Here is a 124,996-nt window from a genome sequence, read left to right on the forward strand (position 1 = left end):
TTGCCACATGAATAATTTGCTCTGTCAAAAAAATGCGTCCCTCCTCACACATGAAGAAATAAAGAGTTAAGAGTGAAATAGCTTTTTCTACATAATCACCTGTTCTCTGAGCTAAAGGTATGAGTTTCATACCAACAGGACAATATTTGGGGAATATCGTCCAGCTTTAACCTTTTACAATCTAAAATTCTCACCACTTTCAAATACATAATGTTTTGCATTTACTCAATTTAAATAGATTAATTTATCAAACATGTTTTATCCAAATGTTCAGAGGATCTTTGGACACTAATCCTGTCATTAGTGCATAAGTCCTCTATTTGTGCCAGACATAATCTAATTCAATGCAAACTTGTTTATTGCACTTATTATATAAACACGTCTGGCCAAGTTTTACACCAACGTTTCTCCTGCCTGTGATAGAGGCCAACATTCTCCAGGCAAGTTGATCCACACTATCTGGCTTTGTCCTCAGCTTATTGGTCCAAAGCTTCTGATGATGCACATTTATTTAATTTTGAAGCATTTTATGTTAAAATGTGTAAAAACTATTATCATTTTCTGTTTGATCTCTTTAATTAAACAGAATATTGAATAACTTGCTGTTTCTATACGTTTTGGTTAATTCAAGGTTCAAACTACTAACCTTGAGCTGGCAAGGTTAGTAGTTTGTTATAAACAACCAGACTACATGGCAAGATGTAATCATGGAACTGTGCTAATAAATATTCAAACTATATCAGTTTTTCCTGTAAAATCAGATCGTTTTGTTTTTTGGGGACCAAACAGATTATTTGTGCTTAAAGTCACAAATGTCTTGAAATGGCTCTTGGCTCACACCTCTGCTTTATTCTCTAACTGCAGCAAAGTGCTGGAAACTGGTTTCACTGGACACAAGATTTCCTCTTCTGCAAGACTAAAGGACCAACAATGAATCATGTTCATTTAAAAATCTGTGAGCTGTAATCATCAGTCTTTAAAATTAAAGCATAAAATGCACTGTGATGAACCTTGGTGTAAATTCAAACTGGAAGATGCTTTTCTTTTCATCTGCTCAGTCAATCACCTCATCATGCGCCTCCTTCCCATCTACGCCGATCTCGTCTGGGTCGGGCCTGGTTAATACTTGAATGGTAGACTGCCTGGGAATACCAGGTGCTGGAAGCTTTTACTGGCTCTTTCGCTAAAATGTGAAAGATGATACTAAAGCAAAAATGTATCACAGCAGAGGTAAGAATACATGTAGAAGTGGTCAGTGGTGAGTTAAACAGTGTGAAAATGCAAAAGTCTTTAGTGCCCCCTGGTGGTGACAAAAGCACCTGATATAGTAATACCAGGTGCGGTAAGATGTAGCCACCATCAGGGGGCACTAACAACTCTTTAACTCCACATTTTCACACTTTATAAATTCGGCACAGATCAAAAACTTCTGCGTTTATTCATACCTCTGACACATGTTGCTTCAATGTTATCTTTCACAAAATATATTTTTGCTAATAAACATTTAGAATCAGATTTTTTTATATATTTTGGTCTTTGTTTACTAAATTTATAGAGAATCAGCTCAACGAAAAAGAGCAGACTTATTAAATGAAATATGCTTAAACAGAAAACATGGCAGCAATGCTGTTGTTTCTATAAGCTACGAACATGAGACAGAAAATAACAGTGACAGCAACAGGACCAGCAGGGGGCGTACTGGCACTGCTGGTCCTGTTGCAGTAGTCGCCCTGGCAACAGCTAAACTGTTCTGCATCTAATAGATCCATCTCCTGCTGAATTCACTGTGAAGATGAAAATAAAGTTATGTTGTCAGTAACATGTTTGTTTCTGGTCTTAGCAGGATAAATACTCATTATGTAAAAACATGATATTCTCTTTCCTGATACTGTGATGCAGGAGTTTTCATTCCCTTCACAGTTGAGGGATTTCATGCAGTTTTCTCCTTCACAGCTGAAGAACTTTTTTCCATTTGGGTTGAACTTCTAGTCTAAAGAACTGCAGAATCATAACATTTTTTTCTTCAAAGCTCTCACTTTTTTTATTGTCACCAGCTCCTTTCACCCAAAATATCTGCATAGGTATGGAGCTAAATTGGGACCACAAAGGTTCTTCAGAAGAAAAAATATTGAAACTGGGAAAAACGTTTGAAATTAAAAAATAACATTTGAAACTAAGAACATGTTCAAAACTACTTTTCAGATTTAAGATATTTTTGAGCTTCAGATATGTCCATTTTTTCAGATTCAAACTTCTGGCCCTGTTTTGGCCTGGGTGGCTGGACCTCGGATGACAAGGACATGGACTCATGACTGACAGCTGGACAACTGCAGTCATTGTGTTTGAATCTGTAAAAAATAATAATAATAAATCTCTGGAATCAAAAAAACCTTTAAATCTGAAAAGTAGTTTGGAGTATTTCTGTCAGGTTCAAATCTTTTTCTCCTATTGAACAAACTTTATGGCCCCAATTTAACTTCAAATTAGAATCACGTGGATGCTAACAGTGGAGCATAGCTTATGATTTTGAAGCTTACGAAGACTAGTGAGATTTGTTGAGTATCAGTGACGTTAACGTCTGATGAACACGGCCTTTAAGATTCAGGTCACATTTGAAAAGATCGGATACGAATCAAATACACAAGTTGCCTGGGTCGCTTTCGAAAAAATGCGACCTGTATTCAGAATATCAGCTATAGGTCGCATTACAGCAAAAAAAAAAAAACAGGAAGTGGAAACTGCAGTGCTTATGATAAGCGTAATATGCTTCACTTAGCTCCTTGATATGAAAAATAGGAAGTTGAATTTTGGGTTTAAATTCAAGTTCCTATCGCTATGCAAACCCTCCACACCTTCTGACCTCCTGTATGCAAAAATCTACATATAATTGCTTTGAATTATACTATTATACTCAATAGCAATCATTGCATGTACACATGCACATAATCACACAAAGAACCGTTGTTCACTTGGAGTTTTCAGGATTTCAACCGGTGATTGTTTTAACTGCAGTTAAATATGAACAAACTGTCTTCAAAAATTCAATAAAGTTCACAGTTTCCTAACGTTGAAGTCCAGAATGAACGTGTTCAAAGCATCCAAGTTTATAGAAAGCCATCAAGCTCACATATACATAAAATATGACTTTTAGCACCTAAACAGCTCTTTATCTGTGAGCGGCACATGTGGTTTTTGTGTTCAACGTCTGCAGGCTGTTCTTGAGAAAACATCTCAACTCATTATCGTTTCTTCCCGTGTGAAGAACTACAGCTAAGCTCCCTCAGCACATTCAGGCTAGCTTGGCTCCGCTTAACCGATCCTAGGAAGACGCCGCTGACCGCAGTACCAGGACAGGCCTGCGCTGTGCTCGGTAAGTGCTTGGAAAGAAACATTTCTTCAGTTAAACAGGCGTTTGAAGCAGCTACCGCGTAAAGGCGGGCTGCTTTTATAGCTACTTTGTTTTAATTAACGGAGCAACTAGCATTTGTGTTGGCTAAGCTAACGCGTTAAGGCGGGCTTGGGCACTTTTAATATTTTTTGCTGCAATAATTAAATACTCAGACTTATAAAAAACAATCTAGACAAACATCAAGGATTTTACCAGATAATTATTTTTTTGAGAAGAGCTCATATCATACAGCATTTTCCTTGTATTCAATTAGAGCGCTGTGATTGGATAAAAAAATGGCCTGTTTTTCATTGTGCTTCTTTTTGCATCCACTACAAATCTGCCAGTCACAAACAGGAGGATCTGCTTATTTAGGGGAGGTGTAAAACTGGGAGTAGATCCCCTCCAAGGAAATCCTGTGATCCACCAGCAAAATGTTCCTCTTCACTTTGGTGCTGGTGGTGCTGTTTCTACCGGAAGGCAAGTTTTTGATTACGATTAATATTATCCTAACATTGCATTATTTAGTGTGATTTCATTATATTTAGATTTTCTCCCATTAAAAATTACAATAATAATCTCTTTTCTACTTTTCTTGTTAAACTTTCAAACTTTTTCTTTCCCCTCTCTATTTTGTGCTGATGTGATTCAGCCATTTTGTCTTGGTTAAGAAAAGGATTTTGGCATTTAGAAATAATTTTATATAATAGTTTCCTTCATACTTTTGTTGACAATAATTGTTCATTTTCTCTTTGTTTTAATTAGCTGACAACCTGAAATGTAAATGTGAACCTGGCCAATATGGAACTTGCGCTAAGGAAATAACTGAATGTCCCTCAAAGTACGATTGTTGTTCAGTAACATCACAACTCTATTATTTAGGTACGTATTTGTGAGGTTTCCTGTTGATGATTCTTAGTTTGGGAACTCATCAGTTTAAAATTTGTGTTCTTTAATTACAGGTGGTGCAAAGTCTAAGCGGAACTCCAAAGATTGCATTATGTCTGAACTGTGTGTTAATTACTCTATCAGCTATGGAGCTTACAGAATTGTACAAAACACCAAGTGCTGCAGTGAAGATCTCTGCAACGCCCAGATTAACTACACAAAACTTGGTAATTAATTCATTGATTATGTTTTTCAATACTTTGCACAATTTGAATTTGCAGTGCTCACAAACGTTTTTTAACTAACTATAGATTTGGATTAAAAAACAGAATACACTTAGTTTTGTAATTCCAGCTTCATATACATGTTTTAGGAGAAACAAGTTGGTGACAAAAAATTAAAGCTTTTAAGAAAAAATTATAATAATTCTTAATTTCTTTTAAACTGAATAACTATCTCTGTATTTTAGTCTCCACTCCAAATAGAAAAAAGTGCTTCAGCTGTGATGAAGAAAACTGCATGAAAACCCTTAAATGTGCACGGGATGAAAACTACTGCGTTGATGTAAAAGGTAAGAGGCCAACATGTTTGCATGCTTCATATTTATCATCACAAGAACATTAAGACCAGATCCAAATGTGTTACTTGCATCATAACTATTTTCATTTTCACAGGATATACACAAGGAGAACGTTTCATGATGAAGGGATGTGCCTCTAAGTCGGTGTGCTCAGATAATTTTTCTTTAGTGATGAGTCAGTTAACTTCACGGCCCCCTGTAGCAAAGATTAGCTGCTGCCGGGGCAACTACTGCAACAGCGCTAGCAGCACCATCAGCCCAGGAAGCAAAAGCAGCGCCAGCAGCACCAGTCCCACCCTGCTGCTCCTGTTGGTGCCTCTGTTGTTTTCTATCTTATTTTCTTAGCTCACAGAAGCTACTGAATTGCTGCCATGTTTTCTTTTTAATCACAATTCATTTTATAAACCTGTTCTTTTTAATTGATTCTATAGCTTGGTTAGCTAAGCAGCATGTTATAATCAACAACATCCTCTATACTTTGTTGTTCTATACTAAAATAATCTTCCTCAATAAACACAATTTTTTTTAATTCTGGGTCCAGTACCGATCTGATTCTAAATGTTTAGTTTTGAAAAAATAAAATGACTTGATGTTATAGATGTGGAATAAACATGTTTCATTTTCTTTGATTTAATATTAAAACTTGTTTTAATCAAAGTTAAAAGCTTTCAGAGCCCAAGATTGTAGAGTTTGAATGGAAAACTAACCAACATGAATGTAAAACTCAACCTGGAGAGACTCAGAGAGAAAGTAGCTGTCTTACTTTCTTAGCTGGTAGAAATAATTGTATTGCTACCAGGTTTTCTTTTTATGCATAATTCATTTAATAAATCTGTTTTTTTCTTTTCATTGATTCTCTATAAATTCACTAAGATAAGACCAAGCAAAATTCTGTAAACATCCTCAATACTTCACTGCTGTTGTTCTCTAAAAACAAATCCTGCTGAATAAATGCATTAAAAAATAATTCTGTGTACTTTTCTGATTCTAAATGTTTATTTTTTGAAACTGATGCAACTGAGGAAGATTGACTGAAATGATTTAAAAACATGAACTGAAAGGCTGGGGGTAAAAGGAGAGAGGGAATAAAATTAGGTGTGAGTGAAGGATTTTTTTAAGATAACTGAATGGCTGTTGCCACATGAATAATTTGCTTTGTCAAAAAATGCGTCCCTCCTCAAACATGAAGAAATAAAGAGTTAAGAGTGAAATAGCTTTTTCTACATAATCACCTGTTCTCTGAGCTAAAGGTATGAGTTTCATACCAACAGGACAATATTTGGGGAATATCGTCCAGCTTTAACCTTTTACAATCTAAAACTCTCACCACTTTCAAATACATAATGTTTTACATTTACTCAATTTAAATAGATTAATTTATCAAACATGTTTTATCCAAATGTTCAGAGGATCTTTGGACACTAATCCTGTCATTAGTGCATAAGTCCTCTATTTGTGCCAGACATAATCTAATTCAATGCAAACTTGTTTATTGCACTTATTATATAAACACGTCTGGCCAAGTTTTACACCAACGTTTCTCCTGCCTGTGATAGAGGCCAACATTCTCCAGGCAAGTTGATCCACACTATCTGGCTTTGTCCTCAGCTTATTGGTCCAAAGCTTCTGATGATGCACATTTATTTAATTTTGAAGCATTTTATGTTAAAATGTGTAAAAACTATTATCATTTTCTGTTTGATCTCTTTAATTAAACAGAATATTGAATAACTTGCTGTTTCTATACGTTTTGGTTAATTCAAGGTTCAAACTACTAACCTTGAGCTATCAAGGTTAGTAGTTTGTTATAAACAACCAGACTACATGGCAAGATGTAATCATGGAACTCTGCTAATAAATATTCAAACTATATCAGTTTTTCCTGTAAAATCAGATCGTTTTGTTATTTTGGGGATCAAACAGATTATTTGTGCTTAAAGTCACAAATGTCTTGAAATGGCTCTTGGCTCACACCTCTGCTTTATTCTCTAACTGCAGCAAAGTGCTGGAAACTGGTTTCACTGGACACAAGATTTCCTCTTCTGCAAGACTAAAGGACCAACAATGAATCATGTTCATTTAAAAATCTGTGAGCTGTAATCATCAGTCTTTAAAATTAAAGCATAAAATGCACTGTGATGAACCTTGGTGTAAATTCAAACTGGAAGATGCTTTTCTTTTCATCTGCTCAGTCAATCACCTCATCATGCGCCTCCTTCCCATCTACGCCGATCTCGTCTGGGTCGGGCCTGGTTAATACTTGAATGGTAGACTGCCTGGGAATACCAGGTGCTGGAAGCTTTTACTGGCTCTTTTACTAAAATGTGAAAGATGATACTAAAGCAAAAATGTATCACAGCAGAGGTAAGAATACATGTAGAAGTGGTCAGTGGTGAGTTAAACAGTGTGAAAATGCAAAAGTCTTTAGTGCCCCCTGGTGGTGGCAAAAGCACCTGATATAGTAATACCAGGTGCGGTAAGATGTAGCCACCACCAGGGGGCACTAACAACTCTTTAACTCCACATTTTCACACTTTATAAATTCGGCACAGATCAAAAACTTCTGCGTTTATTCATACCTCTGACACATGTTGCTTCAATGTTATCTTTCACAAAATATATTTTTGCTAATAAACATTTAGAATCAGATTTTTTATATATATATTTTGGTTTTTGTTTACTAAATTTATAGAGAATCAGCTCAAAGAAAAAGAGCAGACTTATTAAATGAAATTTGCTTAAACAGAAAACATGGCAGCAATGCTGTTGTTTCTATAAGCTACGAACATGAGACAGAAAATAACAGTGACAGCAACTGGACCAGCAGGGGGCGTACTGGCACTGCTGGTCCTGTTGCAGTAGTCGCCCTGGCAACAGCTAAACTGTTCTGCATCTAATAGATCCATCTCCTGCTGAATTCACTGTGAAGATGAAAATAAAGTTATGTTGTCAGTAACATGTTTGTTTCTGGTCTTAGCAGGATAAATACTCATTATGTAAAAACATGATATTCTCTTTCCTGATACTGTGATGCAGGAGTTTTCATTCCCTTCACAGTTGAGGGATTTCATGCAGTTTTCTCCTTCACAGCTGAAGAACTTTTTTCCATTTGGGTTGAACTTCTAGTCTAAAGAACTGCAGAATCATAACATTTTTTTCTTCAAAGCTCTCACTTTTTTTATTGTCACCAGCTTGTTTCACCCAAAATATCTGCATAGGTATGGACCTAAATTGGGACCGCAAAGGTTCTTCAGAAGAAAAAATATTGAAACTGGGAAAAACGTTTGAAATTAAAAAATAACATTTGAAACTAAGAAAATATTCAAAACTACTTTTTAGATTTAAGATATTTTTGAGCTTCAGATATGTCCAAGGGCCTTTCTTCTGTTCACAGCTTGTTCTCAAATTACTTGACAACACTCAGATTATTTGTGTCCATTTTCTCTATTTGTTCTGATCTGGTTTTTGTGGATACTGGATTTTGTTTGGGGGGGAAATGGACCATCCCCATATGCTGTCTCCCATCCAAGTACTAACCAGGTCCGACCCTGGTCAGTTTCCGAGATCAGACGTGTTCAGGGTGGTATGGCCGTAAACGATGAACCAACAGCCACACAATTTGTCTGTCACAAAGCAGCGATAGAAATGTGCTTTGATAAATGGTTGTTTCTTTTGATTATCTTCATCACGTAATCTTGGGTCAAAGCTGAATCGGTACATACACGTGTATGTACATACATGTATGTGTATGTACCGATGCCACATGTGGTTAAAATGCCTAAAATAATGAAACAGTTTGGGCTAAGCTGCTCCATTTTAAACTACACGCGGAACTAAACACTATAGACCAGGTGCAGAAATTCAACACGTGAATATTTTCTAAATTACTTCCGATGTACCTTTTGCTAGACAGACTAAACCTTTATGGTGTGAGCAAATAATTGCAAAATATAGACAAAAATATGAAAAACAATGTAAGGGAACCGCACCAAAATAAACATCTGGGCACAAGCACAACATATTTTTCAGGAAATAAACAGCAGTGAGCTTTTACCCACCAGCAGGGGGCACTAACCACTTTTACTCTGCATTTTCACACTTCTCTTAGCTAAGCATGCACAAAACACACTCACACACACACACACACCGATAAATTACACATACTTCTGGCACATTTTGCTTCTCTGTCATCTTTCATTCACCAACATTTTTAAGATGCTGTAAACCGAGTTATGTCTTCCACCAAGCCAGCAGACCTCATCGTGGCATTCCCTCTCTCATAAAAGAAAGGCCATGAGAAAATCTTCAACTTTTAACTATTTAAATGAATAATTGTTTTAACTCCATTTGCATCAAACAGTTTTTAAGAACTGAAATATGGAAGTTCACTGTTCCTTGCACGTCTGTCACTTCCGTAACAGCAGGTGTGAGCAGACAAAACATTCCCGGGGGAAATAAGCAGGAGTGAAGGCTTTTAGGGCCTAAAAGATGCCAGCCAGAGAGGGGAGTGGCTGTCTGCTGTAAAAAATCAATGGGTGCACTGTGCACCCACTTATCAGCCGTGACTGATAGTTTTTCGAGAACAATCTAAAACACGACTTAATCAGTTGATAAATAGCCTTTTTCCCCAATTTCACATTGTTTCTGAACTGCTCGAGCTTTGTTCTTTAGAGCAGGAATGCTCAATACGTCGATCCGGGAAGGTTTAGAGTCGGTCTCGGCATCAGGTGACAAACTGGACACCGCCAGGACGCTGAGAGCAGCACGTCCACCTCTGACCCGCTTAACGAAACGTTCATAACTTTATTAAAGAACAACGACAACAACAACAAAAATCAACAAAACGTGTTCAAATTAATGACCCGACAAAAATAATAATCTCAGTAATTATTGTGTCAACAAGGTGTTGCACGTGCAGAGGGGGCAAAAGGGGCTTGAACTCCTGCCCCTTCATCCTTGATGCCTCTAGTGTCCTTTTTTATCTGTATGTCAGAAGGCCTGCTTGTGTCCCTCAGCAATAATATTTAGGTAAATATAATAATTTAGCTAAATAAACTAGTCTGGCTGCCTTCAGTCTAATGACTCTCAGTTTCTCTGCCTCCATGTTGTTCAGAACCGGATCCATTCGGAGGAGGAGGGCGGATCTGTGCCCTCTAACTATCAAATTATGGGCAAGAATATTTTTTCATACACTGGTTTGTGAATAAAAACGTAGGTCTGATGTTGACGTTAGAAAAACTGTTTCTATTTTCGTAATTGTCCTTGCAGTAGTGGAGAAAAAACCCGCCTCGCCCCTAAACACAGAAATGCTTCGGCTGCAGAGAAACTTCTGACTTTAACTTAATTATTCTGCTAAAGGCCCGGTTCACTACAGGCAGTCTGAGTTCCAGGTAGATTCCAGGTAGATTCCAGGTAGATTCCAGAGATGAACAAAGCAGTGGCTGTTCATGCAGGGCCGGCCCAAGGTAATATAGGGCCAGAAACTCCCCGCCCTCTGAAACCCTTAATAAGAATCTCAGCGTCACTAACATGTTTAAATATACATATATGTATATATACTGTATATCCTAAATATATATATACATAATTTTGTACAATTATGTCATAATTTGTAAAAAATTATTATATATATATATATATATATATATATATATATATATATATATATATATATATATATATATATATATATATATAACTGAAGAATTTAGTTTTAAGAAATTTTAAAACTGAATTTGTTCTGGGAAAGTACCATAGTAACGAATGTATTGTTTTATTTACTCATTATTTAGTACAAATACTCTTTTTTCATTTCAGGTATTTTTAATGTTAAAGTTTTGTTAATGTTGTCTATTTATCTTGTCCAGTTTTCTGAGCAGTGCTAGAAATGCGCTGCGATTCTAGCCGGTTCTCATTTTGAGACCAAAAATAAGTCTGGCAGATTTAGATATGTCATTATTTTACATTCAACCAAGAAGATGGAAACTAAAGACAATTTTGGACAGAAAACTATTGAACTTTTTAATTTACTTTCATTCCAAAAATGGCATGAAGAAAAATAAATATTCACACCCTTCTCAAAAATCAATGGAAAAGTTTTTACTGGCATTTCAGCAGTCAGTCTCATGGTTTCTGAGTTGCATGTTTTCACAGGTGTGGAATAAAAACTGTCTCTCTTGCTCCTGAGCACCTGCTCTTCTGACAAAAATCACTGAGTTCATTGTGTTTTTTTGTCAGTTTCATAAGCCTGATAGTCAGGTGACAGAGCCATAAAAAGGAAGAGAAAGTGTACAAGCAGTCAGCATGTTCTCTGTGGTTTGCAGTGATTATTACTGCAAAATGACTATTGAATAAAAGTCATAACCATGTGAGCTTAGATAAAATGAAAGAAAAAAATTAACTTTGTAACCATCTGCCTATTAACCAATGATAAAAAATATGCAACGAAATGACCAAAGAAATGAGCCGAAAACTGCTGTATTTGTGGCTACATCAGCTTAGCACAATTCAAATTGTTGTTCTTTAAATTGCATTTAACACTTTTTTAAAAAAAATGTATTTAACTTCAAATCAAGGTATGTCGTTTTTGACTGGCCCGTTTCATTAATTTATTTTTAATTATTCTGTTGAACCATATTTCAAAAGCGATGTCTGCTTTTCATTGGTTCATCTTCATTAATTCCGTATTATTATTATTATTACTTTCATTAATTTAAAATTACTTCAGTAACCATTGTGGGTCATTAAAAGAGGGGCATCAACAATTTTGTTCTCATGTGTAAATTTTGTTTGTTTTTTATTGCACAAGGCTTTGAGACACTTGTCAGGAAATCAAGCTAAATCAAGCAGAGACTGCAGTTTTGCTTATTGACCAATTAGGTTTAAATTTAGTCTCACCTGACCGGATGACTTTCTTCCACATGTTCACTGTCCCTTACAGCTTGCAAGCGACTTATTTGACTTTCTTCTTCCTACTTCTTTATGTAGTGAATGACTAACAATGTCTTGAGATTCTGAGCTGTGAATTTCCATGTATCTAAAAATATTCCTGGCATCAAATAGTTCTTAATTCCAGCTGGTTGCACAGTTTTTTTTTATTCAGTGGATTTAGGGGGGAAAGAGGTGAATGCAAATGCACACCACACCTTTCACATTTTTATTTTGTAAAAGGAATATAAATATCCTTTAATTGCCACATCGTGGGTAAATTCAAAAGTAAATACAAGCATGCATATTCAAACTAAGGTATGAAATATAAAGACAGAAAAGAAGAATAAGAGAATTTACATCACAAGAAAAATAACACTATATTGTTATTACAAAGACAATACTCCAATTAAAAGAAATGTGCAACTGAGTAGGGACTTTAAAAAAAAAATACTAAATGTTCTTAAAAATCAACTGGGAAAAATGCTAATAGAGCAGTGAAGTGAACACATCAAACATTTTGGCACCATGATTTCCCCCTGTTTTTCACAGCTACATGCTACTTTATGTTGCTTTAAAGTCGGGGGTTATAGCAAAGTATTAAAAAAAATTTTGAATAGTGAAAAAATTTGCAAAGAATTGTACGTTTATGAAGGTTTATGCCTGGTTTTCATAACCAGACATAAAAACTACTGATGGTTGATTTTTGGCGCCCTCTGGTGGTTAAATCCAAGTTGTTCGGATAGATTGAGAAAAGCCGACTTTGGTCAATTTTACATATTTCTATTTCATTACCAAGATAAAGATTCACGTTATTGTTTAACGTCCGTTAAATCAGCGAGGATGACAAGAACAATGAAGGGAACCTCATTTCATTTTAAAGCGGAAGGAGCGGAAAGCCACAGTTAGTCAGCAGGATCACATGAGCTCCGTTCATGTGACCGATTCACGTGTTCACAGCAATAAATAAGACCAGACCAGCCGTAAAACAGCAGGCAGAGACTGGAGGGTCGAACTGGGCCGACCCGCAGAGTAAGGTGACACCAAAAACCCATCAATAAGCGACAGGTAGGTTGTTGTTTTCTTACATTGAAGCTCCTAAGGAAATAAGTGGTTAGAAAAACCACATTTCACAAAAATAGTTGCTAAACTACACAGCTAACTTAGTTACTCTTCTTGTTTTTAAAATTAAAATTAAAGATCGAGTGAAAAGACACGATAAAGACAGGCTATGCTTTCTTTGGATTTATTTTATTTTTGTCTTGATTTGCACGTTTTTAGCCGCAGTTCCTTGATGGCTGCAGTCTTCGGGGTAAACATGAAGCAGGTGGTGCAAATTAGTTCAAACATGGGCCCTGATGTATACAGATGTAATGATATGGATTTAAACAAACAAAAAACGAAAGAAAGGTGGTGCCGAAAAACGGCGATCCCTTCACACACAAAGGAGTCCAGCAGCAATACGGTTATGAAATATGACACTGAAGTCAGTTAGACAGGAAATGGAAACTGAAACCGTTTTTTGTAAGAAGGCCCAAACAAAATGGCTTATGTCAAATCTAAATGTTACAAAAGGGGATCAAAACACCCGAGAGACTTCAGCTAAATAACCATCAGTTTAAAATAAAAACCTTTACTGTAGCATGAAATAAATAAATCTTTAAGTTTGAAACGAGGAAAGACTTGCTCGGTTGATTACGCAACGGCTGTTTTCCCTGTTATCAGGTTTTATTGTCGGTGAGTTTCCAATCAGAGCCTGCGGTGTTTTTGTCAATCTTTGTCACCTCGTTTGCTCTCACAGAGAGGGAATGTTGTAAAACATTAATTTACTCCACCTATTCATCACCATAAAAGCTGGTACAGCCCTAAATTACCCAGTTAAAGGAACCAGCTGAACTTTACTGTAAAAACAAACTCGTACTAGACTTACCGTAGTTTATCCCCTTTAGAACAACATGCCATGGTCTGTTTTTTGATTTTTCAGTTTGGTTGTTTTACTGTGCTAAAATTAACGCACACTCAAAAAAAAAAGTTTGACATGCATAAGCCTCTGATGACCTCACATAAGGCCAGGGCTGGACAATAAATCAGTATCTATGTGCTCCGATAGATATCAATAGATAGAACAACTGATAAAATATTAATTGAACTCTGATCCAGAACCGCACAGCATTCTGGGGGATGTAGGCAAAGGAAAGGCTTCTCACAGCCAGCTGAGAAAAGTTGAATCATCTACCTTAACGCAATCACTCTTTGGTAACCTAGCAACAACCTTCAGAGTAACTGGCACAGCAGCAGTTTAAGGTTTGCCACTGTGTCTCGTAAACAACTGCTTGGAGTAAAAATGGTGGCTAAGAGGAAAGGTCACGGTGGCTAAGAGGAAAGGTCACACCACTAGTTTGACAGCATTTCAGAAGATTAAAACAAAGAACTAATCAATAACTATCTATTGACTGCTATGAAAGTCATATCATGAAAGGTTTTGAAGCCCTGCTCTAAACTGAGATCGGTTAGCTAGATTTTCCGTTTAGTCAGCATCTAACTGAAAAACCTTACTGAGTATCGAGGGCTTGAGAGACCCTGTTTGAGGTTATCTGGAAAGATTAACGGAAAGGTCATCAGTCATTTCTGGGGCCTGATCTGCTGCTGACTCATTAAGTTATGATGTCATCTTAAACCTCTTAATGGAAAAAAAAAACAAACTCAGCCCTCTTCTAAGAGTTCGCTTCCAGCTTGTGACTGAGTGGAGGTTGTTTGTGCATTGTCCAGTGACTCAGCAGCTTTTTCTCAGTCGTACCGTCTGGAGCTTTGAAAGCAAGCTGTGAAGTTTTAATTGCTGTGAAGAAGTGAGAAATGCAGATGGGCAGAGTTGGTGTTTCACTTCCCCAAGTCGCACTGGAAACGTGTTTTTAATTAAACCATTTCTTCAAATAAATCAGAAGATTCCTCATTAGGAGTCAAAGGCAAGCACGTACACCTGTATACAAAATGTATTTAAAACAAATAACTAAATAAGATTTATAATATTCTTTGCCTATTCCTTATTAATATGCTAGGCTCTGTTTTTTATGATGACTAGCAGTTCTTGAAACATCAACTTAGTGCTAACACCCTTTTAGAAAGGGGAAACTATTTTTCCTGCTTCTGTTTTGCTGACGGTAACCCATGATCATCTGTCATGTGATTCATTACTAATTTCTCAAGAATTTCTAGGTTTAAAACTTGCTGGAAGGATTCATGCCCAAACAGGTGTTTGTGGTGAGAGGAAGAGACTTTCCAAAAGGAACAAAGTTTAAAAACCAAAATAAAAGGAGTCTGCTTTTATTTTGTACCACAATGCTCATCATTTACTATACTTTTGTTTTTTAGCTGGACTTCCTTCATCTTCTAGTTGCCTTTAATAAACAATAGCTATGATCCATTTCTCAAAACATTTGTATTTGCGCAATATGAACAGTATCTACAGACTTGAGTTGGGATGGGCATTTATAGTACTGTTTATCATAGATATTTTCTTGTAATACTTATTGTCTCGATAAATTTCAGTTAATGATGATAAATCCGAAACTGACAGTATTATTGGAAATATTATTTGTACCATTTTCTCCACTGTTCGTTTTACGAGGGCATCAAAAGTATCAGGAAATATGATTGAATACAGTTCAATATAAATCACATTCCTTTTAGTAGGTGGCATCCTCAAGCGCAATATTTGTGACTGTTTTTTTGTTTTTAATCACATTATTACCACAAAATAATGGTGGTAATATTTTAAGATATGGACTTAAAATATTAAGTCCATATCACCCAGCCCCTAGACTTGAATTTACCCCTCCAAGTGTTCTGGTTTGTATTTTCCATGTCTTGCATTAGGTTTCGATTATGTTTAGTGATGCGGTTTGTTAACATTGTAGGAGACTTGACTGAGAACAGTTGCTACTTTATCTTTGAACTTGTATCTCCACCAGGCGTGGAAATGTCTAATCTGCTGTAACATTTTGCTGGTCTAGCAGCTTTAGGAGTGTATCCAAGAGGGAAACATTGTTCATTCAGGTGCAACATTTTCATGGGAATTTCACCAAAAAATGCAAACACTTTAGTCATGGAGCAAAAAACGTGAAAATTTTATTTTTTCCCCTTTTTAATTAATTTTTTTTCTTGTGTGTGTTGGGCAGAATGTTGTGTGTAACTCTATTGGCGCTGGCTGCCAGCTTGACTGTGAGCCTGGCCAGACCCAACATCCATCCTCTGTCCAGTGAAATGGTCAACTACATCAATAAGCTCAATACAACCTGGAAGGTGAGTTTATTCTTGTTTTTCCTCCAGAATCCTGTGAATGTTTTACTAATTCATATTTCCACTCTGCAGGCTGGCCACAACTTCCGTGATGTTGACTTCGGCTATGTCAAAAACCTCTGCGGCACTTTGCTTAAGGGACCTAAGCTGCCTATCATGTAAGCCTCACAAGATCAATAGAAATGTAATATTTCTAGATGCATTTTCAACTTCTACTTTCAATATGTTTGAAGGTAGATGCTTTTTATGAGCCAAAACAAGCCAGTTCATCCTTGAGAATTGGAAGGAAAATGATTTATGGCTTAAGAAAAAAATCTTCTTGGATACCCCCAAATAAAATCCAGTTAAACCAGTTGTGTTTAGAGGTACAGCTATATGTAATCTATGTTTAAACTGAGCTTGAATACAAGAGACCAAATCTCAACCGTTTTTGATGTAGATTCAAAACACTGTTTATATCAAAACTGTCATGTTGTGGGGATGCTTTTGATAGGAACGCTGGTGAGCTTATTGTGCAAAATTCAAATTTTTTTACTCTCCCATTTTGGTCTCGACTGCCTCTGAAAACAACTCAAGCATTTAGAAAAAGCACCAAGCCGTTTTTGGCAATAAATTAATGTTTTGTTGTCTGGAAAACGAGCCGTTTCAAAAATTGTTTCAAAATTCAATTTAATTCAAAAATTAATTTGAATGTTAAGTCACATTCAACGGGCAGTCCGTCGTTCCCTAGCAACACAAGCTGAGCTCCAGCATGTTTGGTCAGCTGGTTTTACTGCTGTATGGTCTGTACAATGGCTGCTGGAAAAGACAAGTGTTTTGTTGTTGATTAACCAACCAGAATCCACTTGCCACATTCCTGCAGGTTGTGCAGGAGGCTCTACGTCTGCTTTTCAAAGATGTGCAGTTGTGTAATTACGCATCTGTTTGCAGTCATTTTCCCAAGAGTGTAAACGTTGAGTGTAAGCGTTGAGCAGCAGCTTATTTGGATTTAAAGTGACAGGAGGCCCTAAAACAGGGGTGTCAAACTCTAGTCCTCCAGGGCCGCAGTCCTGCAACTTTTAGATGTGCCTCTGCTGCATCACCTGAATAGAATAATTAGGTCATTAGCAAGGCTCTGGAGAACTGATCTACACAAGAAGGAGGTAATTAAGATATTTCATTCCAGTGTTTTGTACCTGTGGCACATCTAAAAACTTCAGGACAGCGGCCCTTGAGGACTGGAGTTTGACACCTGAGTCCTAAAAAATCTCTAGGAGCTCAAAACAGGCAGAACTGAGCAGACTAACATCTCATTATCTAAGAATGATTTTGTCCAAAAAAAATAGATGGAACATGTCTTTCGTAAACCTGTCCTAGCCTTTTCAAGGAAGCATAATAATTCACCTTTAAGTCCGAGGCTTAGGCTCACCTTGTAGAAGAACAAACAACCGTAGAAACAATGGAGTAGTTATTAAAAAAAGCATATTTAAATATTGAAATCGACTATTTAAGCTACGTTCAGTTCAGAGTCTGTGGTGAGATTTAAATTCAGATGCTCTCCATCCTGTCTGAAGTGGCTTGAGCCATTTTGCCAAAAATAGGTCAACATTTCTCGATATTAATGGCTCCAGTTTCTCAAAATTATATGTTGCAGCTTCTGCTGATTTAAAAATGTGTAAAGTAAATAGTTTCATGGGGTAACACTGTCTCTTCAGGGTCCAGTATGCAGAAAGCATGAAGCTGCCAGCAGAATTTGATTCCAGAGAGCAGTGGCCCAACTGTCCCACCCTGAGGGAGATCAGAGACCAGGGCTCCTGTGGATCCTGCTGGGTGAGGGAAACTCATCGCTAAATTATAAATGCAAATTCAGCTTTCAGCTTTTTTTTAAATAAAACTTTGAACACTTTTATTTTAGTAATTCTCATGCCATGTGGTTGTTCTGCCTGTAGGCGTTTGGTGCAGCAGAGGCTATCTCTGACCGTATCTGCATTCACACCAACGGGAAGGTCAGTGTGGAGATCTCCCCTCAGGATCTGCTCACCTGCTGCGACGAGTGTGGAATGGGGTAGGTCCTTCAAAGTTTGTCTTCCTTTGGACATAATTCTGACTTTTATTAGCTTGGTCAGTGACTAAACTCGTGATTTAACACTTGGTTAGCGTTGTGCTTGTACAAAGTATTTGCTACACAGCTAACCTTAAGTGGATAGTATAAATAATCCTTTAAAAACATTTTTTGTCAAAGTAACTTGTGTTTAAAGTTTATATGACTCCAAAATGAGTTCCAGTTTTTGAATGTGATGCAGGATAATTGCATCATCCTGCATCACGTCTACAGAGATGGTGATTCATTTATATTTTGTTTCTTAAGATGTGGTGGTGGCTATCCTCCTCAAGCTTGGGAATTCTGGACCACAGATGGACTGGTGACTGGAGGGCTCTATAACTCTCATATTGGTAAGTTCATTTACACAAGTGTTCATCTTAAAAGTGAAAATAAGTCAAGATGAGAATATAACAATATCTCACAACGCAGTGTTGAATGCTGGCGTAATGATTCAAATTATTATGATTTTGAATGGCTATATGCAAACTATCTTGTTTTTGGCTGAGAATGGCATATATGCATCAAAGTCCATTGTTTTTTATTTTAAATATATATTTTGAATTGGTGTCAGTGGTACAGAAATTCCATCTTGAAGGGGGGAAAAAAAGAACTTTCTCAAAAATACATGGTCTAGTCAAATTTTATTCAGTTTGTGTCAACACTAAGATTTACCAAATAAATACCGAAGGATGCAGATGGTTTACACTTTCTTGATGAAATCTTCTTCTAAAAAGTATTTTTTTTCTTTTAAAGTTTTCAAAATAATAGCAGATTCTTTATTTATGAAGGAATTTAAGTTTCAGAATTTATAAACAGGCTCTCACCTTTTCACAAGGTATGTATAGGTCTATTTTATGCCCTGCATTGTTTTTCCAACTAAATTATACTTTGGTGTGCAATCGGTGTAAAATATTTGTCTAATTAAAATCTCTATTCAGTGTTTCTCAGTTTTTGGATGCTAAAATGACTGATTAGTCCGTGGTAACACTTGAGTCGTTGTGTTTCTTGCAGGTTGCAGGCCGTACACAATCGAACCCTGTGAGCACCACACCAACGGCAGCAGACCTCCCTGCACTGGGGAGGGCGGCAACACGCCAGACTGTGTTAAACAGTGTGAGACTGGATACACACCAAGCTATGAAAAGGACAAATACTATGGTAAGAATGCTGCCGAGCAGTTCAGATGAGCGTAACTGAGCTGTATGTTTACATACTTGCTGCTCATTGTTTAGCAAAAATCAAAATACAAACATAGTCTTGTAGAAATAACAAAATCAGTCATTCAAGACACATTTAATGACGATAAGATGTGAAGATTTAATTCTGCTGCAGTTTAAAAATGGCTTGTTTGAAAGAAGTATTTGAAGGGAACATATTATGCAAAATTCTCTTTTTACTTGTTTTTATATTTTTATTTGGGTCTTGACTGTTTCTAAAAACAACCCAAGTGCTTAAAACACTCGGCTGTTTTCTTTTTCGACAAAAACGTTAATGTTCTTTAACATCTGGAAAATGCAATCTTTCAAAAACCTCCCAACTGTTAAGTCACATTAGACAAGCAATTACCTAGCAACCCAAGCTCAGCCTCGTTACCTAGCAACCGAAGCTGACCGCCTGCATGTTAGGTCGGTTCTTATTACTGCTGTACGAGTTGTACAATGGCTGCTGGAAAAGACAAGTGTTTTGTTGTTGACTTGCCATCCAGAAACCATTTGATGCATTCTTGTTGGTTATGCAGGAGGCTCCACTTCCGCTTTTCAAAGACATACAGTAGTGTAATTGCCCATCAGTTTGCAACCATTTTCACGTGTGAGTGGCCAGCAGCAGCTTATTCAGATTTAAAGAGACAGGAGGCCCTAAAACAGCTCATTTTGAAAGCAATCAAAGTAGGCAGAACTAACCTCAATAAAATCTGATTATCTAAGAATATGTGCAAAAATGTAATGTATTATATAGCCCATCGAACTTTTCTAACCTGTTCAAGGAAGCATAATAGGTGACCTTTAAGAATCATCACTATTGGACACATACAGGATTTTAACCTGAAGTTTGTTGCAGGTAAAACGGCTTACAATGTACCACCAGAAGAAGATCAGATCAAATCAGAGATCTACAAGAATGGACCTGTAGAGGGAGCGTTTAAAGTCTACTCAGATTTCCCTTCCTACAAGTCTGGTAAGAAGAGCAGCATAAAATACTCTTACAAATATAATCTCAGCAGACCACGGACGGGTGAAATGATAACTGCTCCTGATTTGCTTACTGTATTTCTTCTGTCCTCATCAGGTGTGTATCAGCATGTGTCAGGAAGTTATGTGGGAGGCCATGCCATTAAGATCCTGGGCTGGGGAGAGGAAAATGGTGTTCCTTACTGGCTCTGTGCAAACTCCTGGAACACTGACTGGGGTGATAATGGTGAGCAGGAATTTACTAGCATTAACTAAATTGCACTAGGCTCCAGTGTTGGCACATTTCGATAATGCGTCAAACTGAAAACACACCAAACCTAATCTGGACACCAGTTTTATAGATATAAGCAGGCTTATAGATGTGTGTCTATTCTAATTAACCCTCATATCGCCCACACAAAGCTGTGACCTATGTATGCTTTCACTCAGTCAAGAGCCTCCATTCATTTCTTGTTTTATACTGAACATTAAATATACTAAGTTCACTTTATTGCTTTAATTTTCAGGATACTTTAAAATCCTCCGTGGATCAGATCACTGTGGCATTGAGTCTGAGATCGTGGCTGGAATTCCCAAGTAAAACCCAAGGTAAGCTCAGTAATGACTGACTATTTAAAAAGGAAATATTACTTTAAATATGACTTCATGAAGTTTGTTTCTACTTCCAGGTTTTATGCTGCATCACCGCCAGAGGGCGTCACACTCCACTGTCATTGAACAAAGTATACTTCTGCACAGCATGGCATTTGAGGAGGGGAATTCAAACTCCCGTAGTTTTTAAGTGAATTTCAGATTGGAGACAAACTGTTGTTGCACACAATTAATTTTTTTTTTCTATGTTGGTCTGTTTTAGGACACTCTCATATTTCCCTTCATTTTTTTTCCTCTTTTTTTTTAATTGCTTGGAAAAAAGATGTCTCGTTATAAAGATGAAGCAATTCTTGTGTTGCACCGATGAAAATTGAGGACCATTTTTGGATCCATGCAGCATCAAACTGAATGGCGTTTTTAAAAACACTCCAATGAGCAGAGATGTTTCTCAGAACATATTTCATCATGCAATGACCCTTGATACTTTTTCTTTTCTTTTCATTTTTAGATAACAAATTATACTCTGTACTACCGAATGTCATAATGTACTGCCTGTAATGGGAGCCTGTTATTTTTAAGCATTTTAAAAGTAGCTTACAAGGAGATGGAGTGAGATTTTTACTGCCAATATAATCAGATGCTGGGAATTGTTCATTTGAATTTATTAAATGAATCTTTGGTTGCCAGTATTGTGGTTCTCATTTTGTCTCGCTCTCTCAGAAAAATCTTTTAAACCCTTGTAAGACTGTTTACTAGAAAGAAATGTACTCTTTAGAGACGTGTATGTCTTTCACTTAATCAACAAGAACATTTAAAGTGATATGCATTAGACATCAAGTTAGTCTTTATTTATTGCATATTTGGCTCATTATAGCTCTTTCATAATGAACTTGACTAAAACAATGGATTTCATTAAAGCGTTGAGTTGTTTGAAACAGAGATCATGTGTACAAATTGGCACCAAAATTGATTTGATGTCCAAGGAGGGAGAAATTTTGCCTGTACTTGAGGGAAAATATCCCTGAACTTCTTTTTAATGTGTTTATTCTATCTGGTTGATCTCCAAATGTTACAGCAGGCTCTGTAGTTAGAAGATAACATTAAAACACCAAAGATTGTGTACAAACAAGAAGTTTCCCTTTAATAATGTAGGTTTATTTCCATGTTTGGTGCCTATTTGGCTAAAACGTGTTTGTTCAAGTGAAGCTCAGTGGGTCGAGAATCCAGAAATGTTACTCAAGAGTAGAGTTACTGAAGAAAAAAACAAAACTTTTTTTTAAAAAGTTACTCAAGTAAATGTAAGTTGTTACTACCCACATAAACATTTAACAATATTCAGTAAATGTACATTTTTAAGTATAGTATGTACAATGAGAACATACACTTCTAAATTTGTTTTAACATTTTATTTATTTATTGCCATGACTTTTGTTTCTTGTTTGGTAAACAAGAAGATAAATTGTCCAATTAAAATAAGCCTTTATCGTTTTGTTCACCGTGATCAGTCAGTTTTACTGCCAGGACGGCGGTGCTACCTACATAAAATGTAAACGAGAGTATGTATGACTTACGAAGTGACGCTGGAAATGAAATCATTCTAAAAGTTGATACAAAAGTATTTTTCTATTTTCATAATCTTACACCCCGGAAGCTTGTGCTAATCTCCGCATAGCGAAGCCACGCCCGGGACACTCCCAGTTTAAAAACAAACACACAAGCGACAGTGGGCTGTCTGCTCTTCCGGAGGGCGGGGTGTGTTTGTTCAGTCAGCCAGCCAGCGCCGCCGCAGGCAGCAGGAGCGGGCGATGATGGAGGGGGGAAGCAGGCTTCCGTTGATGAAGTATGGATCTGTTCTGTCCCTTTTCGTGGTTCTGTTAGCCATCTGGTTCCGTTCACCGCAGAACACGGTGCTTGACGACCGGCTGGACACGGTGCTTTCGTCTCTGCTCCGGGCTGAGAGGAAAGTCGGGGTTAATGACGCCAGACCCAGAGTGGCAGTTGGTAGGTGCGGAGCGCTAGCGGCACTAGCTAGGCTGCTGGGGGTTGGAGTGGACACTGGTCATTAATTAACGCTCAGTTTTAAACATAGAAAATACCTGACGTCACAGTCAGTTTGTTTGAAATAACTGACACAAGTTTTACTTACAGTTTCTGTTAAACCCCAAACAGGAAATTGAGTTAAACTGAATTATTGTAACCTGTCTAAAATTTACTCTAGTTATGCGATATTTATTTAATAATAAAATATAAATCAAGCGAGAATTCTTGAAGTTTTGACCAGTGAAATACTGACGATGACCTAAAGTTAGATGTTGAGGATTACCATATTGTGGTGGAGTGAAGTTTGACATGCTGTGCCTTATAAAAACGATTTATATGAACATTTTCTTTAAAAACATAAAAATTTAAATAGTGAAAGTGTGGCCTAAATTTACTTCTTATGCAAAACAGCTTCAAGTGTGAAGACTGTTGTTCTTGCTTATTGTTGTTAGCAGAATAGCTCAAGCAGAATTAGATGATATCAACTGGATTGAGGTCTGGACTTTAACTGGGCCATTCTGATCCATTAATATGCTTTGATTTAATCCAGATGTGTCTAAAGTGCAGCTTGTGGTCCACTGATGTTCCAGTTTTACTGTCTCTGCTGTTTATCATTGTATCCTCAATGTTTGGCTGCCTGTGTAAATATTTCTATGCAGTACTTTGTCAAACTGGTGTTTTCTTAAATGTGCGACCTAAATAAGATTGAATGAAATGCCACTCTTCCATTAAGAACAAAAAAACCATCAAAAAAAGAAACAGATTTATGGTATCCACAACAGACGGTTGTGATGCTGGCAGATTACCTGAGCAGTTCATCTTCTACAGCTCCTCCAGTTACCATGAGCCACTTGGCTGCTTCTCAGGTTAATGCTATTACACCATTTTTAAGTTCATGCCACTTTAGAAATATGCTTTGCATTGATCTATTACAGAACACTTCACTGAAATTCATAAAAACTTGTGGTTTCAGCATGACAAAATGACAATAAAAATAAAACCTCAGTGGGCGTGAATGTATACTCCAAGGCTCTGTGGTAGCGAAGGACATGCGAAGGGAGAAGACAGATGATCACAAATGTTCAGTCACCAGATCCCAGACTGGATCAGCAGCTGGGACAGTTTGTTCTCCCCTCCTCAAACCATATGGACAGAAACTTTCTGTGGCTGTCCTCAAGCCTCGTGTCTTTACGTCAATATTGCCCTTTATTTACATTTATTTATTTATTTATTTATTTATTTTAGTTTGAACATGATAGAAGTATAAAATCACACGCATGAACAAGGAATGCCAAGGACACACATTTTTGTACTACAGTAATCATAACATGCTCTGAAAGGAGTAGGAAGTAAGAAACTTATGAACTCCTACCCCATAAACTCATATATTTTCACATGGACCCTCATTGTTAAATAAATAAACATGGATTCATTCATTTTCCATTTTATCAGGGTTTACATGTCTAAATATAATCATCCATACCCACACACTCATATGCATTAGCCTCAATTTATATACACATTAGTTCTATCTCTCACCCATATTTCTATACCTTGTGAAAATTGCCTCCTTATATTTCCTTTCAAATTGTATTAAATTTTGAATTTGTTTTAAATCCTCACTTAACTTGAGGAGTTAAATGGGGTAAAATTCATGGGGTCTCGTTGTGTGTATACTATCGATCCTTTATAAATCCCATGCACTTAAAACACATAAATCGTTGAAAAAGTTACTTTAAAAAGAAGAACCGAGACTTCTAGCACATTAGTTTGAAACTTAGTTTAGTTTCCTGTAAATATGCTGAAAAATGTCAGCCTGGATGTCGTGACCTAGTCCCAAAAATCCAGTTTTTTAGACTTTGATCAAACTGACTTTATAATCTGTATCTGATCAACCTTTAACCCTGTTTGACAGCAGACTCAGCCGGTTATCGTTTCACACTGACTTTAGGTGACACGTATTGCTTCCTAATCTCATGGAGGGTAAACTAATTTCAGATTAAACAACAACTTTGGCCTTATTTAGGACTGAAACAATTAATCGTGATGAATTGATTAATTGTTAACTGGAGTATACAAAGTCAACAAAGGCGATTTGCTGAAAGAAAAAACTATCCAGAGCAGTAATTAAGCCAAAACTGTAAATAAGATCAAATAAAAAAGATTTGTGAATATGTTCTACTCAAAACTCTAGTGGCATAGTTTTGACAGTGCAAATTATGTATAAGGAGGCTTCTATTAATAACCTTTTGCTATCTAATTATTAAAAGGTTAATCGAAAAAATAGCCAATATATCAGCCTTACATTGTATTCATGTTAAAGGGCTGAACTTTTCACATTTGGATGTTAGAAAAAGTTTATTTTTTGCTGTTGTTGTCATTTGCTACAAGAGACCAAATGTACACTAACATAATTTTATGCTTCTGCATTTTAGGCAATGAAATGTTTAGTTTCTTACTTCAAAAAGGAATTGAATTACTAATTAGCATTTTTTAAAAATGTATTTCTAATGTTGTATAAAAAGGCTTAAATGAAAACTATGCAGAATTTTCCCATTTTTTAAAATCTGATTAATTGTCAAAATAATTGATTAATCAATAACTAAAATAATCTTGCAGCATAATAAGGGCAAAAAAATATAAATTAGTTACTGTGATTTTTTTAATGCATAACAAACTGTCATGTTTTAGCAGAAAGCAGTAGAAAACTTAGATGTGACGAAGCAGAATGACTTTAGAATTGATATTTTAATCTAATTGAAAGATGATCTGACATTTAGGTTTTTTCATTCACTCAGCAGCTTTTCTGTAAAACCTACAATTTGCACGACTTTGCTTTTGTTCTTCTTCTCCTCAGTTTCCTTCAGTGTTTTTCTCTTCTTCTCTTTTGGACTCCGATATGGACCTGTGTGGCTGCAGCAGGGAGAAACGTTGGTGTGTAATTGCATTTCTTCTTCTGTGTCTCCTCCCTCCTCAGGTTTTGGTGGCTGCGTCGACCTTATAGTAGACGGCGTGTCGTTCCTAAATAAGATAGGCCTCTCTCACACAGACCAGCCATTGCATTATGACTATCTGGAAAATGCTGAACAACTGGCTCAGAGCTTTGCCTACTTCTTTGCGCCAGGAGCTGCTGCAGAGTAAGTAATGTTGGATGGAGAGCAGCATGTTTACAGTAAAAGTTGTGAGCTTTTAACAGTATATGAGGAGAAAGGCTTAACATCAGAACGACTGAAACGATGAATCAATTACTGAAATAATTGTCAACTAAATTAGTAATTGATTAATCATTAACTGGAATATACAGACTCTAAATAAATATCAATTTCCTGAAAGAGCAACAATAAGAGCAGTAATTAATCCAAAAATATATGCAAATATACACATTTCCCATTTAAGATAAAAAAAAAATCTTCTTTTTCTGTTAATATGTTCAAACCAGAACTAATCCAGTAGCAGGTTTAGCTTCACCTGGTTCAAATTATGTAAAAAACAAGCAAACCTCTAACTAAGCACCTTTTACTATCCAATCATTAATTGGTTAATAAAAAAAGAATATATTAATCACCAGGTCAGCTCTACTAGTCAAGCAGACAGAGCTGAACTTTTCACATGTTGATATTAGACGTATTTTTAGCTGCATTATTTGCTACAAATGATCAGTAAAGAAATTCTGTTATTACACTTTGGGGAAGAAAATGTTTATTTTGTTATACAGAATGAATTTGAATGATTTGTTTATTTGCATCTTTTAATTCAGTCCCAATATTGTATTACAACCAAAAAAAATAATGATATAAACTCTTTTAAGTCTTTATGGTCTATTATTGTCTTTTTACTGTCTTTTCCTGCTCCTACAGGCGTTTTATGATTAATGAAACCCTCTTCAGTGAGCTGGTGGACGGCGCCCGTGACTTACCTGGAAACAGGTGGTCCATAGGTGGCAATGCTCCTGTGATGGCTGGTCGCATGGCAACAGAGGGATGCGACGTGTTGTTAGGGGGAAGTTTCAGCACCGATTTCACTGAAGTTTTGTCCCAGCACATTACAGGTAATCTAGATTAAACATGACCTCTCTTTTATGCTTAATTGTCTTTTAACTCCATGTTTGTTTTTCTTGCCAGTGGCTGGTAAAGTGATAGAAGAGCCAGACATACATCTGATCCTTGAATATTCATCTGGTTCCAGCTGGGGGACGTACACCTCACGTAGAGCAAACAGGTATATTTAACATTTTAAACTAAAACTAAAAAAGTCTTTAGCATCTTTATATTGGTGATTATCTCAGTTAACTTTGCTCACCGTCTTCATGGCCTCATGTCAGCTCCAGTTCAATTTGCTCATTCAAAAATGCAACGACCAAAAAATTCCTCACCAAATTACCAAAACTGGAAAAGCAAGACGTACCAAAGGGTTGCAATAATAACGTAAAGCTGTTGTTCCTAATATGTGCCTAAATAGTTCCTTACAACCTTTAACTTTATATCTAATCACCTCAGTGATACTGAAAATATGTAACTTTGAGATGACTTCTCTCAATAGCAACTTGCGCACTAAAGAGAGTTGTTAGTAACAATAGCAAAGTACTGGAAAATTAAGAAAAATGTCTGGTTGATTTTTCTGGTGCATCTCTAAGCTTTTATTTTCTCTGTTTTTCTTAAAATCAGATCATGTGCAGGTTTGAATTGAGATGCATGCTATAATTATACATCTGTTAGTAAACACCAGGTTTTCTGCTGTGAACAGCAGAGACTTTGACGCTTATATTTTATTGTTGTTAAATCCATTTCATTGCATCTTTGTGTTTTAAGTTGACCTCGAACTATTTGGGTCAAACTGGATTGTTTTTAAATGTGCTTTGTAAGTAAACGTTGCATGTTTTGTTTGTAGATATATCATTCACAGTGATGCTCATAACCCGTACTTGGACTCTTTGGAAGAGTTTGCTGAGAAACTGGAAGACTTCAAACCTGATCTGGTGGTGGTGGGAGGGCTTCAGATGATGGACAACTTCCCCTTTAATACAGGTAGGAAAACATGACTTAGTTTGATGATAGCTATTCAGATAATCAACTGCTTTGATTTACTAAGAAGACTAGATTCAGATTTGTTTTTGCCAAATTTGGGTTTCAGGTTAGCAGTAGAGTTACTGGGGAATTACAGCTCTGGAAAAACTGAGAGCCCACTGCACTGAGCCCCATTGAAACCTCCTGGTTTTTCCACTAAATACTGATTTCTAATGTCTTCCTGAGTTAAAACATTAATATTGTTGTTTCTAAATGAACATGAACTTGTTTTCTTTGCATTATTTGAGGTCTGAAAGCTCTGCATCTTTTTCGGTATTTTGACCATTTCTCATTTTCTGCAAATAAATACTAAATTTTTGCTTTGAATTTCAGAGACATGTTGTCAGTAGTTCATAGAATAGAAGAACGATGTTCATTTTACTCAAACATAAACCTATAAAGAGTAAAATCAGAGAAGTGATCATTTTAAGTGGACTCTTAATTTTTTACAGAACTGTATTTGTCATGACAGCTAAAAAAGCAGAAGTTCAAATAGCTAGAAGGACAGGTTAAACCGAACTTTCCTCTCTGAACTGGACGATTTGTACAACTAAACTAGACCCACATCCTGTTTGACCTTTTGACTGCCTTCATTTTCTTTCGGTCCATCACTTAAAACAAATTCACATCACAATTTTTTGCTTCCTTCCTTCATCTCCACTCCTTGTTGCTTGAAGTGCCTTTGAGTCCTCCATGTTGTTTTTGTTCCTGTTTTCCTTCCAGGTGAGCGAGAGGCGGTCCTCTCCCGGTTGGCTGACCTGCTGACCTCCTCGTCGCCTCAGATCGGCATCCATTTTGAGATGGCAAGTTTTGTGGACGAGAATATAGTAGACGACCTTCTTCACCATGTCATCCCTCATGTATGTATGACTGAATATTTAAATGAATGTGTCCATGTTGGCATTTTCAAATACATTATCCAAACACGGAAATCAGAAGGGCCAGTGTGTAGAAAACACCGAGGTGGACGTTAGATTTGTTTATTTAAATTTCCTGATTTAAATCTGCAAGCAAAATGGTCTGAATACTTTTCTCAAATGCAGACTGGAAAGAACAACATGGAATGTGAAAATATGAACTTTTACAACAAACATTTATTGCTTTTTTATTATTTTTATCCAACAATAACCATACAAAAAATTATCATAGCATTAAATTTTAAATATAATTTTTTAGAGAATTCAAAGGTTTTCTGGCCATTTTTTTATTTTTATATTTATATTTGTCTTGTTATTTAAAATATTAAATAACAACAGATCCTTTTTCTATTCTCTGAGCTGAAAATTTTACCATCACAAAAATTTTTTATTTTTTTTATTAAACAAACATTAAAGGGCAGTGTTATGGATTTTCTAGGTACTTTGTGACATTTTATTAAATATTCAAGTAACTATGTTACCTTCTGGTATAAAAATGCTGTTTGTACCAAAAACAAGTTAAAAGAAATTTGACTCTTCCTCGTTTCAACAATGCTTCTCCATCTGTTGATGCCGTTTCTCATGTCGTTCTGAGGATCGTTGTAGTTTCTATGATCATTCATATTTATAGTAGGAGCAGAGACGACAGGAGACAGTACACTCAGTGTTACACAGCTCTGCAGGTAAACGGGATTTCACTATTGTAAAAAAACATTACAGAGTTAACATTTTAAACAGTTTCTGGCGTCCTACATTCTCTTTTGTTGTTTTAAACCCAAACAAAAATCAGCTACAGTTTATAAACATTTCCATTGAGGAAGTCAGTAATCCCCTTTAAGCTTTGATCTCAATTCTTCTTTTCCAGGCAGACTCTTTAGGCATGAATGAACAAGAACTCCCCAATCTTCTCAGCCTACTCAAAGGCTCCAACATCACGGTGCTGTCGGACCCAAACCCTCGCGTAGCGACCGTCCTCGACCAGATGAGGGAGGTTTACCGCATCCTCAACCAGCGCTACCAGGCTGCTAGCTCAGGCGGCGCCACCAGCGGCGGTAAATCGAAGGGTAAGCCTCTGACTCGCCTCCATGTCCACACTCTGGCCTTCCAGGCCATGATTGTGACGCGCGGCTCTCAGTGGAAGAACACCATGTCCGCCACCGCCAAGGCCTCACTCACGGCAAACCGTCACGTCTGCGGCTCAAACGACATCGACCTGAGCAAAGCCAGGCTCATTATGGACGACTCGTTCTCCGTCAGCCACCGTGAGGGCAGCCAGCGCATCCCGCTGCTGGAGAGCCGGCCGGTCAGCTGCTGGGATGAGGACGACTACCAGATCTGCGTGGCGCCGGTGCTGGTGTGCACCGACGTTTATCAGACTGCGGGTGGAGGGGACAACGTCTCTGCTGCCGGCTTGGTACTGCAGATTTAAAGAGGGACACCAGATCATCCTTTTTACTCTTGAGTCTCGGTGTGTTGCACCCGATCCTTCAGGTACTGACATGGCTGCACGGCTAACACTATCATTAAATTTGCAGCTCTGGGCCCAAACTGAAAATTATAAAGTCATTGTTATTACTTCAGAGTCGGATCATGCATATTTCATAGAGTTGACTCTGTTCTAACTTTCAAAAGACATGCAATAGAAAATCATTAAATGTTAAATTGTAGTTTTCTTTCTAATCCAACTGGATTTTCCTTAGTTTCAGGACAGTTTCATTGATTCACTGTCATTGAAACTTAGTAGCTACAATTTTTCCGTTTAGATAATTTTTAACACTCTGATAAATCTGTTTCATCATCCGACTCTGGTGATTTTAATGATTTGTCCTTTCATTTCTCTGAGGCCTTAAAAAAACTTGACACTTGTTCTGGATGAGACAAAGAGGTTTAGATGTGATCAGATGTTTGTGTTGCACCACTCAGCTTTTGTTATGATTTTTGACCAAGATTTGCACACGCATCTGTTGTAGGATCAGTTGTATTTGTATTTCGACCTTGAGCGCAGCTATGCAGTTAAGAATCTGAAATAATTAAATCTTCTGTTTCTTTGCAGGATGTGAATTACAAATGCCTCACTTGCCTTTTAGCAAATAATTTATTCTGTAGAAACGGCGAGTTTTGAGTGAAAACCTGCTGGATTCAAACCGTTGATTCCTCTTCTCTCTGCTTCCTCAGTCTCTGAGGTAAAACGCTCCCGTTGCTCCCTGCATATATGAAAATTGTGGTTTTGGTATGTTTGTGTTTGGACTGTAATTTCTCTGTAGTTCAGTTGCAGTGAAATAATGCAAAAATAATTGTGGAGTCACGTTTGGTTTCTGGATGTAGTGACTTTCTCTGTAGCTCCATGCTCTTTTAGTTTTAACCCTCCATCACTTTATTTATGGACCAAATCTCTCCTTGCAGTTCTGGATTTAGCAGCTCATCATAGTTATGTTTGAGGTTTAATGGGACATTATAATATGTATAAATGACATCAGTGGACCATTCATAAAATATATATTTATATGTTTAGTTTCCATCTGGCATTGGATGTTCTCAACTTCTTCCTCTTTTTGTTTGGGAAAATTACATTACATTTATTTTGTTTTTATTTACTAATGCAACTGAACTGTAATTGACATGAAGCCAACTCTGTTTTCTCACTATGTAGAAATCAAACATTCCTGCTGCTGCTGTTTGTTCTCCTCTCAGATTGAAATGTGTTTCATCCCTATGTCTTAACATAAAGTTTCTTTTCTTGGTAAAAATTATTATTTTTTTTTTTTTGCAAAAACCACTTTATATGTGCAACACATGATTTTGTTACATAGTATGAGGTCAGAAATTCAGGAAAATGTGGAAATCTCTTTAAATCTTGTGTATTTGTTTTGCTTGTAATTGGTGAATCTGAGGGTAAATGAGCCTTATTCTGTTTTTACTGTTGGTGTTTCATAAAATCAGGGTGTTTTTTACAGCCTGTTTCTGTGGTTTTCTGTTTGAAGTGTATGTATTTGTCTTAAACTGTGATTTAAATGCTAATTTGGCAGTGGATGCAAACACTGCAGCATGCTCAGTGAGGGAACCGTTTGTTTGTCTGGGCACTTATCTACGCGTTGGATAAGTGGGATCATTCATGTGTGTTCTGCAGCTGTGTAACTGTTTCATGCATGTTGAGTCATTGCAGAATCATCTGATAAAATGCTGATCAGCAATCATTGCTTTGTTTTGTTATTAATTATTTAATCACAGCTTCTTTATCATAGAGCAGCACGGTGACATTTTTTATCTTCTCATCCTCATGTAGCTAAATCATTTCATGCCGACTTTTAACGTTTTCACCATCGACTTGCTTTACCAACTCACATCACCTTTAACCTTTGGATTAATGATAGTCCAGTACAAGATGCTGACCGTATGATCATCTTGACCACGGTTCCACTGTATTTACACAACACATTAAATGTAAATCTGTAATCTAATTACTTTAAAACGGTCAGATTAATTTGTTGAAACTGTCACTGTGACTGTATGAGACGGATAAAGTCGAGCTCTTCTGCCTTCTCCCAATGCTAAGTAGAAACAACCAATCAGAGCCAGAAGGCGGGTCTTAGTGCTGTTAATCACCCTCTGTGTGACGCTTCTTTCTCTCCGCTACTCGCCTTCTTCCTGACAGCAGAACCCGTTGTGAACACTAAACTAGTTAGCATGGCCACCGATGATGGAGGATGAACGGTTTTCCTGTGACGGTAAGTTGTTTCTCTGCTATTGGCACACTGAGCAGCAAGTACAAGAGGGTGATTGACTGCACTAATAACTCCCTCCTGGCTCTGATTGGTTGTTTTTGGTCGGGAGCGGTGCATCTCTTCAGACAGTAACAGTAGCTCCAGGAGGAGGTTGATCTTTTCAGATTAGCTGTGACAACATAAGGACAGTTTTAACAAATATGTGAATACATTTATTTAAAATAAATAGCACACTGAAGCTTTAATTTAAGTTTAAAGTAGCTTTACATCTGCTATAATATAAAATAAATTATTACGTCAATTACATGTTTCTGATTTTGATATCAAATATACAGGCTAAAAAAAGGATAAACATTTTTTTAAATGTATCCAGGAAAAGAGTTAAAGCTTAGGACTCACTAAACGATTCTCAGTCTTGACAGATTCTTAAAAGCCAAGATGCTCATTAACTTGTGGCAATGACAGTTTGAAGGGACAAACACACCAGTAGATGGTGGTAATAAAAGATAATCTGGTTATATTTCTCTGCCACGCCCTCATAAAGGAATGAGATTCATTGCAGCATTTTATCTGACATTCATTAAAATAACTTTTAGTTGTAAGAAAGCAATAATGGAGCCTAACCCACTCAAGACTGAAGATGAGGTGGATGAGGCTTTTGCTGTTTCAGCGTTGCCTTTATACTCTATATGCTCCAACTACAGTGTGGAAAAGAACATTTTCACTGTAAAACAAGCTCACTGTGAAATGTACTGCAGAGGTTGCAAAACGTCTTGCTATTTTAAGACCCAGTCTGTCACCCAGCATCTATTTTAAACCCACAGCCTCCCTCAAAGTGCAGCTCTGACCAACTCAGAACCTGAACACAGCCTGGATTATTTCCATACCATCAAGTCCATTACACCCTTTACAGGCACAATATTATTTAATGAAATAGTGCGATAAATAGTTATTTCTTAAGTTTTTCTAACACACAATGACTCTTTCTACTTGGGAGCGTCAGCAGTGAGTTTGTTGATCAACTTGTCATAATAAATGACGTTCTCCTTCCGATTGGTGTGTGCTGTTAGCATCTCGTCCATCTCCTCTTGAGTGAAAGGTTCACCTGGTTAAAAAAAACAACACAAAAACGTGCAAAATGTTTTTCAGTGAAAAAAATAAACAAAGTCTGAATCCACTTATCGTGAGTATTATTAGCTTCTGTTTCCTCTTGACGTTATTGCTTTACCTTCCTCCATCATAAACTTTGTCAGCTCTTCGGGTTCGACGAAACCTCTCTGCTCTTTGTCGAGAACCTGGAAACAGTTCATGGGTTAATATTGTTGCTCATGTGAAAATGTGAATTCTTGAGAAAGTTTCGGCAAGAGCTGCTTCAGAGAAACAAACGACAGGATGAGGAAGAAACAGCCAATTTCACCTTAAATGCCTGAAATATTTTGCTCCTGGGGATGGGAGGAAACCTAGCAGACACAACGAAGCACCGGTTATTTTTCTGCAAACACGATTATTAATTCAGAGACAACACAGGAGTCATTCTTTTAAAATGAAAATTTAAAAATAACTTACAGCCAGTACACTTTATAGTCTTCTTACAGCATCAGCATCATTGTGGATTTAAAATAATCTCTTCATATAAAGAATTGCTTGAAAATGAGGACTCTCACCTTTTAGGCTTTCTTTCATCTTATGTACTTTGTGTTTATTTTGTTCTACGTTATTTTGTGAATAAATGTTGCACATTTTAACAAAAAGGCAAAACATGAATAGATGGATGACTGTTTTTAAGAGTTGTTCAGTGTGAAAACAGTTCCACAAATCTAAAGTCTTTGGACCGCCGTATTACAGATCTAAGTTTAGTTTTTATTCTCTTTACGGAACAAAAATCTAAAGTTTCCGACAAAGCTTCAAATATTAATGTTCACAGGTGATTAGTTCACGAGAATAACCTTGTATCTAATTTTATGTAAGACAACTGGACAAGAGGAAAATCACTGTTTTGTGAAAAAATATGCCTCTATCGTCTGTCTAAAGATCAGGCCAAGAAAGACAAACATTTAAATCAGAAATCAGCTGTTTTTCTGTTACCTGAGATTGCAGGCTCGACATGTATACTTTTAGGAGTTTGTGAATAATCAATATAAACACTTGATAACAATAATCACAATTATCGATGGTGCAAGATTCAACATCTTTAACATGAAAAATCCTAATTGAAAAACACATTTGTGGAAGAAGAGCATTTCCCCTGATGAACCTAATCACTGTCCGTTCATAAGAAAATAGATTTTTGTGTGTTGGCTGGTGATGGTGATTAAAAATAACTTTAAACAAATTATTTAGTAAGGAGTTTCATAGTATACAAACAAAACAAAAAATCTGCATCAAAATGTGAATGCTGGTGTCATGGAGCCAACATGAATTATCTTACTTGTTCTCCAACAGGACTTTGGTCATAGCTGGCATGAACCTATCCAGATGTACAGTTCCAGAGGAATTTTCTTCCACCTGGGTGGACAGAACAAGATACCTGGCTTTTACTCTTTAAACTTTACACCAGAACTTTTGCACATTAAAGGTCCACTATTATGCTAAATTAATTTTTGCATGTTTCTGTACTTCCATTCGAGTATTTCCTGCAACTAAAAACAATCCAAAGCTAAACAACAACAACAACAAACACCCATTTGTTTTTTTGGGAATAAGTAAATGTTCTGTTGGTGTCTGCAAACGAGCCCCCTGTTTCAAAACCCTCTAAGTTGTGTCACAATCTGTTACCTAGCAACCCCAAGCCAAGTCCAGCCCCTCACCTGGCAACCCAAGTGGAGCTCCACCCACTTAGCCAGAGCTAAGCTACAGCTGCTAAGGCTTCTGGAAAAGAAAAATGTTTTTGTGTAGTCCATGCATTTTCTCTCATTCACGGAGAGCAGAGCTGCGTGGCTTCATTTTATTTTTGCGTGCAATGTCCCTGCGATGTTGCCAAAGAAAGTTGTCGTTTGCGCAAATCATTTTAGGAAGAAATCCTCTGACAACTACCAACATCACAGGACAGGATTTACCAAAAATACTTGGACTGAAGGAAAGTTCTGTTCCTGTTCGTCACAAACCTGCAGAAGATGGTGATGCAGGTACAAAATGATGTTTTGTATATTTTTGTTCAGCACAGACATGAGTTGTCAGTTAGCATAAGCTAACGCAGGGCTAAACGACCCTTTGCTGGTCCTGACTGTGTCTCACGTTGCGCCACAATATCTGCGCATTTACTGGCAGAATTCTGGTAAACTTGAAATGATAGTTTATATTAAGAATCTACAATGTTTGTAAAAACATGTCGGACATTACTGACATTGTCTGATTTATTTTATTTTTTTTACATGTTGAGAGAAGTGCGTCTCCTCTAACCTCGCAAATTTTAGAAAGAGGTCGCATTTGAGGGGGGAAACAATCGTTTTTCGTGCTGAATGATTGTGCTTTTTTAACAAAGATGTAAAGTTGTATTACTGTGCCTCTGCCTGAAGGGCGTGGCCAGCAGCCGCTCCAATACATAATCGTGACGTAGCATTCCTTAATGAGCTCAAAACGGTCAGAAATGATCTGGTGAAATCTCAAAATTTGGGAATGATTTTGTGTATTATTACATGTAATTAACATGTTTTGTATAGAGACCTAACCAGTGGCTCGTTCAAGGAAGCCTGATAGTGGACATTTAAAAGAAGCCCGTTTTGTAACTAGTTCATTTGTGTATGAAAAGAAAAAACATAAAGACTGCTCTGACCTCAGCTATAAATTCACGTATGTCTGCTTGAGTGGGGAAGCAGTCCAGAGAATACATGATGGTGCCGATCTCCCTGGAAAACAGGCACATGAAGAGAGTTAGAAGGAAGCGTTATATCTGCTTAGCTTGATGCAGAAACTGCACTGTTTGCTGACCTAGTTTGGTTTCAAGCTTTTTTAAAAAAAAAATAGTTACCAACAAGGTTTAAAAAGGCACACCTACTTACCTTTCAGTCCAGAAGGTTTTCCAAACACTTAATTTAGACAGATTTGTTCTTACTGATGACAAAATGCCATCATTTCACTCATAATCGTCAAAACAAATGGAAATTAAATCTTACAATGTGTCTCTGTGTCTAATGAATATGAGCTTCAATTTTTAAATTGAATAACTGAAATGCCATTTTATTACTATTAGTTATTTTGTACTTTTTAATAATTGTGGTATTGTTTACCGAACGTCCACCGTGTTTTTGGACTCGTAGTCAAACGGCTCAAAGGCGGCCGTTATTTTCCTGTGAATAGCCAAAATGTTTTCGTTTTCTGAAACAAACAGAGCCGAATAACGAAAGCTGTTGTTAATACACCTCTAACAAATTAAGCAGGTACTTTTAAATCTGTAAACTGACTCCATTGAGTCGTACGAACCTCCACTTTCTTTGTCCTCCGCCATCTTTCAGCTTGTTTTCCTGTTGCCTAGCAACCGAACGTTGCCCGTTTATTTGGTTTGTGAGGTAGCAAAACAAAAATAAAATGAAATATGAAAAACGTTTTAAGCAATAATATATATTTTTAAAAAGAGAACGTATAAGCTGCTTGAACTTTTATTTTAAAAATACTCGTGCAGTTTTATATATTAATACTTATAACTTATAACAATAACAACAATACTAACCTAATTAGACTAATAGGACACAAAGAAATCAAGGAAACATTTTCTTTATTTTTAAACCAAAAGCCTTCAAACTAGATTCAAAAAGTAACTAAATAATTAATAAATTCAGTTGATTTACAATTTACAAACATTTTTGAATCAACTGCTAAAATAGAATTACTGTTATTTCAACTGGTCGTTCTGAATGCAATGACAAAGATGAGCATTTTCTGAAAATTTGTGCTGATTTATTTTATGGCACATCACCAGTGTATCTAAACACACTGGGTTTACTAAGCTAACTACATATCAAAGCAGTGTAAATAAATAACAGTCTAATTGCACTCCTTGAACATAATAGTTAAATACCAAATAGATAATAGTTCAAACAATGACAAATACCATCAGATGTGGGTTTTAATGTAGGGAATGTGACTCATTGACCATGACAAAACGGCTTTTTGTTTTTTATTTTCCTGTTTGTGTGGTCAGAATGATCTCTTGTCAGTGTGGTTAAGTTGTCTAAAATAAAGATATAAAATCTTTGAGTGTATGCATTTTTGGTTGTATGCAGAGGAAAGACTGAAAACAAACTAATCCAGGATTAATTCATTCAACCACCACTTCAATTTTATCTGAAATAGGATATTTGTCAACATTTTAGGATGTGAAAGAATATACACAATATATCTATCTATATATATATATATATACTGTATATATAGTATTCTAGCATGTCAGAACAGACTACTTTGGTGAAATATTTCTGTCAATCATAACATTTTAATTTATGGAAAGCATTATAAGTTTAATTTAAAACCCCTACCTTTGTAAAAGCTGTGGAAATCACTTTATTCGTAGAAAGAATGTGACAGAAAGCCGTTGAAGAGGCCCAGCATTTTAACAGCCGTTTGTTAAAATATGCTTAGAGATTCATATATATATTAAAAAAACACAATTTACAGTGATAAATTTATAATTCTTCTTTTATCTTTAAAAGTTTTTTTCTAAAGCAGGCTAAATGGTAAAGTGGTTAATATTTATATTTCTGGTTGTCCTTGATGCACGGGGTTATGGTGGGTTTCTGCTAACGCATTAGGAAGTTCTTGACCCTGATGTTCCTCTGTTTGCTTTATGGATTCGTCCTGAAGCATCATTACGTCCAGTCGCTGCTCGTCTTTCTGCTCCACCGCTCCTGCATTCAACTCCGCAGTAATTGTGTTTGATTGCTTGTTCTCTTCTGTCAACTCCTGCTCTTGATGAGGTGCTTTGTTGTTGCTTGAGCCCTTTAAAATAGATGTAGGTAAACAATGTCACTTAAAAAAAATAAAAGTAAAAAAAAAACAATCAGGATCTAACAGTAAATCATTGGAGGAAATCTCAAAGACATTAACAGCTGTTACAATTATTAGTATTTTTATCATTTATATTAGTTGTTAAATGTAACGCTGAATGATTGATTTTGATTTGTTATGGTAACTAGCTTTAGCTAGCTTAGCTACATAGTGCTAATACTAAAGCTAAACATGCTAGTAGTCTTTACTGGTCACACTTCAAAACATAAAAATCTTATTTCAAGTAAGAGTACAAAGTATTTGGTAAAAAGGATAATCAAGTACCTTTTTACATTTTTACTTACTTTACCAACTAACATACTCAAGTATCTTTACAAAGGTACTTGAGTACCTATGGTAAAAGGTACAATTTAAAAAACTGGTATTGTATTCATATCATTATGGAAATATTTGTAATTTTTATATCTGCTAAACCTCCTTTTAAAGTTGAATTCAATGTTGAAAGCTTATATAATAATTATAGTATTTATTGTAGTATTCACAAATATTCAATATTTTTAAATGTTTAATATTTAAAAGTTGAATATTTAAAAATTACATAATCGGACAGAATGAAATATATGTGGACATTTGGACATTTTAAAGACCAAAATGAAAATAATTCACATGAACAATATAATTACAAAATAACAAAATTAGGCAAAAGAAACATTTTCCAAATCAACTGCTTTCAATATATAAAACATATGAAATTAATAAAAACTGCAGGTGTGTGTCTTGTGAATTTTTGGTTAAAAGATGTTTATTCTTCATTCAGTGAAGTTTCTCACATTGGACAGATTATCCAGAAATTTTACTCAATTAAGAGTAGTGATACTTAACTCTAAAATTACTCAAGTAAAAACGTACAGCCTTGTCAAAAGTTAATTTTTTTCCACAAAGTTACTCAAGTAAATGTAACTGAATACATGTAACTAATTACTACCCAACTCAGCTAATAATGCAGCTTCTCAAGACAATTGGAGATATCTCAATTATCTCATATAACAACTTTCAGATTTTTAAATAAAACAATATTGCAGATGAAACAATGTGTGCATGTTACGTAAATTTTGCCAACAGTCACAGTTTATGTTGTCGGTGTACCTGTGTGTTAATAAATGAAGGCGACAGCAGCTCTGAAGGGTCCAGCAGGCCATCCTGGTTTAGATCCTGAGTCTGTAGTAAGAAATCCACCATGGACACCACCTGAACCCAGCAGGCACGAAAAGAAAAGACACATTTAAAAAAGCAGCCAAAGAATCCTGAAGGTGGTATTTACAAATACACACAAATTAAAAAACAACAACACACTGATTCAGTCACTTCAGCTTACTTGCTCACTGGCCTCTGGTCCTAGTGCATGATGGGAGATGTAGTCAGAGAGCAGCTTCATGATCTCCAAGCCATCCAAGAATCCGCTGCGATCATAATCGTAGAGACGAAACAGGAAGAACACCTCTGAAGCAAAACAGAGAAGACGAGTTATAAACTAAAGTTCATTTAAATTTCACTTTGAAAACGTATCTAGAAAAAACTCGTGTTTAACAAGTTCCTGTGCCAGGATGAGGTGGTTTTTGGCCGTATTGATTTAAATTTCTTTTGCAAAACTACAGTGGAAACACTTTTTCGCATCATGCGAGACGTGATCAACAGCTGGACGTTACTACTGTTGAAAACAGCAAAGAAGACAACAGGAAGTGGCAGGAGGATGATGGTTTGTTTTGACTTTTGAAACTCAGAAATTTCCTTTTTTTTCTGGAAAATTTCTGAGATAAATCTCAAAATTTATGAGTTGTTTTTTTTTGTAGAAAGTTACTTTTTTTGTCCTGTCTGTTATGGCCCAAATACGACATCATAGGATGGAGAAGCAAAAAAAAGTTCAAGTTGCTTCAGGTCCAATCAGTGATAAAATGGGGAACAATCAAGTCCATGATCCGAGCAATTTGATATGTTGATTTCACTTCTTAAGTTAAATCATTAAAATATGTTACCCTTTCAATAATTCAGTGATTTACTGATCCGTATGTGTATGAATCTTGGATATTACGTGTTGTTTGCAGTAGGTGTCGTCTACCTTGCTCCCAGGAAGTGATGTCAGGACTTCCCTGACTGTTGCGTAGACTTTGCTGAATGTAGCTCTGCAACAACCTGCGATTACACAGTTTTACAAAACATCAGGTGGAAATAACAGAAAGTAAAAGATAAAAATAGAAAAAAATTATTTTTCTATTTTTGAAATTATTATTAAAATAAATATGTGAACTGTGAATATTCAAATAATTAGACTTAGACTTATTTTATTGTCATCGCTCAAAGAATTATAAGTAAAATTGGCAGTGAAATGTCAATGATCTAAGGAACTTAGTGCTGCTAACGATCTCCACTGGTTTGTCGTTAATGAGGAGTGGTGTGTGGCTCCTTCTGAAGTCGACAATGATTTCTTTTGTCTTGCCGACGTTCAGGAGCAGGTTGTTTATTATGCACCAGTCCACAAGATGTTGTACCTCTTTTCTGTAGTTCACTTCATTGTTGTCCTGAATTAATCCCACAATTGTTGTGTCATCTGCATATTTCATGATGTGGTTTGTGTTAAACCTGGGACGACAGTTGTGTCTGGTGAGCAGGGGTTGGTATGCTGGGGTGAGCATAACCGAAAGATGAGCTGAAGAGCCGAGATGGGCTGGGGAATTGCTCTGAAAGCTTTCTTGATATTGGTGTAGACCAAATCCAGCATGTTTTCCTCTCTGGTCGGAAAATCCACATATTGATGGAAATTAGGAAGAACAGTCTTCATGTTAGCTTGGTTAAAATCTCCAGCAACAATAAAAACACCCTCCGGGTATATGGATTGTCTGTCACTGATGGCATGGTGAAAGGTACTCAGTGCTTGCTTGGTGTTGGCAGTGGGCGGGTTGTAGACAGCAGAAATGATAACGGTGGTGAATTCCAGGGGTAGGTAGAAAGGTCTGATCTCACAATCATGAACTCAATGTGCACAGAGCAATGACTGGAGGCCAGGGTGGCATTGTTACACCAGCTGCTGTAAATGTAAATACAAACACCACCTCCCCTGGATTTACCAGTAAGAGCATGGCTTCTGTCGGCTCAAAATGTTGTTGGCCCCTCCAGGCTGATGGCATTATCAGGGACAGATGAGTTTAGCCATGTCACACAGAAAATGAGAATGCAGCAGTTTCTTGTTTCCGTTTTGGTGGTTAAATCCAGCTTCAGGTAGTTCAATTTGCTTTCAAGGGATCGTACATTAGCAAGCAAGATGGAGGGAAGTGGCAAACGGAAAGGGTGAGCTTTTAGCTTAGCTGTAAGTCCACCGCGACACCCTTGCATCTGTTTTCTCTCACGTCTTCTCCGGTGTCTCCATGGGCCTGGGCTGTTGGAAAATTCAGCTGCTGTGGCGTTAGCTTGGTTCAACTGGTCCAACTGACGTAGCAGTCCAAGGCTTTGCAGAGGGTCCGTGTCTCCAAATTTATGGAGTCCAGATGACTAAATTTGCTCAATACCATAGTCTGATGGTCATAGACTGGTCTTACGCTGTTTCTCTGAGTTATTGTAGCAGAAAATACTGATTTAAGCAATAAATTGGTGGTATTACCGGGAGCCGAAGCAGCTGCAGCCATAAAGGGCGCCGCCATTGTAATAACAATAAAAACAAAGTCTGGTGTTTCTCCTCCTGCAGTTTTATCAGAGTTTGGCTCTGGCCGCATCAGCAGCACAGCAGAAGCCGAAGTCCAGAGTGACGAGACATAACCTGCTCAGTCCACTGTAAAAAATTAAATACGGAGCCTGTGGGGTTTATATAAGGCTGCAACAAATAATTATTTCAGTTATTGAAAAGTTTTAGTAATTAATTTTTAGTAAAAATTATTGAAAATGTTGAGCTTTTTTTTTTTGGAATCTGTATACTACAGTTAACAATTACTAAATTAGTTGACGATTAATTGATTCATGATGATTAATCTGATTAATCGTTCCAGTCTCAGTTTTATGTTGTGTCAACATTAGAAAGCCATCTGACGAAAACAATGGCTGACGATTTTATTTTATGCAAGGTTTTGATTGCTAGCAATGATGTAAAACCTTAATAGTGTGGCTGGAGGAAACGAGTGGTGATGTGGGCATAACCTTGAAATGGACTTTCAAGTCCATTTCTAAGAAAGTGAAGCGACCTCACTCCATTTCTGACTCGGAGTGAGGTCGCAGTTCATCAGCTGGGTCTCGTTCGAAGGCCTCTCACCTGCGTTCCTCTTCTCCAGAGCCGAAGGGATTGATCAGTCCTGGAGGGGGACGGAGATCCGATTCTTCCCTAAAGTGACGAACAAATAACAGCATAACAAAAACAACACACTAAAGTAGATCTATTGACGTGTTGAATGTTATTTATTTATTTTAAATCCAACTAAAGAGGCAGCATATCAGTACTCTTTTATTTTTGTATCAGAATTTTGTTTGAGCTTTTTTTCTTATTTTAAAGGGGATCTATTAAGCTTCTTTGAATAGGTTAGAATTAGTGTATAGACATGTGCACAACGTTTTTGGAGAAAATCATTTTTAGATAATGAGATTTTATTTTGCTGAGTTCTGCTTATTTTAAGCTTCTTCAGAATGAGATGCTTTGGGGCGTCTTGTCACTTTAAATCCAAATAAGCTGCTGCTAGCCACGCCCCCCCAACTCAACATTTACACTTGTACATGAAAATGGATGCAAACAGATGCACAATTATACAACCGTACATCTTTGAAAAGCACAAGTGGAGCCATCTGCAGCAAGTGGTTTCTGGATGGTAATTCAACAACAAAAACCAGCTGACCAAACATTCTGGAACTCCACTGGGGTTGCTAGGTGACGGGTTGGGCTCAGTTGGGGTTGCTAGGTGACGGCATAGTGCCTGTAGAATGTGACTTAATAATATTATTCTGGACAGCAAAAAACATTGGTGTTTTTTTAAGCGCTTTGGGTGTTTTTAGAAGCAGTAGTAACTGGAATGGAAGTATTAAAAAACACGGAAATTTTTAATGCCATTGCCCCTTTATAATAACTATTGATCAAAAGTAAACAATAGAAATTCAGTTGATACACTTTTTTTCTCAATGTCTGACGTCAAATCAGACATTTTTCTTTCTTGTTTTATGTTCCCATAGGATTATCAATATTAGTTGTATGTACTAAACACTAAACTGATTAGATATATTTTTTAATTACAAGAACAGAAATAGAATTCTAGATATCATAAAGTCCTTGGTCAGTTTCCAGATCTCTGAACGAAATGCGTTCAACTGTCTGAACGATTACATGCTAGTATAAACACAACTGGGTTCCTTATTTCAGAGACGGATGTTTTTAGGTGTGCAACATGAACATCACCCAATATTTACCAAAAATAAATTATTTTTACCTAAAACTGGGATAGTTTAGTTTGATTTAGTGTCAAACAGTGACAACATGAATCTAAACATCTACTGTCACCTGTACATGTTTTAGCTTAAACTTTAGCTTCAAATATTATAAATGTGATGAGTGAGGCTCACTAGTGGAGTAATTGGGTCACCTTTGAGTCCCAGGGAGACCTGGTGCTGCCAGGCTCAGGTTTATGAGGAACCACAGGGACAGAGCAGGTGGGGCCAGCCGGACCAGCTGGTACCCCATGTGCAGACCTGAAAATACACAATGATGGGATCAAACATTCGGTGTAGTTTCCCCACACTGGATACTGCTACACTTCAAGATTTAAACAATAAAAATATATGAACAATACACTGATAAACCCTCTAACTTGTAGTAAAGGACACAAAATGTGTGTTTTAGTTGTTGATCCTAGTTTGGAAAAGTAAAGTGCTTAATAATAAAGAGAAAATTTGGATGGCAAAGACCATAAAACATTGAATTTCTAAGAACAAAGTATAACAATAGTTAATCTTAAAGCGGCAGTTTTCATTTTGACCCACTTACCCTTCAACTGAGAATAAAAACTGCAGGTTTTTTTCATGCATCACAGCAAATTAGCTAATTTTCTTCTGCTAATAGCTTCTCTTTGATGTGACTATAAATAAGAAATCAGAATAATGTATTTGTTAAATCTGAATGGTTCTAACTTTAACAGTCTTTTTAGGTTTAAATGTAATGCAAAAACCAAAATAAAAATGTTGAGAAAACATTTATAATTTGTAGAAACCGCTCTGTATGATAACTTTGGGAATATTATTTGTATTTTTTTCCAGTGAAGGCAATTATTTTTATTTTTATGGAAGCCATTTCCACCTCTGTAATGAGAACAGAGTTTATAAATGAATCTTGTATTGATGACTTGATCATGTTTTACTTACCAGACAAAACCTAATAATTATCACAATGGGATGCAGAACATTCGCTTTTTCTGCTGTTGTTTTTCTGAAAGTTGACCTTTTTAACCATAATTTTAAAAGTCAAGGCAGAATATTTGATTTTTGTAGGTTGGTAATTTAAAGAAGAAAAAAAAAACTAATGCTAAAATCAGCAGACGTGAACTTGAAAGGCTGAGAACCTTCAATTAGTGCAGACGAGTTTAAAAATAATCTGTTTTTGTTTCCCGTATAAAATGTTTCCCTTTTAAATCAGACTTCATATTAAATCCCTGCAGCTTCCTCATACAGTCGATGCAATTTGCTCCCTTTCACTGCAGCATTGTCTGTCACCGCATGCACCGACGAGACAAACTGGTTCCTGAATGATGTTTTTAACATCAAACCTCCATCTCGGATAAATATTTAAGGTCTTGTTAAATCCCAGGATCCTTAATAACCTGAAAACTAAATATTTAAACAACCTTATAGTCGGTGAAATCAGTGCAGCAGCTGTGCAATCTACACACCGAGCCTACCTGAATGCATAGCTGGAGTGTTGACAGGAGAGACGCGTTGATTTCCGCAGGTTAAAGGTTCATTTCTGGAGAACACCTCTGTCCCGTCCCGCACCGCCCCGCACCGCACCGCCCCGCCCCGCCCCGCCGGCTCTGCAGCACTGCGTCCTCCCCCTCTCAGGTCCCCTCTGCGGGTTTTGCTCCGTGGCAGGCTCCACGTGGATGAGCCCGGTCTGTCTTTGTCCGGGATTTTCCTGCCACGCCACGTCCACGCACTCAGTCACATTCCTCTAAGGGTGCGGACACACAAACCTGGTATTTATTTATGTAATCCTGGGTCACTTCGTTTACATGGGCGGAGCAGCAGCTCATTCGTGTGGGTGAAACGCTGTCAGCGTTTTGTTTTTGCAGCAAATTTAGGGTTGTGATTTACGTGCAGCTTAAATCCAGCAACTGTAGCTTTAAAGGAAAGCGCAGCGGCCACTCCTGTATGGAGGACCAAAAGTGCCAAAATGTAATAAATTAACAAATTGCTACAGAGGTGGGTAGAGTACCCACAATTGTACTGAAGGGTAGCACTACTTCAACACACGTTTACTTAAGTAAAAGTAATAAGTAACTACGAAATGACTCAAGGGCAGAGCTGCAATTCTACAATCTGACCACAAGATGTCACTGTAGCATTTTATTTAGCTTATATAGTTTTGTGGGAAATGTTGAATTGGCCACATGCAAATCTTTACATGTTTAACATATTTTCATTAAATGCCACATCTTAGGAAGTACAATGAGATTCAGTGACAAGTTTATAAAAGATTTCCACCTAAAAATAACTTCCATTTGGTTTTCTCAACCTTGAGTAAGAACTTTGTTTTACCAAGTTATTAATAACGAAGTTAAGGAGCAGAGACGGACTTCAATGCCAACCTAGTTTAATCAGCCATCTTATCAGCTGCAGTACAGAGCATAAAGGCAACAACAAAGAGTTATTTACTTAAAGCAATGCGAGTTCTTACGCCATAGAAACACGAGGATGTTTGTTTTTTTACTCATCCAGATAATTACAGATGAAACTACTCACACAAAAACAAACACAAGCTCACTTCCCACATCCAAACGAACGAGTCCTTAAGGTTTCAATAAAAGACAAATTAAACATGACAGAACACATTTGAGCTGAAGGAAGAATTTACCTATTTAAAGTGTGGCCTCCTTGCTTGACCTTACATAAAATATATAATAGAGCTTTCCAAAAATAACTAGAGCACACCTTGTGTTGATTCAGAAAGTTTGTTTTCTGACAGATGGCTAACTATCTTTACTTTAAATTTACAGAAGAATCTTCTTCTCCCACGCAATAGTACAGCAATTAATACACAAAAAGTATTTTTCCGTGCAGGTTGGCATAAGATTTCCAGAGTTTTTGACTTCAGATGTAATAAAAGAAAATCATTATATGATGTAAGGATGCACATTTTAAGGAAATTAACAATGAGAGACCAAGTTTTCAGTAATTATCATATTACCTCATATTAAATGTGGCTGTACACACATTATTAAAAGTCAAGGAAGAATGTGTGAGACCTTCCAGTTGTAGGATGAAAAGAAAAGCGTTACACAGGAGGTCAAGCGTTCGTGACTGCAGCGCCATGTTGACTCGTTATTTCACAGCTGGTCGGTGCGCAAGCATCCCACCGACGGCCGCCAACAGGAAACGAGATTACTCTGCAATTATTCACATGATTTACTGTCAAATATGGTTACGAGAGTAAGATATCTGTATTCTTTTACGTCCTCCAACAGTATTAACTCCATGTTTTATGCCTGGAGTTGTATTCACAGCATCGAGAGGGAAAATTACAAAAACAGAACAATTAATTACTCAAGTTTCACAAATTTGCTCTTTAGCTGTTCATGTTTTACTGCACATCAGATTTCCTATTTTCAGAACAGTTGCACAAATTGGATAGCTTTGCAAAGGTATTCACGTCCCTTAAATTTTCCTCCATATTATCATATTACAACGACAAGTTTTAAATGCATTTTATTGGGATTGACCAACACAACACATTGCAAAATTGTGAATATGATGCATACTTTTCATAAGTGATGTGTTTTGGTGTAAAAGTATGTTGTACTTTGGTAATCCACCAAAAGTACATCGTACTTTTGATTGATGAAACAAAAGGTGTTTCGTCAAAGTATTGCCTCAAAGTGGCAAATACAGCTTCACATTTCAGATTTTTATTTGTAAAAATGTTTGAAAATCATTTCTTGCTTGTCTTCTGCTTATATTAATTCACTCTGTGTTGATTATATAAAGAGGTGAAGAGATTTAATGGGGTTGAAAGGCGTTTTATATGTTTGACGACTTGTACAGTATATGAAGTTAATCACCAAAAGTACACAAAAGGAAAAGAAAAACAATAATTTTCCCTAAAGGACTGTTTAGTGACACTGACCTTTCTGCACAGTGTCACACAACTGCACGTCTTTGTTTTCTTAAGCGTGCTCACACAGCCGTGACGCTCACACATGTCCCAAACTGAGGACATCCCTCCATTACATAACAGGGATTAGGCTCCTCTGTTTGGTGGCCCCTAACAGTGAAAACTGTGTGAGTCTATTTTTGACCTCTCGACCTCGGTGTCATTTCAGTGTATGCTCACTGCAGTAATTGGTACATGCCGTCCCAATCTGCATTCAGTGTGTGGGCCTCAAACTCTTCGAACGGACGCAACTCAAAGCTCTGGCTGTCTGAAAACGGTCTTCGTGATTATTCCTCTTACAAAATTTAATAGTTTAGATTTATGTGAAATGGGTTTAGGATCAGGTTTGGTGATCAGTTGGCAAAATGCAAACTGCAAAAATACAAAATTGGTTGAGTTTCTAATAAAATATCCAAACATCACTATTTAATATCATATTTGTCAAACTCATCAGTTAAATTGTTAATAATTTAATTTCCTTGATGCTTCTGCACTGCAAAAATACAAAATCTCACCAAGCTTTTCTGTCTATTTTCTAGTGAAAATAACTTAGTACATTTGAAATTAGACAAAACTAACTTAGAAGTAACTTTTCAGCAACATACAGGAGCTTGTTTTAGTCAATAATTCCTTAATTTTGATGAAAAAGTACTTGCTCTATTGGAAGGTAAATTAATGTACCAATAATCTAGTATTTTTTCATCCATATTAAGGAATTATTTACTTAATTTACAAGCTGTTATATCTTGGTGCAAAGTCACTTCTGAGTTAGTTTTGTCTGATTTCAAGTGTACTAAGTTATTTGCACTAGAAACTAGACCAAAATATTTTTGTATTTTTTCAGTGCAGAAACAGCAAGAAGGTTAAATTAAATGAATTTGAAAAATATGATGTGATGACATTTGCATATTTTATTTTGTCTTTAAAATATGAACATGCATTTTATAGCTGACTATTGTGTTGTGTAGTAATTTGCAAAATGTGTAAAACATTCCACATGTGAAACGTTTTCTTATGTGAACATCCTGTTATAAAACGCGAAGGTGTGTTTTACTTTTGTAGGAAATCTTTCCTACGTGTCACATGTAGAAATTGTACTCAATTCTTGGTGAGATTCACACAAGGAGGATATTTTTCTGTACATACTAGTCTAAACACACTCAGGTCTAAACACAGACAGAGGGCAGTTTTACGTCATGAGCGCCTAATTGGAGACTTGTGTCAGAAAATGTTCTCAGGACAGGCAGGGTTCAAACAGTCAGGGCAAATTAACTGGAAGATTTCTTAATTGCAGCCACACATGAACATGACTTGTACGTTAATAAATGACGTGTGGACTAAATGTTTTGAACTGGATTAAAAGTTCTGTTTCCATGAAGTCAGTGGGCAGCTGTAAACTGCAACATAGTTACATTCCCATACATAAACGTATGGAAAGGTCAACTAGAAAGATTTGCACAAAAATACCGACATGGTCACATGGAAACACTTGTAAAATATGCTTCAGACAGTCTGGAAGTAATTTAGCGGCTTACAAGCTTATATGGGGCTACAAAAGTGTCAAAAGGTTTTCATGCATGTTATTAAATATATATACAAAGGTCAGAGATTTCTTCCTACCTGGAATTGATAAAGTTTAAAAAACACATATGATCTTTTGTTTTGGAAATCCCATTTGTTTTAGGAAATAACAGCTGCTTTTTGGCAGGAATGTAACCCAAATGTATGTCTGGATCCCCATGAGTTTATTCTGACTCCTAAATGTAAAACTCTGACAGTTTCAAAGAAATACGACTCAGCTTCCATGTATAGTGCATGTCTAGACATTTGCAAATAATTTTGGCACATTTAATGTATGTGCTATGACATTCAAAAAGAGCCTAAAATTAGCCTTGTAAAGAAAATGTAAATTTTTCCAAACCTTTGAGCATTTCTAAAAGGAAAGTCCTTATGTTCTTAAAGGGGACCTTTTTATTTATCTATTTGGGTCTGAACTGCTTCTAAAAACAAACCAAGCATTTTTATAAAAAAAAAACTACTCAGATGTTTTTTGCCAATAAATAATTTTTTTTTGGTATCTGGAAAATGAGCTGTTTCAAAAACCTCCAGAAAGTAAAGTCACGATCAATGAGTACTGGGCCGTTACTTGGCAACCGCAGCAAAACTCCAGCACATTTGGGCAGCTGGTTTTACTGCTGTTTCCGCTGTACAATGGCTGCTGGAAGAGACAAATGTCATGTTGACTTTCCATCCAGAAACTATTCTAGCTGGTTGGGCAGGAGGTTCTACTTCTGCTTTTCAAAGATGTGTGGTTGTATAACTGTGCATCTGTTTCTGCATCAATTTTCATGTTTTCAAACTGCACATTAGGATGAAGCAGCAAGAATCTGGCACCTTTGAAAATATAACTGAAAATAGTAAATATTTAATGAAGTTAATAATTTTCATAGGGAGTGTAGTAGTCAAAGGTACTTTTATCGCCATTGATAATTACATCCAAAAATGTTAACTTGTATATAGAATCCATGTATGCACACGTGCACATATTTTTGGCACATTTAGCACCCCATATATTCTTCATATTTTACATTAAATGCAAAATGTGTGATGTTCTTAATCGCTTACTGCATATTTATTTCTGTTCACTTTTTCATAATTCCAAAAATACTAAAAAACACAGTAATGTATTTTTTATTATTGATTTTTTAAAATTCTCACAGTTTGTATCTGAACACAGGGATATTTTTTTATTGTTGTTCATCTCTGACAGAACAATGATCTGTAAATTATTCCAGAGAACTAAAGAAGAATCTCAGCACATCTGTCTGTGAACTGAACCACAAAACAAAGTGGGTCAAGCAGCAAGACAACAAGCTGATAACACAAAGCATCCTAACGCAAAATGAGTAAAGAAGAATCAACTTAACGTTTTGGAAAGGAATAGTCAAAGTCTTGACCTTAATCCAGCATACATGTTGTGGGGAGGCATAAAGCGAGCAGTTTGGGTGATAAAACCAGCAAACAAAATGCAGAACAAAATGTTCTGTACTCACCATTAAAGTCTGAAAATATTTAAATCCATTTACAGCTTTGGAAAAAATGAAGAGTCCACTGCACTGAGCCCCATTGAAAACCTCCTGGTTATTCCACCAAATATTGATTTCTGTTCTCTTCCTGAGTTAAAACATTAATATTGTTGTTTCTAAATGAATATCAACTTGTTTTATTTGCACTATTTGAGGTCTGAAAGCTCTGCATCGTTTTGTTATTCTGACCATTTCTCATTTCTGCAAATAAATACTACATTTTTGCTTCTAATTTCAGAGACATGCTGTCATAGAATAAAAGAATAATGTTAATTTTATTCAAATATATACATATAAAAACTAAAACCAGAGAAAATGATAATCTTAAGTGGTCTATTAATTTTTTCCAGAGCAATGCCAAAAAAACCTCTTACTGGAAGCTAATTTGGTAGAACGTTTGGCTTCAGTTTAATTTTAGAATAGCTGGGAAAAGAGCTTCAATTTGGTACAAACTTGACAAAAATGTTTGATGAATGAACATAAATAAAGCTGCACATGATTAAAAATTGTGTGCTTTTGGTTTTTCTATTAACATTATAATTAAAAGTTCCTTTATTAGCTCAGATTCTGTGACTTACAAATTGCTAAGCTAACAAACGCCCCATATAGTGGAGACATTCAGAAGCACTTCTATAGTGGAGACACTTCATTGAATAGCAGGAAAATATTTGCTCCGTGTTTTTTTTTTACCCTTCAGACAGACTACCTATCACTGATAACAAATTGCAGAAAAACAAGTTAAATGAGAGTTCTATCTTTAGTACCTGCAGCATAAATTGACCATAACTAAGAATCAGCATCACTGATTATTGCTCTGCAGACGAACTGCGGTCATTAAGCAGCCCGTTTGTAAAGGATGTGCTGCAGCTCACAGATATGCAGACACACAGGCATGTTAATCCCAACTGCAATAACATTTCTTCAGACTGGTCAACAGTTCTCAGAAAAAGAAACACTGGAAACATTTCCATGGTGCATTTGTTAAAGAGCTCGCAAAATTGTTTTTAATGAATCCAAGAAATAATTTAAATGTGATTGGTTAGAGATTAAGTGCGAATGATGTGGAGCTGAATCAATGGAACAGCAAAACAAAGAGAGAAAGAAACGGAGGGTAAGAAATGGACATCATAAATAAAACCATAAAGGAATAAATGGATCAGCAGAAGCATGGTGGGGGTGACGAGTGTTTCCTGTGTAAACATGGAGGCTAATAAATGAACTAAGCAAAGCTCAGCAGACTGAGAGATCAGGGGCAGAAACGCATCACAGACAGAGGATTTATGAGGCAGAAATACAAACTAATGATTATGTAAGATCAATCTGGACTTTCTGTTATGAATTTACAAGTTTTGAGACATTTTAAGAAATACAGTTTTTTAAAACTGTCATGTTACGCTCTGTATTTTATGATGACTTCCTGTGATGGACTAAGAAAAAGTAGTGAGCAAAAGAAAATGATAAAAGGCTTTCACACCGTCTGAAAAGTGTGGTGGGCATTTATGTTCCGTCCATCATGATCCACATAAACTGCATTTCACATCAAACCAGTTTTTATACAGCACAAAACTGGAACGGTTTCTTAATGGTTGTGTCTATAAGCAGGAACGGAGCAGACTGGGTAAGCTAAGATCCTTCAAGGTTTGCAGTAAGATGATGCAGTTAAATATAAGAACTTATAAGTATAAGTCTGTTGTTGAGAGTGTCGTCTCTTCTCCCCTTATCTGTTGGGCAGCAGCATCAGAACCAGAACCAGGAACCCAAAAAGGCGCAACCTGATAATTTGATTCATTTTATTGATTCATTCGAGAAATGTCTCAATCATTGTGTCGAACAAATATACACCTGGATGAATGCATTCATACATGTAAACACTCACACAAAACAGAGCGTCTTCAGTCAGAGGCTTCTTCAGATTCGCTGTAATACAGACTGCTACAGGAGATCTTTCCTGCCAACAGCCATCACCATCTTCAATAACTCTGAAGAATTTGAATTAATGAGCTACAACCTTTAATTTTCCTTTGGGATCAATAAAGTATTTTTGAGATTTGAATTAATTATCTTTAGAAGGAACCTAAAAAGAGTGTAATTAAATTTAGGTATAGATCAGATCCTCTGAAGGCCTCAGTGAATAAATCTCATGAATACCTAGAAATGGACACTTTAGGGGGAAAGTTAAGTTCAAAGTTTGTTTGGGGTTTAAATCATCATCCCAAACGTTGATAGTTTGATTCTATATATACAGTATATATTAAATGGAAAAACTACCACTGCAAATTGGTGTTTGCTAATGTACATTCAACAAATTGATCAAATTAACATTTGAGCTGAAACATGAATAATCTCATTCCACAAACTGCATGTTTATTTACAGCTTGCATTCAGATCTGTAAGTCAGAATGGATGTTACAGCGAGCGAGCGAGCCAGGAATCCACACATTTAAAGTCACACAGGCAGCTTCTATGTTTAGCAAAAGGAGTGGGCACATAATTAACCTTTAATTGTCAGGGTTCTGAGGTGGAAACACCAACAATTAAGCAGCTATTAATTTCTCATTTGGATCTGGGAGAAGAAGGAGGAGGAGTGAGAGAAGAAGAAAGATGGAAAAACAAATGGAGCCAGAGGCATGGATGTTTAAGTCTTTGGAGGCTGAGGAACATTTTGAACATGGATGTTTTAAGGATGAACCACAAACAGCACCAGAAAATACTTAATACTTTAAGTAACAGCACATTTAATCCACAGTTTTCAGCCCTTTTCAGTCTCAATTAGCTTGTGAAGTAAAGCCTAACCTGTGCAATCAACCTAAGAAACGTTTCAGATTTGACTGCAGACTTATGCAGAGCAGCAAGGAAGGTTTTCCATTAAAATACAATCAATCAACATATTCCTTACAGCTTTTCACTCACATTCCTCATATTAGGGATGCAAGTTATCAATTAAACAGTTAATTTAAATTTGACTGATCTTATCCATCGACAGACGCTGCGATTTTTACGGTGGCCGACAGGTGCAAATGCGCAGCAAAAGAGAAAACATGCAAACAAAAAAAAAACACGCGCACAAATTAAATGCGGCAAGCAAAAAGCGAATAAAATGCAGCAAACAAAAAGAGAGACGCAAACAAAAAAGAAGACACCCCCGAATGAAATGCAGCAAACAAAAAGTGAGACGCAAACAAAAAAGAAGACACCCCCGAATGAAATGCAGCAAACAAAAAATGTTGAAAACGGAAGTGCTCCAGACCACTAGGGGGAGTCAAAGAAAATAGTATTCATTTCTATGGGAAATTAGAAATTAATCTCTCTGAATCTTGCATCTGGTCCCATAGAAATGAATACTATTTTCTTTGACTCCCCCTAGTGGTCTGGAGCACTTCCGTTTTCAACATTTTTTGTTTGCTGCATTTCATTCGGGGGTGTCTTCTTTTTTGTTTGCATCTCTCTTTTTGTTTGCTGCATTTTATTCGCTTTTTGCTTGCCGCATTTAATTTGTGCGCGTGTTTGTTTTTTTTTTTGTTTGCATGTTTTCTCTTTTGCTGCGCATTTGCACCTGTCGGCCACCGTAGATTTTCTTAAAAACATGAATCTTGTACCAAGAAAACTGACTGTTTTTCTATAACGTGAAGGGCTACATTTTTCAGAATATAGTAAATATATTTCAATTTTAACAAATTTTGTGCCAGCTGTATTGAATACTGACTGAATACACAGAAAAGTGTGGTTTTCTCACATTGGTAAACTTAAGACATGTAAAATACAACAGGAACCTCTTAGGTGAACAGAAAAATAAAAGATGGAAAGAATAAAATATGTGAAACACTTGATCAGAGGGGTGATCGTACATTAGTACTGTTTGTGCTCTTGAAGGAGTTTAATTAAAAATTTGCTCTATGAAGCACTTTAACTCACGACATCTCCCAAAATAAATCAAAAATAAATAAATAGTTTTCCCCGGACGGCTCCGCTTCAGGATGACCAGCGGCGCCCTCTGCTGGTTGGCGGCCAAACTACAACACTGAAAGCAGATCTAAGCGGATGTTGAATGTTAATCTACTGGAATTAAGTTTGATTTAATAAACAATTAATTGACAATTAATCAAAAGTGTGCTGTAAACTAGTGAAGAATTTCTTTCGTTTCTCTTCTCCCATCATTCATGAGAAGTCTGTAAAGAAAGTCAGGACAGACAGTGTGACCATAGTGATATGAGTAAATATCCTGAAGCAAATAGGATGTGTCAGGTTGAGTGTGATAATAACGTAGCTGTGCTTTCACCAGCAGCTGGTTTACTGCACCTGCTCTGGTTAAACATTAGAGACTCTAACCTCTGCTGTCCCTATGTACACTAAATACACTCTTGTTTTGATGTTGACAAATTATATCTGATGTTTAAAGTAACCTAAACTTTACCAGACTCAGACACACACCTGCAGTTTTTGTTAAAGTTTTATATTGAAAGAAATTGATTTGGAAAACAATTATTTTGGCTGATTTTATTTTTTGTTACTTATATAACTTATTGTCATTTTTATCCTTAAAATTCCAAAAATTTCCACTTAATTTTATATTTTGGTCTGTCTGATTATGTATTTTATAAATATTAAATGATTGATAATTTGATCAGTTACTGAGTACTTGAGTAGATAAAGTACTTTTTCTACTTGAGTAATTTCTTGGATGGCTACTTGAGTGAAAATGTGTTGAAGTAGTGCTACTCTTGAGTACAATATTTGGTTACTCTACCCACCTAGTCCTAGCCCTCTGGCACAAACAGAAATAATTTTGGCGCCCCCTCTAAGACGGCGCCCCTATAGTTCATACACACTTTTTGCTCCACGGTCAGAAACTAATGGGTGTTGAGGGCCTGTCCACGTTTGGGGACCACCTCTCCATACCGCGGACCTCCTCTCCTCTTCCTCCTCCTCTCGGTAACAAGTCACCGGTGCGCTCAAAACCCTGAGCGCACACGGAGCGCGTCTCCAACTGGAGAGCTGGCAGAAACCACAAGAGACAGAGAGACCCGAGAAACTGTCTACTGAAAAATACCCCAAACAGCACCGACCAGTGTCCTATCAGCGCTGACAGCCACGAAGGGAAGCAGAGGGAAGACGGAGCGCCGGTCCGTCCGCCCTCCTCAGCACCGCGCAGAGGAGACACGCAGCGGAGGAAAGATTCCCCGCAACGCATTGAAAGCTTCTGGTGAGGAGAAGAGGAGAGCGGAGGGCATCGGATAGCCAACCACGACAAGTGAGTGGGGATTTTATTTTATCCTGACTGAGGGTTTGAGCTCCAGGAAACATTTTATATTGACGTGAAGTGGTGCGTTCAGTTAGAAACGTTGTTTCACCTCAAAACGCTCACCTGAAACTTTACATAAACATTTTTAGAGGATAACTTAGTGCTGCGGGTTTCTTTAACAATTTAAGTATAGAAAAAATATATTTGAGTCATTTATTTCCTAAGTCAGGTAAGTTTTTAAATGTGATTTGTTTATTAGCATAAAAAAGTCAAAAGTAATACATTTCAGCAAATACAATATTTTATCTTTTTTTAACCAACCAATCTGGAAGGTATCAGTTTGTTTTTGTTTTTTTTAACGTGAACACAAATGCAAAAACTTTAAAGGGTTTTCCCAGAATATAAAAGAGTCTTTAAATTTTATTCTAAAGAAGCTCAAATACCTGTTATATTTTATACCATGTTCATACTAAATGTTACGATTAATCCAGTGCATTTAGGTTTATTTAGCATATTAAAATGCACGACAGGACAAAAAATAGCTGATAGGTTAAAGTGATGAAGTAGACAGCTCAAACGGTAAATACATCGCATCCATTTGAGAGTAAATATAATCGTAATAACTGGCAGTTATAAAGACAAAGTTCTGAAATGTATCTCAATGTTACACCAAGTTTAGAAAACATTGTTTTATATATCAATAACCCCAAAAAAATTATTGAAAAGCAGTTTCAGCTCAGAGATTATCGTTTGGTAAAATTCCTCAAATGAATAATTCTTACCTGCAACCTACAGCATAAAATTATTCTCTACTTGTGAGAAACTGCTTTAAAAGACTATGAGTTGTATAAGAACTATTTCTTTCTTTTGCTCATATAAGTTCATTTTGAAACGACCTTGACCTTTGAAATAGATGCAGAAAGTGTTTCTGAAGAACTAAGAGCTGAAAGAAAAGTGCAAGTCCAAACCAGATCACAATGTGAACAAGGATAAACTAAACTAATTCATAAAACAAAGTTAAGACAAGAAGGTTTTTAGTAACAAGAGAATGATACTCCTCTTATAATAGTAAAATATATATATTTAAATGTATTGCTAATAAAAATTTATTTTCTCCAGCTCAGATTCTCAGCAACAATAAAAACTCCTGAAGTTCCACCTAAATCAGTGAAATGCTAAGATAATTTTCTGGAGTGTAACTTTTCCCACTGAAGATAATAAAACTGGATTTTTTTCATATTTAGTAAAAATATGTTCAGTTTAAACCATAAGCTGTGCAAGTTCACACACTCTATATCAATGCAATCGTAGGAGCATTGCTACAAATAGTACTAACATGACAGACCTAAGAGCATAAAGAAATTATTTTTTAATGAATATATATTTCTCAACCATGTTGGTGTGCTCTCGCAGGAAAGTGTTTGTAAATTTACCAATGAACAGTAAGTAGTCCTAGCATGGATCCCTGTAGAATCCCAAAGTAGAAAGTAATACTCTCCCTTTAGCTTTGATTACAGCTTGCATCTGCTGTGACATGCCAGTGATTTCACCTTTGACCTTTCTTAAACAGACTGACATCTTTTCCAGGACCACAGGATGTGACTGTCGCCAAGGTTGTTTTAGAAATGAGACTCATTGCATCAGTTAAATGGGTTGTTTAATTTAGTAATTATCCAATAGGAAGCTTCTGTTAGCTTGGCTAAAACAGGAAACGCTTCATGTGATCGGCTACAAGTCAAATAGCCAAGAAACTTGATAGTTTTGTTATTAATTTCTCTATTAGTGATAACCAAGAAAGATTACCTGGTGGTAAATATGTACATAAGTAATCAGAGGTGTGTAGAGTATCTAATAATTGTACTCCAGTAAGAGTCGCACTACTACAATTTATTTTTACTCAAGTAAAAGTAGAAATAAATTACTCAAATAAAAGTACAAAAAATTAAAAAGGTGATTCAAGTTCTGAGTAACTCATTAAAACATCAGTTATTTAATATTTAAAATGACATCATCAGACGGATAAAATGTAAAGTTGTGTGGAAATTTTGGTATTTTAAAGACCAAAACGAAAATAATTCTTATAAATAACATGACTGCAATGTGACAAAAGCAGGCAAAATAAAAAAAATTCCAAATTAATTTCTTTCAATCTGAAACATATAAAACTTTAAGAAAACCTGCAAGTGTGTGACTGTGTCTGGTTAAAACAAAACGTTCTTCATTCAGTGGGCAGAAAATACAGAGATTTTATTCAAGTAAGAGGAAAAATACATCTTAATAAAGTTACTGAAGCAAAAGTAACAAGCATAACATAGTAAAAATACTCCAAAAATGAAATTTTTACCAAAAAGTTACTCAAGTAATTGTAACTAGTTACTACTGACCTCTGGGAGTAATAACATAAAAGGCATAATGTTTAAATGAAAGTGTTCTGCTTCAGTCTTTTTTTTTTTCTTCAAATATGCAACTCTGGATTTTCCAAAATCGCATCCTCTCTCTTCATGTTGGCGGACGTTAACAGGACATTTTTTAGCATTAACTTACTGCCACAAAAACAGCTGTGTGTTTTTAAAACTGTTGAGATTTTGAACCTGAATGTGTGAATTTGTGAAAGATAAACTTACAGCAGTAAGTTGTGTTAACTTTATATTAAGAGTTGAATAAATTAGAGTTTTTAGGTTAACACTTCAAAAAACTGAAAGAAGAAAAAGAGGAGTGGGAACTATTTCCCAGAATGCTTAGCGGCATGGTTTTGTATCCTGAGATCTGACTCTTGTGTTTTATTAAGATAAATGTTTATTTTAAAGTTTGAGGATAATGTCTTGTTCACACTAAATGTTTCTGAACAGAATTCATTCTGATGTTTTATTTTATCTTGATATTGTGAATAAAATAATAGAGAAATGTGGCTCTCTAACCAGGTGAAGGCAGTATTTTTTTCTTGCATATTGTGAAATAATTTGGTTTAAATTGCAGCATTAAGTTAAATCTCACAATTTAAGATTAATGAACTTAAAAAACAATGTTTAGACAACTTGTCTCTTGTTTTTAAAACAACCTCATGAACTTTAGTTTCTGAGTTAAAACCAAAACAATTTTCTTGTTGACTTTAGTTACATTGTCAAGGCAGCAGGTGGACTTTCATTTTCAAGTTAAAACGTTCAGTTTAACTTGAAACTACACTGTTTTACAGTGTAGTGAAACTACTGACTTTTCCTGAACTCCAATCTTTATATTTTTAATCAACAACTTTCCTTCCTGGACGCATTCATTCACATAACAATTAGACAATGTCAACTCAATACGGTCGATATGTATAAATGAATTTTATCAAGGCAAATAAACCAATATTTGTGAATAAGAGAGGAATTGGATGGTGTAAAATGAGGGGGAAAATGTAAAGAATTTAAATAATAATCCAGTTTTTTCCACAGTGGCAGCTCCAGACTTATTGGACCCAAAATCAGCCACTCACAACACGAAGCCCCGCCTCTCCTTCTCCACCAAGCCAATCACACTGACTCCTCGGGAGGAAAGTGAGGTGAGAAATCAACCGAAAGGAAGCAAAAACAATCCAGATTGAAGTCATTTTAACGAGTTGCTGAGGTCTGACTGACCAGCCGAAGTGTTGCAGGTCGTGGCCACAGTGATGAAGTGGAAGACGGTGACCGCCATCTTTCTTTTGGTGGTTCTGTACCTGGTGATAGGAGCCGCCGTCTTCAGATGGCTGGAGCAGCCCCATGAGAGGTGGGCGTCTGTTTTCATTTCACTACTACTTCATTATTTTATCTCTGAGCCTGAAAAACTCAGGACCGCTTCAAATCAAGAACCCTCACCACTTCTATGATTTAGTTTTTGAAGGCATTTAGCTTTGGGAGTCTAGGGAGGGAATTCTTCACAACCTCAAATATTTTGCAGCGTCTAACAGGTTTTTAGCTTCTTCCATTTTATATGGAAGGAAAGCATTCCCACAGCATAATGCTGCCAGCACCATGTTTCCCTGAACTCCAAAGTGACCAAATGCCGTTTGGCTGTTTCTCAGATAACTGGCTTCAATAAGAATAAAAAACACACAGGTGGACTTTACTTAGCCATAAAGTGACTTGTTTTTATTTATTTATTCTTATTTCGTGGTACCAGAAGGATGTGAGATGAAGGAAAATGTGTGACACACTTTTCAGATTTTTAATTGTGAAATATTTCATTTCATTTTTTTAAATTTAGTTATTTATTTCAAATAGAAAACAAGCAAACAGTAGAATAAGATAAAACACATGGATACATAAACAAGAACAACATAATTTACAACTACTGTTCTGTGAATACTTATTTAATTCAGCACCTTATCTCAATTTAATTAAATATACTACATATTAACTCAATAACTATCAGAAATTTGTAATTAAAGCCATTTTATGGTATTCACATGCATGTTCAGTATTCTGTGCTAAAGAACATACAAATAAATTATATAAGCAAAATTATTTCAAGATAAGAAAATCTACAGATTTGTAATAATAATAATAATAAAATAATAGCAGTATTTAAATCCTGTGTCATTTTGTTTCCACTTCACTACTTTTTGTCCTTCAATCACATCACATGGCTATGAAATGGTTTGAACTTTATGGTTTTATGATGTTTTAAAAGTCGTCAAGGTGTTGCATTGTAATTGCGATTCTCTCTTGAGCTAAATCTGGCTTTGGTCCATCTAGAAAAGACTTGGTTATTCATTCATTTTCCGACAGAACAGAGTCTTCTTTCCAAAACAGGAAGAACAAACTCCGTCTCTCCTTCTTTCAGTGCCCAGCGTTTGGCCATCCTGTCCCAGAAGCTGGACTTCCTGTCCCAGCACTCCTGCGTCAACCAGAGCCAGCTGGAGGAGCTGGTCCAGGTGAGTCGTCACTGAGCCAAAACACACAAACACACACCTGAAATCCTGTCGTGACACCGTGATTTAGTGATCCATGATGACTATGACCTCACACCAAGATATTAAAGAATTTAATTGTTTATGTTTTCCAGATTTTAAATTGATTTTACCATTTTATAAGGTCACTGAGCTATTTTGTTGGAATTAGAAAAACTCATTTGGTTTAAAGGTGATATGCTTCTTTGAGCAGGTTAGGAGAGGTTAAACAAACATGTTCATCACATGTTTTGCACAAAATCAATCATAGATAAGATTTTTACTCTGATCAGTTTTGCCTGTTTTGAGCTGTTTTAGGGTCTCTGTCATTTTAAATCCATATAAGCTGCTGCAGGCCACACCCCCAACTCAACATTTTCACTCACATATGAAAATGGCTGCAAACAGATGTGAAATTACACAACCGTTTATCTTAGAAAAGCAGAAGTTGAGCCTCCTGCAGAATCAACAAGAATACAGCAAGTGATTTCTGAATAGTAAGTCAACAACAAAACACTTGTCTTTTCCAGCGGCCATTGTACAGCGAATAGAGCACCTAATTCAGCTTCATCTCAAAAATTATTTACACACACAGATTTTTTTTTGATATACATATCTATAGCATATAAATTATTTTATTTATTTAATTTGTGTATTAAATTTCTTAATCTGAGTCCAAATTTTGTCCGACAAACAAGAAGAGGCGGTATGGCAGAAATCTTTGAATCCTTGAAAACCAGCTGGAAAAATGTGCTTGAGCTAGCGTGGGTTGCCAGGTAACGGGCTGGGCTTCCATGGTTACTAGGTAACGGCCAGCTCCTGCTGATTTGTGACGTTTTGAAATGGCTAATTTTCCAGACACCGAAACACATTAAATCAGCTGGGTGTTTTTTTTTCTTAAGCACTTTTGCTGTTTATAAAAGCAGTAGAGACCCAAATGGAAGTACAAAAATGTGAAATTTGCATGAAAAGTCGCCTTTAAAAAAGATACATGAAGGTCCAAAAAAGTTAACTACCATGAAGTAGGAACATTTCCTCCAACTGCCACTAATTTCTGTGTTTTTCTAACTTCTTCAATAGTGAATTTACTGACTTTTCTAGATCTCCAGCCTGTCTGTGTATAATCTACAACTTTCCTTCCTGAATCCATTCATTCACGCAACAATCAGACTCAAATGTTGATCTTTTGTGTTCAGTTGGACTGGAGTCTCTGTTTGATTGTGTTCCCTTGATTTGGATCGATTTCACTGACGGACTCATCTGGAGTTATGACATGAATAATAATCCTCCTGCTACAAAGAGCAATTTTATTACATTAGTGACACACACACGGCAGAGTAGCAACATAATCGAATGAACCGATGCTGTTATCAATCCTCCACCAAGTGTCAAACCTTAAGCTGCTTTTAGCTGAATGAAAAAAAAACTCCTCTGGCTTCCTGAGACACTTTTAGAAGAAATTGTATTAATAAATCCAATGCATTTGTTCACACTTTGATATTTTTAATCTGATGCAACCAAAACTCAACATTATGTTTCCACAGGAAGAATTGATTTAAAGGAAGTGATATGATTTGCAATAATATTCACAAATTGTTAACTTTCCCCTCATTTTTTAAAAGGAGAAATTGGGATTTTTGCTTTAGATCAAGGCAAAATAGTGACTAAGCATGAAGTTAAACCAAAAAATAAGTATGATTCTTCTGTATGGGCTGAGCAAAAAATACTTATTTTTCAGTGCTAAATTTGACTTCTGAATTTAATAGATTTTTTTTCTTCAAAAAATTGCAAATGGCAGAAAATGTTTTTAAAAGTTGGCTTTTACTTCCATAATTTATTCTGAGTTGACCTGAATTCAAAATCAAAATAAATAGAAGAATAAAACATGGGTGTCAATTCAATTAAATTCAAATTAAAAAATACTTTACTGATTTAAAGTAAAGATGGCAGCTGTTTGGTGGGTTAGCATCACTCTGGAAACCCAAGAAGTGCTTTGGTAGAAAAAGAAAATCCAGATTTACCAAAAATTAAATCTCTAAAGAGAAAATGTGATTAATCAATTAAATAAATTAATCACCCAGCTCTAGATTATTCTAACTTTTCATCAAAGAAATGCATGCAGAAACACTTTTTCCTACAAATACTGCAACAAGTTGTTTGGAGTCTCCAGAAGCTTTGATTATTTAGGGAATAAACCAGATGCATGCCACACTTTTCAGATTTTCAGCTGTGAGCCTTTTTGAAAATGCCTTTTTCCTCCCACTACACAATTATGGTATATATGGTATATCATAATCACAATGGTCCTAATGTTGGGACTCACCATGTTGTGGTTTTCTGTGTTCATGAATTTAGGGGCAGATTTTAGTAGATTACTAAGCTGAAATATGAAAAATGATCAGAATGTGACATGTTGTTCTAGATTAAACATAAGTTGGTCATAAAATCAGGGTATAAAAGCAGACTTTAGTTGAATTGATCCATATATTTTGAAGATTTGACATGCAGAGTTAAAGCGCTTTCAGGACCAGGGACAGCTCCAGACTCAGACGTGGAGAAACAAAAACTGAGTCATAGAAAGCGTCTCTGTTATCATCTCTACCTCGGCTGTGGATCCCAAACCATTTGTTTTCACGATCACTCCCAGTTTCTGTCTCATCTCAAACTTCATTCTCAGTGTTTCCATATTTTATGATTATGAACAGACAGACACAACCACAGCTTCTGTACACGAACATCAAATTATTTACACCAGAATAAAAGTTGCAAAGTTTATTTTTGGAGTCTGATGAAGCCTCTTTCCTCCCCAGCAAGTTGTGTCTGCTGTCCGATCCGGGGTGAATCCTGCAGGAACTTACACCAACCACAGCAGCCTGTGGGACCTGAGCTCCGCTTTCTTCTTTGCTGGAACTGTCATCACCACCATCGGTAGGAAATTAAACTTATTGATCATCGACGACGCCTTGTTAAAGTTTATAGATCCTAACTTTTCCACATTTTCTAGATTGGTCATAGTCACAAATAAAGTATCTTATTGTGTGTTTATGTGAGTTACCAATGTAAAAGTGCATTTATTGACACATTCAGAAATCTGAAAAGTGTGGCGTGTATTTGCATTCAATCTCTAAATTCTGACATAAAAAAACAAATGGAGTCCACCTGTGTCGTTATTTCACATCTGATATGTAGCAAACTTAGAGGTTTGTTGTCGATCATAAGTGAACAAACACAACAATTAAGACAAAGGAACGCAGCAGACAGATCAGGATTCATGTTGTAGAAAAGTGTGATTTAAAAAAAAAAAGCTAAAACTCTAAAGGAGCTGCAGGATTATGACACCAATGACTAAAGTTTCATATGAAAAGCCCCAATGCAGTCGAATCTTACATTTAAGTCACAGCTTATGCACATAAGATGTTTGAAAATGAACCTGTGATGCCAGACTGGGACAGTTTCTGATTGTGCTCTCTGCAGGATTTGGGAACATCTCTCCCCACACCGAAGGAGGGAGAATATTCTGTATCATCTACGCTCTGCTGGGAATACCGTTGTTTGGTTTCCTCTTGGCAGGTGTGGGTGATCAGCTTGGCACCATCTTCGGGAAGGGAATCGCCAGGGTGGAGAAAATGTTTGTGGTGAGTCTGCAAACAGATGGGGACAGATCTTAAATCATATTTCCAAAACATATTGTTAAAAGTTCAAAACTGTATCAAACAATGTGCTATAAATCTATGAATAAGGTTTTATCACTGCCTCTGGATAACTGATGGGAAAAGCATCGATGGCTTAGAAGTTAATGATTGTTTAAAAGGACAGAAATCCCTGCAGACTGAGCCTCGTTGTAGATCACGACATAGTTCATAATTCTCTAAAGAGACAGCAGTAAATTTAGCATCTAGGTTGAATGTGAAGAAATGTACGTCTTAATCTTGTATCTCTACGGTCATTAACTACAGATGCTGTTAATTTGATTTGTGAGTTAATTGCTGGGTAAAGATTGTTTCTAAGAAGAGACAGAAATTCTGTTGCTCAGGTTGATTTACTGAAAGAACCGATCCTGGATCTCCAGAGGTTATCACACTGCAAAAACACAAAATCTTACCAAGTATTTTTGTCTAGTTTCTAGCAGAAATATCTTATAACACTTGAAATAAGACAAAACTAACTCTGAAGTAACTTTTTAGCAAGATATGAGATTGTTTTAATATTGAGTAAAAAAAGAAATCCATCTGTGGTCTAGTACCACCACCCATTTTATAAGTGGGATAATTTACCAGTGGAACTAGTCCTTTTTTTTAATCAATATGAAGGAATTATTGACTTAAAACAAGTACTTATAGCTAACTAAAAAGTTACTTGTAAGTGAAATTTTTTTTACCCCTCCAGGGGGTCTTTTGTGGGCTCTAGTGTCCCTTATATGAAAGTAGGCTGACAGGAAAGGGGGAAGGAGAGGGGGGAAGACATGCGGCAAATATCGTCGGGTCCAGGAGCCGAACCGGCCGCGTCGAGGACTCAAGGCCTAAAAACATGGGTCACACTATCCGCCACGCGGAACTGCTAAAATCTGACGCTACTCCATTTTGTTTACATTTGATAAAGAAGGAAGTTGCACTCATGTCTTCCTAGGTGAACAGATTTTTCAAAAGGTTTGTATCATTGGACACAGTGTGGAGTGAAAACGAACCGCACTAGCTGAAAATATAAGAAATGTTGCAACTTTGGTTCTTAATCAAAACGAGTCTACCGGACTAGATTATCGGGTATGAAAACACCCAACAAAAATGATCAAGTTTGGTTGACTAACCATCAAAGGAAAATCAAACACAGAGACAAAACAAGGGCAGAACTAAATATCCTTACCGAACAAACATGGATGTATTTTTTTAACAACTTCCCTCCTTATGACTGGTGGTGTGACAGATCTCAGCCTGTAAATAATGAGAAGCTAAATAAGCCTCTGTGGTTCATTTCCCCTGCAGCACTGGGCCATCAGCCAGACCAAGATCCGAGTCATATCCACGCTGCTGTTTGTACTGTTCGGCTGCCTGCTGCTTGTGGCGCTGCCGGCGGCCATCTTTAAACACATCGAGGGCTGGTCTGCACTGGAGTCCCTCTACTTTGTGGTCATCACCTTGACCACCATCGGGTTTGGAGACTTTGTGGCAGGTGAATCAGACAAACTCTCTGTAAACTTGTTTGTTTTTTTCTCTGGGTCATGACAGCAGGTTTGATCGGTGTCTCTTTGTGTCCAGGTGGGTCAGACATAGAGTACCTGGACTATTACAAACCGCTGGTTTGGTTCTGGATTCTGGTGGGACTCGCCTACTTCGCTGCTATCCTCAGCATGATAGGAGACTGGCTCAGAGCCATCTCCAGGAGGACAAAAGAAGAGGTATTCAACTCTTATGTAAATACCCTTGCAAAAGCATTCAAACCCCATAAACCTTAATTTCCCCATTTTGTGACATTACAGACACAATATTCAGTGGATTTAATTACTATTTTAGGTGACAGACTAACACAAAGGAGGGCAGCACAGTGGAACTATAATGATGCATGTTTTTAAAACATATTTTACAAATTAAAAAGTGGCCTGCACATGTAAATATCCTCCTTTTCTCTAATTTTACTGAACAAAATTCAATACGAATGATCGTCTTTGGAGGCTACATGATTAGTACACAGTGTGCCTGTGTCTGAGCACTCTGAAACATTTGAAGGTGGTTTAACTTGGAAATGAAAAGTCCACCTGCTGCCTTGAAAGTGTAACTTAAGTCAACAAGAAAATTGTTTTGGTTTTGACTCAGAAATTAAAGTTCATAAAGTTGATTTAACAACAAGAAACAAGTTGTCTAAACATTGTTTTTTAAGTTCATTACTATTGAATTGTGAGTTTGAATTTAATGCAATTTAAAGTGCAATTTAAATCATACGCGAGAAAAAAACTGTCCTCACCTGGTTAAAGAGCCACATTTCTATATTATTTTACTCACAATATGAAGTTAAAGTAACTATTTATTTTACTTTAAAATAACTGAAATTCTTGTTTCAATTTGCATGAACAAAATTTCAGATCTGATAATTAATTTTATTAAACATCACAATGAATTCTGCTCAAAAACATTTAGTGTGAACACAACATTATCCTCACGCTTTAAAGTAAACAGTTGTCTTAATGTAACGCACTTCCATCTCAGGATACAAAAACAAGCCGCTAAGCATTCTGGGAAATAGTTCCCTCTCCTGTCTTTTTCTTCTTTCAGTTTATTGAAGTGCTAATTTAAAAACTCTAGTTTATGAACTCTTAACGTAAGAGTTAACACAACTTACTGCTGTAAGTTTATCTTTCACAAACTCACACATCTGGTTCAAAATCTGAAACTTGCTAAATTTATTTGACTTAAAGAGCAGAAGACAGTAGACACACTTAAAAGTGGCTCAAATGTTTTACAGTGAGGTTGCAACATGATAAAATATGAATACGTTTCGGGAGAATTAATACATTTTTGGGTAACTGTGTCTGTTTACCTCCTGCTCTGCAGTGACAGATGAACTATAAAAGTGTCTGTGTTACAGTGCCACATCCCCACATCAACTTTTGCCCTCTGCTTAATTTCGTTTAAATGATGCGACTCTTTTCAAATCTAATCTGCTGTCTGCCAGCCAAATGCATGAACACAAAGATCCTCTCCACAGGGACAGATGCACAATTTGGGTGTAATTTAGCAATGTTCCTGTTTAAGAAACTATTATAGAACTGCTTCAATGCTAAATATAGCAAATCTTATGGAAATCAATTTGACTTATGCGTGAAGAAACATCTGGAAGGTTTTAGCTCTTCATTAGCAAAACCCTGAGGTCCCTCTTGAGAAACATGGAGCTGTTCCCATTTAATAATTAGATTTCACTCCTGAGCATAAATGAAGATTGAGGGAAGCCTTTCACCTGCTCCTCACCAGACAAACATCTTCTGAAGAGTCAAGGCAGACGAGCACAGCGACTTGACCCACCGTTCCTGTTAGCTACAGGGGACCCATTAAGTAAAATTCACATTTTGGATGTTTTTATATTTCCATTTGGGTCTCTACTGCTTCTAAAATCAGTCCAAGCGCTGCAAAAAGACCCAGACGTTTTTTTGGCTATAAGTTGATGTCGTTTGGTGTCTGGAGAATGAGCCGTTTCAAAGACCCTCCCAATTGTTAAGTCACAATCCACAGGCACTGCGGTGTCAACCTAGCAACCCAAGCTAAGCCCAGCTTGTCACCTAGGAACTCAAGCAGAGCTCCAGCATGCGCTGCATAATGGCTGCTGGAAGAGACAAGTGTTTTGTAGTGGACTTACCATCCAGAAACCACTTCCTGCATTCTTGTTGGTTGAGCAGGAGGCTCCACTTGCGCTTTTCAAAGATGTACAGTTCTATAATTGTGGATCTGTGTGCAGCCAAACATTGAGTTGGGAGGCGAGGCCAGCAGCAGCTCATTTGGGTTTAAAATGACAGAATGACTCTTAATACAACTCATTCTGAAAGGAGCTCACAATAGGCAGAACTGACCAGAATAAAAGCTCATTATCTAAGAATAATTTTGTGCAAATAAAGTAATGAATATATTTTGTATATCCTAACCTGTTTGTGAATATACTTGACTGGCTAAATGAGTTTCATAGGATTTCCTCTGAAGCTGAGGTGATGTTTACTCCTGCTCCTAATGATCTTCCATGCTGACGTCCTGCTGTGAGAAACATATTTCCTGTAGCTACTAAATGTGCGTTTGCTCTCCTGCTTTAGTCAGAGTGAACACAGAGTTGTGCACGGGGTTTTTATTTGTGCAGATGATGTGGCAGCAGTGAGTGAATGCATGGATAAACAGAAGACCTTTTTCATAAGACAGTACAGAAAGGTTGTAAATGGGAGGACATATTTTCATATTGGAAATCTATAAAATCAATAAAAATATTTACAAAACAACAACCCCCCTGAAAAACAGATCTCGTTGAGTTGAAACCTGTGAATCTCACTGTCCTGTCTCGGTCCGTCTCCACGCAGGTCGGAGAGATCCGAGCGCATGCTGCAGAGTGGACCGCCAACGTCTCTGCGGAGTTTAAAGAAACCCGTCGCCGCGTGAGCGTCGAGATCTACGACAAGTTCCAGCGAGCCGCATCCATCAAACGCAAACTGTCCACGGAGCTGGGATTCAGCTCGGCGCCTGAACTCACTCTTCCACGTCGGGCCACGTCAATCAATTTCAACGACGAACGGGAGAGGAACGACAAGGAGGCCGGGCTAAAGGGTCTGACCACGCCGCTGACTAGAAACGGCTCTCTGGTGAACGGGCTGGACCTGGAGAGAGGAGACGTCTCGATTATCGAACACCTCAAGTAGAAGAGGATTCTTCCAGGGTTAAGAGTTTTGGCAACTTAGTCAAACAAAGAGCTGAGAGAACAAACAGAAGATGAGCTCATAGTAAACATTTCACTTCAGACAAATCTCTATTTTCTCCTGTTTAAAAAAATAGCTGCTGATTTGGGTTCAGTCATTTATGAGGTGCCGTTTGTAAAGTTACTAAGTAATAAATCTAAATAAAATGTGTAGTATTTATAATACAAATATTAAATTTATTTATATTAAAAAGTATGGCATATTTATAAATGTTATGTTGTATCATATTTTATATTAATGAATATTGATACATCAATATTTGGTTTATCTAGCCTATTAAAGAGAAAAATGGGTGTTTATTTATTAAAGTAATATTTTCACCATGTGATTCATACATTTTTAAATACCATAGTTCCAAATTAAATATTTAATCAGCAAGTTAGTTAAATAGCTTGCTAATTAAAGCTAACTATTACAAGCTGGTATTTAGCTTGCAAATTAAACATTTATCTCAAATTTTGATAGTTTTAATAGTTTAACTAAATATTTAGAGTTGACTCTAAGTTAATTATTTAGTTAAATATTTAGTTTTGAAATTAAATGTTTACAAAAGTAAATACTTAGTTTCCAAACCAAATATTTAGCTTCCTGGCTAACTTTATATTCAAAAGCTAAATCTTTAGTTTGTAAGCTCATTAATTAAATATTTAGTTTGGAACTGTGACATTTATAAATGTATGAATAACATATTGACTTGGACAAATGATCATCTATTTTTTTCTCTGACAGGCAAAATAAATCAAATACTACTGTTTACTTTACCGTGTAACTTTTCAAACCTCACCTGATAGCCATCATCCACTGTTGAGGCCTACAGTCAATGTTTAACATTTGGAAATACTTGAATTTGTCACACAGTGCCTTTCTGTGACTGAAACACGTTACTTTGTATTTTTAGAAAACAAAAACGTCATGTGAGCTTTAACTTGAAGAACTAGCTTTTTGCACGTCGCCTCAAATGACTCTTAGGACTGTAGATTTAGTCAAAGCAAGCTCATATCTCAACACACAAACTATCTTTCTCAAGTATTCTAACAATTAATTATGTTAAATACACAGTTTTACAACTTTGAATTCAGTTCCTGATACTATTTGCAGTTTTAAGCAAAAGACTTACAACTTCAGGCCTGCACAACATCAAATATAAAACTGAACTGCTTGAGCTTAATTTTTTTACCAAAATGTTTTAATTCAATATGCATGTATAACACAGTAGCTCCTATAAATGTCTTATTTTAATGGCCAGCTCTGATTCTGCACATGTTCTCTTCTGCATATTGCATTGGAGTTGTTATAGTTTGTTATTACCACAAAAAACCTTTGTGATAATTAAAATCTGTTTTCTTATTTGACTGTTTTTATTGACTGAATGGTATGTTGTCGTGGTTTGATCTGTATCCTCACCGTTACTTTATCATGATGTAGAGCAACAAACACTTTACCATCTGCAAGTCTGTCAAATCAGCAGCTGGTCAGACACTGACAATGGAGATGAACTAAAGTTGTGTATTCTGAGGCAACGTTTCAGCCAACCATGATGCTTCTCCCTTTGTGCTGCTTTACAGTTAGTATGAGTTTATTTCCCCTGGAAAGCTGTCCTCGGTGTTCTGCTGTCCAGATATTTCCGTATTAGACTCGTGTCTAAAACACGATATTACAGATCTACAGATCTACATTCACTCTGGCGAACTTTAGTCTTTTCTGTTTTATTTTAGCACAGGTTTCCTACCATGAAAGTTAAATTTGTATATTGTTTTTTTCTGCCTGTAGAAGTGTAGGTTTTTACATCAGCAGTAGCAAAACCCTGCTGTAGATCCCATGATAACATTTAAGAGTTTTTGGACACTTTTTGTTTAGCATCTTACAGGCTGAACTTGCCATGTTGTCAGTTGTGTCAAATGTCCTCCACTCAACAGTGGACAGGCCTCAATTCTTTCATGCATGTTTGAGAAATACTTGAATCTCCCATGGCAACCATTCAGCTGTGAGAAACGCCCAAGTGTACTTGGCACCGCTTCCAAGGTTTTCACTTCACAGAGCTGTCCACCCCTGTGATTCCCCCACTCTGCTCCTTCAGACTAGCCAGCAGCAAATAGCAAACATCTGGTGGAATTGGGCATCCACTGAGCTCATTATATAAACTACTTCTCAGTTCAACACTAGTAAAAATGTTGTTAAAGGGTTAATAGAGGAGTGATGTTATAATGACTTCCTGAAGGCAGAGTTTCAGAGCAGGAGTTTTTAAAGAGACAGATGCCTAATTTCAAGGCATTAAATTAGAAAGTAAAATTTATTTTAAGTAATATTTGATATATATATATAACATTTTTATTACAATTGAAGTAAACATAGTTACTTGATTGTGCTATAAAATGGCACTATGTACCTAGAAAATACATAATATTAAAACCTCTGGATCAAGGTAATTGAAGTTAATTATAACTAATGAAATAAAAACTGGAACTCAGAAAACATTTTTGTTAACTGAAATGACTAGAAATGGTAATGGAGTAGTGATGGACTCTGACCTGAACCTCCAGAGCCACATAAAGACAGTTACAAAGTTGGCCTTCCATCACCTGAAGAACATTTCCAGGATTAAAGGACTATTGTCTCAGCCAGATCTAGAGAAACTCATCCATGTGTTTATCTTCAGTCACGTTGATTACTGCAGCAGCGTCTTCACAGGTCTGTCCAACAAATCAATCAAACAACTGCGGCTGATCCAGAATGCTGCTGCTCGCATTCTCACTAAAACCAGGAAGATAGAGCACATAACACCAGTTTTAAAGTCCCTACTCTGGCTCCCTGTAGCTCAAAGAATAGACTTTAAAATACTGTTAGTTTATAAATCACTGAACGGCTTAGCACCACAATACATTAAAGATCTGCTGTTGTCATAGCAACCTTCCAGACCTCTCAGGTCTTCTGGTTCTGGTCTGCTCTGCATTCCCAGAACCAGAACCAAACATGGAGAAGCAGCATTCAGCTTCTATGCACCATAAATCTGGAACAAACTACCTGAAAATCTCAAAACAGTTGAAACACTGACTTCCTTTAAATCTAGGCTAAAAACTCAGCTGTTCAGAGTTGCTGTTGACCCATGATAAATGAAACATTGATATTGGACGTGTTTTGATGATTTTGATGATGGCACTTGACAAAATGTAATGTTTGTTACTGGCTTTTTTATTGGTGACTATATGTTGTTTTTATGACTTTTTATTTTTGTTTTGATGATATAAAGCACTTTGAACTGTCTTGTTGCAGTAATGTGCTATTAAAATTAACTTAATTTATTGATTGACAGTTTCTGATATGCTTAATTTTGTATTAAGCATTGAATTAACTGAATTCTGACCTAAAAGTGAACCAAAAACTTTTGTTAAACTAACTGAGGTCCCTTTACAAAAGGTATAGCTTTAGTTTCATTTTGAAATCAAGGTCCCAGAGAAACCTAGAGGAAGTGTGCAGAGCTTGAATGAACTGAATTATTAAAATAAAATAAGTTCTCAATGATATTCTAATTTATGGAGGTGCGGCTGACCTTTCTGTGTCACAGAGTTCACAGCCGCTGTTCCACTGAGAAACCATTAATGTTCAAACTTCCTGGGTGATGGACCAGTCCCATGGGTGGGACAGGACTGTAGCTAAAGGTCTTATGATGCGTGACAAAAAGTTATAAAAGCAGAAAGTACAGAACAGAATAAACACAGCTACGCAGATACAGTATGATGGATTACGAACATATTTCTGAACTGAAGCGGCCACGCAAGGTCAAGAGACCTGAGTGTGTTAATCCAATTAAACTTTTCCCAAAGTTTAATGAGTAAATTTAAGCATGCACACTGGTTTTTAACTCCCTACTCCCCCACCTCTCAGTAGGACTGTGTACATTTCCATTTAATAAATGAAATTAAAAAAATATCAATAAAAATTATTACTTTAACAAAGCAATATTAAAATGTCAAAAACTAAAGTCAGAAAAGAAATCTCTGGACATCACAGGCAAGAAGAAGAAAAGTTGGAGAATTTAAGTCTTTTAAAAAGACATTCTACTTCAAAAATGGATCAAAAGGTTTTCCATCCCTATTAACTTCAATTCAGAGACACCACTGGTTGTCAAGGCAACCTTTATTTGTTGTCATTTTGATGGCTTACAGATAATGAAAAGCCAAAACAAAGCATAATCAGACAATTCTAATATTGAGAAAAAGTTAAATATTTTAAAGTCATGATGTTCCACTAATCAGCTAAAAATAAATAGTGGTTAATTTATTCAGTAGGAAAGGTTGAAACTCTCCTACCAGCCCTCCTTGGTTTTAGGATTGGAAGAAGGGTTGCTAGGTAACAAGCAGTGTGACTCAACAATCAGGAAGTTTTTGAAACTGCTCATTTTCCAGACACCAAAAAAGTTCTTTGTGTTTCTTATAAGCACTTTGGTTGTGTTTAGAAGCAGCTGAGACCCAAATGGAAGCATAAAAAGTGAAAAATTAAATTTCACATAAAAAACTGTTAACTTAAAAAACCACTCCTGAAACATGACAAACTATATATATATTTAAAAACTACTCTAATCCTCACCTTAACTAGCCTGATTAAAAACCAGCCCCTTCGCTACGCTTAGCTTCCTACAGAATGTCTATTGAGAAACAATTGCTTCCTGGAAGCCTGGACTCTGTTGAAGTTTGAAACCTTACCCTATCGCCAACATTTGGACATGACGTATGTTATGCGCCAATTAGACAAGCTTAAGCTTAAGGGAAATTGCCTGTGCTGTATATAAAACGATCCACTGCAAAGAGAGAAGTGCAGATTTCAATAAGATGGCTGTTAATGGTATTTAGCAGCTTCATTCACTTCTTCCGCTGCCATTGCTAAAATACAGACAAGTAAATTGTAAAAATTGGCTAGAAAATCGACATCCTCCTTCACGGCTTCTCCTGCTGTTCGCTGATTGGTAGAAAATGTACTGATAGAATCCATGTGGATGGGAGAAATCCCTGACTGTGCTGTACGTGAGATTTGAATCAAGTGGATAGAAAGTAACTAAATGTTTCCACCATCTTTCTTTCCCTCGGTCCTCTTCGTGGCCATCAGTGGGCACTTCCTGCCTGGTGACTGTGTGAGCTGCTGCTTACACAGTGTTGCTGGGTAAAGAATGGGATAAATCATGCATACTGCAGGGGGATCGACAGTCAGTCGGTCTGTCAGGTCTACAGAAGGACGGACACACACATGGATAGACAAACACACACTCTTGAGCCAGAGTGCTAGTGAAAACACAGCTCAGCAGTCCCATCTCTTTATTTCCCGTGTCGCAGGCCAGAGTTGGTTCTGGCACTGCAGCTTCCGCTAGCAGCTCCGGCCAGAGACATCAGAGCATGACTGTGTCCGTCCAGAGGTGTGTGGGACTGTGTCCACCCCTGGTCTGTTCCCATAACCTCACCGTGCCCCGCTGTCCCACACACAGGAGAAAATTACAACAGGTGAGTTTTTAAAGCAGCCTCCTCAGAGACGCTAATATTCAACAAGAAATGCAAAGATTCTGACTCTTCCTGTCGAAATCAGGTGGATCAGAAGAAGGCAGATATTTAAATAAAACCGAACAGACTCCCATAGAACAGCTTGGACTCATGTATCACATCATAATAAATATTTAATATTATTTAATAATTATTCTGAAGTATTTCTATTCTTACTTTAGTAACATTTCTGGATTTTCTACCCACTGAATTCAAACCAAACATGTTTTAACCAAAAATTCACCGGACACACACCTGCAGCTTTTGTTAAAGTTTCGTTTTTCAAAAATGGAAATAAACTAATTTGGAAAGATTTTCTTTTGCCTGATTTTATTTTTTCTTACTTATATGAATTATTGTCATTTTTGTCCTTAAAACACCAACATTTTCACTTAACTTTATATTTTGTCCTGTCTGATTATGTAACTTTTAAATATTAAATGACTGACAATTTGATCAGTTACTCAGTACTTTTTAAGAAAAACGTTTTTACTTAGTAATTTCTTGGATGGGTACTTTTTACTTTAATGCGAGTAAAAATATTATGAATATGTTGAGTTGGTGCTACTCTGACTTGAGTACAAGTTTTGGGTCCTCTACACGCCCCTCATGCTAATATATGTAAATCAATAAAACTGTCTGGTTGCTTTGTGATTAAAATACTGATATTAAAATAAGAATGATAAAATAATTGTAATAAGAAAATTCAAAATGTATAAAATTATGTATTATTTTTAGACTATGTTTTCATTTGCTTTAAGTTAAGAAACTCCCATTTCTTCTTCTTTGGTATTATTCGTTTCCAAAGATGAAGCCATTTTTGTGTTTTATAGTTTTCGCTGTGCCGTGAAGTTTCACGTTTCAGTAAAAGGGAAGATTAGTCCACTGATTCATACAAGCTAGAGTGAAATTAAAAGTGCATTTCAAACACAAGTATGCAACTGTAAAGAGTAAAAAGTCATTTGACACCCTTCAGTTTTTTTTATTAAATTTGATTAACTCAAATAGCCCTGCAGTTCTCTAGATTTCCATAGGAGAGACTATTATCTACTGCTTAACTCTTTAGCCTTTTGTTGAGACCTAAAACAATCAAACATCAAGACCTAAGCACAATATATAATTACTTTATGATTTATTTTTTGAGGAATAAAAATTTGAATTAACAATTATCCCTTTGAATTAAAGCGTTTGTTGACAGATTTGACACGTAGAGAATTTCTTGTGTCAATGTAACGTCCACAACTAAGGCCTTCCAACCAGTGCCAACATGGCTGCCACCACCAAGATGGCCGAGGTAGATTCACTTCTTCATCCACACCTAGTGGCCCCGCAAGTTGTGTTGGTGATAGATTGGTTACCCTGATCAAATAATGTCAGCATTTTAAATATTTATCGTCTCAAAGTTCATAATTTTCCATAATGTGATTTACTAAGCTCCTCTAAAAGGAGTTCCTCATAGCTCCATGTTTGGATCACTGCTCTTCAATCTCTATACATAAATTATCTTTAATCATAATTTACCAAATGCAGAATTCATTTTCATGCAGATGAAAATTATCCATAATTTCTTTTAGTACGGTAATTGAAACTCCTGAATGTCTCTAATCTGCCTTTGAAGTCAGTTAAATTTAGCACAACTTAAGTAGCTACTCAAATTGTCAAAAAAAGAGCTGACAAAACCTGGTAAATTGCATATTTAATTAAACAAGTATACAAGTTGTTAAAATGGGTTTATTAAAAAACGCTAGACATCAATATAAAGCAGAAAAAGACGGAAATGTAAGAAAAGTCAGCTGCCGTCATTTACAGAAAACAAAATGAGCTAAAACGTATTTCTTACAGCAAGAGAGCGATAGTAAAATAAAGGCAGAAAAATGACAAACTACAGCAATTCGTCCGGCTAATTTAAAGATGCATAAAAGTGTTTTAAAAAATGTAGTAAAAAAATATAGTAAAAAAATTAAACAACTGAACAAATAGCAATGCTAGGAAGAAAAAAAACATATATCTATTTCATTCTGATGACGCTGAGCTATATACAGAATAAACAGAACAGGTAATGCTTCTGTTTAAATCCAGGGGGAAAAAAATATAGAAGTGTTTTCTCCTCAAATAAAAAAAGTGAACATTTTAGGCCCTATATACCATTAGGTGAAATTTTAAACCACCTCGTGATCAAGCGAACATTTGTGCCTTGGTGAGTTTCTCTGTGTGAAGTGATCTACTGAACATGACAGTTTTCTCCTTGTTTTGTTTGCTCCACTAAAACCTGTTTCTCTCTCTGCTCTGCTTCCTGATGGACATTCAGCGAAGGTTCCTGTTCGCCACTCAGAGGCTGGCGCGTCCTGTCGGAGCCGTCCGATGATGAACCAGAGGGACTCTGCAGATGGACGGGCCCCAAAACCTGGGGGGCAGAAAGGTCAAAGGTCAGTTATGTAGAAACTGAAAAACAACATTAGATTTTTTTTTTCCTTCTGTCCACTTTTAGAGCAAAATCATTACTTTTGATGATAATTTAGGGAGTTTAACCTCTTTATTGCATACTGGCTAAAGTACAGTGACTGTGAGGAATACAGAAGTTTTTAAATGTTTTTTCAGAGTTGTCTCTAGTAAGGATCTAGTTCAAGTTGGGCCATAACAAACAGTTTTAGACACTCTACAGGTTTTATTACAAATCACAAACAGCATGGTGCCATGCACTGAAAGCAGCAGAGTCCGACCTACGGGCCACAAACGAGTCAGAAAAGAAATACTTAGTTTAACTGTTGAATTTTCTCTGAGGTTTGACAAGTTGTGTGTAAAGTTTCGAGGTTTTCCTCTCATATTTGATTAACAGCTAGGGTTGACATGCAAAAGCACAAACTAATTTTACTTCATCCTGTTTTAATTACATTTAATTTTGTAGATAAATCTAACATCTAAATGAGTTGTTAAACATTAATGAATGCTTTATTTACAAAACTATCTATTTTACAAAACATCTGTAATAGATTTTCTTTCTTTGAGCGAAAACCTTTTTTTTTTCCAGTTCAGTTTCCTCATGTCTGACATCCTGATGATATTTTTTGTTTGTCAATACATAAAATAACAAAAGTTTGATTTTTATATATTTTGTCATAAACATGAAAAGTATACAACTATGTTTACATTTTATTTTGTTGGATGCAAAACAAAGAAGTTTTCTAAATAAATAAAACAGTTGCTTTTTTATTGAAGAAGAATCATTATTTATGAGAATCAGTTCTCACCGGATTAAAACACTGAGATCTGACTGGCTCAGAGGAAAACAGCGCTGTGTGGGTGAGGAAGAGGAGCTGCTCACCTTGATGTCAGGCTTAGTCTGCCTTGCAGCCAGGCGAGGACTGCAGCGCCTCCCGGTGGTCCTCCGGATGATGTACGGACTGGCCTCCCCCAGTGGGATATCAGCGAACCCTGAGAGAAAAAGTTTAAAACAATTAAATAAAATATAAAAAGATGGACCTTTGCTGCATCCTGTGTAATGATCTACTGGTTTTCTCCCAGTAATCCCCAGATACCCTCACTGACCTTTCTGCACCAGGTCAGGCAGGCCCTCTGGTCTGAACTCTTCGTCATCCTGTTCTCCTCTTCCTCTGGGCGTCGCGGTGTTGGCTTTTAGTTTCTTCGTCAGGTTGTGCAGAGCCTCCTGGGCGCTGTCTCTGTCACTGATTTCTTTATGACCCCGTTTCCCCGGAGACCCTCCCTGTGGAGAGCTCGGTGTTGTCGTGGGAACCAGATTCTCTGTGTTTTCACTCATTTTTTCTTCCTGGTGTTTGGAGGAAGACTTCCTCACTGAACGCCGGCGGGTTTCAGGAGGGACCTTGGCTTCATTCACAGGCTGGCTGGCAGTGAGATGCTCCAGTCGGGTCTTCAGCGCGTCATTGCTCTCCTCCAGCTTGTGGACTTTGACCAGCAGGCTGCAGTATTTCTCTATGCTCTCATCGGCCTCGGTGCTTTTCTCCTCCAGAAGCGCGTTAACCTCATCCAGTTCCTTCCTGATCTCCTCCAGCTCCCTTTCCTTCTCCGCTCTCACTCCCTCCAGAGCAGCCGCTCGCTCCTTCACCTCTTCCTCCTTTTGCTTCAATTCTTGTCGTCTTTCCTCAGCCTCTGTCGTTTTTTTCTCCAGGGCGGTTTTCAGTTCTTGGACTTCTTTCTTCCTGACCTCTGCCTGCGCCCTCAGCTGGGCCGCTTCAGCCTGAAACTCCTCACTGCTTCTTCCTTCTCCAAAACAAGAGACGGCAACATTTACACACAATGCATGAGACAAGTTTACATTTACTTCATTTTTAGCTGTTTTTCATTAAATTAGGGTTTCATTTAATAAGTTTCATTTAATGCAAAAAGTTAAACTTGTATAGATTGAGATGCTTAATGTGTATTTCAGTTCATTTTGATGTTTGATGTTACAGCTAATGAAAACACAACATTCAGTTTTAGATTCACTGGAAAAATACTAAATCTTACCAAGTAATTTTTTTGTCCAGTTTCTAGCACAAATATCTTGAAAGAAGACAAAACTAACTTGCAACAAACTTTTAAGCAAGAAATGTGAATTTGTTTTAAGTCAATAATTCTTTAATAAATTCTAGTTACAATTTGTAATAATCTGCCAGTGGATCATACCTGAGCTGTTTAGGATGTTCTGCTTCTCCTGCTCCAGCTGTTTGCAGGTCTTCATCCAAAGGTTCATTTTGCTCAGAGCAGAGTCTCTCTCTTTTGTCAGACGAGCTAAACTGGATGTTAGTTCAGAAACCTGGATGGAGGGATACAGAGAAGAGAATATTGCTTATGAAGCACCATGTCGAGGTTTTTATTAGCATGTTGTAGCAGAGTTTCTGTAGGTTTCACCTACTCACATGTAAGACTTTTGAGACCTATGATTAACATATCAAAGGCAACTTAATTTTAAAAAATTAATGTAAGATATTTTGAGGCATTCATTTAAGACAGGTTTAGGACTTTAAAGATGTATAAATACAGGCCACTTGTTTCGGCCTGATGTTCCAGCATACCTGCTCACTGAGCTGGGTCATGGATCGTTTGTGTGTCTCCAGTTCTTCTTCCATGGAGGCGACTGTTTTCTGGAGAACCTCATGTTCCTGTGTGAGCCTCTCTTTCTCCTCTGTTGCCTGCTGCTTCTCTTCTTCCAGCAGAGAAAGAGCTGAAGACAGGTTGTTCTTCTCCTCTTCCATCATCAACAGTGAAGACTGCAACTCCTCAGTTTCAGCCTCTGACCTCAGCTTTTCCTGCTCCAACAAGGAGACGGTTTGTTGGAGGTTCTGTTTCTCCGTTTCTACCAACGAGATCTTGGACTGAAGCTTTACTCTCCCTTCATCCAACTCTGTTTTCTCCTGATCTGCCTTTGCTTTCTCTTGGTTCACAGACACCAGAGCAGACTGAAGGTCGTCTCTCTCCTTTTCCAGCTGTTCATTTCTTTCCTCTAATCGTTTCTTCTCTGCTACGATTAATGAGATGGATTCTGCCTTATTCTCTTTGTCCTTCTCCAAAGCGAGGATTTCTTCCTCTTTAGCTTGAGCAAGTGTTTTAAGATCCTTTATTTCTTCTCCTAAAGACTCAAACGTTGCCCTAAGGTCGTTGTTTTCCCTTTCCAACTCCGTCAGCTGGCCCTGAAGGTCTCCGACTCGCACACTTTGTCTCTCTGCTTCCTCTCTCGTCCATTTCTCCAGCTCCTCTAGTCTTTGTCTCTGTCTGTCTTCTTCTCTTCTGTCCACCTCTGCTTTCTCCAAACCCTGTTCCAGTTTGTCCTTAGCTGCCTTCAGCTCCTCTATCTCTACATTTTTCATGTCCAGCTCTCTCTCTAAATGAGCTTTCTGAGATGTCAGAGTGTCCAGAGCGGCGGACAGCTCAGTCAGTTTCTCATTCAGCTCTTTCTTCTCTTCTTCCACCTAAAATAATAAACAGAGTGGAAAAACAACCAGGAGAAACGTTCACATTGTATAAACGTGTCTTAAATATTCTTTACAAGAAATCCAGACTGTATCATCACCGTCATATAATTATTTAAACTTTGAAAATTAGATATTTTATGCAAACATTTTTTTTCACATATTTGTTGAAACTGTCACCCTGTCATGACAGTATGGAATGAGACAGATAACCCGTGGGAAAAAAAAAAAAAATCAAAGAGCTCCACTGTCTTCAATCTAAAAGCAACCAGCCAGGAGGAGGGTCTTAGCGCTGTCAATCACCCTCCATGTGGTGCTGCTACCACAGCCTGTCAAGTTGATTTATCTGCCAATAGAACAAGTACTTTTTCATGAAAGCTCATGCTAGTTAGCATGGTCACCGATGATGGCGTTTAATTCATAAAATACTGTATTGATCCTAAAGGGAAATTAAATGTAGCTCATATAATCCAAATTCTTCAAAGAGTTATTGTAGTTGGCGATTTCTAAAACAGCTTTCAGTTGTTTCTCCACCATTAGCAAATTTAGCACCAAATACATGAGATGATTGACAGCACTAAGACCAGATGACAGGTTCTGATTGGTTGTTTCTGGTCAATAGTAGATTTTTTCACAGATCATCTGTCTCATAAACTGTTACAACGTGGTGAAAGTTTTAACAAATATGTAAAAAAAAAAAAAAACATTTATTTTTATAAAAGTTGCGTACTGCAGCTTTACGTTTCGTCTCTGTGATCAGAACCTCCAGAAGCGAGTGAAGCGTCCCAAAATGTTGGACTGGTTTTAATAAAACTGCCTTCTCCTTTGTCACAACAAATCATTGGAACATTTTGCTACACAGAAAAAATACAAACTCTTACTAAATTATTTTAGTTTTTAGTACAAATATCTTAGCAAACCTGAAATAAGACAAAACTAACTTGCAAGTAACTTCTTAGTAAGCTCTGGAGACTTGCTTTAAGTAAATAATTTTTAATATTGATGAAAAAGTGCATGTTCCACTGGCAGATTATTTAACTTATAACAAGACATTTTCCCAGTCAATTTAATAGAACAAGAACTTTTTCATCAAAACTAATTACTTAAAACAAGCGTCTATAGCTCGATGGAAAGTTACTTTTAATTTAGTTTTGTCTTATTTCAAGTTTGTTAAGATATTTGCACTAGAAACTGGACCAAAAACACTTTTGATTTTGTATTTTTGCAGTACAAATGAGATTATAACATGTTCCAGTTAAAATAGGCTGTAAAATAAGTTTATTTGTACTCAGTAATGATGAAGTCTAAGAAATGGTTTTATGAACTAACTACTGTTTTGTAGTTTGGTTTGAATGGTTTTAATGAGATCTGAGTAATAAATCATCACACTTGGATGTAATTAATTCTTGTCCTGGCCTTTCTTCATTTAACAATTTCTTAAATCAAACTTTATTACATCAACCTGTGCAGGTGAAAATTTGCTGTTTTTTTTTTAATCTAACTTGGTGCCATGGATTTCTCCTTTTAGAAAGATAATGAAATGTACCGTTTCTGTTTCTGTGTAAACAAACAGCAAACGGTAAAAACAACAGCAGCTGTGATTCAACATTAGAGGGAAAAAACAAACGCGTTGGAGTGTTTCTGTTACCTTAGTCCTCTCCTCTTCCAGCTCAGCTTTTGCTACTTCAGCCTGTGAGAGACGATAAAGTTGAGCTTTTTAACAACGTCCACATTCTGTCACGTTTCAACCTCAAACTGAAATGGACTTCATTATGACTTGATGCGACAAACCAACACAAAAAGGGTGAAAAATAAACACATGGAAGGAAAATATTGTAACATTGTTAAATAAAAATCTGAAAAGTGTGGATTAGTGATTAGTTTATCAGATGCATGTCGATACTTAAATATTGACTAAATCTAATGAACATGAAAAAGAAAAAAAAAATTAAAACTATGCATCCTTTTCTTTTAGCTCTGATAAATTCCAGATAAAACACAGTGAAGTTTGTGTTTTTTTTATGGCAAAAACATAAACAAATGAATAAATATTCAACATAAATCGCTTTCAAGGCACTACATATTCGCCGTCATATGCACCTGCAACACGGCCTCCTCTAGATTTTGCTCAAATTCGTCTTTCTCTCGCTCCAGCGCATCGATGCGATCCTGCAGCGAGTCAGACTTCCTCTGAGCAGCTGCAGACACACAAAGAGACATTTAGACCAAAAACTCGCACATAAAAACAGCCGCTGGTCGTCTTTTTTTTTTTGCAAACACATTAATCGATACCTTTGAGCAGCTCTCCCATCTTCTTCTTCTTCCTCTCGTCTGACTCGATGCGGACCTGCAGCTTCTCGATGCCCGTCCTCATCTGCCGGACTTCATCCTGAGTGGAGTTCAGCCGAGACGCGATTTCTCCTTTCTCCAGCAGCGACGACTCCAGAGACTGGGAGAGGCGACACACTTCTCCCTCCAACGCCTAAACAACAAACAAATCAGTAAGTTTGGACACTTTCCCCACAGTAAAGTTCAAGCAAGCATTTTTAAGGTAAGTTTTTTAAATTTTCCAGCACATTTTAGAGATAAAAACTACTCAAATAAATGTAAAAAATACATTTTTACATAATCGATTATTATGTGATATTATTAATTACTGTTATTAATGTCTTAATAGATTCAACAGAAGGGATAAGGTAAATTAAAATATACAATTTTATGTTTTGAAATGTCTCTCTCACACGCCTTATACCCCGGACTGAACAAAACACTAACTCACAAAAAAATCCCAAATTTCATTAATGATGGTTAACATATAAAATATAAGCTAACATTTATTTTAATTTACACAGATCAATAAGTCATTAGCAATAATAAATATTCATCACATTGAAATATTCCAACAAATTATCTGATGCTCAAATAAAATGCTTAAACACATTAAGCAAAGTTACAAGAAAACCTGTTGTGTTTTTTTTTTGCATTTGTCAAATAGAAATAATTTTGGTAATTCTAATTGACCTACAATAAGGTAAGTTAGTCTGATTTAACTCCAGACAGTGAGAAAAAAATAGTCTTTTTGTTAGATATGTGAAAATATCTGGTTTCAAATGTAAATAACATTTTCCATGTTTAAGATTTTAATCAAACATTAAAACCTGAACTTGCATTGAACTTTATTCAATATAATGTGCATTTTGAATATCAAGCATTTCAACGATTTTATACAGAAATCAAACACTTTCCGCACCTTGAAAACACCTGCAAAGCATGAATGTCAGATTTTCTTTCCACTGACGGAAAGGTTTGCTTTGAACTCCTCACCTGGATTTTGCCGGCCATGGACTCGGTGTTTTGGTTGGTAGACGTGTGATCTTCTTCCATCTCATGGAGGTGGTTGAGCAGCCCCTCCTTCTCCCTGTTATGTTTAGAAATGGCCTCTTCCAGAACCACAACCTGCTGCAAAAACTTGGCCAAAAAGAGACAAAAATCAGATATAATAACTAAAGATACAAACAGTTCATAAAATTTTTAAAATTGAATAAACATCTCTATTTAATCGCGATTTTAACATGCATTTTTAGAGAAATTGGATCCTAAAATGTGTTCATTACCTGCTCCCTCTCTGCCTTCACTCTCTCCATGCCGCTTTGCAGACCTTCGTACTCCTTTCTTCCGACCCGGATGTCTTCCTCCAGGATGGAGATTAAATTTCTGGTTTCCAGGTTTGTCTTCTCCAAACCGTGAACTTTGTCTCTCCACTGACCTAAAGACTGACTCAACTCATCTCGGTCTTCAGAGCACGACACGAGTTCAGCTCTCAGCTGGGTCGTCTGGAGAAAAACAAACACTGGGAACGATTAACCGCAGGAAACCTGACCAGGACGCTCACAACTCAAGAAGGGCTGAAACGATTAATTGGACTAAACGTGATTAATCGATTGGTGAAATAATAGTCTACTCATTTAGTAATCGATTAATCGTTAACTGGATTACAGACTTTGAAGGAAAAAAAACTCTTCTTTTGTAAATGTGATTTATCCAGAACTCAAGTGGCATTTATAGCTTCACCTGGTTCATATTCTGTAAAAACAAACTCTCATATTAAACGCATTTTGATTTCCATTAATTAATCCCTTAATCAAAATAATAACCTTCAGGTTACCCCCCACCCTGTATTGATGGTAAGTCAAGTTAGGCATCTGTTAAGTCAAGCTGCAGATGCTTCATTTGCTACAAATTATTAATATACACTAAAAGAATGCTATGTTGTTGCATTTCAAGCAGTAAAAAGTTTCTTTTCTTATTTAAAAAGGATTTAATTATTTGCTTATTTGTATCTTTTAATATTGTATATAAAAAGACATTAAAATTTTGAAGAATCTGCTAATTTTTGTCCTGCTAATGGCTTGGCAGAATAAATAATTACTAAAATAATTGTTATTTGCAGCTCTAAATTGATACCAGCCAACCTGCACTGCTAATAATTAGCAACACAAGGCTCCATCATCAGGGATGTTCCTGGGGTCGATGGGTGTTTCCAGCTGACAAATGGATTAAAATGAAAATTATAAATAGATGGATGAGAGCATGGAGAAAATAGATGGCGAATAAATGGACAACTAGAAAAATTATGGAAAAAAAAAAAGGATGATCAGAGAAATGAAAAGTGGATGGATAATGAGAAGACGTTGGACAAAGAGAAAATATGAACGATGGACTAATGGATGATAAAATTAGAAAGAAATCTGGAGATAAAAACATTTTTCATTACATTTTTTCTCTGTTGTTGTCCAGTCCTGGAAGGACCTAAACACCAGACCACTGAAACATCTGTTGATGCAGACTGGTGCATTTATTTAAATCAGGGTGCTGACCTCCGTAAGGAGAGTTTCTATCTGTTGTTCCCGTCCTGAACAAGTCTTCCTCTGGATCTCCAGCTCCTCCGTAAGCCTGGAGGTTTCTGCTTGCATGCTCTCCAGTTCAGACTCCATTCCCAGGATGTGCTGCTCCAGGTTAGCTTTTTCAGAGCGGACCCTCTTCAACTCACTCTCCTGCTGAAGGAACTTCTCATCCAATCCGCCTGCAGAACCAGAACAAACGTCTCCTCAATGCCATGAACGCATCGTCTAACCTGCTTCCTTGAACAGGTTAGGACAGGCCTACAAAACATTTTCATTACATTTTTTGCATATAATCATTCTTAGATAATGAAATTATAGTCTGGTCAATTATTTTCAGAATGAGCCGTTTCAGGGCTTCTGTCCCTTTAAATCCAAATAAGTTACTGCTGGCCACGCCCCCACCTCAACGTTTTACACTCCTCCATGAAAATGGCTGCAAACAGACACATGATTATACAACCATACATCTTTGAAAAGCAGAAGTGGAGCCTTCTGCTCAGCCATCAGGAATTCAGCAAATGGTTTCAGGATGGTAAAGTCGACAACGAAACTCTTGTCTTTCCCAGCAGCCATTGTACAGAACATGCAGCGGTAAAACCAGCTGACCAAACGTGCTGGAGCTCAGCTTGGGTTGCTAGGTAACGGGACTGGGCTCGGTTGGGGTTGCTAGGTAACAGCGCAGTGCCTGTCTAATGTGACTTATTACGAGGCTTTTGAAATGGCTAATTTCCCAGACACCAACAACCATTAACTTACTGCTGAAAAAAAACAGCCGGGTGTGAAAAAAATGTGAATTTTGCATAATAGGTTCCCTTTTAATATTTTTTAAAGATTGCTAGAAAGACAAAACAAAAACCTTTGGCCATCTCAAGTCCTTCCAACATCTCCATGAAGTCAGTGAGTTGACATTTAGACGTTTCCAGCTGCAGACTAAGTGACTCCCTCTCCTCCAGCAGCTGGGTCACCTGAACAGCAGACCAGACATGATCTTTACCTCCATCCCTAAAGTCACAATCCAGTTTAAATTAGATCATTTCTTCCTCCTACCTGATCAGAAAGACTCTTCTTCTCCTCCAAAGCGGTGCTCAGCTGCTCCTCTGCAGCCTGAACTTTCTCCTCCAACTTCTGAACTTGGACTTCCAGCTCTGAGGTCAGCTCTGCTCTCAGCTGCAGCTCAGAGGTCAGCAGGTCAAACTCCGACCGCAGCGTCTTCAGTTCACTCTGCTGCTCTGAGATCATTTCTGTATCGACGTCTTTCACCGGCCAAGACTCGTCTCCTGATGGACACACGTGGATGTTTTTAAAAGCTAAAGTTCATTTAGACTGAAATCAGACAGTTTAACATTGGTTTTCAAGTCTTTGACTAGGCCAATCTAACCCAGTTATCATTGTCCATGTCAGAGAATTTTGCTTTTAATTTATTTTACTTTTAAATGTGACCAACACTTTATGGGGCTTTAAAAGCAGAATTTGATTTAGGGGCCCTCTTCTTCCTGTTAAGAACATCAGCGTTTTAATTCAGATTCAGTGAAATCTGAATTAAATATTCGTGAAAAAGAACTTCTTCCTTTGGCAGATTATTTCACTCATAACATGGGAAAAATGTCTTGCAATCAGTGAAATAATCTGCCAGTGGAATAAGTAATTTTTTTGTCAGTATTGAGGAATTATTGACTTAAACTCATATTTCTTTCTGAAAAGTTACTTGTAAGTTAGTTTTGTCTTATTTCAAGTGTACTAAGATATTTGTAGTGGAAACTGGACTGAAAATAAATAGTAAGATTTTGTGTTTTTGCAGTGTAGCTATGGTAACACAAATAAACAAAGATTTATTCTTTGCACTTTTACCAAGTAAACTTCTTAAATCTTAAAATTAAATGTAAAACAATTTAAGGCTTGTAATTTATTTATGCTGAAACCATTAAATCAGATTTAAAAACAGTGTCATTCTCAGTAAATAAATGTTTTTAGACCTATGGTCGGGTTAAAATGTTAGTAATACATGTAGCTGCTTAGTTTGCTTATGCTTTGGGCCGGCTCTGAATATGACCAACAGTACACTGTGAGTTAAGATCCACTGGATGGTTCCTTAATTAGGATTTAACTGAATTTTTAACTATTTCTTGTGTGTGTCTGCTTTTCTAAGACCATATTTGTGTCTAAATATTGTCAACAATGCCTTCCAATAATATAATTATTATTATATTAATTATAATTATCTAGTGTCTACTGGCGCCACTGGACAGAGCAAGTTTCCTGAGTGAAACTCTGCGTCTTCATGCTGCTGTTTGTTCACTAATCTTCTCCAAACCTCTGAAGCATTTATAGAACATCTATATTTGTATTCAGATTTTTAGTTTTTTTTTCAAATAGTACTCAAAGAGACATGCACATTCCTCTAATCTGGAGTATTTTTATAACTACTTCGCCCTTCCTCTACACTTTTTATCCTCCATTTTGTCTTTTGCATCTATCTTTGTGTGAGTCCCTTTGCTGCTGTTGCACAGACATTTTTGGGACAATAAAGGGCATTTCTATTCTATTCTGGTGAACATTTAGAAAACACAATGTTATGACCTCTAATCACTCACCAGAAAATTTCATGCCTCTTATCTCATGTTGGAAGGAAGATGCATCATACTTCTCATTTTCAAGATCTCCACTACTGCTGCAGTTCTCCTCAGAGACCTTTAAAAAAAACATAGAATTAAAACCTGAAGACTCACAGCTATAAAAAGGTTAAGCAATATTTATTATGCATTTGGTTTTCTACCTGCTGGCGAAGTTGGATTTCCTGAGCATCATGTTTATGAGCCTCCTCCTCATTGATCATCTCCTGATCAGAGGCGTCCTCCCGAACGATCAGCTCTGCCTCACTGTCGGAGAAAAGAGACGTTTTCTCTTGTAAATACAGGGAAAGAAAACATTACACAGTGATGTTTGCTAGAAACTCTGTACCTCGCAGCCTGATCAGGGCTCTTTTCAGACGCCTCTTCCTGTTCATTCAGTGGATCTGACTCTGCACTGGTACCGACGTTCGCACCAAGTTCTGGGTTTGGTTTGGTCTGTTCAGCTGCCTCTGCTGGACAAACCACAGCAGGTAGTTAGGAATAAATACTTCAACATTTCACATTTAAATCAACCAGTCCACACTCACCGCCATCCTCAGCGTCTTTGGGTTCGAGGCGCGGGATGTTTCCAGTCGGATTCTGGTATTTCTGTGATTCTGTGAGCTGCTGAATGATGCGTTGCTGCTGGTCCACTTGCTGCAGAAGCAAATCGTACTGCTGCTGCAGCACAGCCAGCTCCGTCTGGAGGATGGACAGCTTCTGATGAAGTGCAGTCTGCTCCGCCTCAAACTGCTGGTTGCTGTCACACAAACAATTTCCTCATTGATAAACAGGTTATATATACATAAGTTCCTGTTGGAATCAAAACTATAATCTCTATGAAAAACAAGGAAAGAGGCATATATACTGTACATATGGCCTGAGTCTTTTAAGTAAAACAAAAATAACTAAACAACTTCTAAAAATAGGTATTGGCAGGTCAATATACCAAACCCAATCTCTGATTTTAATCCATTTTTTTCAGTATTTTACTTACAAATGTCAGAACATGCAGCTTTGGAAAAAATTAAGAGACCTCTTAAAATGATCAGTTTCTCTGATTTTACTCTTTATAGATAAATGTTTGAGTAAAATTAACATTGTGCAACTAACAACATGTCTATGAAATTCAAGCAAAAAATTTAGTATTTATTTGCAGAAAATGAGAAATTGTCAAAATGCAGAGCTTTCAGACCTCAAATAATGCAAAGAAAACAAGTTTATATTCATTTAGAAGCAACAATACTAAAGTTTTAACTCAGGAAGAGTTCAGAAATCAATATTTGGTGGAAAAACCAGGAGATTTTCAATGCAGTGCTCTCAATCTTAATTTTTTCCAGAGCTGTATTTTCAAAAACGAGCTTTTATTTCAATCATCTCTTCTCTGAGTTGACCTGAATTCAAACTCCAAACAAGTAGAAGCTATAAAACACGCTTGTCAAACAAGATGGCAGCCAAGGGCAAAGTGATATTACTTGAGCAAAAGATCACAATGCCGAAAGACAAAAACCCAGTTTTTCATTAAATTAAATCTTCAAAACTGAAAAGTTTGATCTATCGATAAAATCGATGCATCGCCCAGCCGTAGTCAGACCTGATTGGTGCGTCTCTGAGTCATAGAAACACGAAACAGACGTACCGCGCTCTGCTCTCCGTGTGGTTGGTCTCGTCCCTCGTGTTGAGCTGCTCCCGCAGCATCTGTCGCTCCTCCTCAGCGGACAGCAGCGAGCTCTGGACACGCTCGCTCTCCTCCCGCAGAGACGCCATCTCCTCCTGCAGCCTCTCTGCACTGCTCTGCAGCTGCTGCTTCTCTGCAGTCAGACGGTTCATGTCTGACTGCTGCTTGACGTTTTCCTCAGAGATTTGACTAAACTTAGACTCCAGCTGGAGTTTCTCCTCCTCCACCTGCTTCACTTTGCAGACCAGCTCCCCGTTCTCAGAGGTTAAAGTAGAAATCCTCTCCTGCAGCTCAACTTTTTCCTCGCTGACTGAACTCAGAGCAACGTCCAGCTGGGCTTTCTCCTCTGAGATCCGACGGAGAGCGGACTCTGTCTGTTGTGTTTCTGCAGCCATCTGGTCAATCGTTCCCTCCGCTTCCTGTTTCTGTTCAGATAACTCTCTAACATCAGCATGGAGTTGCTGAATCTCCTTCGACAGGTTGCTCATTCTCTCCTCCAGCTCCGCCTTCACCGCTTTTACCTGAGTGATTTCAGATTCAGCTCGTTTCTGCTCATCCACTGACTGCGTTAAGGTAGCCTGGAGGCTGTTTCTCTCCTCGTTTACTTGCTCCAAATGGCTCTCTTTCTCCTGAATGATCTGCCTCAGCTCCGTCTCTGCCTTTGAGTTTTCCTCAGTAATCTGACTCAGTTTGGCCTCCAAGGCAGAGACGTTCTCCTCTAGCTGCTGCCGTCTGACGGCGTCCTCCTCCAGACGGGTTATCTCGCAGCTCCGCTCCAGCAGCTCGTCCTTCGCCGTCACGTATTTTGTCTCCAGCAGAGAGTTTTGGTACTGGACCTCATCCAAACGGGTCTCCAAAACAGAAACCTGAGAGTAAACATGGGAAAGCATTAGTTAAATATACTGTTACATCTCAATAAATCAAGACTGACTGTTAATTGGATAAAAATTAGCAACATCGTGCAGATTTTTCCTTTAAGCCTTTTTTATACAATATTAGAAATACATTAAAAATACAAATACACAATTACATTTCTTTTTTGAATAAGAAAGCAAACATTTTATTGCCTAAAATGCAACAACAGAGCATTCCTTTAGCGTACGGTTGACCATTTGTAGGAAAAGATGCATCTGCAGCTTAAAAATACTTCAAACATCAACATTTGATTGACTGATTTTTTTTGGATTAACCAAATATGAATTTGATAGATAAATATGATAATTTGAACCAGGTGAGGCTAAAACTGCCTCTTCAGGAGTTCTGGGTGAAACATATTTACCAAATCTTTTTTATTTATCCTTAAATGCAAAATGCATACAGTTTTTCTTAATTTCTGCTCTGACTATGTGGATATTTAAAAAAAAATGACCCTATTGGAGTTTGTCCATGACACTTAATGACTAATCAAGTCCAAATTGATTATGATTAATTTGATTAATTGTTTCAACCCTAAATAATTCATATTATGGAAAAGTTAATTTACTTCAGTAATTCTAAAATAATCTTCAATATGCATCCTTTACACTCAGAGGAATATATTTAAGCATATTTTCTGATTATTAAACTTCTATGCCTTGCGGTTGTTAATCTCAAAATATAATTTAACATAAAATTCAAATATTAAACAACCTAAAGGGACACAAATCACAGACTGCTGACTTGGCAGTCATCGACAATGATAGTCTATAAAAAGGGTATTGCTAAAGAAGCTGGTAGAAAAGCATCAAATAACAAAGAAAAAAAGAGTTTGAGGGCGTTTCATACGGTGTCGACTGCAGCTGAAGTCAGTCCTTCCAGAACCTGGACTATTAACCTCAAGAAAACTGCTTAAGAGTAATAAAAACAAAACGTAAACCAACCTGGGCTTTGCTTTCCTCCAGCATGGCCTCCAGGGACGCTATGGTTCCCTTCAGCTCCTCCGCCTGACTGCCCACAGAGGTCATGGCCAACTCGTTGTCCTCCAGGTCCATCTGCAGCATCTCCAGCTGCACCTTTATTCAATAGATACATACTTTGAAAGTAACTGTTTACATACAAACAAGCTAGTAAATGTAAATCATTAATAAACCATTAATCTTTGATTAACTATTAATCAATTAGTCACTGATTAATGGTTTATTACATTTAGATTAGTTTGAATCGATTAACTCAATGCTAGACCTTCTTTTAGTGTTGTAGTTCGGCCGCCGTCCAGCAGAGGGCGCCGCTGGTCATCCTTAAGAGGAGCCAGTTTTGATACAGAAACAAAGATGGCAGCTGTCCCGGCATGAGAAAGAGACAACGGTCCAAACAGTTCGGAGTGGGGGGCAAAAGGAACTTAATGCGATTCAGTTTTGAAATATAAACTCTCGACAAACTCCTTACATTACGTAATCACATTAACAGCGCTCATTCAGCCGAACTGTAAGGCGGAGCAACGTCAACTTCTCAACTTTTATTTTTCTATTCAGCGACCTAAGAGATTCCTGTTTTGTTATATTTTATAAATATGCGAGAAAACCATACAATTCTGTTTATTCAGTCAGTATGTAATGCAGCTGGTATAAAATAATCCTCCATTAGGTTTTTTCTTTTTAAAATCGGAATTCTAAATTTAGCCTTTCGTCTTACGGAATGACGTTCAACCCCCTTGATACAAGAGAAAATGGCCACTAATCAATTAATCCACTTTATATTAACAACAAAAGAGGCAAGACACATTACCACACAACTATCACATTACACAATGCTACTTTAAAAAGTAAACATAAAGAACCAGGGCTTGGTTTTTTACGCCATTCTGGATTTGAAGACCTTCATAACTAACCTTGATTTTGCTCATGGCCACCGTCTTCTCCTTCAGGAGCTCAGAGGCTTTGGCCTGCTCTGCCTCTGCTTTGTTCAGCTTCTCTTTCAGACTCTTTATCGTGTTGTCTCTTTCTTCCAGGCCGCGGGACGCTGCAGACAGAGTCATCTTCATTTCTCGGATATTCTCCCGTCTAGAGCTGGACTCTTCTTTGGCTGCAGCTACTGATTTCCTAGTGGCTTCCAGCTGCTCTTTGAGGCTCCTCTCCTTATTGATGAAGTCCTCAACCTCTGAGCTGTGGCTCTCAGACTCTTTCCTCAGCTTCTCAGTGAGATTATTGATCTGATCCTCCAAAGCAGTGATAAGTTTCACTTTCTCAGACAGGGTGACCTCCAGATCAGCTTTTATTTCATTTGCACAGCTGAGGCTCTTTTCTGAAGCTTCAAGAGATTTGTTAAGGTGAGCAAGAGACTGGTTGACCACGTCCAGTTTGTTTTTCAGGACAGGAACCTCCTCTGCTTCTTCCTGGTTTGCAGCAACCTGCTTTTCCAGACATACGATCTGTTCCTGGAGAGCGTTCATCCTTTCAGTGTGACTGAACTGCAGGATCTGAACAAAGATGCATAATTTAAGTCTCAACAACAAGAAAAAAACACACAAACTTTTACTCAAAAAGTTTGAGTAAAACGTTTTGAGTCTTAGTCACAATAACTAATTGTGCTGGACGATAGATTGTCCTAGAATCATTGTGACAAACGATAATATTGTTGTTTTAAGACCATTTCCAAATATAATGGTGATAGCACAATAACACATTCTCACGTTCATCCAATAAACTTTAAATTCTGATGAACATTTAACACTGAAATTTTAAATATCCAAAATAATTAAGCAAAACAACAAATAAAATGGATACTGAAGTCTCTATAAATCAAAGTATCCCTCAAAATAAAGGGATTAGTTGAGACTAAAGCACCAGATTGAAGACTTTTGTCATCCAGTTTTTGTTGGATAAATCATATAAATAGAAATTATTTAGTTTGTTTTAATTTATTATCCGATTAAATGAATATTTGCGTATTGCGACAAGCCAATTGTAATCTTAAAGAAAACAAAAACAAACCTGGAAACCATTTTAAAAAAAAAAGGATTATGCAGCTTTTTTTTTTTTTACCTCTGCTTCTGTCTTCATCTCTTGAAGTCGATTTTCCAGCTCAGCCTTTTGATTTTCCACGGAGTGGATCCGAGCTTCAGCCGCTCTGATCTGCTGCTCCGTCTCCTCGGTGAGGCTCCGCTGGTCCTTCAGCTCCTCCTCCAAGCGTTTCAGCTCCTCTGATTTCTCCTCGCACGTCTTCGTGAGCTCCTCCTCCTTATCGGACGTCGTCTTAATTTGTTTCTGCAGCTCGGCTCCCAGCTGTTCCTGGACCTTCAGGATCTGCTCCATCGAGGTGATCTGAAAAGGGAGGGGGGAAAAAAACTAGTTTAGAAGTTACTTTTATGGATTTTATTTGGGGTTTAGGTGATAGACCAGGGCAAAAAAAAAAATAAAATATATATATATATATATATATATATATATATATATATATATAAAAAAAAGCAAAAGTCAGAGGGATTAATATTAATACATTTTAAGACACTGTGTGAACTACTAAAATAATAGTTTGTAACTTTACTAATCTAAAAATGTTGGACTAAAAATAAAAGCATATTCAGAATTTATAAAGCAAAATGCTTGTAATTTCTGCCTAGGAATATCTGGTGAGATGAGGGTTTTTTTTATGAGCTCTAAATAAAATACTTTGTGTCTGGAGAGCAGCAGCTCCTGCTGGACTTCCTCTGCCTGCAGCTTGACGCGCTCCGTCTCCTCAGCCTGCGCCGAAATGCTCTCCTCACACCGCTTCAGCAGGACGGCCTTCTGCTTCACAAAGCTGGAAAAACAACACAAACCAAAGGCATCTGAATGATGGATCAGCTCTAACGAGGGCTGCAGCTCATAATTACCAAAGTAACTGATAATTCTATTGATTGCTTTGACAAACACTAGAAAATGCAGCAGATTTTTAATTTAAGTTTTAGAGATTCAATGAAAAGGTGCAAATAAACAAATAATAAACTTTTTTTTTTTTTTTTTAGGAAAATGAACATCTTCCTGGCTAAAATGCAACAACGTAGCATTCCTTTAGTGAAGGCTTGATCATTTGCATCCACAGCCAAAAAAAAAAAAAAAAAAAACTTCATACTTGTGAAAATCTCAGTCATCTCTGCTTCATTTAACATCAATATATTTTAGGGATTAACTAATTAATAACTGCAAAGAAAAAGGTGGTTAATAAAAGATTTTTTTGTAAATTAGAACCACTTGAGGAATTTTGAGTTTAACATAATTATTTACAGGGTTTGTTTTTAAATCTTAAATGTATCGAATTTTTTTTTTTTTTTTTTTTGCAGTTTTGGCTTAATTTCTGCTCTGTGTGTTTTGAGTTAATTGATCACTAAATTAGTTGATGAGTGCATTAATAATCGATTCATCACGACTGATCATTTCAGTAAATGCCCCAATGAGGACAGATCATTTATTCCTCAGCATATTTAACCTCTACCTCATTATAGCTATAGAGCTTTATCTGTGTTAATAAAAAGTCAAACTCATTGAGTTTCAAGCATATAAAAAACGGAAGATTTTAAGTTTCCAGAGAGTCCGTGTCCAACCTGTCGCTCTGCGCCTCCTGCTGTGCGGCGGACTGAGCGAGGCTGTCCTTCAGCTGGCTGACCTCGGCCCGGCCCAGCTCCAGCAGCTGGTCTTTGGAGCGCAGCAGGTCGCACGCGGCCTGGTGCTCCTCCTGCAGCTCGCAGTTCGTCTTTTCGGCCAGCTCTGCTCGAGACGCCTCCCTCTGCAGCCGGGACTCCAGCTCTTTCACCTGTTTAAAAGAAACGAGGAAAACGTTTCCTGTCACCTCAACGCAACGAGCTTCAAGGAGAGTCACATCCGGTTCTCAGATCCTAAAGGTTTCTGCTGCTAAAATCTCTTCTTGCTTACATTGTAAACTTTCCGAACAGTAAAATTCAAACACTTTCCAAGCATCAATGTTAGGCCTGTCAGGATAACAAATTTTGCATGACAATAAATTGTCCCCGAAATTATTGTGATAAATGATAATATTATTGTATTATTATTTAGTTTTTAAGTAATATAATGAAATGGCTTAATAATACATGAACCCATCCTCAAAGATAAATAAACTTTAAATTTAACACCGGAACTGGAAGACAGTTTAAATATCCAAAACCAAACAAACAAACACGTAGGCCTGTCACGATAGCAAATTTTGCTGAGCGATTAATTGTCTCAAAAAATTATTGCGATAAACGATAATATTGTCTGAAGATCTTTTTACACCGATTTAATGGAAATGACGTAATAATGCCTGTGATTTCCTGCCAAAGACAGATGCACTTTATTTTCAAAATAATATTTAACACTGGAACTGATAAACAAAATAAACAAAACAACCAAAAACAAAATGGATTCTCAGTCTCCATTAATAAAAAATGTACTTGATAAAAACTAAACAACATAAAGCCAAAGTGTAAATAAATACTGCATTCAACCTAAAGAGTGCAGATTATGAAGTCTGTATATTATGTTGCCCTTCAGTAATAATTAGATTTAAATAGAGAAAATGGGCACATCGACTACCTGATACAATAATTCACACTACATGATTTTTTGCTCCTATTTTTCCCCTTATGACAATCTTAGATCGTTGGTCTTTCTAAGATTGTGTGGTGTGTTACGGTAGATCGTCGTTGCCGCTCCGATCTAAATCAGGGGTTTTTCCCGACTGGGATCTTTAACTACACCTGTTGAATGTGACAGGCAGCCAATCAGAAAGCGCGGATTCTCCTCCGTGTTTTCTGAGGGGAAATTACGTCGGGGAATCCCAAACAGCTGACACGGCACAACCCGAAGTCCAGCCGACATGGAAACAACATTAATGTTTATTCAACATGCAAAGAATATAGAAATGACAAGAGGAGGAGTTGGAGCGAAATTGCTACCGCAGTTGATAAACCCGGTAACTTTTCAGCTGTTCTTCGTTAACGTGACGTAAATAGGTTCTAATGATTTTCATTCAGTCAGGACTTTACGCTGACACTAGCCACATGCATTGCAGGTAGACTGTAGTAAAGCATTGATTAATGCCTGGTTTTAAAATTAGTTCACTGGACTTGTAGCCATTATTTTGTGCCCATTGTTGGACACCACACGGCAGGACCGAACCCGATCGAACCGTTATAGCTAGGATTTCTGTCGGCTAATATGTGGTCTCTCAGGTTTTGAAAATGGGCCGACAATCGGCTGACAGCTCTAAGATCGTGTCGTGTGCGCTGGGCTTTACACTAAGGAAATGTGGAAGGGAGGAGTCAGTGGAGAGCACCGGAGCAGAGCCTTTTTTCATTCGGTGTCATCAACAGAAAGAGAAAAAGGCCGGAAGAGACGATAATGCCGATAATTGAAATGACGTCGATAGTTTTAATTTATCGTACGATTAATCGATTTATCGTTTATCGCGACAGGCCTACAAACACGACAGAAAAAATAATGAATGATAAAGTCCCTGAACACCAGACTGAATAATTTTGTCATCCAGTTTCTGGTAGAAAAAGGAAAACGATTATTTAAATAGAAATGATTGAGTTTGCTTTAATTTATCAGGCAATTAATTGATTTATTGTGACCGACCTAATCAAAGTAAGTTTTCAAACTTTTCCAGCATCACTAAAAACAACACAAATTAACTGTAATGGCCAAATCCATGGCCACACTCTGATGTCGGTAACTCTTTTTTTTATACACAGTTTATTTTGTCATATAAACACAACACTTTAGTTCCAATAAAAACATTTCTTAGTTAATTTGAGTGCATTTGTTCTATTTGTTAGAACACATTTAGTTAGCATATGTATTTATATCAACTTAAAGTTAATTTTGTTTGCTTAAGGTTAATTCTGTTTGCTTTCCTGCCGGTACTTACCTGCCTTGGAGCTGCCAAACAAAGGATGGAGGCCAGAGCTCAGCAGGCTTAAATGCTGATTGGACCAAACCACTAGTTCCTGCTGGCAGGGGGAATTTGTAGCTTCCTTGTTTAGATAAGTTTTGTATTTAAGTAAATAGTAGTATTTAAAGTTTACTATTTTTGATTTTCATTTTTAGGTCTTTAGTTTAGCCACACTTAGCTGTACTGTTATTTGTTTTTGTGTTATTTGTAATTGTATTCTGTTTAGTTACCCCTATTGTGTCTTAATTGGTCTGATCAGCCAGTATATAAACCCCTGTGTGTCATTTCATTGTTAGGTCAGTTATGTTTGTTTGTGCAGCCAGTTTGTTTAATTTTTTTGCCTGAGTTCAGTTTTGTTTCTTTAACCTCTTTTATGAGCTCAGTTTATCTTTGTCATTTATAATCTTTGGGCTAAAATAAAAAACCCTATTTTTCCTAATATGTCCTGTGACTCCTCCTGTTTTTAACTCGGTCCATCACAATAACTAAAGAAGAACGTTTCAATTCCCTATTATACCATTTATTACTGTTATTAATTATTGTGATAGTATTCTACAGCAGGAACAAGGTAAAATAAAATATGGCCTTTATTTTTATGTTTTATATATCTCTCACACACACACCCTATGAACCTGACTGAGAACAAAACAGTTGCAATAACCTTTAATATATAAAATATAAGCCAACATTTATTGCAGTTACACAGATCATTAAGTCATTGAGCCATTAGGAATAATAAATATTTACTAAAATGAAACAATCCAAACAAATCATGTTAAATTCGCTTCCTGATCAAATAAAAATTATTAAACACAAAATACAAAGAAAATCTCTAAAAAATGTTCTTCATAGGTTTTCTGGTATTTAGTAAGTAGAAATAATTTCCCTAATTCTAACTGACCTAAAACAAGAAAAGTTTAGTTTGATTTGACTTCAGACAGCGATTAAAAATACATCTCTGACTTTTTATCAGGTGTACAAAAATATCTGGTTTCAATTGAAAACAATGTTTTCTAAACTTACGCTTTTAATTAGATGCTAGATTGTTTTATAAACGTCTCAGGGTTCATAAAGCATTTTTAGCGCCTGTATGAACCCTGTTACTCCTAAAGGAGGACAGACCGAAGGTTTTTTAAGGCGGAACCAGAGTGTTGGTCTCACCTGTCCTTGGAGCTGCGCCAGCTGCTTCCCGGCGTTCTCCAGGTCTTTGCCGTGTTTCTGTGCCGCTTCAGAGACGTGGAGCTGAAGCTGCTGGTACTGATGCTCCTTCTCCTCCAGCTCCGTGCTCCTCATGAGGAGTTCTCCCTTCAGGGCGTCGATGTGGGCGGACAGACTGGCTTTGTCTGCCTCCGTGGATGAGATCTTGTCCTGCAGTGTAAAACATACACGTTTAATTTCTTCCTGAAAAGCAGCAGGATGTATATTGGTGAAACTCACCTGGAGTTCATTGTTGGCCTCATGCATCCGGCTCGCTTTGCCCTCCAAAGTGATAATCTTGTCAGTGAGCTCCTGCTGCGCGGCCTCGGTTTGGTTTATCAAGTTCTCCTTGTTTTTCTTCCACTCCAGCAGAGCCTGGTGCTCCTGTTTCACAGCCTGGCACTCGTCCCGACTCTGACGGAGGTTTGATTTCAGCTCTTCGCTCTCCTGCTCTATGACCGTCAGCTTGTTGCTCAGCTTCTCACTCTCCTGCTTCTGCTTTTGAAGCTCATTCTGAGATCTGCAAAGAAACAAATCTGTTGTAATGGACTGAATGTAAATGAAAAACTGCAGCAGGACGGGCAAAAGGCTTGATTACAGTCAAAATATTATTTGTAGTGATAAATTATCAACTGTAGAGTATAAAAACAACTAGTCCATCGGTTTCCAAAGCAGGTAAGTAATTTTAAAAACTAAAATAATTAATATTTTAGTCCAACAAAACTGAAGAACCAACAGCACTGTAATTGTCGGGGCAGCGTTAATAGAAGAGGAGGATGGCAGAAATGTTGATCTAAAGGAAAAACAGATGAGCTTCGTCTAATACGGAGGCTCATTTTGTTTTATTTTCTCCACCTGGTCGCCATTTTCCTCTGAATTTAAACGCTAACTCAGAACTGCAATCTAGTGTTCGCTTCGCCAAACAACACGGCTAAATTAGCACAACGCTCATTTCTTCCTTCATGCTTTTTCTTCTTCTTTTTTTACATTTCTCAATTTCTGACATAGAAAACCATAATCTATCATAAGCAAAAAGAAAATGTTACGACTTGTAAGATGTTTACTTGTCATTCCTGGCCTCTGCGTCAGAAAGCGTCTTCTTCACGTGTTCCAGCTCTCTTGCTGCCGTCTGAGTCTGTTGCTCAAATTTTGACTGGAGTCTCTTCAGCTCCTCGGCCTGTCCTTCAGATTTCGCTGAAGTACGAGAAAGAAACCCGGTGAGAAGACACGAGTAGGACCCATTAATATTTAGTCCTGCTGTTTCGGTACCTTTCAGGTCCTCCAGCAGCCCCTGGGTGCGTTTCAGCGACTGCTCTGAGATCCTCTTCTCCTCTTCCAGCTGAGTCAGCGACCTGCTGCAGCGGTCCAACTGGATGGTCACGCCGTTCTTCTCTTTCTGCAGCTCCTGAGGGGAAGAGGACATTTTGAAAATAGGCAAATCATCTTGCCAAAACAGAAAGTTATAGACAGGAATCTATGAGTTTGTGTGTACCTCCATCTTTTTGCGGAGGTCTTGCTCTTTGGTCTGAGTCGCCTGCAGGCCTTGTTCGGACCGCAGCAGCTTCTGCTTCTGCTCCTCCATTTCTCTCTCCATCTGACTCTTCTGCAAGCGCGTCTAAAACGCAGCAAGTTTCCACAAAAACCCAGTGAAACAGTAGAAGTTGTACCAGTTTCGCGTCGCTCAATAAAACGCAGAAGTGAGACGCTACCTTCTCCATGTCCGCTTGAAGAACATTGTGGTCTTTTTTGGCCTGTTGGATCTCCTGTGTCAGCTTGGTTCTGGTCTGGTTGAGCTGCTGATCCAAAGCCTGATGGGAACTCTGAAGCTGAGCCAACTCCTACCAACCGAGAAACAAAACATAATCTGAATAATAAGTCAGAATTTAATGTTTATGCATTTTCCCCACCGTAACAATCAAGAACCTTTCAAGCATTTTCAAGGTGAGTTTTCAAACTTTTCCAGCACCAAACTTTGGAGATTAAAAACAACACAAATGAAAAAAAGACAGTTTCATTATATTATACATGTTATTACTATTATTAATAATATCTTGTGATAGTATTCTACATTCTTTTGAAATATATCTCACATTCTTCTAAACCTGACGAATCCTAGAACAAAACACAAATTTAACGAAAAAAAAATGCACAAATTTCAATAATGTTGTTTAACGTTTAAAATATAAGATCAATAGGAATAATAAATATCAAATATTGAAACAATGCAGTCAAGGTGAATTGAATTAAAATTAAATCCTTAAACACAATATGCAAAGAAAGTTACTAAAAAATTTCTTGCCAAGTTTTCTGTCATTTAGCAAAGAGAAATAATTGTGGCAATTATAACTGACCTAAAACAAGAAAAGTGTAGTATAATTTAAAAACTGTGTCTGTCTTTTTATTAGGTGCATGAAAACGTCTGGTTCTATTTCATCCCTACTGACGGTGCTCTATCAGATTATCATTCGCTGTCAGGATAAGATACATGCAGTGAGTACTCATGCCTGCTCATGCGCACTAAGAAGTCCGACCGTCAGAGGAGGTGTCAGTTCAGCATACTCGGCAAGTTATGACAAAAATAAGTCATTAAATTGTTTTCAATGATAACTAGATAGATATACATGCATTGTCGTAGTTTCAAAGTGTATTTAAAGCAGGGTCTAGCTGCAGTCAACTACAACACACGCCGTGTGAAACTCGCCTCCCTGTTGCTTGGTGATGGTCTGACTAGTTAACCACCAAGTCAGGATGTCATACAGCTGATAATAAAGTGTATGAGGATCTACGTCATGATTCGATGTTGCTGATTAAATAAATTCATATGGTAATGACAGCGTATACGTGTCTGACGGATATAGCCGTCAGTTCGTGCTAAGCATGACGATCTGACAGCGTATGCTGATCTGACGGAACGCCCGCCGGTGGCGGTGCTGAGAGCACTGAACGCTCCCTTCGCGCCGTTCAGCAGTAACATCAACAGAGTCACACCTGCCACATATGTGACGTTGTTTTACCTTCTGACTGTTTCTTTCTTGGTCTTTGAGTTTCTGCTCCAGAGCTCGTCTGCAGCTTTCAGCGTTGTGCCTCTGGCAGCTCATCTCCTCGGAGACCTGCTTCAGCTTCTGCTCCACCAAGGAGCACTAACACAACAGAGATCATTTAGCGCCTCTATCCCAGTAGATGATGTCACCAAACAGAAACAAACCCCTGGTACCTTTGCCTCCAGCTGCTGGTGGCGGTCTGCAGCCTGGCTCAGCTCGTGGCCGGCCTTGGCCAGCTCTCTGTCCCGCTCCGCCAGCTCTTTGCGGGTTTGGTTCAAGTGAGTTTGGAGTTCTTGCAGCTTCGATGTTTGGTTACGAATTTCCTTTTCCTGAGCAGCCAGATTCCTCTCCAGCTCTGACACACGTCCACGCAGCTCTGATCGTGAAAAAAAAGGAGCCCAAACAGGTTTACAGGGCATTTCTCATGTATAACATATCAAACTAATTAACTATGAAATCCATGAAAGCCCACCCTGGTTGAGGCTCTTCAGCTGCTCCGTCTGCTGGGTCGATCCACTGGGACTCTGGACGGTTCTGGACGAACTCATCCGCTGGTTGGGTTTGATCGGCGTTTCCTCGTGGGTGTCCCACAGAGAAGCACCGCGTCTCTTTAGTGGCGTTTCCATCGCATCCTGGCCCCGTAGGCTGTGGACCTGATCCTGCTGTTGCCATGGGAATATGGATGACCCAGCTTGGCGGGCGGCGATGTCCTTGTGGCTGACGGATGACTGATTCAGCAACTGAAGGAGAACAGACACGGTGAAGGCGACTTGTTGTGGCCCCTTAAATAGATCTACTGGTTATACAAAACATGTTTGTTACATTTTTTACACAAAAGTTTGATTTTAGTTTTGGTCAGTTTGGAGTTGCTTTAGGGCATCTTGTCACTTTAAATCCCAATAAGCTTCTGCTGGCCACAATCCCAACTCAACATTTATGCTCACACAGGAAAACGGCTACAAACAGATGCACAATTATACAACCATACATCTTTGAAAAGCACAAGTGGAGCCTCCTGCACAACCAACATGAATGTAGTAAGTGGTTTCTGGCTGGTAAGTCATCGACAAAACACTTCTCTTTTCCGGCAGCCATTGTGCAGCGAATACAGCAGTAAAACCAGGTGACCAAACATGCTGGAATCCCACTTGAGTCGCTAGGTAATGGGCTGGACTTGGCGATAGTTGCTAAGAAACGACACAGTGCCCATAGAATATGACTTAATAATCAAGAGGATTTTGAAATGGTTCATTTTCTAAACACCAAAAAACATTAACTTATAGCCAAAAATTGCTTTTTAAGTGATGGGGTTGTTTTTAGAAGCAGTTAAGTTCCAAATGGAAATACAAAAACATGCAAAATACAAATTTTGCATAATTGTTAAAACTACGATTAAAGAAATCAGACATCAGGAAAAGTAAAACTCACCTTGACCTGCAACATTTTGAGCTCACTTTCCAGCTTTCTTCTTTCTTCCACTTCATGGTTGTACTTTTCCTGAAGCTCGTCCAGTTTGCTGTCTGCAAAGACACCCGAGTGAGACCTGCAAATATGACCGCCCAGACGAAACACAAAGAACCTGCAAGCCAGGATACCTGGCTGTCTGTGTGCAGCGACAGGCGCTGGCGTAGCAAAAGTCTTCTGTGGCGTGCTGAACGTCTGCAGGTCAGAGGAAGAGGTGGACAGCAAGGAAGATCCGGCAGGTTGAGAGCGATCGAGCTCAGTTTTGTACCTGAAGGAGGACCGACACGTTTGCTAAAAATAAAACAAACAATAATGGTCCTAATGAGGCAACAGGAACCAAAAGCAAACCCACTTCTTGAGTTCTTGCTCCAGACGATCTATTGTCTTCCTGCAGGAGTTAAGTTGACCCTCCAGGTAGCTCACCTGAGTCCAGGGGGGGTAAATCAGTTACAACCACACATTTTTACCATTTTCAGCCACAAAGTTCAATGTATTTTATTAAGATTTTACATGTTACAGCAACACAAACTATGACTTATTTTTCATGACAATAAATACAACAAAATGTTGCTAGAGAACCACAGCCTACATTTCCTTGGTTTCATGTGAGAAACGGACCTGCTGCTCTTTGACTCCAAGGTCATGAACCACCTTCTGACGAGTTTTCTCCAAAGCGTCACATGACTCAATCATCGACTGGTTTTCTCTTTTCAAAGCGGAGATCTCGGTGCGTTCACTGTCCACCTGAAGAGCGGCGTGTTCAAGTTACTCAGGAAAACGTGTCAAAGTCACAAACCCACTCACTCTGTGTGAAAACTGACCTTCTGCTTCTGTTTCTGCAGGGCAGCTTCCAGAGAGTCCAGCTGAAACTGCTTCTGTGTCCTTTCCTTCTTCAGTTTGTCCAGTTGGACCTCCATCTCCTGGATCTTCTGCAGGGCTTTCCCTGGAAGTCCATCCTTCCACTCCTCCACCGCCCAGCTCATGGCCTAAAACCTCAACCAGAGACACAATCATTTACTCACACACGTAAGAGACAGAACAAAGCCAAAAAGCCGGACAAGCAGCTGGTTGAGCCAACAAAACTAGTTTTGGTTTTACCTTTAAATTCTGAATTGACCCACCAATTCAAAATTGAAATCTAGAACAAATTCAATGTTCTAGAAAGTTACTTGTCGATTTCAACCCATAAACCAGGTGAAGTCAGTTCCACCTCAAACTGCCATCAGTTGACATTCAAGACCAAAACCCAAGGAGATCACGGCCCTCTGGGTCTTAACTCACCAGTTCCTCCAGTTAAAGGGAAACAGACCCAGGAAGAGACAACAAAAAAACTAAGAGTTATAAATCATTTCTTTTTAGGCATGTTTTCTTCTTTAGTGGACTGTAATACACAGACTTCTAATTTATGCTACTGTTTGATATTATTATAGGCTTTGTGTCATTTTCTTGTATTGGATATAATGTGTTTTAATTTGCCTTTTCAGAACATCGGTGCCGAATGAACAAAATTAAATTAGTGTTTGAATTTATGCTGTCATGGCTAACACCGTTTAATCGCATAATAAATTCAAATGAGCTTGATAATTTTTGTTCTGATTAATATTTATTGAAGGGCAACTTTGTTTACAGAGACATCATAATCCAATGATTTTGGTTCAAGTGGTTTTTATTTACATCTCATTTATTTCATTTGGTTGTTATGTTTTCTTTTGGATATTTAAAATGTTTCATTTAAGTGCTCTCTACAAAATTAAAGTTTCTTGGTCTTTGATAGGGCAAGTTTGCGTTATTATGCCACTATTTATAAATTAGGTGAAAATAGCCACGAAACAAAGTCATTTATCGCAATAATTACTGGGACAATTTACCATACAGAAAAACGCGTCACTGTGACAAGACTAGTCATGACAAATATGTGTTACTAAGGTTTAGTAGCATATCATAGATCCATATTGTTACGTCTACATCAGGTTTTAAAGTTAAAAAATCCCATATGACTCTCTTGTCAAAATAAAGAGTTCCCTTAAATAACTTAGAATATTTAAAATGTTCTGTATTGCACATCATGATAACAACTATGTGTATTTTATTAGAGCTGAACTTTAAACATAACCAACTAAGCTAATTTGACAAAGTTCTTAAGATCCTGATTATTCAAATAATGAAAAGTATTTCAAACAGGATTTTTGGCAAATTAAGGCCTAAAGTTATCAGGATAACGTGCAGCTGCGACGCCTCGGCTAAAAATTGTGACGATGATGATAATGATGGTGATGATGATGGTGGTGATCGTACAGCGCCTTCATCTCTGTGAACTTTGCATCTGAGCCACTAAAACTTCCATCAGGTGTGATCATTAAGGTTAGACTCAATCCAACTGAAAATTGTATTATTGAAACGCACAACCTGAATGAAAAACATTTCAAAAGAAAAATAATCTTACCAATAAACAATTATTTTAGTAATCGATTATTCCATTGAATTTTCAGACAATTCAGAAAACAAATGGGCACATTCTGCAGATTTTTCATTTAACCACCCGAGCCTTTAAGACATCGTTAAAAGATTGAGAAAAACAAATAATTCATTTCATTTTTTTATTACCTAAAATGCAATAACACAGCTTTCCTTCAGTGAATTTCCACCAAGTTAAACTAAAACTGATAGTTTTGAGTAAAACATATTTCCAGAAAATGGTGTTTTTAATCTAAAATATTATAATTTGTACAGTTCTGGCCTAATTACTACTCCGAATAATTTGTTTTTTTCAGCTCATTGCCTTTTCTGAGTCTGTAAACTCCTGTTAACTATTAATCGATTAGTAAATTATTTGACAATTTTAAAAATCGATTCATCACCATTAATCTGATTAATAGTCTCCGCCATACTTATCAAATATGACATCCAAGCAATCATTTGTCACAATGCACACGTTGATAATGTAATGATGACTGAAAATCACCGTAATATGCAGTTAAAGGGAATAAACATATTGGCTTTGCTTCTCTAAATGTTTGGTTTCTTGGTAGATCTCTTTAATAAATAAACAACTTTTTCTTTTGGGTTCACTGCAAACGGAGAAGCCAAATAAAGTGTGATATCCAGCTACTGAAAAAAATAATTATTAAAAAAATATATATAGGAATACTGCAATATTTATAAGCAGAAAATGAGTCTGAGTTTGTATGGGTTAATAACTTTAATAATTTTAAATCAAATGTTTTTGTTTTGATCGTATCACAGCATGTAGATTTTGTGGAAAAGCTTATTAAAACGGATTATATTTGAACAAAACAACGACAGAAAAAGCAAAAAATATATATTTTTGTTTAAATTATATGACCATAACCTACAGATATGACAGAAAACGGTAACAAAGCAATGTGTGATCAGTAGGTCTGTTTGTACTGCAATGAGGTCGGAAATAAGCTAGCAGAATTAGCATCATTAATCGACATCAGTGCAAAAATAAATAAAAACTGCAAACATGAATAAAATATATTTTTGAAGGATTCTGGGCCAACAAGCACACATTTGCAACATGAGGAGTGAAAACACCGTTAAAGAAAAGCATTAAAAACGTTCAGCTACAGTTTCTATTGTCGTTTATCGTTAAGTTGATCGTGTTGAATTGTTTCAACGAAAATATAAAACCTAACTTTAACTTAGATCTTGACCGATCCACGGCTTGAAGATTGACAACTCTAATAAATACGGACTCATATTGTCTAAATAACTTCAGAGATGATTTTAACATATAAAGATAAAAAGGATAAACTTGCCTAGACTTACTTTGGGCGCGACGCTTCTTGCTCGACTTCAGAAAATTCAAACTGTAGTTAAGGAAGCGTTCGTTTCCTTACCTAAACGTCCATTGGCCCAATCAAATTGACGTCACGACTCATACCGCACCTGATTGGCTTACTTGTTACTGTTTCCACAGTGCCCCCCTGCGGTGTCAGTATGTCAACACACACTACAAACAGAAATGTCCCGTCTGTACTAACAGAAATAAAGTAGCTTGGCATCATCAAGACCCAGTCAAACTCAAAAATCAAATTTAATCTCGATAAATTAGAATATCCTTAAAAATGAGACATTTATTAGCAATAGTTTGATCATATGGATGCTCACATTATGGATGTTTACATATGGATGATTCCAGAATTGCACCGACCATGGTAACAGCATGTTGGAGTTCTGATTTGCTCCGTTTGTAGACTTTTGTTCATAATATTTTTGTTTGGAGAATTTTTCACCCTGGTTTTGGATGCTGTGTTGTGGGAATTGACGTTTTTTTTTTCTTACAGATATGTGTAACCTTGGAAACAAGGTATTGTTTTTACAACTAGGTGCAGCTGATTAGTATGTCATCATAATCAACCAATAATATACTACGTGTTTTTTTTTTTGTTTCTAAAAAAAAAAACCTTTCACAAGCAGTAATTTTAAAGCAGAATGTTTCACTTTTTCTGCTATGGGGTATTGAACAGCACAATTTACGAGAAAAAGAAAAAAACAACATGGAAGAAAATAAAGTGCTGTGATTCAAAACATTTTCAGTTAAAAAAATTGAATGGATAGAGTACAAATAGTTTAATCATCATTTATTAGTTTTCATTTAAAACATAATGAAAAATTATAGACTTAGATTTTTTTTGCATTCCAACAGAATAACATTCATGCTTGGTAATTTATTCCAGAAACATGCAGAAAGGATTACAAAGAATTACAAAACAACAGATTCGTTTGAACATCCGAGGGGAAAAAAAAAAAAAAAGTCTTACTAAATGCTGCGCTTTAAGTTTGGACAGACAGTCCAGACAGTGTTTGGCTTGTGCAAAGCCTCTGTATCTTCTTCTCTTGCAGAAATCTACAAAAAAATGATTATGTGGGCTGTACTGAGCTGCTGAAATGGTGCTTTTCACATTACAGCTATAAGGCAGGCACCTTGCAGATGCATCGTTTTTTTAATAGAGTTGACAGTCACATAAGCAGGAGATGCTACAAATACAACCACAGAAAACTCCTCACAAGGTTATTTATGTCAGTCTGTAGGCCACATTGATGTGGTGATCTGAATTCACTGAACAGTAAACAAAAGAGGAGAAGCTACTGGTTTCTGATGACAATCCACTGACACCGAAACTGTCCACTTCATGTACAAACCATGTTTAAGTTTGTCTTTTGACATCATTTAGTCACATTGAGAATACAAAACAAGAGTGCAAGGAAAACCCTTAGATAAGGCCCAGGTGATCTTTGCTTCAAAGCTTTCATTGCCTGTCAAATTAAGAGCTAAAACATCAAAAAAAAAAAAAGGGGGGGGGGAGTATTTCTCAATGGTTTTAGGAGATTTATACTGCAAAATCAAAAAATACTACCAAGTATTTTTGGTCTAGATTCAAGTGTTAATATCTACGTTAACACTTAAAATAAGAAAAAACTAACATACAAGTAACTTTTCAGCAAGAAGCAGTAGTTTGTTTTAAATCAGTGATTCCTAAATATTGACTAAAACATACTAGTTTCACTAGCAGTTTATTTCACTAATAAGACATTTCCTCATTTTATAAGTGAAATAATATGTAGTTAAATTAAATTAGTTAATAACCTGTAGTTTAAAAAAAAACTATATTAATGAATTATTTACTCAAAACAAACTACTATATCTTGCTGAAAAGCTACTTATAAGTTAGTTTTGTCCCATTTCAAGAGTACTGAGATATTTACACTACATACTAGGCCAAAAAATACTAGGTACATTTTTATATTTTTTTGCAGTAAGTCTACAAAAAAGCTATAATTTTACAATCGGCACCTGCCTCACACTTTAGAGTGAGGGTTTGTATCTGCCTGAAAGTTATAAAATAGACTTGTCTTGCTAGTATTTAATAATTTCTGCTGTAACAGTTTTTCACAGGTTGAACTGTTTGGATTTTTCCGATGCGCTGTGGTGCAAATTAAGCAAAAAGCATCAAGTTTATAACTCAAACATGACAGTAAGCACTGAGAAATGTGAAGCAGGGACATTTTTCAAAATTACATAAAGAAATATTTCTTATAGAATGTAGATATGTAACCTTGTTAGTGCATGTTAACGTCAAACCCAGACTGATGAGAATATGCTTTTCTAGAAAACTGCAAAAAACAAAACATAATAAAAGACAAAATACAGAGTTTCTGCTTTTATGGCAGAACTAGAGGCTCCGGTTTTGGCCGGATCCTTGGCAGAACCTCTCAGAACATTTGGTCAAATCTCAGTCCGCCGTTCATTCCCAGGCCCCGAGTGTTTCGCTTTGGGTCGGTTACTGGTATCCTGATCTGCCAAGGTCACACAATCAGTCAACTGCCGGTCAGCTGGCTGAATAAAACCTACACTCTGCTCATTTATTTGTAATAAAGAAAAAAATCTATTTGGAAATATTTCCAGTTGTGAAAAGCACAAACACTGATTATGTAGAAACTAAAGCAGCATCAACATCACCCTTATGCTACTTCGCTGCAAACTGGACGTCTGTAATGCAGCCGACTGCAGGCTTGCTACTCGAGCAGATTGTCCGACTAATCGGCTAAAACACAGAATGACAAAAAAAATATACAGTGTTGTTTTCAGCTTTGATGTGATATTTTTCTTATTCTCTTCTTTTTTGAAAAGAGAACAGCCAAGACATGAACTGATCACTTCATTTGACAAAAGACAAAGAGAAATATAAACAAATGCATAATAAGTCAAGCATGCAACACTTCCTTTCAACAAACCAAAACGCGCTGAGAGACCTCTCTGTTGCTACAGAGTGTTTGATGCATGGTCAGTCTTAGTGTTAAATCACAGTTTCACTGAGAGCATGTGCGACCATAAACTGTGCTCTGGTGGTAAACAGACAGGCTGTGACTCAGTAACTAATCTGGAAGGACACATGCAGCTCGCAATGCTGCAAAAACACAAACAGTCTGGAGACGAACCCACAAGACACTGGGTGGAAAAGCAGGACGAAGGTGGAAGCTACCAGACGAAAGCTTGACTTTCTTCAGAAGGCAGCTTTAAAAGGCAGGACTATGAGTTTAGTTTGAGGATGAAAAACAAAATACTACAGGTGTTTTTAAATTAATTCAAAAAAGCAAATCTAGTTAAAGTCCAGTATTTGAAGAAGTCAGGGACAGATAAGAAATATAATCCAGTCAGAAGGCATGTGCATAAAGTGAGGCAGGAAAATAAAAAAGGTGTAAAAACAGAGGTAAAAGATGCATGCCATGCTTTGAAGAACTGTGTTTTGTTGCTTTTTAAGGAGGTCCCAAGTTTGATTTTCGTTCTCCTCGTTTATTTCTGATCCAGGATTTCCCGTTTGACCTCTGCTACATAATGGTGGTCTTTCCCATGAGCCACCTCCATGATGGCCAACGCCTGAGGAGAAATAAAGAGATTATTGACACACAGACTTCTCAGAAGAGACACTCAGAAGGCATCCAGTCAATACATTGATTTTATGGATTAATCAAATTTTAATTTTTTTTAGGATTAAAGTTTTGGTAAATCTGGATTTTTTTCCCACCAATAAACTCCTTGGGTTTCCATAGTTTAGAGCCGCCATCTAGTTTGACAAGCATTTTTTACAGTTTATATTTATGTGGACTTTGAATTCAGGTCAAGTCTACAGCAGAATAACAGGGCCGGGCTACAATCTCTTAATTTCTAAATTATGAGAATAAAGTCATAGTACAATAATGCAGTCCTAGTAAAACAAGAAGTTGTACGACAATGAAGTCAAAAATAGTCCAAAGCTCTTGAGAAAAGTTTTAAACGGGATAATGGAGGATCATTGTTATGACAATGTGCTGAAGGCTGAATCTCGGAAAGAGGAGGAGCTTCTTAAAGAGACAGATGCCTAATTTAAAGGTGTTTAATTGTAAAGTAAAATTTTTTTAAAGTTATGTTTGATATAAACATTTTTATAAAAACTATGTTCCAGGAAAATACATAATGCCTCCTTTAAGTGATTTTTTTAAAGCTTGAAACATTTGCTCAGCACCAACATCAGCGCTACACTGGGCTTGACGTCAGTGTTTTGAATAGAATGGTACAGGGAGTGTTTAAAAATAAAAAACATGAGCACAAATATCTTTAATTTGGTTTCACCAGACACAACATTGCAAATCAAAGTTTCTCTACAATCTGTTTTTAGAGAGAAGATGTTTCCTGCTGGCAACTCTGCCTAAGAAGCCATATTTTCAGCTTCTAAAATAAACGTACAAACTTTAAACTTTAATACCCTGTTGTAGAAAATACACAAATAAAGGCAAAAATTACCTTTTTCAAAGCTTTGACACCTTGGGATTTCTTTTCAAGCCCCAAGTAGAGACGGCCCAGCTTCAGGTACATGGACGCCACATTCAGAGAGTAGGTCGGGTAGTGAACACTGCGGAGAAAACGGCAATGCATCAACCCAAGAAGAGGATAATCATGGAGTTACTGAGACAAACGGTTTTGTTTTGATGTTTCAATAATTAAAAACACAGCTGCCTTCAATAGTAACAAAAGGAAACTCTGGGTTTAAAAACCACAGAGGTCAGGCGGGTTGAACATGAATAACAAGAGAACATTTAATATAAAGCAGCAAGTGGTTTCTGAATGGCAAGCAACAAACGTGCTGGAGTTCCGCTTCGGTTGCTAGGTGACGGGCTGGGTCTGGCTGGGGTTGCTAGGTAACGGTGCAGTGGAAATTCCAGACATCAAAAAAAAACAAAAACATCAACTTATTGCCTTGTTGGACGGTTTTTATAAAGCAGGTTTTATTGTTTTTAGAAACAGTTGGGACCCAAATGGAAGGATAAAAATGTGAATTTTTTATATATATTTTAATATAAATAAAAGGAAATGGTGGGTTTTAAATCACAGAAGTCAGATGAGTTGAGCATGGAAAAAAAGAGCTCATTTAATATAACTGCTGAGGTAAATAGTTTCATTAAGACTACCTGGAATACAAGTGTTACTTGAGTCAAAAACCAACTCTGCTCTCAAACGTCTCTTCAAACCTCTGAATGGACCTTCTGGTTTAGGACGCATCACATCTGCTCACCTGTACGGCTGAACGATTTTCTCCCCGTAGCTCATGGCGCCGTCCCAGTCCTGCATGTAGAGACACACGCCCATGGCCTGATACATCATGTGCAGCATGTAGACATTGGTGTCTGCAAAAATAGCTCCCATCTTCTCCAGGCTGAGCTCACACATCTCCAGCAGCTCGCTGGGATGTGCAACAGAGTCAAGGAGTAACGACAAACAGCAGGAGGCAGAAAGAGACGAGACAGGAAAGCGTCATAGGGAACGCTCTAATGAGAACAGGATATTTTTGTAGTGCTTGGCTCTTCTGAACTCTTCAATTACATTTTTGGCATAATGGACCATAGACTGGATTTCCTTTGGTTCTGGTGGAGAGCTCAGCTTCCTGACTTCTGTTTTTGCTTTATCCTGCACAACGAGAAAAGCAGTAAAGAGTCGTAAAGTTTCCAGACGGAAACTATAACACAGAAAACACTGGTATGCATGTATTTTTGTGTTGCTTTTAATAGTAGTAACATGCAATGCCTTACAAAAGCATCTACTTTAACCTTTTATGCAACTTAAATGTGAGAGATTTCATGCGATGAGCAAACCAATTAATTTGGTAACACTTTATTTGAAGGAATTTTCATAAGACTCATAAACAAGACATGACACCTGTCATAAACATTAATGCTTATGACTCGTGTCACAAAGTGTCATTCTGTAAATAATGACACTTTTAATGGAAAGTTGCCTCTTAATAGACTTTTAGTGTAAGTTTTAATGCAACTTTGCATAAAAGTGTCACTATTTTCGTTGAATGGTAACTGTTTTTCTGTTCATCCTTAAAATTAGTTTACAGATTAACTAGTGTTTATATTTTCATTTTTGATTAAAATTATTTTCATTAGCCTGACGCTTTTGTTAGCTTTATCTCTCAGTTTGCTATATTTTGACAGAGTGCTACACAGAAGCTGCTTTTCCTTATTAGGCTGGTAAACCAACTCAGCGGGTTGAACCACGGGGAAGGAGGGAAATTTGGTTAATATAGTTTAATTTGACTATTTCTTTAGTGTTTCTTTGTTTGGTAGTTAGTTCAGTTCTAATAACATTTCTTTAATTTAATTTAATAAAATTATTTAGTATAGTTCTGACCAGTATTTGTTTGTTAGTTAAGCTTTTGTGTGTTTATTTAATTACCCCTGTGTTGCCTGCAGTGGTCTGATCTGCCTCTATTTAAGTTCCCCTCATGTTTTGTTTGCGAGGTCAGTTTGTGCTCCAGCTGCAGTTTGTTGTGTTGACCTCTGCTTTGGGCTCAAATCATCATTTTAGCGCCATTTTTTGACAATTTTGTAATAAATTAAGAATATTTTTGGAAACCATTTGGTCTGTGTAGATGCCTCACTTTTTCCAAATAATGCTACGTTAACATTTTTAATGTACTTTTAATGCAATTTTGCATTAAAGTGTCATTATTTACCAAATGACACTTCATGACAACATTCATGAACAAAAACATCTGTCCTTCATGTTCGTGACAGATGTTATATCATTTATTTTCTTTTTTTTAGTTATCTGTTTTGACTGTTTATAAATGCCCTAAGAATAGCTGTACTACTAATTTCGTTTTACAGTTTACTGTACAGTAACGATAAATCAAACCCAATCAATCTATCAAAATATCATGTTTATAACATGATATGTCAAGCTTACTCACACCCCTTAACTACGCTGTTCTATCCCCATTTTACTTTGGATAAAAAGAGTTTGAGAACTTCAGCGGCGATCTTTCATACCTTAGACCTGGTGGTGCACTCGGTGCACTGACACATGAAGAAGTAGGACTCTAATAGCCTCTCTCTCCGGTCCTCTGTTGGATATAGCAGGTCTATGTAACTGTCAAAGATCTGCAAACATGAAATCAATAAAGGATAAAGAGGATGACATTTTTATTTACATTTTGGCAAAAATAGAAGATTTGTCTTTTACCTCTTCCCCTGGGTTTATCTCTTGAACGGCTCTGACCTCCGCCACTGTGCCTTTATAGGTCACAATAACATTTGGACTACAGCTGTGGTTCATCAGTGCTACACTGGAAGGAGAAGACATAATTTAAATTAATCACATCTAAAAAGGAGATAAAGATGGGAAAATGCCTGCACAACAGAAGAGAAGGTTATGTGTAGGGCTGAAATGATTAATTGGATTAATCATGACTAATCATGATTTATTGGAGTATAAAGACTCAAAAAAGGCAAACTGCTGAAAGAACAAGACATTGGAAGCAATGATTTAGCCAAAACTCTACAAAAATATAAACATTTCGCATTTAAGATGAAAATATGTTCAACCCAGGACTTAAGTGGCAGTTTTAGCTTCACCTGGTTCAAATTCTGTAAATAAAAACCAAAAGTGTCTTTTGCTGTCCAATTCTTAATTGGTTAACCCAAAAAATAATCAACAGGTCTGTCCTACACTGTCTTGATTTTAAGTCAAGAAGAAAAGCCTGAGCTTTTCCCATGTTGATGTTAAAAGTATAAATGCTAAGTTATTGTCTTTTATGTAATAAAATGTTTATTTTGTGATTTATAAAGACAGCTGAATGACTGGTTTATTTACATTGTTAAGTACTTTTAATAGTGTATAAAAATACTTAGGTGGTTAAATTAAAAAAATAAATAAATAAATATCCATCCATCCATCCATCTTCTTCCGCTTATCCGAGGTCGGGTCGCGGGGGTAGCAGCTTCAGAAGGGAGGCCCAGACTTCCCTCTCCCCAGCCACTTCTTCTAGCTCCTCCGGGGGAATCCCGAGGCGTTCCCAGGCCAGCCGAGAGACATAGTCCCTCCAGCGTGTCCTGGGTCTTCCCCGGGGCCTCCTCCCGGTGGGACGTGCCCGGAACACCTCACCAGGGAGGCGTCCAGGAGGCATCCTGACCAGATGCCCGAGCCACCTCAACTGGCTCCTCTCGATGTGAAGGAGCAGCGGCTCTACTCTGAGTCCCTCCCGGATGACTGAGCTTCTCACCCTATCTCTAAGGGAGAGCCCAGCCACCCTACGGAGAAAACCCATTTCGGCCGCTTGTATCCGCGATCTCGTTCTTTCGGTCATGACCCAAAGCTCATGACCATAGATGAGGGTGGGAACGTAGATCGACCGGTAAATCGAGAGCTTTGCTTTTTGGCTCAGCTCTCTCTTCACCACGACGGACCGGTACAGCGCCCGCTTGACAGCAGACGCTGCGCCAATCCGCCTGTCGATCTCCCGCTCCCTTCTTCCCCCATTCGTGAACAAGATCCCGAGATACTTAAACTCCTCCACTTGGGGCAGGACACCCCCCCTGACCCGGAGAAGGCACTCTACCCTTTTCCGGCTCAAGACCATGGCCTCGGATTTGGAGGCACTGATCCCCATCCCGGCCGCTTCACACTCGGCTGCGAACCGCTCCAGCGAGAGCTGCAGATCACGATCTGATGAAGCCAAAAGGACCACATCGTCTGCGAAAAGCAGAGATGAGATCCTAAGGCCACCAAATCGGACCCCCTCAACACCTTGGCTGCGCCTAGAAATTCTGTCCATGAAAGTGATGAACAGAATCGGTGACAAAGGGCAGCCCTGGCGGAGTCCAACTCTCACCGGAAACGAGCCCGACTTACTGCCGGCAATGCGGACCAGACTCTGACACCGGTCATACAGGGACCTGACAGCCCGTATCAAAGGGCCCGGTACCCCATACTCCCGGAGAACCCCCCACAGGGCTCCCCGAGGGACACGGTCGAACGCCTTCTCCAAGTCCACAAAACACATGTAGACTGGTTGGGCGAACTCCCATGCACCCTCCAGGACCCTGCCGAGGGTGTAGAGCTGGTCCAGTGTTCCACGACCAGGACGAAAACCACACTGCTCTTCCTGGATCCGAGGTTCGACTATCCGACGGACCCTCCTCTCCAGGACCCCTGAATAGACCTTGCCAGGGAGGCTTAAGAGTGTGACCCCTCTATAATTGGAGCACACCCTCCGGTCCCCCTTTTTGAACAGGGGGACCACCACCCCAGTCTGCCAATCCAGGGGAACTGCCCCCGATGTCCATGCGACATTGCAGAGTCGCGTCAACCAACACAACCCCACAACATCCAGAGCCTTAAGGAACTCCGGGCGGATCTCATCCACCCCCGGGGCCCTGCCACCGAGGAGCTTTTTAACCACCTCGGTGACCTCGTCCCCAGAGATTGGAGAGCCCAATAAATAAATATATATATATATATATATATATATATATATATATATATATATATATATATACACATATGTATATATATATATATATATATTTTTTTTTTTTATCGGCAAAATGTGGCGGTTTCTTTACCCAATTAATTGTCAGAATAATCAATACAACAATCAATTACAAAAACAATAATTAGTTGCAGCCCTGGTTATACAGAGAGTATTTAGTTGATAGTTTTTTGTGATGATTTGTAAAGTATTTACTCAGGAAAAACAGCTGATCCTAGATGGGAGAGCTCTTCGTCCTCTATGGTGAAACCATTACAGTTGACCTGCAAACAGAAAAAAAAACAATAAAGAAACCAGAGTTCAGGTATATGATGACAAAGCAAGCATCGCAGACTAAAGTGCTGTGAAACGTCCGATAGGGTGGAGGACATCTTGCAGCGGAGATTAAATGTAGCCTTGAGATAAGAGGCTAAAGAGGTTGTTTCCATTAGTGCAGTGTGAAAGCAAAGAGGCCGCGGCTCCGCCAGACGGATCAAATTAAAGAGATAAGAGCTGCAGACCGGATCCAGTCGGCCAGCGATGAATAGCCTACAGCAACCAACATGAGCTCTACTCCTGCTGCTGACCAATATAAATAAAAACACTTCCATTTCCCATTTGTTCGCCATTTTATTTGCTAAAGCTGGAGGAGCAGAGTTCAGATATAATTTGAATGGCAACATCCGACACTAAAAAAACAAACTTTGTCAAGTTACAATCACAAACTCTGGAAAACACAAATGAGCAAATAGTGTAAGCACTTTTTAGTAAATACGCTTATAAATGTGTTATTAACTGTATTCAGACCCTTAACTATGATGCCACAAAATAAAAACATTTAAAACTCTTTTAGCAACATTTGTCTGGAGCCACAAAAGCAACATGACCCATTAAAAACAAAGAGCTCATCGATTTTTAAAATGCCACTTTTGTTTGGTTTATGGTTCAATTAAAGAACCGCATTTATTAAAATATTTATGCACCATTATTGTTATTGTTTTGTAGAGATTTTAAACCGTAATTACATCAAGAAAAATCCAGAAAGCTTTTTCATTACTATTTTTATTTAGAAACATTGCAAGAAGCATTATTTTTTTTAATTTCTATGGATTAAGAGATCACAATTAGTAAAAAGTGTCCTCATGTGTGTAATATCATCTGAGCATAAATCCAGCTGCTGCATAAGAAACTTACTAGAGCAGGGGTTTCATAACCTTTCCTTTACATAGCTGCACCATATTTTATTTAGGTATTTCAAGGTAAAGGTGGTGATTTAGATGCACTTCATTTCGGTAAAATATGATAAAGTTTGTGGAATGTGAAAAAGTTGATTGGTACAAATCCTTCTGCAAAGTACAACACTTAGTATATTCATCAACAGAACGTTTGGTCAAATATTTATTGTAGAGTCAATACCGATGCCGTTTAAGCCCCATAAAGGAATGGCCGGTGTAACTCAGTGACCAAAATGAACCATCAGCTTCATTTAGTTTATTTTGTTAATGTTTCTGATCAAAACATTCTCAGATTTTACCTGTGCAAAGAGCTCAGTGAGAGCCTGGTCGTCAGGGAGGTCACTGATGTGTTTGGAGTAGAAATGGTGCAGAGCCGCAATGTCAGCCTGGTTTAACTCCTCCTTCTCACTGTCCATTTTATCCAGATCTGTACGAGGCAAAAAAACAGGAAATCAATGAGAGACAGCACATGGAGGTAAAGAGTATTGAACATCGCAACGGAACATTACAGTGAGAAGTGATTTTAGACAGAAGTTTCAAACACTCTTCATTGTGAAACCATACTGATTAGAAACAGTTAATCTACAATTAATGGCTTATTAAATTAAAATGCGTTTCAACTGAGTAACTACCAGTGTCGCAGTTTGGTCGCCATCCAGAAGAGGGCGCCACAGGTTAGCCAATACGGGAATAAAAAATGGCGGTTAAGACTAAACGGCAAAGAGTAACGGCCGAAACAGAGTCCGGAGTGGGGCGCAAAATTCACTTTATGTGGTTCTGTTTTGACATCTACCGTAGTCTACAATCTCCTTAAATTTCACATTAACATCGATCATCCAGCCAAACGTCATGACGCAACAATTATTCATGTGTTACGAAGGCGGTAATGTAATGAGAGAAAAGCGGAGCACTGAGCATTTTAATATGAGGAAAACGATGCCAATAATCACGGTCTTCATTTAGCGAAGTTTTAATATTCCTGTAAGAGCAACCATCGACAGTATTACTGTATGAACTCGCTCTGCTCATGCGTAGTTAAGCGTTTCACATATTTTATTATTTTCACCTTTTATTTTTGGTATGCAACAACCTGTGATGTTCCTGTTTAGCTATATTTTATAAATGTTTAAGTTTAATCATGTGAGGAAAGCATAACTTTCTTTTTATTTAGTCAGTATTAAATACAGCTGATACAAAATAATGACCAAATGTAATGTTTTTACGTGTATTAAGCATGTTCTGAAGAATGTGTGCTTTTATATTGAGAAAGATGGTCGGCCATTTTGATACAGGAGATTTTTAAGAAAATGGCTAGTCGATCGATAAGATGAATCAACTTCAGATTAACTTTTTGTTGCATTTTTTGTATTGATGTTACTTTTATGTATCTATAGTTGTTGTCATTTTGAACTATTGTTTATATTTTTTTGTTGTACTGCAGCCTTGCCCCTACTTCCTAGACAAATTTCTTCTATGGGGGACCAATAAATTATCTTATTAATAGATAACTTGCTTCCCCAGTATTGATGCATGTGCATCAGTATCAGGAACTAACACCAACATGAAGCAGTGCAGGCAGCAGCTGGTCATACGTTTGCTTTGAGTTCAGAGAAAGAGTCATGAGTGTTAGCGCTGACGATCCTGTGGTGAAGCAGTGGTTTGTTTGCAAGTCTGTCCCGGTACGATCTCTGAGAAAGTGCCTCGCTGAAGAAAAAAAAAGTGGCAGCAGTTAATGGGAACACAGAAAGAGAATAAAATTACAGCACCCTGTAACTTGGGATTTAAGTCCCACAGCTCTGCAGTCATACTGAGTGAAAGAGACAGAATCAGGACTGGAGGCTACAGCGGAGAATATTAATAGATTCTGCTAAAACTACAGCGAGATCACACACAGATGAGCAAATTAACACACCGTGTAACTAAAAGTGCGGGAATATGTAACCAAACACTTGTGCTTTAATTCACAGACTCGGGATGATGACTCACGTGCTTCGAACTCTTTGAGCAGCAGCAGCCGTTCTGAGGGGGTCCGATCCGTCGTTACTCTCTAACAGAACAGTTCAGACACAGGAGGATAGTTTAATCACAGCACATAAATATGCAAAAAACATACAGAAAGCTTTAATCAGGACTCACATTTTAAGACATAAACTGGATTTTCAGATAATTTATTACTGACAAAGCTTTGCTAAAAATTATAGATTGATCATAAGAGTTTCTATGAAGGGTTCACTTTCTGAGTTGTAAAGTTTAGGTTTGCACTTTGCAAAACAGTTCAAAAAAACTATTTTAGAGCCATAACACGTAAAAAATACTTCAAGTATAAACCAATCTAAATCGGACAATTAACATTTAAAAAGAAGTCCACTAAATACAATACCCTCTATTATTACGGTTTCTATATGTATACTGGATTAAAATGGTTTAGGTCATAGACTGCAATGCCTCATAAGCTTCACACCTGAAACATTCTCCTACATCTGGTGACTGTTACCTGTTTCATGATGATTCTGGCCACCAGTCTGACCGTCTCTGATGGACACCAGTTCTCCCCATATGCACACATGGCGACACACTCCAGCTTATGCATGGGCCAGTCGCCTCTCTGAGCAGAGAAGAAGCACAAAGGACTCCAATCATAAATAAGGAGACCACTAAACGCACTTAACAGGGAAATAAATAAGCAACAAATAAAGAAAATAACTGATTTTGTTTTTATTATTTAATTTAAGATTTGTGCGAATTAAAAAAACCCAAAATATTCTGTTTAATATTTATAACTCTAACCAACTAACATTATGCTGTTACTTATGGCAACTTTTAGCTAACAACATTACAAAAACTCATTACATACACACTTTATTAACTATTTGTGGATAAAAACAAGATAACAAAATGGCTTCAGCAAAAATAATATTTCTTTAATTTAATGGAAGAAATAGCGACTTAATTAATCTGTAATCCAATATGGATTTTTTTTTTTTTTTTACACAGTTAGAACTTTTTAAAAGCTCAAAATTGAGAGTAATTAAATCATAATCTACAAAGACCCTACAAAAATATTATTTTATGTAAAAATGGAAATCCTGCCTGGTGTTGGCATGATGTGAGGTAAAAAAAACTATCCTCTGTCATCAAAGATGAAACTGTAAGAAGACTTTGGCTCCATTTATTTCCAGTAATAAATAAGCCTGCATGTAAAATAGCTTAAATCTGCAAGAGACCCACACAATTTCAAAACAAATTTGAAAATCTCTCAGTTCCTCTGATTCATTTTGGAAAAGGGAAGCAGAAATCAAACATTTCCAAAAGAGGAAAGAAGGGAGAAAAGGCTGCTCTTACCTGACAGTCAACATTGCAGTAGTAGGCCTGCTTACATTTACCGCATTTAAACAGATCTTCTCTCCTGCAAAAGTAAAAAAATATGATTTCATGACTAGAGCTGAACGCATAGCTGGTGATCCAACTCTAAAATTCACTCCAAATACAAACTTTAACAAAATAATCTTACAGCAAGTAAAGTTAATAATCAACAGGTTCTAAACTAAGATTGTAAAAAATAAATCACTTTGATTTGTTAAATCTGAATTTGATCATCCCAGATTAAACACAGGATTCTTATGTCATCGTTTTTCAGCCATAATACTTTTTTCATCCTAAAAATAAAGTAAAATCCACAAGTGTCAATGCTAAACATCAAAACATCAACATGCACAGCATGAGGTGCAATTATTAACACTACTGTCCTGCAGAAGGAGGGTCCTGCATTCCAGCATGGAGATGATTGCATCTTCTGCCCATCATGGATTCATGTTGTGAGGAAAATCCACAAAGAAAGTTTTTTCTTAAAGTTTATCAAATCTAATAGTTCCTCAGTTTTCCATCAGATTCAAACCTACCTCCACTATCAAACACCCTGGAGCACATAACTGTTTAGTGTGGTTGTCCAAATAAATTAAAATCAGAACATGTCAGCCTGTCACAATAACAAATTTTGCTGGACGATAAATTGACCCAGAATTTATTGCGATGAATGAAAATATTGCTGTTTTGAGACAATGTTCAAGTACCTTAACGGTATTCATGTAGTAATGCAAGTACGCCCTCTCAAATATCAAAAAACACGGGAACTGGAAGATATTTGACATATCACAAGTAAATAACCAAAACAACAAATAAAATGGATACTTAAGACTCTGTAAACAAAAACGTTCTTCAACAAACGGGCTAGTTGGGACCAAAGCACCAGACTGAAGCTTGTTGTCATCCAGTCTTTGGAGGAAAAAAAATCAATCATGCAAATGGAAATTATTGAGTTTGTTTTAATTTATTCTGAGATTAGTTGACTTACTGGACACAGTTATTATATAAGCTGGTCAGATCTAAAGAAAACCAAAAATTGGTAAAAAAAAAAAAAAAAAAAAAAAACTAATCAGTGCAACTCTAATTAAAATGACAATTATATTGTGTGAAACTATGGAGAGCCCAATTATAACAAGACTACAGAAAGCCATTATCTGCTTACAAATTAAATATGCACTAAACAAAAAAGTGTAAAACAACTGAAAATACCCCTTATATTCTAGTTTCTTCAAAGTAGCAACCTTTTGCTGTGATTACTGCTTTGCACACACTCTGCATTTTCTTGATGAGCTTCAAGAGGTCGTCACCTGAAATGGTTTTCACTTCATAGGTGTTGCCCTGTCAGGTTAATAAGTGGGATTTCTTGCCTTATAAATAGTCATGAAAATAAAGAAAACCCATTGAATTAGAAAGGTGTGTCCAAACATTTGGTCTGTACTGTATATATATATATATATATATATATATATATATATATATGGCCTGTGGTCATCGGGGCCCTCGGGGCAGTCACCCCCAAACTGGACCAATGGCTACAACAGATCCCAGGAACAACATCAGACATCTCAGTCCAGAAATGTGCAGTCCTTGGCACAGCCAAGATACTGCGCAGAACCCTCAAGCTCCCAGGCCTCTGGTAGAGGACCCGAGCTCAGAGGATAAGAACCACCCGCGGTGGGTGAGAAGGGAATTTTTAATCGGTTAATCGTCAGAATATTTGATAGTTGCAGCCCTATAATTAAATATATGTGCTTGCATCCAACCGGGTCTTTAACCGAACCATGCGCCGTGGCCTTTTCCTGTCCTGGGACACATGGACAGCTATATTTAGCCCCATAACCTTTTGGTGGTGCAACGGCAGCCTGCGTGGGACACATGTAGCCAAGTGGAAAAACTGCTGCTGCTTCCATTAAGCTAACTATTAAAAATGCTACATGATGCACCAGATGTTGCGGTAAACAATGTTGATTAAGTTTCTAAATTAATCTTCCTTTCTGTTTTAAAAACTGGTGTGGTTACACATCACCACTAACCCCCTACTCTGATGCCCGTGGCAGCCCAGGTAAGTAAATCTGCCTCTGCTACCTGCATGACTGCAGCAGGAACCAGGTGACCTGCCTCACTGACCCATTTATTGGCGGCTGCTGCAGCTTCCCACGAACTGAGCAGCTGAGTCAAGCTGACCTTTGAACCCGTCAGTGTTTAAAGGCGCTGCTGCTGGAGGTTCACGGAGCTGAGGAGCAGGTTACCTGGTGAAGCAGTGCTCGCAGTGAGCCCCCCTCTCATTCACCGTCAGCACGTAGGAGTAGGCAGGACAGGCGAACACCAGCTCCCCCACCGCGAAGTGCCTCACCGCCCGGAGGCCTCGGCCTCGGTCCGGGCTCAGGAACCGCTCCGTCCCCTCTATGCCTTCGTTCTTCATGGTTTGCTCGGGTCGCTGTTCTCCTCAGAACCTACAGACATCCACAGTCTGCTGAGTCCGCTAATCCGCTTCTGTCTGAGCCGTTTTCTTCCTCTGCGATCCTCGGCAGGGAAGACTGCAGTCTGACATCGCTCCCTGCTGGACATGAGCCGGAACTGCACCGCGGCGCAGTACTTAAACAGAACATGCGGATCCTTTCTGAATCTAAATGTATTTTATTGGTATTTAATGGAATAAATTAATGCAAAGTACATTAAGTAATCTTAAAGTGGAAGGAAAATAAGTATTTAACCTTTTACAAATAATATATATACAAATGTATATATTGCTCCCTTTTATAGAATCCCATTTTATCCTGGATCTTAATGTATTTTAAGATGCATGTAATATGGAATAAATGTATGTTAAATAATTTTAATGTGGAAAGAAAATTATATATATATATATATATATAAATATATTCACCACTGATGAAAAAAACGGCTCCAAAGTGTGTTAGTCCGTTTCCACTACTCTTGATTTTAAACAATCTCATAATTATGACTTAAGCCACAATTATGAGATAGTATGTCATAACATTTTGTCTGTGTTTAGGACTGAGGTTTTTCAGTAATCTCCAGAACAGAACCAGCCCTCTTTATCAGGTTGCTGAGTTGTGCAAAAAACAAAAACATATTCAATGGTACATTTATAACCACACTGAACACCATTTAATTTATATATATAAATGCTTTTATTTAATTTAATCAGTTCTCCTCATTCAAAGGTGAATTTCTGCAGTGTCTATAAA

The 124,996-nt window shown here is 37.3% G+C and overlaps 8 protein-coding genes across 11 annotated transcripts; 4 read left to right on the forward strand and 4 right to left on the reverse strand.

Annotated features, from left to right (window-relative positions):
* The first annotated feature begins 3,214 nt into the window (after positions 1–3,214).
* LOC111608400 (phospholipase A2 inhibitor and Ly6/PLAUR domain-containing protein-like) lies at positions 3,215–5,396 on the forward strand. The gene is made up of 6 exons (XM_023332368.1): positions 3,215–3,370; positions 3,736–3,868; positions 4,154–4,270; positions 4,351–4,503; positions 4,746–4,847; positions 4,951–5,396. Exons 2-6 carry the CDS (start codon positions 3,823–3,825, stop codon positions 5,199–5,201), a joined length of 669 nt encoding a protein of 222 aa, XP_023188136.1. The 5' UTR covers positions 3,215–3,370; positions 3,736–3,822; the 3' UTR covers positions 5,202–5,396.
* Positions 5,397–12,705: 7,309 nt separating this feature from the next.
* Positions 12,706–21,628, forward strand: LOC102226401 (cathepsin B-like). The gene is made up of 11 exons (XM_005804221.2): positions 12,706–12,851; positions 15,959–16,082; positions 16,152–16,237; positions 17,774–17,888; positions 18,008–18,123; positions 18,427–18,512; positions 19,174–19,320; positions 20,221–20,337; positions 20,449–20,577; positions 20,858–20,939; positions 21,020–21,628. The coding sequence occupies exons 2-10, from the start codon at positions 15,960–15,962 to the stop codon at positions 20,929–20,931; spliced, it is 993 nt and encodes a 330-aa protein (XP_005804278.1). The 5' UTR covers positions 12,706–12,851; position 15,959; the 3' UTR covers positions 20,932–20,939; positions 21,020–21,628.
* A 1,055-nt stretch (positions 21,629–22,683) lies between these two features.
* On the forward strand, positions 22,684–32,156 carry LOC102232621 (ADP-dependent glucokinase-like). 2 transcript variants are annotated; one of them, XR_002752641.1, is made up of 8 exons: positions 22,684–22,943; positions 25,960–26,119; positions 26,840–27,030; positions 27,104–27,200; positions 27,870–28,006; positions 28,769–28,905; positions 29,828–30,453; positions 31,016–32,156. XR_002752641.1 is itself a non-coding variant. In XM_005804245.2 (7 exons), exons 1-7 carry the CDS (start codon positions 22,748–22,750, stop codon positions 30,389–30,391), a joined length of 1,482 nt encoding a protein of 493 aa, XP_005804302.2. In that variant the 5' UTR covers positions 22,685–22,747; the 3' UTR covers positions 30,392–32,156. The 2 variants fall into 2 exon arrangements, 1 of the variants encoding a protein (XP_005804302.2); XM_005804245.2 differs by having other exon boundaries at positions 22,685–22,943; positions 29,828–32,156.
* Positions 31,686–37,128, reverse strand: efcab2 (EF-hand calcium binding domain 2). The gene is made up of 7 exons (XM_005804220.2): positions 37,104–37,128; positions 36,911–36,998; positions 36,457–36,529; positions 35,113–35,189; positions 34,102–34,144; positions 33,913–33,979; positions 31,686–33,789 (listed from the first exon to the last, which is right to left on the reverse strand). Exons 1-7 carry the CDS (start codon positions 37,126–37,128, stop codon positions 33,671–33,673), a joined length of 492 nt encoding a protein of 163 aa, XP_005804277.1. The 3' UTR covers positions 31,686–33,670.
* A 252-nt stretch (positions 37,129–37,380) lies between these two features.
* Positions 37,381–45,927, reverse strand: cgref1 (cell growth regulator with EF-hand domain 1). The gene is made up of 7 exons (XM_005804219.3): positions 45,539–45,927; positions 44,231–44,336; positions 42,919–42,987; positions 40,741–40,814; positions 40,000–40,124; positions 39,771–39,872; positions 37,381–38,615 (listed from the first exon to the last, which is right to left on the reverse strand). Exons 1-7 carry the CDS (start codon positions 45,546–45,548, stop codon positions 38,370–38,372), a joined length of 732 nt encoding a protein of 243 aa, XP_005804276.1. The 5' UTR covers positions 45,549–45,927; the 3' UTR covers positions 37,381–38,369.
* A 10,216-nt stretch (positions 45,928–56,143) lies between these two features.
* On the forward strand, positions 56,144–69,788 carry LOC102232358 (potassium channel subfamily K member 2-like). Its single transcript, XM_023332377.1, has 9 exons — positions 56,144–56,340; positions 59,766–59,872; positions 59,966–60,078; positions 61,135–61,225; positions 64,051–64,168; positions 64,715–64,875; positions 66,220–66,406; positions 66,493–66,632; positions 69,285–69,788. Coding segments are annotated over exons 1-9 (1,254 nt in total). The 5' UTR covers positions 56,144–56,339; the 3' UTR covers positions 69,621–69,788.
* A 7,127-nt stretch (positions 69,789–76,915) lies between these two features.
* cenpf (centromere protein F) lies at positions 76,916–107,701 on the reverse strand. 3 transcript variants are annotated; one of them, XM_023332349.1, is made up of 38 exons: positions 107,660–107,701; positions 104,689–104,860; positions 104,486–104,611; positions 104,220–104,290; positions 103,999–104,135; positions 103,832–103,923; positions 102,876–103,143; positions 102,577–102,779; positions 102,377–102,502; positions 101,072–101,200; positions 100,855–100,977; positions 100,632–100,767; positions 100,427–100,556; positions 99,603–99,882; positions 99,327–99,533; positions 95,815–96,023; positions 94,904–95,033; positions 94,277–94,555; positions 93,124–93,711; positions 92,177–92,308; positions 90,279–91,183; positions 89,188–89,399; positions 88,989–89,109; positions 88,804–88,906; positions 88,622–88,718; positions 87,078–87,307; positions 86,887–86,995; positions 86,004–86,209; positions 84,741–84,959; positions 84,451–84,594; positions 83,419–83,608; positions 83,227–83,324; positions 82,775–82,816; positions 80,233–81,126; positions 79,844–79,973; positions 78,749–79,441; positions 78,525–78,634; positions 76,916–77,606 (listed from the first exon to the last, which is right to left on the reverse strand). In XM_023332349.1, exons 2-38 carry the CDS (start codon positions 104,848–104,850, stop codon positions 77,424–77,426), a joined length of 8,214 nt encoding a protein of 2,737 aa, XP_023188117.1. In that variant the 5' UTR covers positions 104,851–104,860; positions 107,660–107,701; the 3' UTR covers positions 76,916–77,423. The 3 variants fall into 3 exon arrangements, with proteins under 3 accessions (XP_023188117.1, XP_023188116.1, XP_023188115.1); XM_023332348.1 differs by having other exon boundaries at positions 78,749–79,438; positions 88,989–89,112; XM_023332347.1 differs by having other exon boundaries at positions 88,989–89,112.
* A 1,826-nt stretch (positions 107,702–109,527) lies between these two features.
* Positions 109,528–124,318, reverse strand: LOC102231852 (N-lysine methyltransferase SMYD2-A-like). Its single transcript, XM_023332356.1, has 12 exons — positions 124,034–124,318; positions 121,764–121,827; positions 120,916–121,026; positions 120,408–120,468; positions 118,721–118,848; positions 117,403–117,470; positions 114,900–115,002; positions 114,707–114,817; positions 113,216–113,336; positions 112,945–113,119; positions 112,176–112,284; positions 109,528–111,272 (listed from the first exon to the last, which is right to left on the reverse strand). The coding sequence occupies exons 1-12, from the start codon at positions 124,204–124,206 to the stop codon at positions 111,189–111,191; spliced, it is 1,308 nt and encodes a 435-aa protein (XP_023188124.1). The 5' UTR covers positions 124,207–124,318; the 3' UTR covers positions 109,528–111,188.
* Positions 124,319–124,996: the final 678 nt, after the last annotated feature.

The sequence above is a fragment of the Xiphophorus maculatus genome, chromosome 4 (genome assembly GCF_002775205.1).
Source record: "Xiphophorus maculatus strain JP 163 A chromosome 4, X_maculatus-5.0-male, whole genome shotgun sequence".
In the NCBI taxonomy this organism is placed as follows: domain Eukaryota; kingdom Metazoa; phylum Chordata; class Actinopteri; order Cyprinodontiformes; family Poeciliidae; genus Xiphophorus; species Xiphophorus maculatus.

Bases quoted from the DNA above. Each gene is read 5' to 3' on its own strand.
- LOC111608400 (XM_023332368.1), top strand. From the start codon at position 3,823: ATGTTCCTCTTCACTTTGGTGCTGGTGGTGCTGTTTCTACCGGAAG. The intron at 4,271-4,350 runs GTACGTATTTGT...CTTTAATTACAG, and splicing joins ATCACAACTCTATTATTTAG to GTGGTGCAAAGTCTAAGCGG. The intron at 4,848-4,950 runs GTAAGAGGCCAA...TCATTTTCACAG, and splicing joins CTACTGCGTTGATGTAAAAG to GATATACACAAGGAGAACGT.
- LOC102226401 (XM_005804221.2), top strand. From the start codon at position 15,960: ATGTTGTGTGTAACTCTATTGGCGCTGGCTGCCAGCTTGACTGTGAGC. The intron at 16,238-17,773 runs GTAAGCCTCACA...CTGTCTCTTCAG, and splicing joins GGACCTAAGCTGCCTATCAT to GGTCCAGTATGCAGAAAGCA. The intron at 20,338-20,448 runs GTAAGAAGAGCA...TGTCCTCATCAG, and splicing joins TTTCCCTTCCTACAAGTCTG to GTGTGTATCAGCATGTGTCA.
- LOC102232621 (XM_005804245.2), top strand. From the start codon at position 22,748: ATGATGGAGGGGGGAAGCAGGCTTCCGTTGATGAAGTATGGATCTGTT. The intron at 22,944-25,959 runs GTAGGTGCGGAG...CTCCCTCCTCAG, and splicing joins CAGACCCAGAGTGGCAGTTG to GTTTTGGTGGCTGCGTCGAC. The intron at 26,120-26,839 runs GTAAGTAATGTT...CTGCTCCTACAG, and splicing joins GCGCCAGGAGCTGCTGCAGA to GCGTTTTATGATTAATGAAA.
- efcab2 (XM_005804220.2), bottom strand. From the start codon at position 37,128: ATGGCGGAGGACAAAGAAAGTGGAG. The intron at 36,999-37,103 runs GTTCGTACGACT...TGTTTGTTTCAG, and splicing joins GGAGGACAAAGAAAGTGGAG to AAAACGAAAACATTTTGGCT. The intron at 35,190-36,456 runs GTCAGAGCAGTC...CTGTCCACCCAG, and splicing joins TACGTGAATTTATAGCTGAG to GTGGAAGAAAATTCCTCTGG.
- cgref1 (XM_005804219.3), bottom strand. The intron at 40,125-40,740 runs GTAGACGACACC...GTTTTGCTTCAG, and splicing joins CATCACTTCCTGGGAGCAAG to AGGTGTTCTTCCTGTTTCGT. The intron at 38,616-39,770 runs GTACACCGACAA...TCTATTTTAAAG, and splicing joins CTTCATTTATTAACACACAG to GGCTCAAGCAACAACAAAGC.
- LOC102232358 (XM_023332377.1), top strand. The intron at 59,873-59,965 runs GTGAGAAATCAA...GAAGTGTTGCAG, and splicing joins CTCCTCGGGAGGAAAGTGAG to GTCGTGGCCACAGTGATGAA. The intron at 66,633-69,284 runs GTATTCAACTCT...GTCTCCACGCAG, and splicing joins CCAGGAGGACAAAAGAAGAG to GTCGGAGAGATCCGAGCGCA.
- cenpf (XM_023332347.1), bottom strand. From the start codon at position 104,850: ATGAGCTGGGCGGTGGAGGAGTGGAAGGATGGACTTCCAGGGAAAGCC. The intron at 100,557-100,631 runs GTACCGAAACAG...CTCGTACTTCAG, and splicing joins GCTGCTGGAGGACCTGAAAG to CGAAATCTGAAGGACAGGCC. The intron at 83,609-84,450 runs GTGAGGAGTTCA...TTTGTTGTTTAG, and splicing joins CCATGGCCGGCAAAATCCAG to GCGTTGGAGGGAGAAGTGTG.
- LOC102231852 (XM_023332356.1), bottom strand. From the start codon at position 124,206: ATGAAGAACGAAGGCATAGAGGGGACGGAGCGGTTCCTGAGCCCGGAC. The intron at 114,818-114,899 runs GTAAAAGACAAA...TCATGTTTGCAG, and splicing joins AGATAAACCCAGGGGAAGAG to ATCTTTGACAGTTACATAGA. The intron at 113,337-114,706 runs GTATGAAAGATC...CTCGTTGTGCAG, and splicing joins AGTGCACCACCAGGTCTAAG to GATAAAGCAAAAACAGAAGT.